This window comes from Gigantopelta aegis, chromosome 8 (genome assembly GCF_016097555.1).
Source record: "Gigantopelta aegis isolate Gae_Host chromosome 8, Gae_host_genome, whole genome shotgun sequence".
Lineage (NCBI taxonomy): Eukaryota > Metazoa > Mollusca > Gastropoda > Neomphalida > Peltospiridae > Gigantopelta > Gigantopelta aegis.
Genome location: NC_054706.1, coordinates 20202450 through 20340553, shown reverse-complemented (window position 1 = coordinate 20340553; position 138104 = coordinate 20202450). Strand labels below are relative to the sequence as shown.

The 138104-nt window shown below is 39.2% G+C and overlaps 4 protein-coding genes and 1 long non-coding RNA gene across 5 annotated transcripts; 2 read left to right on the top strand and 3 right to left on the bottom strand.

Annotated features, from left to right (window-relative positions):
- Positions 1–27743: 27743 nt before the first annotated feature.
- LOC121379538 (hornerin-like) lies at positions 27744–33141 on the top strand. The gene is made up of 3 exons (XM_041508182.1): positions 27744–27784; positions 28784–28888; positions 29452–33141. Exons 1-3 carry the CDS (start codon positions 27744–27746, stop codon positions 33089–33091), a joined length of 3786 nt encoding a protein of 1261 aa, XP_041364116.1. The 3' UTR covers positions 33092–33141.
- A 396-nt stretch (positions 33142–33537) lies between these two features.
- LOC121379986 (H(+)/Cl(-) exchange transporter 7-like) lies at positions 33538–83541 on the top strand. Its single transcript, XM_041508695.1, has 23 exons — positions 33538–34243; positions 46390–46557; positions 47053–47118; positions 49406–49538; positions 51794–51903; positions 52431–52574; positions 54007–54090; positions 56583–56741; positions 57481–57591; positions 58573–58627; positions 59751–59811; positions 61023–61161; positions 61817–61910; positions 62592–62761; positions 64240–64291; positions 66109–66236; positions 67358–67443; positions 70906–71035; positions 71961–72044; positions 73424–73516; positions 74833–74916; positions 76311–76391; positions 82313–83541. The coding sequence occupies exons 1-23, from the start codon at positions 34169–34171 to the stop codon at positions 82409–82411; spliced, it is 2406 nt and encodes an 801-aa protein (XP_041364629.1). The 5' UTR covers positions 33538–34168; the 3' UTR covers positions 82412–83541.
- A 10305-nt stretch (positions 83542–93846) lies between these two features.
- LOC121378349 lies at positions 93847–96904 on the bottom strand. Its single transcript, XR_005958713.1, has 3 exons — positions 96503–96904; positions 94661–94781; positions 93847–93945 (listed from the first exon to the last, which is right to left on the bottom strand). It is a non-coding gene; the product is annotated as an uncharacterized LOC121378349 (long non-coding RNA).
- Positions 96905–109113: 12209 nt separating this feature from the next.
- LOC121379131 lies at positions 109114–119244 on the bottom strand. Its single transcript, XM_041507616.1, has 7 exons — positions 119105–119244; positions 118066–118229; positions 113793–114557; positions 113060–113249; positions 111927–111979; positions 109862–109978; positions 109114–109199 (listed from the first exon to the last, which is right to left on the bottom strand). The coding sequence occupies exons 1-6, from the start codon at positions 119181–119183 to the stop codon at positions 109913–109915; spliced, it is 1317 nt and encodes a 438-aa protein (XP_041363550.1). The 5' UTR covers positions 119184–119244; the 3' UTR covers positions 109114–109199; positions 109862–109912.
- A 7711-nt stretch (positions 119245–126955) lies between these two features.
- LOC121379537 (ice nucleation protein-like) lies at positions 126956–135425 on the bottom strand. The gene is made up of 6 exons (XM_041508181.1): positions 135227–135425; positions 132683–134110; positions 131635–131797; positions 128699–128751; positions 127867–127988; positions 126956–127036 (listed from the first exon to the last, which is right to left on the bottom strand). Exons 1-6 carry the CDS (start codon positions 135401–135403, stop codon positions 127030–127032), a joined length of 1950 nt encoding a protein of 649 aa, XP_041364115.1. The 5' UTR covers positions 135404–135425; the 3' UTR covers positions 126956–127029.
- Between the last annotated feature and the right edge of the window lie 2679 nt (positions 135426–138104).

Below are 138104 nucleotides of genomic sequence, written 5' to 3'. Positions count from 1 at the left end.
CTTTCAGCACATTCCACATGGGTTGTTTATACACGTACGTGTGTTAACAATTTCAAGACATACGACTGGCTGCTTCTAGGTGATGACCAGGGCCCCGTTCCACAAAGCGACCTTAGCCCTAAGATCACCTTAAGTGCATAGCTACCTTATGCTTTAAGGTGGTCTTAGTGCTAAGATCGCTTCGTGGAACGGGGCATCAGTGCCATGCATCCAATGAAAAACAACACGGTGGAAACAGATTACACTGTGACGTATAGTTAACCAGACAATCTTGTGTCTGTGACGCGTAAGTTAGCTACACTGCCAAGTGCAACGGCTGTAAATAACTTTTAGTCGAAAAAGATGTTAAAAATTGCTTAAAACTTGTTTTTGAGGATATGTAAGAAATAGAATAATACAATCGTGTCCGTTAGATACCATTTATCTCCCAACTCGCTGTTTAAAAACGTATCAAATTCGCTTTTGCTCGTTAGATACATTTTAAAACAACTCGTTGTGAGATAAATGGTATCTAACGGCCACTCATGTATCATTCTCTAGTTATAATAAAATTAGGCGCTCTACATTGTTTAGGAAAATACCACAAAAATAGATATGGGTTTTTAGGTACAACCAAAAAGCAAAATGGCGAGCAGAAAAGGAGCTACTGCAGGTATTTTTAATATTTTTGCCAATATTCAATCGTGTCTTAACAATTTTATATTGTTTTAAAGGTATTTTTAATATTTTTGCCAATATTCAATCGTGTCTTAACAATTTTATATTGTTTTAAAAAAAAAATCCTCATCTCTAACAATATGATTAAAACAAACAATTCATTAATCATAAATAAAGTGAGATTGTCTCGAGGATGTCAATGACTTGTTTTTAAGTCAATGTTGAATGACTGACTGAGTGGTGTTTGACATTGTCATTGACAATGAAGTTTAAGTTAAGAATCCAAAATTCGACATAAGCTCTTCTGTCGATTGTATATCAAGGGTGGGGAAGGACTTTCCTTTGGCACTGTCACTAACCCTAACCCTAACTATTTATGAATAAGAATCCAGGTCGTTTCGCCCTAAAACCATTTCGAACTCTGCGTTGTTCTGCCCTTAGTCCTATTCACCTAGGGTTGGTTCACCCTAAATCTCATTCGTACTGAGTCGTTTCGCCCCCAAAATAAATATATTTATTATAGTTTTGAATTTATTTATTTTCTTCTGTTTATTCATTAATGATTACCAAATATTAGGTAATTTTCTGTCTTTGGATATTAATGCCGTATCAGCTGTTTACTTTCTGTCAGCTGAAGCTAGGCGAAATCAACATACCATACTCGGTGTTTGAACCTCAGCTGGGTATGTAGTATATTTAATAAGAAACCACAGTACATCAGTAGTATGCAGTGTGACTGTTCATAAATTAATTATGAATGTGAATACATTGTCTGTATATTATCTAAGGCCTCTATGTATTTCTTGTACATTGCTTGAGTAAATGATATTGGAAATAAAACTAAATTATACCTTAGAATCCGGGTCGTTTCATGGGAATCAAAACATGGGGCGAAATGACTCGACTGGAGGTACGAATCGACCCTGCTCAAAATGAATCAGGTGAACTAGTAATAAGGGCGAAATAACTTGTTACCTATGATAAGTATTTATAATGTGTGGCTGAGTGCCAGAGGAAAGTCCTACCATTTATTTATTTTGTTGATCAGCACAGTGCCAAAACACTTTCGAGACATTTCGGCCCTGGTGCATGTTCGGCCTCAGAGGTTTTGACCCGTCAATTTTGGCCCCATAACCGTTGTTGTAAAATTGCTGGGTTATAGCGAAAACGGCACTGTGCCAAAATGGCCCCAAGCAAAAACAGAACTAAATTGGACAAAACAGAACCTATAGCGTTGGCTAAAACGGCACCAAAATCTATGGACAAAATGGAACCTTGTGTTGACTCAGCTTAGGGCAACTCCATGGTGTTGGACGTACATTTCAGATACTTTAGCCAAGCATTACATAAATGTACAAAACGTTCCACAACTTTTTATTGTTATACCCGTGGCGACCTTTATTGGCTGAGGATTACTAAAAATTTTTACAAAGATAGTCCATTGGGTGACCATCGATTTTAGGGTCTGGCGAATATGGTGCCAGTTAAAAAAGAAACACACCGAAACTGAATCGAATGTGACAAAACACACCGCTGTCTGTTCTGGCGCGAACTACAGATCTGGCAGCTGAAGACGTAGAACATGACATAAGAACAGACAAGATCTAATGTCTTCACACCAAGACTTACATGATGCAATAACTGTACAAAGATTACTATAATAAACAATAAGTATGCTTTTAATAGGTTTATGCTTTGTAATATGATAAAAAAGTAAATTGTATATTTTGGGAAAATGTTTGTTTTTTCACAGATTTATTTTGCTTTCGACATTTATTTTTAGTAGCCTACTACTGTAGCATTTCAAATATCCAAATTAACACACACACACACACACACACACACACACACACACACACACACACACACACACACACACATGTATACACAAACACACACACACACACATGTATACACACACACACACACACACACATACACAGTGTTCGAGATTACAAATTTGGGCAGTATCCCAGTTGGATACAAACATTTCAAAATCTGGTATCCCACCTGAGAATTTAGTATCCCACTTAAATGAAATTCATAAATAACATTGTAACAAACTTGGACGACACTGTTACTTAACTTCACCAGTAAATGACGACTTGCATTGTTTCAGCGAAAAATTAAAACGCAGGATTAAAAAAACCCAAAAAAAACATTATATGGTATCCCAGTGGGATACTGGGTTATTGAAGTCTGGTATCCAAAATTAAATTTGGGTATCCCCGGGATATCGGGAACACTGACACGTACACACGCACACACACACACACACTATCACATTTTACAGAGGCAAAAAATATTAATTTTGAGACTATTGTCTGTTTGCGTCAAAAGGGAACCGATGAATTGGCATGTAACTTCATAATGATTAAAGATAAAATTCGTATAAAAACATATTAATTTATTAAGTTTCAAACCCATACCATCTCAAACTAAAAAATTTGAGGAAACAGTATCAGTCCAAATTAAAAAGAAAATTCTTTACAAGTTACCATCAAACTGAATAGGTTAAATCTTCTTTTCTGATACATATTTTAAGGAAATTGACAGAAAATCCAAGGTAATCTGAACGACAAAACTGTAATACATGACCAGGGCCATATCTCTACAAAATTTGAGTTGAATGAGCATTTGGCAAAATAGTGGATGATTCCATGGATCTCAATCTAGTGCCTCATCTACTGGAGGACAGCCACTCCTGAAGAAATCCTTTACTGGAAATTTCATCACTCTTGCATCACCATAAAGAAGACTGCCTTTAGTTCTTTGTGAATTATATTTTACTTCATAGACAATGCAAGTTAAGCTACATGCCTTGGCTGTTCTAGCATTTTGTTTTCACCTCTGTATTAAAAATGATATTTAATTTGTATATAATTTAATCGTTCTTTTTACAGAAACATTTTTATTTATAATGGATTTCTTTTTTTTAAAATGTTTTTTCAGTTGGTATGGGTTTAAAACTTTATAATATGTTTTTAATATGAATTTGAACTTTATAGATTTATTTATTATGTTTTCTTTTGACACAAACAGACTATATACGGTAAGTACATGGTTATTATTTAACAACAAACATTCTAATGTTCAATTTCAGTTTGATAATTGGAGGGCTTGTTGAATTTAAGAAGGGCCAGTAAGATTTTCTTCAACTTGCCCATGCTGGCGACCATGATTTTCATGTTAATTTTCAACCCTGTATACATTGTATGAACCAAGTACTGAAGTAGGGCACCATTGTTATATAAACTTTATTCCATCCTTTTGTCACTTTGTACAGGGGAAAATATGCATGGAAAGAAAAAAGAAAGAAATGTTTTATTTAACAATGCACTCAACACATTTTATTTACGGTTATATGGCATCAGACATATGGTTAAGGACCACACAGAGTTTGAGAGGAAACCCGTTGTAGCCACTACATGGGCTACTCTTTCCGATTAGCAGCAAGGGATCTTTTATTTGCTCTTCCCACAGGCAGGATAGCACAAACCATGGCCTTTGTTGAACCAGTTATGGATCACTGGTCGGTGCAAGTGGTTTACACCTAACCATTGAGCCTTGCGGAACACTCACTCAGGGTTTGGAGTCAGTATCTGGATTAAAAATCCCATGCCTCGACTGGGATCCGAACCCAGTACCTACCAGCCTGTAGAACGATGGCCTAACCACGACGCCAAGGAGGCCGGTCTTGTTTTGGTGTCAGACATATTCATATGAAATACAACTTTATAAGTTTTGAAAAATGGTCATTCAGGATTTCTGCCAGAGGGTAAAACGGGTATGGCGCCGTACCCAAATTGTTTTTGCAGATTTTATTTTTTTAAGTTAACTTTTTGACAAAATTAATTACTCTTTATCATTATTGTATGATTTTCTTAATCCTAACCCTAAACGTAACCCATTTTCTTTCTGGGGTAGGTCCTCATATCCCTTGTTGACTGTGGTTACATTCAATTCCATAGCGCCATACCCAAAAATTTCTTTCTGACAGAAACACTGTCATTATAATCAACAAACAAGATGATATTAAAAACAAAAACACAGTTTGAGCTAGGATTTATTATTTTTGAAGAAAATGAAAAACAATTACCAGGTGCATCACAGGAGGGGGTTCAGAAGGGTGGGGATGAACCCCCCTCTTGGACATGTGTTTTCTTTACAGCGGTTTTTTGTTTTGGAAAGAAACCTTAAATATTAGCCATAAACTTTACTGGTTCAGTACAAAGATGAACCCCATTCAAAAGTTTATGGTAACACCCATGACTATATGGGTGGGGTGGGGTGGGGGGGGGGGTAAGGTGGCTACCTTGTGACTAGTGTACACACATACAAATGACAAGTGACACAAGAAATATGTTTGAGATTATCATTATTATGGCATCCCATGTTTGGAATAAAATCTTGTGTAATTACTGTTGGCTAAAAATGCTAGCGTGTACTCAGTAATAGATGTCAGAACCGTTTGTAACACAGATCTAGTAATAGATGTCAGAACTGTTTGTAACACAGATCTAGTAATAGATGTCAGAACCGTTTGTAACACAGATCTAGTAATAGATGTCAGAACCGTTTGTAACACAGATCTGTATGGCAGAGGAACATAGACGTGTTAAAAAAAATTCTTTTTTTTCACTAACATTTGCGAACTACATTGTATTTTGACTGGTTTCCGAAGTGGTCATTAAAGTGAAGTGCATGGAAATGTTTAGCGGACGTTTTTCCAGTGTTCGAGATTAATATTTTTGGGCAATATCCCAATTGGATACCAACATTTCAAAATCTGGTATCCCACCTGCGAATTTAGTATCCCATTTAAATGAATTCGCAATCAAATGGAATCGGCAAAACAAGATTTGCTGCATCTATTTTTGCGTAATATACTGACATAAATTAATATTTAGCAGTAATTTACAAGTGTTTCTGACATTACTAATGATAAACCGGCCTACCTGTATCAATGTTCTGTAGATGTGGAATCAATATCTCAAATAAAATTTGATGGGAGGAAACATCCAACAAAAACAATAGTCTATTGCTACGCCGCTATTGCTCCAGTGTAGCATTAAACTGGGTACGAGCTTAAAAATAATGTTACTTATTTTCACCAGTAAATGACGACTTTTATTGTTTCAGCGAAAAATAAAAACGCAGGATTAAAAAACCCAATATTATATGGTATCCCGGTGGGATACTGGGTTTTTGAAGTCTGGTATCCAAAATTAAATTTTGGTATCCCCGGGATATGCATATTGGGATACCGTTAATCTTGAACACTGTTTTTCTGACTGGCTTGGCTGAACTCTGCCCTTGTTGCTTAATTCTTGAATTAAAATTTCATATAAACATATAAATGTCCCAACAATAAAGTATAATTTTATCAATAGAATTAATTACAGGCCTTTATTTGATTAGGTGTTTTTGTCATCTCTCCCCCCCCCCCCCCCCCCCCCCCCCCACACACACAGTAATACAATAAACACCTACCCTCAGCTACATGTACCTGTACAATGGGGTGGGATATACTGTCTATATTAGTTGGTAGAGTGCTCACCTGAGGTGCACGTGTCATGGGATTGAACCTCATCAGGTGACCCATTGGGTGTTTCACATCCTATCAAGTACCCCACAACTAGTATATTAAACTAAAAGGCTGTGGTGTCTTTGAGGATCAAACTGAAAGCCCGTCATAAAATGAGCTAATTCTTATTTAATTGTGTTTCCATGACAAATTAATTCTTGGTTTTTACATACATTTAGTATTGTTAAGAGTGTTATTTTTCACTTGACTAAGAGTTTTGATGTGTGCGATCAACCAGTGAAATTAAGAAAATGTTCACGGCAAAAAAAAAGCCATTGAAAAAAAGTCTAAATAGTCCAAGCAGTGTTCGAGATTAACAATTTTGGACAGTATCCCAGTTGGATACTAACATTTCAAAATCTGGTATCCCACCTGAGAATTTAGTATCCCACTTAAATGAAATTCATAAATAACATTGTAACACACTTGGACGACACTGTTACTTAACTGCACCAGTAAATAACAACTTTCATTGTTTCAGCGAAAAATAAAAACGCAGGATTAAAAATAATCAACAACATTATATGGTATCCCGGTGGAATACTGGGTTATTGAAGTCTGGCATCCAAAATTAAATTCTGGTATCCCCGGGATATCGGGATACCGTTAATCTCGAACACTGGTCCAAGGCAAAAAAGTGCCGTGGAGAATTAATACCTCCACAGCATAGCCGATTACCGTGGGCAATTGCAGGGGTTGGCGATTTTTCTCTCGCCTGTGGTTTTCAAAACATAAGGTCTGATTCAGCAAACCGTGCACAAAAAACCAAACTGTACAGATTTTGAAGCATAACACAGTTAGAGATGTATATTTTATACATTTATTTAAATCATTGATTTTTCTTTTTCTTTAGGCATGTCGCTGATCAAGAGAGGATGGAATGAAATTCCTGAGATAGTGTGCTGTGTTGCAATGATGGCAGTTGGTTCGTATATATTTTTTAATTTTAAAGGGACTGTTATACGTTTCCTGCAGTTACGATGTTGTCGACTACCAGAGACATTTTAACAACTGTAATTACTTATTAAATATATTTTTGGGCATAAAATATTAGTCAGCAGCATCTTAACAATGGCAACAAACTCAGAACAGTCCTCTTAATGAATGTAAAGGACTATTCACATTTACAAAAAAGTTCACACGAGTTCAAGAGGTTACGAGAGTATACTGAAGCTGATGCGATTTAATTAAATTAGGAAATGGGCAAACCAATCGTTCATGAAATTTAGCTACAAAATCCTCAAAACAATGCTATTTACTCGTAAAACGTATCCTGTTCATACCAATTTAATTTTTAATAATCAACTAGTATCTAAAGTAAAATGTCATAAACACTTCTTAAGGGATTATGGTTCAAGAAATGGACCAATGGAAAAATCATATAATTATTATATACTATTCTTGAAAACTTGGGTAGAAAGATTAATTGTTTGTAAATGTTCTTTTAAATATCGGTTATCAAGCATTTTGGGATAATTGTAAGTTGGAACTATCTCATCAACTCGAATCCTGCTCAGCTAGATGCTCCTGTACAATGTGTTGTGCAGTTAAAGGTACATCTCATCAGAAATTGTAGGATAAAACTGATTTTATTCCACTAACAGAGAGACATAGACATCATAAGCAGAAGCATGATGTATAAACCTACTTTCTTATCACGATCCAATAGTACCTCCTATTTTGAATAAACAACCTCCTGCTTTGAATTTAGCAACCTCCTACTTTGAATATAAGCAACCTCCTACTTTGAATATAAGCAACCTCCTACTTTGAATTTAAGCAACCTCTTGCATTGAATTAACAACCCTTAGCTTTGAATAAGCATCCTTTTACTTTGAATACACACATCCTGCTTTGAACAAGCAACCTCTTGGTTTGAATCATAACACAACCAACACCAGTGAGAGAAAACCTCTGTGGTAAAAGTGAAGACCTGCAGCTGACTTCTGACTTCATGGAGGCAGTGGAACTCCTGATCTAAGTCTGAACGCAGATGAAGATCGTTATAAATCTCCCTGTCACTCATTTGATATGTTTTTAAACAACGAGTTGTAAGATAAGTGGTATCTTTACAGATACGAATTCTATTTCTGATATATCCTCCAAAAACCTGGTGTAAAATAAATTCAAACATCTTTTTCAACTAACACTAATTTACAGCCCCAGTACTGTACATCAGAGAGTAGTCAGTTTCGATTGTGCATTTTTTTATTGGATGAAATAGCTGGGACGACCAGTTCATCATCTAGGAGCAGCCATATATACATGTGTAGTGCATGCATGTGTTATCAAATATATCAAATAGTGATCATATCAACAGGTGTATAATTTATTACTTTATGGCACACCCATTCTGCTGTGTTACTTACAGGTACTGTTGCACTTGGAGTTGGGATTTACAGACATCGGCAGAATCAGGAGGAGAGACATCAGTACAGATATATGTATGAAGGTGAGCAGAAACCCTGGGTTACTGTAATACCCCCACCCCTCAGACCTCAACCATACCCTCTGGCAGAAACCCTGGTATGTTCTGTCCTGCCTATCGAAAAGTGCATATAAAAGATCTCATGTTACATTAATCATAAGAGTAGTAAGTATGGCTCTCTTTCTCTCTCACAACCAATGTCGAAGTATGCATATGTTAGACACCAAACAGCCGTAGTTTAAAATGTGCTCAAGTATCGAAACACAAATATTCTTTTCCTCTCACTTCCCCCCCCCCCCCCTCCCCCCATCTTGTCGATCATGGTCTGGTATTAGAGTAGAAACCCACACTTATGCTACTAGGCAGGCCTCTACATTGCGACAGATTTGCTCGCATATACTACCATTTTTTTCGTTTGGCAACTGATACATTTTAAAGGGACACACCCTAGTTTCAACCTGTAAAAATTAACACTAAGTTTAATTAATCTACAAACCTGTAACACATTTGGATAAAGTTACAATTGAGTGAAACATGAGTCTGTGACTTTGAAGTGGTGAAATACCCTTTAAAAAAAGATTAAAATTCGACTCCATAACTGTTACTTCTTAGACGCACGTGCGTTTTTAAAAATATGAGAAATGCATTTTTGTATATTAAAACACCAGGATGACCAAAAACACTTCGAATGTAGGGAAATTGATAATCTAAACAATAAAATCTAAGTAAAGTATGATTTCAGTTATCAAAAACGGCTCTAATAGTAAAAAATATGCGTTAGTGTTTAAAAACTAGGGTATGTCCCTTTAAAGCAGAGGAAAATAATTTTAAAACTTATATTTCTGCTTATCACAGATTTATAACAGCATACATAAATGAATTTAAATAGTTTTGTTTCATATACACATACATACATACATACATACATCCATAGGCCTACACTATACATACATACATACATACATACATACATACATACATACATACATACATACATACATACATACACACATACATACATCAAGTTAGACTTTCATGGCGATTTATCCATCTTTGACAGAGTTATGGCCCTTGAACTTAAGAGATATGAAAATGTGTTTTCCAGACATTTGTTTTGCAATGCCTCAAAATATTGATCTGACATTTTGTATATAGCTTTATCACGATCTGTTACAGATCAAGTCTGAGTTTCATTGTGATTTACCCATTTTTTGACAGAGTTATGGCCCTTGAACTTAAGAGATATGAAAATGTGTTGTCCAGACATTTGTTTTGCAATGCCTCAAAATATTGATCTGACATTTTGTATATAGCTTTATCACGATCTGTTACAGATCAAGTCTGAGTTTCATTGTGATTTACCCATTTTTGACAGAGTTATGGCCCTTGAACTTAAGAGATACGAAAATTTGTTGGGCCTGGTAGGGGACATGTATTGCTTAGCAGTACTCGCAGAATGCTTGTTTAGTTACATTTGCAATGAGATTGATGAAATTTTTGGGTATTTTTCTCACAGGTATGTATGTGTAATAAATTATTAATATTACTGAAAACATACAGTTGAAAATATAATTTATGGAGAAAAAAAATCCCTCAAGTTGCTTAATGTTTTGTGGGGAGTATATAATGGATCATAGGATAGATCCAAACAGTGCCCCAGAGGCAACCTGCCCTGTTCCCTGAAACTCAGTTGGTTTGGATTTTCTTTTAGGTTAGTGTGGGACGTAGCCCAGTGGTAAAACACTCACCTGATGCACGGTTGGTTTAGGATCAATTCTCCCCCCCCCCCCAGGGTTGCCACAGGTCAGGGAAAAGTCCGGGGATTTTGAAATCTCATGTGAGTGGCAACCCTGGGCCCATTAGACTTTTCCCATTCTAGCCAGTGCACCACGACTGGTATATCAAAGGCCATGGTATGTGCTATCCTGTGGTGGATGGTGTGAATAAGTGGGCCAATTAAGCTATTTCTCATTCTAGCCAGTGCACCATGACTGGTATATCAAAGGCCATGGTATGTGTTAATCATGTCTGTGGGATGGTGCATATAAAAAATCCTTTGTTATCAATGAAAAAATGTAGTGGGTTTCCTCTGTAAGATTATATGTCAAAATGACCCAATGTTTCACATCCAGTAGCCGGTGATTAATAAATCAGTATGCTTTATAGTGGTGTCATTCAACAAAACACACATTACCTTTTTCAAAAATGAAATGCCATGTTCATTTCAGCAACACCTAGAAATACTAATTACTACTTTGATTTTAACATACATGTAACAGTGACACAGTAATTATCAACTACTTACAATTTACAAAAGGTACTAATAAATTTAATGGTTACTTCGCCTGTTTTTCCCAAAATTTTAACTTTGGGAGAAGTCACTTTAAAATGTCAATAAAATGTGAAAACTAACCATGTCTGATGGCGTGAACTACATATCTGGCAACAGACAACAAAGCAAGGCACTATATTTTCACACTGGCAGCTGCAGCCTGTTTGAGACATATTTTAAATTTTTGTTAATAAACAACAGGAAAGATATACTTGTATATTAATCACAGTTGGATTCTCATAATTATTGTTGGTGTTTATAGAAGAAAATATATCTGAGATATATTGAACACATGTAACCATAATAGTTTAATAAACCAGAAGTAGTGCCTTTACCACTCTCACTAGAGCCGTACCCAGCTTGTGTGTGATTTAGGGGCAGGATGTAGTGCCTTTACCACTCTCACTAGAGCCGTACCCAGCTTGTGTGTGATTTAGGGGCAGGATGTAGTGCCTTTACCACTCTCACTAGAGCCGTACCCAGCTTGTGTGTGATTTAGGGCAGGATGTAGTGCCTTTACCACTCTCACTAGAGCCGTACCCAGCTTGTGTGTGATTTAGGGGCAGGATGTAGTGCTGTGGTAAAGTGCTCACTTGATACCACAGACGGGAAAGCACATACCAAGGCCTGTCACTAGTTGCGGTGTACTGAGTGAAAGGAAAACTACACATTACAAGTATTGTCTCCTATGATGAGCCTAGTTTGATATATACAAATTGGTAATTGGGTAATTTTAATGCATTGTAAATGTAATGCATTATAAGTATATTTACTCAACAGAATTAATTAAGTACACTTTTGATCATTCTTTACATTATTTTAGCAATGTCTAAAGATTGTTTCAGTGAAATGTAACCCATGATACATGCAGAAATCTTGCATGTGATGGCTTTTTTTGTGCATTTATAAAAAATGTCAAAATGTGATATTGCTAGAATTCATTACACATTGGTCCGTAATGATACTTGTTATTTTGTTTGCTCTAAGTTGTTATTTAAATCATTAAATTTAAGAACTTGCCACATCACTGACATCTTATACATTGTAGCTGAAGAATTTATATGGGTTTTTTTTACCATATATAAAAAAAAAAAAAAATGTCGAAAAATCTTCTTGCCCATAATTAATTTTGTATAGAAGGGCACAATATTTCATGAGAACAATTGTTCTGTTCGCGTGTCGGTTAAGCAACTTTAAAATCACGAGAACCACTAATGGGTAACGTGGTGAACAATTACATTCTAAAATTAAAAGTAATATATATCGGTAATGAAAGTGAAAATTAACCGGCATTGTGGTTAGGTCATCGTTCTACAGGCTGGTAGGTACTGGGTTCAGATCCCAGTCGAGGCATGGAATTTTTAATCCAGATACAGACTCCAAACCCTGAGTGAGTGCTCCGCAAGCCTGGGTAGGTGTAAACCACTTGCACTGACCAGTGATCCATAACTGGTTCAACAAAGGCCATGGTTTGTGCTATCCTGCCTGTGGGAAGCGCAGATTAAAGATCCCTTGCTGCCTGTCATAAAAGAGTAGCCTATGTGGCGACAGCAGGTTTCCTCTAAAAAACAGTGTCAGAATGACCATATATTTGACGTCCAATAGCCAATGATAAGATAAAAAATCAATGTGCTCTAAATCAATTTATGTTTTTGAACCACCATTGTTGCACAGAACCATAGTTCAAGTGTTTTAGGATTAGGTAGGCCTACCTCAACGATTACGAGAACTATACAGGCCCGTAGCCAGCCATATTTGTGGGGGGAGGGGTGTGTTCAGATGGAACTAAATTTGTATCATGGGTGCCAAATCAAGTCGTGGGGGGGGGGGGTTTTCGGGGGCATGCTCAGAGGTGATGGGTTTTAATATTTCATTTCAGGTATTTTGAGGTTGTAGCGCGTACAAGAGCAGCAGTAAACTTTAACTACATTAAATAGAAGAAACGTAAATATATGGAACGTGTGTATTGTTACATAATGGGTACATCTCGTACACCTACCTGTGCTCGACTATGGGCCAGGTACCACTGAGCAGTGTCGCACTAATAACATAGAGCGATCGTACTCCAGTATAACCATCGCTGAAAATATGGATACAATCATTGACAGACTTGGCAGAAGCAAGACGCATATTTTTTTCTAAGACCAGCATATAAGTGAACAGAACTATAGTAGTGTCGGAAATGGAATAAAAATTAGTTTCGTCAATTATTTCTTTCATATTAAACTGACAAGTAAATATTTTGTAAATACCTATTTAATGATACTCTACCTAATTTAGCATTTACTTGTTTGGACTCTCATTGTTGTACAAGGTGGTGTTTACTCTTGAAATTAAAATAAAGATGTCAGAAAACAGACCGTTATTAGAACAGACTAAAACACATTTTGATGATATGTCAATTTCATTTACCCTTAAACAAACTTTTAATTTAAAACTTCAAGTTAACTGATTATTTTGAATTGCAGCATAAATCATTAATTATGACCAGCATATTTAGTGAATATAAATTTAATATAAGTACATTGGAAATTTACACAATCTTGCAACCACGTAAAGGTATCATAGTTATATGTGAGCATCTGTTTGTGATAAAGATTCTCCAATTTTTTTTTTTTTCTATTAGTAGATACAATTATTTCCTATAATCATTTATGGGCATATAATTAAAGGTGTAGTTTTTAAATGATAAAGCAAAATTTAATAAAAACATGATTTTCAATAACTGTCATTATGCAACTTGAGATAGCACTTTTAATACCAGTATAATAGATCACAAACTCAAAATGTTTTTTTTACAGTTCTGCTCAAAAGTTATTTATAAATGTCTGCAAATATTTGTTTGGGAGAGGAATAGGGGTAAACTGTCATCAGAAACAGTCCCTCACATATTGTAACAGCAATGAAATTGACACATGTTGACCAAAATTTGTTATAGTCTGTTCCCATTAAGTGCACAAATCACCTGTTTACTGACATCTTTCTTTTAATTTCAAGAGTAAACACCACTTTGGTACATCAATGAGAGCCAAAACAACTAAATGCTAAATTAGGTCGACGATCATTAAATAGATATTTACATAAATTTACATGTCTGTTTTTCGACAGTACTTTAGTTACACTGTAAAACAATACATTTCTATTTTGTACTTTAATGCTCGTTAATTGTAATCCTTGTAAAATGCGTAGTGGTTCATTTGTAACCTATTATAGCTGTTTGGTAGTGCTTAATGCAAATGTGAATAAACGTTTTCGAGATTCTGGCATTTGTTTAAAAACCTCTAAATTTGGGCAAAACTCAGCCTGCCCACCCTCCTAAAAAATTGGAGCCTGTACTCCTGAGGGGCTGTATGATGAGTATAATGTTATCATTAACAGACAAGGATTCATAGTTTGTGAAAACAGGAATCTAGAAAAATAACAATTGAATCACTAAACGCGCATGTTGGAAAAAATCAACCTATCAATAGCTTTCGTTTTCTATTTGGTGTATTGACGGCATCGGAATTGCTTTCGTGAATAATATTTAAGTCTGTTGCTCCCCCTTGATTGTTAGTTCGACAACGGTATTGCAATCGAAGTTCCATCAATGACTTTATTCGAGACGGAATGAAATGTTAAATTGTATAATATATGACATGTTAAACATATTTATGGTACCGATACCAATCACATGCCAGACACGGTTTAATATTTCGTAAAAGTATTTATTTTACTGACCAGTTATATTATACCTCGTTTCTTTTTCGTAAGAAAAGCGTCTATCGTTTGGCTGCTCTTGGCTGCATTGGATGGGACGTAGCCCAGTGGTGAAACATTTGCTTGATGCGCGGTTGGTCTAGGATCGATCCCTGTCGGTGGACCCATTTGGCTATTTCTCGTTCCAACTAGTGCTCCACAACTGGTGTAACAAAAGGCTGTGGGATGGTGCATATAAAATATCCCTTGCTGCTAATCGAAAAGAGTAGCACATGAAGTGGCAACAGCGGGTTTACTCTCTCAATATCTGCGTGGTCCTTAACCATGTCTGACGCCATATAACCATAAATAAAATGAGTTGAGTGCGTCGTTAAATAAAACATTTTCTTCCTTCCTCTTTGCTCAGGCCATCCCATGATAGTCGTAGTTTGTGAGTCGACAAAATAGCGCGCCACAATTATTGCTTACATGATAGACTGGTTCTCAATTGAATATACCCATAACGACCCCTTGTAATATCATTCATGTAACACATGTACCATGTTTGGCCATAAATATTTATGGAAATTTCCGAATGCTGAAATTAATATCGAGCTTCTACAAAGACGAGCCAAATAATATCAGAGTGCGGGTTTCCAATAATGGTTTCCAATAAACTAGCATCCAGCCATCTGTTAGGATAAACGTTAAAATACTTATAATACGAAATAAAAAAACATTATAAATTTTTGGGTGGAACTCCAATTCTCGCAGGGAGGGGTGTGTGTGTGTGTTCGCACCTGTTGCACCCCCCTGGCTACAGGCCTGCTATATTCAAGTCACCGAACAATCGATTACCTAAGTAAAACTTCCAGTTACCTAAGATTTTGAAATATTGTCCCGTTTTAGTGTATGAATATCTTCTAATTATATTGCTTTTGTTTTTCAGTTGTTCGAACATCAGACGTTGACCCAAACAAGAACATATACAACTGACTTGTGTGTAACCTAGAAATGACTGTATAATTTTAGATGTGAGAATATCTGTTGCCATACGCCCATGATGGCATCAGCTAGTTTGATAATAACATTGTATTTATATAGATATTAATAAAATGTTTTTGTTTCAGATTAAGTGGTTTGTTAATTTTTGTTATTGTTATTTTATGTATTTGTCTTATAATACGGCCTCAGCTTATTATTCGCTGTAAAGTGCACATTTGGAGTATTTAAAGGTCACCGTCTGAAAGGCTGCGAATCACGTTTTCATGTTATGCCGGTTAGCGCGTCATGGGGTCACGTGACTTTGCTCTTGTCGTTGACGAGCATTTTGGCAAGCGATAGGAAAAACGCGACTTTTTATTGTGAATATATTAAAAATGGGTAAATTTTTTAAAATTTATTTTGATTGATACTTCATATATATTAGTCTGGCAGCTAAAAGCAACTTTTTTGCCGGTTATAGTTTTTTTCAGTATTGATTATTCATTGCTACCATGTATATAATGATATCCAGGTGGGTGTAGAGTTCTCATCCTTGGGGAAACTGAGAAAAGTGTGAAAATCCAAGATGGCCACCACTGAATCAACTTATTCTCATATCTTCGCCACCAGATAAGATACAAACATGATTGAACTGTCTTTTTTTATATGTTTTCAGACACGAGGAATCCGATTCCACCAATATTTAGTTAAACAAATGTATAGAAAACAACATGATGGCCATATACGTCCTAAACATGGCGGCCGATGATGCAAAAGAGGACTATGACTGAAGTCTGTCCACCAGTTAACTTGACTTTTATTAACTTTCTCTAGTTTCAGGTCTGAGATGGAGAGAAATAACTACAAATGAGACGACATGGCACAGAGATTCTGAAATAGCACGTTATACCTTCGATGATATATGCTGACCCAATTATCATACTTATCAGTGGGTACTTTCCGTAAGGGAACCACTTACAGTAATTGGTTGCTGTGCCATTGAACATGGCTGTGTGGGCACACTAATGGCTGCATCTGGCATTGTAGATGTACTAAGCACTACATATGGAGGTGTACTGAAAATGCTGAGTAGCAAGAAATACCCCAAGAATGTCGGAGACCTCAGGATGCTGGTAGAAGAACTACTTCGACCCGTCTTTGCCAAATATGATTTGGAAAGCATGGGTGATCTTCAACAAATTTTAGATGATATTGCATCTCAGAATAGAACAGCAAAACTCTGGGTGGATTGTCTCATCAAGCCCCTCTTTACAATTCTTGAGTACACTCGTGCAGAGCGTGAAGCTGACTGGGCTCTGCATCTAGACACCGTTGAGGAAATGATCCCCCTTTTCTTTGCGGCAGGACATGTGAATTATGCTCGATACGCACTGTATTATCTACAATCAATGCCAGGCCTCCCTGAAGATATCCATACACAATTCATCAAAGGACAACACGATGCATCATAACGCTGGACTGTTCAGTGGTATATGGAGTGATGTGGCCATTGAAACTACTTTCATGAGGTATGGTCATAGCAAAAGTGGGATAGTTGGCATAACTTTGAAACAACAAACACTCAAAACTTGGGTTTACAGCTTGCATACCTGTCACAGGATCCTGAATGACTTGAATCAGATGAGAGATAATGAAGGGTCATCATCCCAAACCCATCACAAAGAAGAAATGACCGCAGGAATCCAGGGTGATAAACAAGACCGGAACACTATGCTGCTAAATTGGAGCTTTGCATAGATCCACTCAACTCGGAACAACATTCAGATGGACTGATCAACATTGTTACTGGGCAAGTTAATACTCACTCTTCTGTCAATGTCGATAAGGCAGTACAACTAGGCAGAACACAGATGAAGTCTTTTGAACAGAGTTGGCCAGATGGATTCCACGACACAATATCCATAAGTGTAACCACCATGGCAATCTCACACAAGCATGTTAAAGTAGGATAGACCAAAATGTTTGACAGGGAGATCATCTACGCTAGAGCCATGGGCTTGCAGTCCAATGCACGCGATCTCGATACAGACACTCTGATGAGTCATAAACTATCACCTGTCCTTACGTCCATGTTCGATGAGAATGGAAACATGAGGGATGCCAAAACCAAATCCAATCTCAAGAATGCCCTCAAAGTGGAAATGTCAAGGAGGCTGGCTGAAAGAGATGTTCAAGCGATATTCCTCGATGGGTGTGCTGTCGTCTGGGTAGTGCCTTGGCCATCATCTGGAAATATACAGGACTACCTTGATCGGTTTCGCAGTTACCTTCACAAGCACTTGGCAAAAAGTGACGTATATCTAGTTTTCGACCGGTACATTGAGGGTAGTACTAAAGAGACAACGCGTCGTGACAGGGATAAGTCAGCCAGCAAGGTGTGCACGTTACGTTACCACCGCAGAGTCATCCTTACCGTCACCACCAATAAAGTACAACTGGCAGTGATCCTGTCCCTGTAGAGATCACACGTGGTATTGTAAACAAACGACAGGACACGACTACAACACAGGAAGAGGGCGATACTCTGATTGTCCAGAAAGTTGCACGTGTGACAGCTGGTACCGTACTGGTGGTCGCAGATGATACAGATATTTTCATCCTCCTGTTGTATTTCCGTCACGAGGGAAATATATCCTGCAACGTTCTAATGGTTTCATCAGTGCAAGGTCGAGCTGTCTTGGACATCAACGCAGCAGAAAAACACAGCTTAATCATACCAGACTTAATGGCTGCTCATGGTCTTACTGGTTGTGATACTGTGGCGTCCTACTTTAGTATTGGCAAGGGAATAGCACTTAAAAGTTTTGAGATCTGGTAAACATAGCCTCAACTTGTTGGGCAACACAGACGCAGAAGTATCTTTCTCGGATATCACAGAGCAAGCCACACACTTCATGCTGGCCTGCTAGTTGTCGGTCATTCACAGAAGCACGACGAAAAGTGTGGGCGCTTAAAGTTGGTAGGAGCAAGGCCAGTGCACCAAAACTTTCTTCACTGCCACCCACCAATGACGCCTTCATGGAAAATGTGGCCAGGGCCCATCTTCAAGTAGCAGTTTGGCTGCATGCCTTGGAGCAAAATCCGTCAGGTTTGGAACCAACTGCTTATGGTTGGTCGCAAGAAGAGGGGTCGAACGCACTCATCCCAACGACTGTCCCTGCTGATATATTGCTAGTCCCAGCGGAGTTGCTGGAGCTGATCAAGTGTTTCTGTGAGAGTGAGATGCCATGCAAAACACAAAAATGCAACTGCAGCAGTTCTAACATGGCCTGTACAATGTTTTGCTCTTGCAATGGTGGACATGCCTGTCAAAATGAAAAGACTATGGAAGTTCTGCGTTTAGAAGAAGATGAGGACTAATACTTTGATGGAGATAAGGATATTGGGTATAACGTGCTTATTTAGAATCGATGTGCCTGTTGTCTTATCTGTATTGAATTTTCTCCATCTGAAACTAGAGAAAGTTAATATAGTCAAGTTATCTGGTAGTCAAACTTCTGTGATAGTCCACATTTGCATCATCGGCCTCCATTTTTAGGACATATATGGTCGCAATGTTGTTTTCTATACATTTGTTTAACTAAATATTGGTGGAATCAGATTCCTCGTGTCTGAAAACATATAAAAAGACAGTTCAATCATGTTTGTATCTTATCTGGTGACGAAGATATGAGAATAAGTTGATTCCATGGTGGCCATCATGGCTATCATTATATATATGCTAGAGATGAATAATCAACGGTGAAAAAAAACTAACCGGAAAAAATAGGTTATCACCTACGGCTGCTGGACTATATTGTAAAAGGTATACGTTGATGCCAAACAATAGTGAATTACGTTTTTGATAAATGTAGACTTTAAGCATGCAAAGAGGCGCGATTATTTCATAACACGTTCTGTACCGTGGAACTGCAGGCATTGTTAAAAGGTGACCACTGGCAGACAGTAAGTATGATCGCATGCCGGTGTAGACCGAGCTAATTACTATATATATATATATATATATATATATATATATATATATATGCATGCACATACACACACAAAGTTCGTATATACACGCACGCATGCACAAAATGTATTTAATTATGAAATACAAGCCCCATATTTATTTTATCGTTCTAGGCTTGGTACTCTCCACTGGCGTAGGCAGGATTTTATATTGGGATTGGGGGAGGTGTTTTGTAAGTTTGATGGGGGTGGGTTCCCGTAGGCCCGCCTCCCTACGCCACTGCACATGGCCTAACACTTTTCAAAGAGGCACTTTTGTGGGTTATATTTGTTGTATCTGGGTTATATTTGTTGTAAATGACCTCAAATGAATTTGAAAAAAAAAAAGAGTCGTACCACTATATTTTACACTGCCGCCCCTGCTCTGGTACCCTCGCCGCCTCCTCCCCCGGTGCCGATGATCCCATGTCTTTGTTCATCTCCATCTTAAAAGATATTGCAGAGGAAACTATTCCTAAGACTTCGGCAGTATGTGAAAAAGAAGGGCTTAAAGGCCATCAATATCTTAAAGGTTATTGGCAAGACTTTACAGATCTTTAGTTGGTCTAAACTTGATTATGGGTGCATTGTGTATGGGTCAGCACGTAAGTCTTACTTGCAAATGCTAGATTCTATACACAACCAGGGACTTAGGCTTTGTCTTGGTGCTTTCAAAACATCTCCTGTGGAGAGCTTGCATGTCAATTCACACGAACCTAGTTAGGGTGCTAGACGTGCAAAGCTTTCTCTGCAGTATGCTACAAAGATCAATGCCAAAACATCCTGCACATAATGCGGTGTTTGATATCAAATACATGAAGTTATTTGATGCGAAACCGAATGCGATTCGAACATTTGGTCTTTGCATTAAGCAGTTTTTATCAGTTTCCAACATTGATTTAACAGACATTTTGGAAACGTCTTCATATTTTATTTTGCCACCTTGGCGTATCAAACCACCAAAAATTGTATTCGATCTTGTGCATCTAAAGAAAGATCGCACAAATGCAGTTATTTATAAACATTTCATGGAAATCCAAGAGCGGTACTGTGATTACATTCCTGTTTACACAGACGGATCACGGGATCGGAATTCTGTAGCTTGTGCTACAGTTTTTCCATCAGGCGCAATAATTTCTATGAGACTGCCCGATTTAGCATCAATATTTACTGCTGAAATTTGGGCAATCACTGAAGCCCTGGAACAGATTAAGGATTCATGTGCATCCAAGTATATTATTTTTACAGACTCACTTTTGTGTCTCCAACCTCTACAGTACATGAAATTGGAGCATCCCTTACTTGGGATGGTGATACGAAAGTGTGTCTTTTTATCAATTGCCAATAAAGATATTATATTTTGTTGGGTACCCAGCCATGTTGGCATTAAGGGTAACTAAAAGGCAGATGTTGCTGCCAAGTCTGCTTCGAACTTGCCCCGCGTCCATGTTGGTATCCCCTACAGTGATTTTAAATTTTATATTAACCAATATATCTTTTCGGCTTGGCAAAACGATTGGACAGTGCGGTTGCGAACAAGCTTCATTCTGTCAAGGCAGTACTGGGAGAGTGGCAGTCATCCTACAGGCGATGCAGAAAAGATGTAGTCTTGTGCCGTGCCCGCATCGGCCATACATATTTGACGCATTCATTTATTTTAAAGGACCCCCCCCCCCCCCCCCCCCCACCCACCTCATGTGTAAACATTGTTAGTGTACACCGACTGTGCGCCACATTTTGGTGGAGTGTGATCATCTCAAGCCGACGAGAAATGATATATTTGGCAACAGAAATGTTTTGGAATCTTTTAAATTCCATCCAGAATTAATTGTAAAGTTTTTAAAGCACTTTGATTTCTATACAAAGTTTTAAAATGTACTTACCTTGATTTTATGTATTGTATTATACCTTTCACCCACAGCTCCTTACACTGTGGTTTTACATAATTATATATAAATAATATTTTCATATACTTACCATTTGTGACACCCAATAGCCGATATGTATTTTTGTGCTGGGGTGTCGTTAAACATTCATTCATTCATTCATTTAAGGCAGGCGTGTGCAGGAATTTTAGCAGGGGAGTCTACACTGTGGCAAACGAAATTTATAGAGGCATGCTCCCCTGGAAATATATATTGAAAAAAAAAATTCTTGAGCAGGGGGAGGGGGTCGACCCCGCAAACCCACCCTTCACACTTGCCTGTAAGGGGTTATTCAAATATTACGTAACGCTCGAGGGGGTGGGCGAGTGTAGGTCCAAACGTTATGTAGCGTTACAGTGTGGTGTATTTAACAGCGTTACGTAACGGACTTTAAATATTGTTTATTACTAAAATCTGTTACTTTGTTTTATGTTTTTCATAAACACTCTGTCACGGCAACCATGTTTAACGTAGTTAGTTATAGCTAGACATATATACACAATATATAAGGATTATAAATCGAGTTGAAATGCATATAGATATGCGCTTTCCCAAATAGCAAGCAGTACGTTATAATTATATTACACCCATCGCATGACTTCTTTGTGTGTGTGTGTGTGTGTGGGGGGGGGGGGGGGGTGTCCAAGCGTTACGCAATATTTTTGGGGTGAATGGTCTAGCATTACAGGAGGTAGGGAGGGTGTCCAATTTTGACCAAAATAGCATCACATAAAATTTGAACGGCATTTAGTAAATGATCAACACCACGAAATCAAACCCCCAACCTTCACAAATCAATAAATTTGTAAAAATTCTGGCGAAGACAAACGTTTTTCACATTTTATTCTCATAAGTTTACAAAATTCAAATGGCATCCCGCAAGTAGTTCACAAAAATACATGTCTTATTTACAGAACAATCTATTTTAAAGTCACCGGCAATGAATTTCTCCTAGTTTGTCTTATCCTCCTTTTTTTTTTTTTTCCAAATAATTTCAATTTGGTTTGACTTAAGAAAAACAAGTAAAAGTTGTTTAAAAATAAGTTTTAAAAATACCCCCCCCCCTAAAAACAAACACCCCCCCCCCCCAAACCCCACCATAAACTATTTTTGTGTGCAATTTAGAAAACAGTCGCCTCAGAAATAAATAACTTGTAGTAAATTCTATAGAGGGTTACGCGTCATTCTAGATTACCCACGATCCATAGCGGTCGGCCATGTTGGCAGGCATCGACATCTAATAATAGCTAGGCCTACTTGTCGAATCTTTTTGTTAGATTTCATTCGTCCTGAACCAACATAATGCCACTACTTGCGGCATTGTCAGTTGTAATGCCAGCTACGGGAGAGACAATATTGGATTTTTTTAATTTAATTTTTTTTTGGGGGGGGGGGGGGGGGGGGGGGGGGGCTTCCTAGCATTAGGCCCTATCACGCACCAGGGTGAAGAAACTAAAGAAAAAAGTGAAAGACGAAGGAGGCTTTGGCCCAAACTTTTCATTTTGGCTTAAGTTTCAGCTATAAACCGATCGGACCTAGGACATGTCCTATTGATTATCTTATAACAAAAACTGACCGTTCAAACCCAGTTTTTGATAAAATTGTGTGTTGTGCCGTTAAAATATGTACCCATCAGTTGTTCCATTTGACTGAAGAATGGAAATGCTATCACACACCTGTAAATATGTTTTTTTAGGACATTTATAATTAGCAACTGAATACCCTGGGAAAAAATACATTCAAAACGGATTCACTTGAAAAATAATTATCTCCAAAAAGAACTCTATATATTAACAAAATTAATCCTCCAAACATGTTTGCAGTTTATTACTAGTCACTGTTGAGAATATTGGTAATTTTCAGGCATTGATTAGTGAATAACCCTAGCTGCACTGGCGAGCCCTGGGAGGGGCGAAACATGTTAATGAACTAGGTAATGGTGTAAGAAATATTGGTTGCCTATGTTCTACCTAGTACTTGTGCGCAATTTTTTTTTAAACAAATTGATTACCATATCAGTGGTATGTGCTGTCCAGTTTTGGAACGGTTTAAAAAAAAAAAAAAAAACCTGACTATGTCCACCAAAAAGTAAAAATTTCATTAGTCATTTACTAAACACCATTGAAAATACACTACTAGAGCATATTGTTTATTAATCACCAGCTATTGGATGTCAAACATTTGTTAATTTTTACAAATAGTCTTAGAATGAAAACCCACTAATTGTTTCCAAGTAGCAAGAAACGTACAAAATCAACACTTATCCGTTTATCCTGACAAGTGTAAATCTACTCGGGGGGAGGGGGGGGGGGGGGGGGGGGGGGGGGGGATAAAATGTACCTCTGTGTATTGTTCAATGCATCTTCATTTCGAACAATCAAAACCAATGTCCATGTACTTGAATAAAACAAACCAGTTACAGTATTTGGACAGGTGACAATATTGGTGGACAAGTATATTTCTAAATGTACTTGTCCTGTGGACTAGTGAAACATTGTGCTTATTTCTATCACTGGCAAGGAATATTTTATATGCACCATCCCAGAGTCAGGATAGCATATACCACATCCTTTGATATACCAGCCGTGGTGCACTGGCTGGAACACGGAATAGACCAATGTGCCCACAGACAGGGATCGATCCCACACCAGACAAGCAGTTTACCACTGGACTACATCCCAGACCCTATGTAACAAAGTAATGACACCTATATAGGTGCTGACAAAATAACTAATCACTAAAAAAGTGTTGTTAAATTATAATCATCATAACTGAATTTAACTTGCAATATTGAGGCCTGTAATCCCCCCCCCCCCCCCCCCCCCCCCATTTTTTGACACTGTACACATTTCGCCCTCCCAGGGCTCATCAGTGCAGCTTGGGTTTCATATCAATTTGTATTGATAAGAAAACTGCAGACGTGTTTTTTGGTGAGTTCTTTAATGAGTTTGTCATAATTTATAACAAGTACATGTATAGTTCACATAGTTTTATAATTAAATTCAATGTTCATAAATCCATCACCAGTGATACTAAATACCTGTAAATGTGTACAGTAGTTTGTATTTGAAAAGTTATTTTGTTTTAGTTTTATTAGCACATTTCACTTTCTTCACTGCCACTCCCTTCCTATAGTCAATAAAATACCACTTTCCAGTGGGTGCTTTCTTTAATTTCATACAAGAAAAATGAAACCATTCAAATGGCTTGTGGGGACAGTCTCCTGAATTGCATGTGATCATTGAATCATCACAAATACAATATAGTGCTGGATCTTCATCCGATTTATCAAGTGTAGCACCAGAATTGATGTATCAGTCGGCAGTTCTGGTACACAGTCTTTGAGCAAAGTACTCTCAGGATTTTTCATTTTCCACATTAAAACGTGTGTCAAATGACTGGACTGCAGTTGATACTTTTTTCTTGCTCACCAGCTGGGTTTTTTTTTTAAAGTTCTTGATGTAGTGAAGTTAATGTTTTTAAATGGTGCATAGTCAACAGAAGTTCATGATGCAGGCAACATTCAGTAGGCTGGTTCCTGTTTCACTGTGCTGCTTTCCCTTAACCTTACACTGGCTTCAGTATAAAATAACGTGGATGCCACATAAGAAAATGATTCGCCAAGTCCTGCTTTACAATTACAATGGGCACAAAGAACTTTACCAGCTTTATCGAAAATAATCCACGAATAAAGCGATGTGTTATTAAGCCGTTGTGAATGCATCACCCTTGCACGTATCACATTAGCCCGAGTACTCTGACTGTAAGAGAGCTAGACGGACATTTGGACATAAACACGCTCTCATTACAGTCAGAGACCAACCTATGTCTTTTTTGGCAATTCCTGACTACCAAACGGTAGGCAACGAGTCCCGCTCTAATACCACAACAATCCTATGTTTGACGTCAAATACCTTTACATCAATCATTTTCGAGTTAAGTGATACAAAACAATCCACATATTAATCACTAATACACTTACTACAGAAAGAAACCCGACAGCACCCACATTCAGCTACGCTTCGTGACACTCCGTCGCAACAATTGCAAAGCTCTGCGATCTATTTCGAGACGTAGACCACGTGATCGCGCACTGGGCGATTCCGCCTTGTGCAGCAGTTACAGGGGCCGTCTCATATCAAGCGAAGTTACAACATGGAAGAGTTGGCTAATGCCGTTTTGGATGAATTTGGATTTCATTACGTCATTAAACCAAAACAATTACACATTATTGATTCCATTTTGAATTTGAAGGATACATTTGGGTGTTATCGACAGGATACGGCAAAAGTATGTGCTACGTACTGCCTCCTCTTATGAAAGATAAAGTAAGTAGTAATTTAATTTGATTATTTTATGTTTTATGAATTAGTCATTAGTACAGTAGTAGAGTGTGTGTGTGTGTTGTTTTTTTTTCAACAATTACGTAACGCTCTTGAGGGGATGGGGTATCATAAGATGTATTCCGAGGCGTTAAGGGGAAGGATGGCAATGCTTGTTACTGCAAAATCAAAATTGAATCGGTGCATAGCTCATTCGATCTTTAAAACTTATCTTATAGTTGTTTTGCTATTCAGATCAAACTAAAAAATATTGAAATTTGTTTTGTTCAACGACACCACTAGAGCACATTGATTAATTAATCACTAGCTATTGGATGTCAAACATTTGGTAACTCTGATATGAGTATTGGAGAAGAAACCCGCTACATTAGCAATGGATCTTTTATATGTACTTTCCCACAGGCCACTGACCAGTTCTGGTGCATTAGTTGGAACGACAAAGAAATCAATTGGTTGAATGGATCCATCGAGGTTGTTCGATCCTGCGACGCGAACACTCAAACGACTGAGCTGAAACCCACTCCCTAAGAAATATGCGGAAATGACTCAAATGTGAAACTGTGGTGTAATATCTCATTAAAAAGCAAAAAGAAAAATAAAGAAGAAAAAGGCGGTAGGATACTAGTAAATTAAGTAATAAAAATAGTTCAAATTTTGTTTTGGGTTGGTTGTAAGTATTCTGTTTGCTTAATAACTAATTTCATATGAACGATCGTTTTATCCAAGCAAATGTAAATCACATATATGTATGGTAGTTAATAATTATTGACAATGAATTAACCTACGTAGAACACAGCCCAATTGTTTTCAACAACTGAACAAAGACCGATTCTGTAACACAATACTCAATGATCAGTTGTAGACAGGAGTTCCGTCATAGTAGACAAGCTGACGCCTAGGGACCGATGGCGATGAGTTTCGCCGTATGCATGTATGGCCACAAATGACTGCCAGGTCCGATGTCGGGAATTAACCTGCTTATATCAGTTTGATGTTCAAGTACGCTACTACGATTTCTGATCATGGCCACAAACTGTACTCAGAACGAGAGGGTGTGTGGGAGTTTTAAAAAAAGGTTTAGAACTTTTTTCAGCGTAGAATGTAGCCACAATTAATGAGATTACCCATCGATACGCATTGGCAGTTAACAGTACGACAATGATATTTGTCGCTGATTTACAAGTTCTTTTTTGACTGACGATTTGTTTATGAAAATAATAACCGCTTGATATGAGACGGCCCCTGTAACTGCTGCACAAGGCGGAATCGCCCAGTGCGCGATCACGTGGTCTACGTCTCGAAATAGATCGCCGAGCTTTGCAATTGTTGCGACGGAGTGTCACGAAGCGTAGCTGAATGTGGGTGCTGTCGGGTTTCTTTCTGTAGTAAGTGTATTAGTGATTAATATGTGGATTTTTTTGTATCACTTAACTCGAAAATGATTGATGTAAAGGTATTTGACGTCAAACATAGGATTGTTGTGGTATTAGAGCGGGACTCGTTGCCTACCGTTTGGTAGTCAGGAATTGCCAAAAAAAGACATAGGTTGGTCTCTGACTGTAATGAGAGCGTGTTTATGTCCAAATGTCCGTCTAGCTCTCTTACAGTCAGAGTACTCGGGCTAGTATCACATGGACTGAATCATGGATGTAAACACCAACATTCCTCACCCAACCACACACAAAACGGTCATATGCATCCAAACTTTTATAATTCTGGAAGTCCTTCAGCGTATAAAAAGGGCTTGGCTAAAAATCAGGTAATTTATCAGATCTGCATACGTAAATGATGGATAGAAATGGGGGTCTTGAAGCCATTTTCCACCGGCGATTTTGTAGTGTACACTGTACGAATCCTGCTTCCCAATATATCCAGTTGTTTCCATATCTGCTTTTTGCCGTCTTATCCAGTGTATCAAAATAATCCTGCATGTTATCAAAACAGTAAAAAAAAAAATTTAAAAGAACTTAAGTTATAAATCTTAAACTGCAAAGCTCGTATTTGTATACAACAATAAAACGCTAGTGTTTGCCTTCCACCATGGCCGGCCGCACAGAGGTATGGGTAATATTGCTATTTTTAGCATATATCGCGGAACCCTCTATAGTAGAAAGGCGTTCTCTGTTGGAAGGACTATAAAATAGTATTTACATCAAGCGGCCCAAAACGTACTTCCGGTTAATATAAGGTTTGGACCACTTCAACCTGAAGTTCAACAAGCCACTTGTAATTAATAATAACATGTCTCACAACACAGATGCCATCTGCTACTGAAACCCATGTTAAATTGACCAACTTCAAATGACGATTGCCAGTAGAACGGGTTCTCGTTGGCACTAACAACATATACCATTGCGAACATACATTAATTTATATAAGCATTCATTTTCAATCCGAAATTGAGAACATTTCTGTCTCAGTTGTTTTTGCTATATAACCGCATCTGGCTGTAGTACCGGTCCGAACAGGTGGTTCATTAACCGATTCACTCTGGCTGTCTTTTCCCCCGGCATACAAATTGTTTTAATTCTTTCCCTAGAAGTGAATATGTGAACCATAACGTGTCAAAATTAGGCCTATAGTGAGACCATAATAATAATAATAATAATAATAATAATAATAATAATAGAAAGAAAGAAATATGTTTTATTTAACAACGTACTCAACACATTTTATTTACGGTTACTAGTATATGGCATCAGACATATGGTTAAGCCCACACAGATATTGAGAGAGGAAATCCACTGTCGCCACATCTTTTCGATTAGCGACAAGGGATCTTTTAAATACACTATCCCACAGACATGGTAGTACATACCACGGCCTTTGATACACCAGTCGTGCGGCACTGGCTACTACTACTACTACTACTACTACTACTACTACTACTACTACTACTACTACTACTACTAATAATAATAATAATAATAATGAGACTAAATAGTTTTATATGTTAATAGAGTAGACGTAAAGTTTAACACTGGGGCCCAGACTTTTTGGGGACTCGAAAAGTTTAATAATATAAGCACGGACATGGTGCCAACAGTACACGGAATACATGATTATATCTATTAATATCTTCTATTATTGTGATCCTTGATTGTTGTATATATATTATAAGTTATGTAACAAAACTTAAAATAACATAATTTTAAATATATTATTTATACTTTTAATATAAGGTAACAAATACTGAATACTAGCAATGAAGATAGATGGCTCAAGTTACATTATTAATACAATACAAAACATATGGAGGGTTGTGTACATTTTGAAAAAAAGAAGAAGCATGATAGCATACTACAGGGAATAGTTATGTGTTAAAGCCAAGTAACAAAATGTTCATAATGAATTCCAAAATAATGTAACGTTAAAATCAGAAACACTTAAAAGTCAGTTAAGAACAACGTTCCGTAAACGATTAGCGACTTCCGGTATTGCTTTCTTTTGCGTCCGCGCGTTTGCTATATAAGCACGCCCCCGTAACCAACGACATTACCAAATCTTATTGTTCCATTCATTATTTGGAAACGAAGATTTCTTATTCGAATGTTGGAAACGAAGGTGTCTAACTCCCGGTCTGGGTCGTCCCAGTCCGGATCCTCTCAATCGAAGTCCAAGTCTAGATCGATGTCTAGATGCGGAACACCCGTTGATGAAGGAGCCCCAAATGACGGTGTTGAATCTACTAGCATTGGTAAACAAACACCCCCACCAATGAAGGAATCTACGAGCAGTGATAAACAAACACCCCCACCAATGAAGGAATCTACTAGCAGTGATAAACAAACACCCCCACCAAAGAAGGCTCCATCGTCCATGATCATGAAAATTGTGGATGCCATTAACACCATCAAGGACAAAAAGGGAACATCTGCTAAGGCAATTCGAAAATACATTGCCACTACCAGCATGACAAATGTTCCTCCAGCACTGCTGAAAGGGCAGATAAAGAAAGCTCTTAGGAAAGGCCTGAAGGAGGGAATTTTGATTCGACCAAAAGGTACAAAAACCACTGGCGTCACTGGCCGTTACCGTCTTGGTTTTGCAAAGGCTATTAAAGAAAACGATAGTCAGTGTGTAAAACGTCCACGTTTTAAAGACAAAAAAGGCGGTAAAGGTGGACGAGGTAGTACACGTGGTGGTAAAGGTGGTAAAAAAGGTGGTAAAGGCGGTGGAAAAGGTGGTAAAGGCGGTGGAAGAGGTGGGAGAGGTGGTCGCCGTCAAAAAGGTCGATCTGGCAGCCAAAAAAAGAAGGGAAAAGGACGAAGCAGATCTCGGCCTAGAAAAGGATCGCAAAGTAGATCTCCATCACGACGTAATCGAACATTACGTCGTCCTTCTAGAGGTATATCAAAACGTGGTCGGTCAAAAGGTAGTCGACCAAAAGCTGGTCGATCAAAAGGCCGCACCAAGTCTAGACGAGGAGGATCTCAAGTTAGATCTAAATCTAGAAGAAGCCAATCAAAAGGTGCACCAAAAGGTAGATCGCGGAGTCAGTTGCGAGGATCTCAAGGCAGATCTAAATCTGCAAGAAGCCGATCCCAACGTGCATCAAAAGGTGCACCAAAAGGTAGATCGCAGAGTAAATCACTAGGATCTAAATCTAGAAGTAGGTCCAGACGACGACAATCCCAACGTGCATCAAAAGGTAGATCGAGTAAATCACCATCTAAATCTAAACGAGGCCGATCCCCACGTTCATCAAAAGGTAGATCGCAGAGTAAATCTAAATCTAGAAGAAGTAAGTCCGGACGTGGAGCATCGAGAAGTGGATCAAGACATCAAAAAGGAAAGCGTAGTTCATCGAAAGGTGCGGCAAGAAGTGGAGCATCAACAGGTGCATCGAGAAGTGGATCGCGACGACGAAAAGGAAAGCGTAGTTCGTCGAAAGGTGCAGCATCAAAAGGTGCATCGAGAAGTCGATCGCAACATCGAAAAGGAAAGCGTAGTTCGTCGAAAGGTGCAGCAAGAAGTGCAGCATCAAAAGGTGCATCGAGAAGTCGATCGAGAAGTCAAAAGCGTAGTTTGTCTAAAGGTGCAGTGAGCAGTGGAGCATCAAAAGGGGCATCTAGAAGTAGACCGAGCCGTCCACAACGAAAGAGTAGTTCATCGAAAAGTGCATCGAGAAGTGGAGCATCGAAAGGTGCATCGAGAAGTGGATCGCGACATCATAAAGGAAAGCGTAGTTCGTCTAAAGGTGCAGTGAGCAGTGGAGCATCAAAAGGGGCATCTAGAAGTAGACCGAGCCGTCCACAACGAAAGAGTAGTTCATCAAAAAGTGCACCGAGAGGTGGAGCATCGAAAGATGCATCGAGAAGTGGATCGCGACATCAAAAAGGAAAGCGTAGTTTGTCTAAAGGTGCAGCAAGCTGTGGAATATCAAAAGGGGCATCTAGAAGTAGACCGAGCAATCCAAAACGAAAGCGTAGTTCATCAAAAAGTGCATCGAGAAGTGGAGCATCAAAAGGGGCATCTAGAAGTGGATCGCGACATCATAAAGGAAAGCGTAGTTCGTCTAAAGGTGCGGCGATCAGTGGAGCATCAAAAGGGGCATCTAGAAGTAGACCGAGCCGTCCACAACGAAAGAGTAGTTCATCGAAAAGTGCATCGAGAAGTGGAGCATCGAAAGGTGCATCGAGAAGTGGATCGCGACATCATAAAGGAAAGCGTAGTTCGTCTAAAGGTGTGGTGAGCAGTGGAGCATCAAAAGGGGCATCTAGAAGTAGACCGAGCCGTCCACAACGAAAGAGTAGTTCATCGAAAAGTGCATCGAGAAGTGGAGCATCGAAAGGTGCATCGAGAAGTGGATCGCGACATCAAAAAGGAAAGCGTAGTTTGTCGAAATGTGCAGCGAGCAGTGGAGCATCAAAAGGGGCATCTAAAAGTAGACCGAGCCGTCCAAAACTAAAGCGTAATTCATCGAAAAGTGGAGCATCAAAAAGTGCATCAAGAAGTGCATCGCGACATCATAAAGGAAAACGTAGTTCGTCTAAAGGTGCGGTGAGCAGTGGAGCATCAAAAGGGGCATCTAGAAGTAGACCGAGCCGTCCACAACGAAAGAGTAGTTCATTGAAAACTGCATCGAGAAGTGGAGCATCGAAAGGTGCATCGAGAAGTGGATCGCGACGTCGTAAAGGAAAGCGTAGTTCGTCGAAATGTGTAGCGAGCAGTGGAGCATCAAAAGGGGCATCTAAAAGTAGACCGGGCCCTCCAAAACGAAAGCGTAGTTCATCGAAAAGTGCATCGAGAAGTGGAGCATCGAAAGGTGCGTCAAGGAGTGGTGCATCAAGAAGTGGATCGCGACATCATAGAGGAAAGCGTAGTTCGTCGAAAGGTGCGGCGATCAGTGGAGCATCAAAAGGGATATCTAGAAGTAGACCGAGCAGTCCAAAACGAAAGCGTAGTTCATCTAAATCTGCATCAAGAAGTGGAGTATCAAAAGGTGCATCGAGAAGTGGATCGCGACATCATAAAGGAAAGCATAGTTCGTCTAAAGGTGCGACGAGCAGTGGAGCTTCAAAAGGGGCATCTAGAAGTAGACCGAGCAGTCCAAAACGAAAGCGTGGTTCATCGAAAAGTGCTTCGAAAAGTGGAGCATCGAAAGGTGCGTCAAAAGGTGGAGCATCAAAAGGTGCATCGAGAAGTGGATCAAGACGTCGAAAAGGAAAGCGTACTTCATCGAAAGGTGCAGTGAGCAGTGGTGCATCGAAAAGTGGATCATCAAAAGGTGCATCGAGAGGTGGATTGAGGCGTCGAAAACCAGGATCAACATGCGATAACGACAAAGCAGTTCAACCAAAGCATCAACGACCATCATCATCCAAGGGATCCAAGGCAACCAAAGGCTCCAAGGGATCCAAGGCAACCAAAGGCTCCAAGGGATCCAAGGCAACCAAAGGCTCCAAGGGATCCAAGGCAACCAAAGGCTCCAAGGGATCTAAAGGCTCTAAGCGATCCAAAGGCCCCAAGGAATCAAAGGGATCCAAAGACCTCAAGGAATCAAAGGGATCCAAAGACTCCAAGGGATCCAAAGGATCCAAGGAATCGAAAAAGAAATGCGGGTGCAAGTGTGAGTGCATGTGCGAAAGCAAGAAAGGCGACACAGGCAAAAAAGGCGAGAAAGAGGACGGAAATGCAAAATAAAAAATAAAAAATAAAAATACCAAATATACAACCGGCCCTTTTCAGGGCCACCAAAACACTTGAATGAGGTTTTGTTATCTCCTTTTACATCAATTCGTCTTGTATCACAAAAACTCCAACAAACAAACAAAAACAGAAAAACAACAAAGAAACAATAAACAAACAAATTATAATGGAAAGGATTTTAAAAAATAAAAAAATAAAAGTGATCAAAAGGATTTTAAAAAACTGACACCCACCACCTAGCAACAAACAAACAACCCAACCCTACCCAACAATGATGTGTATGCGTGCGTATGACTGGATATATAAGCACACACACGTTTCTTCCTCAGGCATGGCGGAAGTAAGTAGACATTGGTGGTGGTGGTGGTGGTGGTGTGTATGGAGGAGGTGGAGTGTGGGGGGGGGGGGGGTAGAGGGCTGACTGAGATCGAGGGCGCAAAGCAAGGTTTCTAAGGGGTTCGGGGGTATGCTCCCCCCATAAAAGTTTTGAAAACAAGATGCCCTGAAATGAACAGACAGACCGCGTATCAGGCAATCGCTTTGCCACTGGTCTACGTTCCGCTCCCTTTCAGAGGCGGTTTATCCTAGTAGCACGTGCCACGGTCCCCGCGCTTCAAGGGCCCCCGTGGTGATGTGTACATTTATTTTCCCCAGGTCGTCTATCCCCTCTCTCCGAGAGGATGCAAAATATTCTGGGCAGGGGAACGCACTGCAGGTTTTTTTTTATGGGATATTTTATATATGCACTTTCCAACAAACATGACAGCACATACATCCACCTTTGGGGGATGGGGGTGGGCGGAGGGGGTCAGAATAGGCGCGTAGGAACGATATCTGGATATATATTTTTTTAATATTAAAATTACAATTGCAGAAACACGTCCGCTAGACTAGTTTGTGTGCTTCACAGTAAACCAAATGGCATCGTCGGGAACCAATCAAATAGTTCGAGAACATTAGCGTAACGTTTGCTGGCTGAACTTGAGGGAGGTGCTCCTGTTCAGCAGGATAGAAATTCAATCTACCAACCAACGAAAGCGAAACTTCGCACGTGACCAATGTCAACAAAGAATGGCGGATAAAGATGAGGAGAGGAGTTTTCTGATAAGAAGAAGTTCACTTACAACTGATGATCTAAGACATTTTGTGAGTACCTTCCTCTGAGAATCATGCATCATTAATTTTGTGGAACGTTTGGCCAAGGAAGCGGCAACTCTTGTTTCAAATTTCTGATGCAAATAGTAAAATTGACTTCCGCACAGTCAAAATCGAAACGAGTAAAGTACGCGAAATTATATCGTACCGTCTTATAAATTCGAACATCTCATTTATACGCTATTATCCACGTGCATGCTGAAGGTGTGACGTCTACAAACATCGCAGATTGACAAGAAGAGGTTGTGCATCGTTCGCTACAAAAATGTTGCATATATAAAACTTCCTTGTGTAATTATGGCAGTTAATTTATTGAAACATACCATCATGTAAATACAAACGTAGCACTTTACTGCATCGGCTATATCTGCACTAGATGTACCATCTGCTTTGTTCATATCAATGTTGAATATGTCATTCACTGTAAAGGGAAATAAATCTGATTCTTTAAAAAAATATGGAAGCCTGGTTGGACTATTTCTTATTAACGTCTGCAAGACTTTACAATATTCCTTTTCTGATGATGATGATGATAACTAGTTTAACGTGCCCATATACCACTAGGGTTTCGAACACGCCCATCCCGAGTCCGACCTCTGATAAGATCGGTGGCCTGACTGGGGGGGGGGGGGGGGGGGGGGGTTGAAAATGGGCAGAATTTTGAAAATAGCAATTAGTGAAAAAGTTAATAGAATAAATAAAAAAAAAAAAAGGTTACAAGCCAAAAAAAATAAGAATTGACTGCTCGGTCAAATATTTACATAATTTGGAGCATTTTAGAAGGACAGTTCAAACTAAATAAGAGAAAGAAGAGAGGATCGGACTATTTAATAATATTAAAAAAAAAAAGAAGTAATTTCGACATAAAATTTTGAACGCAGATCTAAAAGTTTAAAGTCCGATTGATATGTCCACACGAGTGACCTCGTTAAGGCCGTTTGGGTGCACAGCTTAAAGGGACGAGATGGGTTGCATCCCGTCAAGAAAACCCCTAGATTGACAGTCGATAGACGTTGAAGGTTTAGTGCTGTGCTAAAATACAGATCTTGAGAAGCCGGATCCGTCTGAACGAGAGAGAGTATCAGACTAGGGTATAGTCCAGTCGTCATGAGTTGGTATAGTGGTGCGGACGGTCCCGACTCCAGAGAATACGAGATGGTATCACTATAAAGCAAGGTAAAGTCTGGAAAAAGAGTAGTAGGGGCCGACCCCGCTTCCTATTTCTTCTTAGAGTGGGGCGGTCAATCTTCCAGTGCTGCTAGGACAGGCTCGGACATGTAGAGACTAAACGCGGACAACCGTGGCGTTCTGCAGAATGGCCGTCATACGAGTCACGAAAAAAACCAAGTCGACAGTCAGACGGAGAAATGACCTGGAGGCAAGGAATCTCGCTAAAAAAGAATCCATCCTGGTGGTGCAGACTGTCGAAACGAGAAGCGTTCAATCAGTTCCAATGACCGCATACATACCAGTAGTAAACTTCATTTCGTTGACAAAAACAACGAAATGAAGGATCCCCAAGTCGAGCACACGAAAGCATGTGCAGTGTGCACAAGCGAAACAAACACGTCTTACCGCGTGGAGCTCCAGACTGGGAATGTCCTTTTCTGAAGGTAAGGGTTCCTTTTTCTTTTTTAGACTACTTCTCGCACTGAGAGATCCAGATCATGTCAATACACCCAAGAAAATCTTTTTAAGGCATATTCTGCTGTAATAAACGATTGCATAGACATCTGTAAGGCTGCCAAACGGTTTTCAGTCCCAGTTACAACAATGTATGACTGCTGTAGAGGGAGATTGATGTGTCATGTAGCAAATCTGGACCTCGAACCTTTTTATCTAAAAATGAGGAAGCTAAACATCTTGGTCACATCCAAGACATGGCATACCATACATGTGTACATTCTTGTGCTGCTACGGAACATTGTTTATTTGTAGAAACTATCACGTGTTCGAAAACATATGACGTAACTTCCTCACAATATATCCAGACACGATGTCGGAAAAACGTTTCTCCTGCAACCAGTATTGTATTTAACATCTATAATTATGTGTTTCATGGATTATATTACAATGAACAGTTAAGAAAGATTATTTAGCTTTTAATTCAGAATTCATTACAGAAATTTGCAATATTTCCTTATCTGTTCGAAAACATATTAACGGAGGATAATTAAAATTATAACAAATGTTAAAATAAGATAATTATTGTGTGTGTCATTTTACTAGGTTTGTAAAAAGGATAAAACCATTTTATGAAAACCTTGCAAACAACCTGTCGAAAATGCTCAAATAATGATCGTCAACGTCCTAGTAACTGTTTCCAACTCCGTTCACTTTGTTTTCTCGTGCACGGTTCGTGCAATTAACATCTGATTTGTTGTCATCTGCTTGTCGTTCATTTGTCAGGTGTTTCTTCACAATTCTAGAACATTTTCATCAACAAAAAAGTTAAAACAAGTAAGTATCTAAATACAAAACTTTACAAACCCCTAAAACCATTCATTTTACTAAATCATTTTTGTTTATTCCTTAAAATTACTGATATCGGGTCCACATGACTTGTAGAAATTGTCTTAAAATGGAGAAAGATGAATTAACATTTGGTGCGTGTCGCATGATCTCACACGTACCAGATCAACAAGGCTAAAGCATTTAATTTTTATTATTTTAAAGACCCCTGTTGTTAAAATTTGTTTTTAATTATTATATTGGTGATTTCCCTTGAAATTAGGCAAGGCATGGTAGACCAAACACTTTTGGGGCATTTTCACCATTTTTGTGACACTTGTTTTTCATTAAAAATACACAAAAATTAATTGATATAAACATTAAAGTTACATTATCTGGTTACCATATTATAACATTGTGTACAAATGTGAAATACAAGCTCAAATGCACTTTTAAAAAAGTTGTGTGTGTTTGCTATGAACGGATATCATCAAATGTATACGCTTGATTCGTCGTCTGTGCCACCATAGCTCGGCAAAACACAAACGACAGCCTGTTGTCAGTTTCAGTTAACACGTGCTTTTGCCGATTTCAAATTGTAGGGTTCATCTCAAATCTTGTGCTGTACAAAGAACGTTCGGTACAGTACTAGAGTCTTTTGTTAAAACTGGTTTGATCTTGACAACGTATTATTGACAGTCGTACCTTCCTATTTCAGAATTGATGTTTTATAAAGTGTTAGTAGAACTTTCAAAGTTTAGTTTGTATACTAGTATTAACACATTAATTATGTATATATTTGAAAAATAAAATATACTAAAGTAGACAATGAACGTTTTCACTTCTTAATTTCACGTGTTCAAATCAACAAATTCAAATAAATATTATTTCGTTTGGAAAGGGTAAAATTAGTGGGCAGTGGGGTGTTTAACGACATCAAAGATAAAGCATATTGATTTAATAATCATCTGACCCCATACAACCGTAAATAAAATGTGTTGAGTGCGTCGTTAAATAAAACATATGCTATCCTTCCTTCCATCTGCTGTTGGTTGTCTAACATTTGGTAATTTTGACATATAATCTTAGAGTGGAATCGGGTGCGGGGGGGTATTGAAGGTCGAAACCTTACATGCCCAAGCTTAAACAAAATTGAAATGTATTTTTTGGGGGAGCATGGCCCCATATAAACTTCGCTCAACACAGTCTATAACCCCAACCCTGCTGAAATCCCTGCACACGCACCTTGGAAACCCACTACATTTTTTTTTTAGCAAGGGATCCATCGTTTATAGGTACCATCTCACAGACATGATATCACATACCATGGTCTTTTATATACCCGCCGATGGGGATCGATCCTAGACTGACTGCGCATTTCCAAAAAACACCTTTTAGGTATCAGTAATGAATAAAAATAACATATAGTCTTGAAAAATGTTACGTAAATCGAACACAGTACCCTCTTCCTCTACCTCTAGAGCGTTACATAATTAGTAACACCCCCTTATATGTAACGCATATGTCAACAGCTGGCCACTGTCAAAATATCAAGGCAAATCCCCCACCCACCGACCCCTGGAAAGCCGTTGTACCATACCTCTTTGGATATAAATATGTTTTGGAGATATGAGATGACCCCTCAATCAAGACAGTTAAATTTGTTAAAAAAAATTGAAATCTCACATGATCTCTTGTTGGGGAATTCTATACTTGTGATAAGCCAATGAAAACCGAGATCGATACGAGCCCATCAAAAGTGTCCCACTTTCAAAATACTGGCTTTGTTTTTTACTTGGATAAGCCAGCGTAGTGAAACCAATGCGGAGTGCGGCGTCATATATGCACCAAACGTAATTGGATTTTCTGTATATTCCGAATACTGCTGCTTTAATGTAATTTATGTGCTTGATTTAATAAATGAATGGCAAAAGATATAAAGGGCATATTTTATTAATTAATAATACCTTTTTTGGTGTTTTATAAAGGCAATTTTAGAATTAATTACTGAAAAAGGCTTCTTTAATCTCAGGGCAGCATGGTGCTGATTAAGGCAAGATGGCACTAGACTATTGAGGCATGGTGCCGCACCATGCTAAAACAAGCTAGGGAAAACACTATATATTCAATCTGCAAAAGGTATGCTACATTTTTGTGCCTCTACTGTAGTGAATAGTATTCATAATCCATTCATAACAATTGTAAATAATTTTGAGTGTATAAATTGTTTTAATTAAGAATCAATTCATTAAAAATTTTTTTTTTTACAAACTATTCGCTGGTATGAACGTAATGCCTATCAGTATTGACATCGAGTATTAGCGATGGGTGTTGGTAAAATGCGGACTGGACCAGAACGCTTGACAAATTGAATTTTTGCTTTTAAAACAATATTAAACAAAGTGTTTGTCAACTGTGCATAGTTGAGAAACATATTTTTTTTCATGTATAGTGGTCATAAAAATGGAAAAGGACATGCGCGGTATGATACTTTTTGCAACCGTATGCGCCTGAACACTTTTATTTATTAGAATGGATTTGTTTTATGTCCACATTGTTGATTTTTTATGTTAATTGATTGTAATTTATTTTGTTTCGCTTATTGTAGCTGAAAAATGTAGAATAGTATTTCCGTAAATATCATATTTGTGTTTTTGTTGTTAGGTGAACACAGTTTGGGACGTCGATGATAATCAAATCAGGTTATTGATTTTGAATGATCAGAAATCATGTGTTATGTGTAGTGTGACACCGACTTGGTCAAACTGGCCTTGGTGGCGCCGTGGTAGGCCATCGGTCTACAGGCTGGTAGGTACTGGGTTCGGATCCCAGTCGAGGCATGGGATTTTTAATCCAGATACCGACTCCAAACCCTGAGTGAGTGCTCCGCAAGGCTCAATGGGTAGGTGTAAACCACTTGCACCGACCAGTGATCCATAACTGGTTCAACAAAGGCCATGGTTTGTGCTATCCTGCCTGTGGGAAGCGCAAATAAAAGATCCCTTGCTGCTAATCGGAAGAGTAGTCCATGTAGTGGCGACAGCGGGTTTCCTCTCAAAATCTGTGTGGTCCTTATAACCATATGTCTGACGCCATATAACCGTAAATAAAATGTGTTGAGTGCGTCGTTAAATAAAACATTTCTTTCTTTCTTTCCGACTTGGTTTAATAGTGTAGTACAATTTCACTCCAACCTACAGATTAGTAATAAAGTGACAAACTTGGGACCAATGTTATTTTTAGGTAAGTAGGCCTACATTGCCACATTTGTATTTCATCAGTGGGGTCGAACTAATTTGTGGTTAACTGAATCGGGGACGAAATGTCTGGTACCCATATTAAGACTAGCTATCGTTCTGCATTACGCTTACGGTAGGTATATTAATTAATTAATATTAATGTCACAAATGTGTCACAGATTACTGGTAGCCAAATAGTATTTAGTGAAATTTTGCATGTGAAAGCATACGAAAAGAACTTAAGAAAAGAATTGTGGATCCGTTTCTTTTAATTTCGTACGATAGCAAGTGTTCTGTTATATGTTCAGGTTTTTACACACCATGGCGAAGTTGCATGCATCGCCATAGAACTGATGTCTGTTCTGTAGTAATTACTATATGATATTTGAAATATCTTTAAAATGAATACATAAACTACGTAACAAGTAAGACAGATTTCATACACGGCTTCAGTTTACTCAATTGTCAAAAACATTTTCATTGGTCGGCTGTTGACAAATCCAGCCAATAGACAAACGTCTCAGTAATAGCACAAAACAGTCAATGATACCAAGTTCAGGTTGCAATGGAGAATGCAGAATGCTAAACTCTGGATTTAAAAATATAGAAAATGTTAAATATATTCAGAATTGGTTGCTTCCCCCAAAAAAAATTTATAGTGAATTTGGAAAAAGTTCCAGATATTTGGCATTAATTCCGGAATTCCGGATATGGGTTAAAAATACTGGATTTTTCGGAAAATTCTGGAAAGTTGGTCGCCTTGAATATGTACTGTCTGACAATAAAATACATTACTTTTTAATAATGTTTTTACATGTTTGTAGTTGTACACATAGGACCTAATTGCTTAAGATTTTTGTGATTTGGCGACACATCAGCTATTTTCCAATCGAATGCTCTCTATGTTCCAATCGAACGCACTGGAATGTTTCCTATTCGGAATACTTCAGCCAATTACAATTTTTTCCAATGTCTCACAGAATCGACCGAGGAGTTCCGAGTGGCAAACAAACCCATGTGATTTTGACTGATTGACTGACGCTTTAGATAACGACAGTTTAAAAGCAGTTGTGGGCAAGGAAACATTATTATGGGACACAACTCGCCGTTTGGTTTAAAAAAGAGTCAGTCATCTGACGGGTAACTAGTATCATAGAGTTAAGTTGCCCGATTGAATATTAGGTTGTCACAGACGACCGGACAACTGTAAAAATTGAGCGCTGAACATGTGATGGAAGTGAATTCTCTAAACTGATGAGTCTGGTGGCTGAAGAAGGGCATTTGTTTCTGCTCTGAAGTTTGTTGACTGTTTTCCTGCTGGGTATGATCTGGAAGTTACTCGTCCATCAGGATATCTGACGTGGACAGCACTACCAGCATTCTTTACTGCTTCTTCAGCTGAGCCATCTGTGTAGACATGGGTCCACTGTGAGGTGTTGTACTTGTCTTGAAGCATTTCCAGTGTGAGTGACTTTAGGATGGCATCTGACTGTTCTCCCTTCCTGGTGATTCCTGGAACATCCTCTACAATGGTTATGTTTTTTAATGATGTTGTCCAATCCTCTACATCTATCAACAGTTCCCGTTCTTCAGGTGTCCTTGGTAGGACATTAGAGTATGTGTGTCCAAGCTGTCTGGCAAGATGGTTTATACTGCTTCATTTTAAATGTTTTTTTGTTTGCTCTTGAAGTTGTTGATGTGCTGGGTGAGATGGACGCCTCTTTAGTTTCTTGGCCATGATTAAGAGTTTCTCCTCTCTTTGTGTGTCTAGTGGCAGCAGTCCTGTTGTTTGTTCCAATGCACTGATTGGAGTGGTTTTCATGCCACCTGTTATAAGGCGCATTCCTGTGTTCTGTATTTTTGTCAGTCTGTTGGAGTTTGTGTTTGCAGCAGTTGCCCAGGCTGATGATCCGTATTCCATAACAGGTCTGACAGCTCCTGTGTACACTTGGTGTAGTATCTTGCTGTTTGCTCCCCATTTGGAGCCTGCCAACTTTTTCATGAGAGAGACTTTTCTTATGGCTCTGTTCTCAACCTCTTTTATGTGTGGGTTCCACGTTAACCGTTTGTCCAACTTGACTCCAAGATAAGTCAGGGTGTTCTCCTGGGGTAACTCTTTTCCACTGACAGTCAACTTCAAGGTTTCCTTTGTAGTAGAGCGAGAGAGAGACAGGTGGCTACAGTCTTTTGCTGTTTACAGTGACACACCAGTCTGATGCCCATTTGCTGATGGAATTCAAAGCATCTTGCATGCAGATTGTGGCAGTGTTGATGTTTTCTGCTGCATTCCAGATTGCGAGATCATCAGCATGAAGTGCCCTGGAGACATGTTTGGACAGATTTTCAGTGATGTCATTGATGAAGACTGTGAAGAGAGTTGGAGATATAACACTACCTTGTGGTACACCATGTTTGATCTTTATGAGGTGGCTCAGACATCCATTCAGTTTTACTTTGGCCATTTGGTGTTGCAGGTAACTCTTGATCCAGCTGTACATTTTGCCTGCTATTCCTGCATTCAGCAGTTTCAGCAGGAATGCATTCTTCCAGCCCTTGTCAAAGGCCTTTGAAAGATCCATGGAGACTGCCATGACTATTTTCTTCTCCTGAAAGCTATTTTCAATTGACTGAGTTAGGATGATAAGCTGGTATTCAGTGTTTCTGTTCTTCCTGTAGGCAGTCTGTTCTTTGCAGATGAGACCATTGCTTTCCAGATGCTATCTACGCCTTTGGTTGATCATTCTCTCCAGAATCTTTTCCAGAACACTTAAAAGACTTATTGGTCTGTAGCTTGTTTTGTCTTTCCTGTCTTTGCCTTTTTTTGAGGATGGGAATAATTATGGCCTCCTTCCAGGCTGGGGGGAAGGTTTCATTGTTCCATGACTGGTTGTAGAGTTGCAACAACTTTTCCTTGGCCATTTGTCCCAGATGTTGGATCATTTCATTGGTGATACCATCTTTGCCTGGTGCCTTTTTTTTCTTGAGTTTCTTGATGGCATTAGTCAGTTCCGACATTCCTAAATTTGAGATCATTGATAGGTTTGGGTTTTGATTTCTGGTCTTTCCTTGGAGACGGTCATTGATCTTTTTGTTCCTTTCTGGTGGGATTTGGAGAGAACATTCACTTTGGAATGCATCTGTCAGAATATTTGCTGCTTGTTTTCCTGTGTGGAGCATCCCAGCTTCTTCTATGATGGTATTCCTTTGTGAGAGTGTGACATCTTCATTGAGTGACTTTGTGAGGCACCATAGCTTTTTTGTGTCTCATTCTAGATTGAGAGAGGAAGTTTTTTTATGCCAGCTGCGACAGAGTTCCTCAGTTTTTTCTTTTGTGAAGGCTTCCTTTAGCTGGTTGTGTATTCTTATGTTAATAGGTGTGGGTACCTGTTCCATTTGGGACCTTGCATCTGACAATTTGTTGTGGATTTTCCTCAGTTTGTCAGTCCAGTATGGCTTGTAATCCTTTCTGGATCCACGTGGAATAGATGTTTTAGCTGCATTCAGAATGGCTTCTGTGAGGAGTTTGACATTTAAAAGGTGACGTCTTCCGTGAGATGTACTACCTTGCAAAGTTGGTCTGTGTGATGTTTGAAACTGCTCCAGTTAGCTTTCTTGTAGTTCCAACTGGGTTCTTTTCTTTTATATTTAGTATGTTTCCTGTTAGCAATGTCCAAAGTCACAGGGAGATAGTCACTTCCACCTAACTGGCTGTTTACAGTCCTGGATGCATTTTTCTGCACATCATCTGTTGCCATAGCTAGGTCGGGTGTGGATGTTTTCTTCCATGCTCTAGAGTAGTAGGATGGTTTGTCACTTGGCTGGTTGATGAGGATTAGCTGATTGTCTACCATCCAGTCCTTGAGCTCCTCTCCTCTATTGTCTGTAACTTCATAGCCCCAGCTGGGTGAGTGGCCATTGAAGTCTCCTACAATGATATGGTTTTCCTTTTCCAAAAGGATGGATTGGAGGTTCAGTTTGGACTTTGGTGGACTATGGCAGTTGGTAATAGTGATCTCTCCAGAGAAGGAGAACCTTGGTTGTGATGAATTCTAATTCTCCGTCTTCTGCCTGGTTAGTCTTGACTGCCGGGATACCAATCCTAGCAAGAGTCAAGACTCCGTCTTTGTGTCTTGTTGGTCTGTCTTTTCTGAGGGTTTCAAATCCTCTGATGAAGAACCTACATGTATGTGTTTCCCTGAGATGGGTTTCCTGAATGCACATAACATCAATGTTTTTTTCTTTCAAGAAGGCTTGGAGTTCTGGCTTTTTGTGTTGAATACCTTCTGCATTCCATTGCACAGTTCTGAAGTTCTTTGATGTTTCTGCATGTTGACCAGTAGCACTACTCTGTCTACCCCTGGCTTTAAAGCTGACAGAGTCATCAGTAGCTTGAGTGGGTCCCTTCGAGGCTCGAGGCTCGGCACCGTACCCACCTGGCATTGGTCCATGAGGACGACACCACTTCGATATATCCATTTCTTTCATGATCATAGAGCTTGGTGCATGTACAGACATTTCCTTTCGGTTTCCATGCAAATGCTTATGCATAGCTTCTGTACTCCGACTTCAGTGGACTTGGTTTGAGTTTGGAGTTTTCCTTCTCCTAGGAGAGTTTCCTTACTAGGATTCTGAGCCTCTCCAGCCCAGTTTTGATTTTGGAGTTTGCTTCTCTTAGACAGTTGTCTTTCTTGACTCACGTCCTCCATCTGTCCAGTCCATATTAGTCTAGTCTCTACCCTTTGACCAGTCCAGCATGGGTGACCCAACCAGGAGCTGATGCTCCAGCTGGCATAGCTCTCCAAGTCATTGAGACATGCAAGCTACCTCACCATGTCAAGGAATGGACCATGAGATAGAGCATGCATCAATGAAATGCTTCCATTAGTGCACGTAAATGGTAATGTGCATACAATTTTATTTGCAAACATTGTTTCATCATCAAATGATTCTTAGGACCTGTGTGAGTGCGTGGCTTGTTGTGAATATTTGTAAAGTTGAATCTTCATTCATTTATTTCCGTGTTCGGAAAACGAGGTGCTAGTACATTGTGGATCATCTTCATACTTCTGCACAGTCTCTGTCTGAGATGTTGATGTTTTCATCCTGTGGAGTTAGGGCGGGACGTAGACCAGAGGTAAAGTGCTCGCCAGATACGCGGTCGGTTTAGGATCGATCCCAGTGGGTGGGCTCATTGGGCTGTTTCTTGTTCTAGCCAGTGCACCATGATTAGTATACCAAACTTGCAGTGTTTCTGCCAGAAAGAAATTTTTGGGTATAGCGCTATGGGATTGAATGCAACCACAGTCAACAGAGGGTATGGGGGCCTCCCTCAGAAAGAACATGGGTTAAGTTTAGGGTTAGGGTTAAGAAAATCATACAGTAATGATAAGAGTAATTAATTTTGTCAAAAAGTTAACTTAAAAAAATTAAATCTGCAAAAAAAATTGGATATGGTGCCATACCTGTTTTATCCTCTGGCAGAAACCTTGCAATGGTCGTGGTATGTTCCATCCTTTCAGTGGGATGGTGCATTTAAAAGATCCCTTGCTACTAATGGAAAAATATAGTCACAGTTAGGGCTTCCACGTGTCCAGAATATTGTTCTCAAGTACTCACGGGTTAAACTCGACCCGGACCCGAATACCCGACACTTACACTAGATAATAATGAGACTAAGGAATAAAGTTTATAACATGCATCTTAATTCCAGCGCTGAATTCCATTAATACCAGAATGTGCATATTCTATTATCTTTGTTTCTTTCATTAATTTATTGTTAGTAATATTGGCTGAGGAGCATTGTTCAACTCCCTTCCCCCTTTAGGTGGGACGTAGCCCAGTGGTAAAGCATTCACTTGATGTGCGGTCGGTCTGGGATCGATCCTCGTCGGTGGGGCCCATTGGGCTATTTCTCGTTACACGACTGCTATATCAAAGGCTGTGGTATATGTTATCCTGACTGTGGGATGGTGCATATAAAAGATCCCTTGCTGCTAATCGAAAAGAGTAGACCATGAAGTGGCGACGGCGGGTTTTCTCTCTCTATATCTGTGTGGTCCTTAACCATATGTCTGACGCCATATAACCGTAAATAAAATGTGTTGAGTGCATCGTTAAATAAAACATTTCCTTCCTTCCCTTACCCCTTTCCAATATGAGCCTGCAATTTGCCTGGCCTATATAAGTGGTCACCAAAAGTACAGCAGGTGTTTGTTTTGTTTCTTTGAACTGTTTACACTGTCATCACGTCCATGTGTTTTGTTTCTTTGAACTGTTTACACTGTCATCACGTCCATGTGTTTTGTTTCTTTGAACTGTTTACACTGTCATCACGTCCATGTGTTTTGTTTCTTTGAACTGTTTACACTGTCATCACGTCCATGTGTTTTGTTTCTTTGAACTGTTTACACTGTCATCACGTCCATGTGTTTTGTTTCTTTATTTCAGTCTGTTCAGGATGATATAATAACAGTGGAAGGACGTGTCAACTCCACGACTGATAATTCCACACACCATGACAACTCTGTAAACCATGGCGGACAGTCGGCTTCAAATGAAGTCATCATTGACCACACAGCAACCATTCCAGAAAAACTCCTGTCAGCAAAATATGAGGTTTCTTAATCTAATTAATGCATTTCACTTGTTTGTTTGTTTGTTTAGATTTGAGACCTGCAACATTCCCCTATCTCCTAAAACCTCAAACATATCCTCCCAAACCACCACAATAGCATGAAGACATTCATACATAAGTGTGTAAATTGGTAATGTGATTCATACTTTCATCAATGTAAAAAATAATAAAGTTCTATTTTTTTTTATTCCAAGCATATGACTATTTCATCAATATAAAATATTATGAAACAACAATCAAACTCCTTCTTCAGGAAATAGTACTTGGAATTAGGGGAATGCCCATTATGCGATTCATCTTTTTCCATAAGTAGGTAAATGAAGAAATTAATATAATTGAATTTGGTAAAACTGAATTATCCATTTAGTGAATTCGAAGCTGTGTAACCAGGAAGTTAATTTCATGTTTAATTTTTTTTTGCATGAAATGGATGCTCTGTACTACATTGTTTATGTCTGTGTTTTTCTAACCCGCAGAGCATGGATTATGATGTGTCCGAGAATGTTCTCTATCAGCGTGAGGAGAAAAAGAGGGCCACAAAGGTAGATAACTCTTAACTTGTCTACAGGAAAGTCCATTGATTATAAAATATCTGTTGCTTCTTTGTCAGTAACAGTTTAAAGGGGGGGGGGTTCGCAGTGTCTACATGTTTTAGTACATGGTTAGGGGCGGTATGTAGCCTAGTGGTAAAGTGCTCGCTTGATGCACCGACCGTCTGGGATCAATCTGCATCAGTGGGCCTATTGGGCTATTTCTTATTCCAACCAGTGTACCACAGTAACGTTATTTCAATACTTGATTTGGTGACAAGCACTTTTTCATTTATGATAGGCAAAAATGTATTTGAATTATTTCACACTGTGATAAATAGAGAATACTATGTATATATATATACCAGGGCTAGCTTTGGCACTCGCCATATTCGCCAATTGCGAATTTCAAAAACAATTGGCGAATTTTATTTTAATTTGGCAAAATAATTTCATATGATAATTGATATTTTGTTACAAAATAACTGGGTATCTGCAATTAAGTTTAGTAGATGATTTGGCAAAACGTTTTGTGGACCCAGAGGTAACCCTGTATACACACATGTAAGTAACCATTAGATATCGTTTCTCTTACCAGTGGATTGAAAATGTATCTAAAGGGCAAAAGCTACAAGGGCACATTTTAACCAACAATTTGTAAGATACATATTGGCTAATGTACACAAATATAGTATTCTGTTACTTACGTATCTTTAGAAAACATATTAAAGCATATTTATATCTCATTCCGAATAATACTGTATTATGACACTTGTGCTAGCAGTTACAAATGTAACTTATACATCATTGACAGCGGTCAGTTTCATTCATGTTAATTTTATTGGACGGATTGGCTTTATCATGTAAGTCATCATTATGAAACAGCCTATCACATGTCTTTAATTCCTTCTTTAGAATATTAGTGTCTTTAAAAACCAGTGTGTTTATGTTTCTAAGAGTCATTTTTCATTTTACTTTATAACATTTTTTTTTTTTGGTACATACAAAATATTTATACGGTAAAATCCAATTTTGGCTGCTACAAATAATTTAATCTTTAAAAAAAAATTGAAATACTATCACAGAGTGTGTAAAAAAAATCTGTCTTGTATGTACATACAATCAAGTGTTTTATCGTGTTGACCCTGTACCTGATGTTTATGTTTGCAGGAGATTATCTGGAAGGAGGTTGTTTGTTGGTTTGTTGCGTTGATGACTGATGTGTTTTATCGTGTTGACACTGTTACTGGTGTTTGTAGGAGATTATCCGGAAGGAGGTTGCGTGTTGGTTTGTTGCGTTGATGACTGATGTGTTTTATCGTGTTGACACTGTTACTGATGTTTGTGTTTGTAGGAGATTATCCGGAAGGAGGTTGTGTGTTGGTTTGTTGCGTTGATGACTGATGTGTTTTATCGTGTTGACACTGTACCTGATGTTTATGTTTGTAGGAGATTATCCGGAAGGAGGTTGCGTGTTGGTTTGTTGCGTTGATGACTGATGTGTTTTATCGTGTTGACACTGTACCTGATGTTTGTGTTTGTAGGAGATTATCCGGAAGGAGGTTGTTTGTTGGTTTGTTGCGTTGATGACTGATGTGTTTTATCATGTTGACACTGTTACTGATGTTTGTAGGAGATTATCCGGAAGGAGGTTGTGTTGTTGGTTTGTTGCGTTGATGACTGATGTGTTTTATCGTGTTGACACTGTTACTGATGTTTGTGTTTGTAGGAGATTATCCGGAAGGAGGTTGTTTGTTGGTTTGTTGCGTTGATGACTGATGTGTTTTATCGTGTTGACACTGTTACTGATGTTTGTGTTTGTAGGAGATTATCTGGAAGGAGGTTGTGTGTTGGTTTGTTGCGTTGATGACTGATGTGTTTTATCGTGTTGACACTGTACCTGATGTTTGTGTTTGTAGGAGATTATCCGGAAGGAGGTTGTTTGTTGGTTTGTTGCGTTGATGACTGATGTGTTTTATCGTGTTGACACTGTTACTGATGTTTGTGTTTGTAGGAGATTATCTGGAAGGAGGTTGTGTGTTGGTTTGTTGCATTGATGTCTGATGTGTTTTATCGTGTTGATACTGTACCTGATGTTTATGTTTGTAGGAGATTATCCGGAAGCAGGTTGCGCGCTGGTTTGTTGCGTTGATGACTGATGTGTTTTATCGTGTTGACACTGTTACTGATGTTTGTGTTTGTAGGAGATTATCCGGAAGGAGGTTGCGTGTTGGTTTGTTGCGTTGATGACTGATGTGTTTTATCATGTTGACACTGTAACTGATATTTATGTTTGCAGGAGATTATCCGGAAGGAGTTCGCGCGCTGGTTTGTTGCGTTGATGACTGGCGTGTTGACGGGCCTTGTGGCGTGTTTTATCGACGTGATGGTGGAGAAGTCGTCGGTGCTCAAGTACAGCTACATCAAAAAGTGTATCCTTATGTTTTCATGGTAATACACAGTTACCTATCGCACAATAACATATTAAAGGGCCTGTCCAGAGTTTGCTTTGTTTGTAACCGACACGTGAACAGGGAACATTTTATTTTCAAAATCTTGATTAGCAATACATGTATTTCTAGGGAATTGAAAATTGATTAGCAACTATTGTTTTTTTTGTTTCAAAATTGTGTAGCAATCTCTGAAACTTGCTTAGTGAATTGTGACGCAATACTGAGCAAAATGTTCCCTGGTGAACAGATTAAACATGAAACGGTGATACACTAAAGAGATGATGCACTAGACCAGTTTTATCCAGCCATTCTAACAGTAATGGCAGATGTGCAGTTTGTGTTCATGTATTAAACTCTGAACCACAGTGTTAACATTGACGATAACATTGACGATAAATTATTCTCCTATCTTTAATTACCGTCGGATTTTCACTACATTTTGTACAGACATATTAGATGACAACAATGTCCCCTATATCGACTTCGCTGAGATCTCCAAGGGCAAAAAAAAATGTAATTTTGTGCCAGCTCCCATTTTGCCTAAAGTTTTATGGAATACTCTCCAAGAGGCGTGAAATGATGTGACGTAATCTACATGTACGTCATAGTTTGCTGTATTGTGTCACGTAACTTGGAGGCTTCTACCCCTCTTGAAGAATATTCCATAAAAAAAAATGAAATGGCAAACAGCGAAAAACTGCATGCCTTTTGTCCTAGGAGAGCTTAAGTGTCATCTATAGTCCATCCCATCCTTGGTTTTTGTAAATAGTTTCAATCCTAGGAGAGCTTAAGTGTCATCTATAGTCCATCCCATCCTTGTTTTTTGTAAATAGTTTCAGTTTGGTTTCATGTCAGAAGGAAAGTTGAAGTGTTTTGGAAATAACAAAAACAAAGGAAGTTTTTTGTGCAATTAAAAAGATATTCGGTTTAGAAATAAATAAAACTTTAATACATACCATAGTAAGAAAGTGACGCTTGCAGCGTTATGGATGCCATTTTGGTTTTATGGACTGGTAGTTTTAATATGAGATAAATCTATTTGATTAATTTCACTACAGAGAGAGCAACAAGAAAATAATCAGTTATCTCATAAAAGCAAGACTATACCATTCCATAAAACCAAAATGGGGTCTACAGTGCTGCAAGCGTCACTTTCTTACTATGTTATATATGTATATTACAATTTTATATATTTTTAAACTGAATGTTTGTTTAATTGCACCCAAAAATTTTAATTTTTTGTTATTTCCAAAACACTTTTTTCTTTTCTTCTTTGAAACATTTTTATAAAAGGATGGGACAGAATATAGTATGTGGAATTTGTGTAATTTTGATGTTTTTTGCATGATTTCTGTATGGACAAAATGTGGATAAAATCTATCGATAATTAAAGGTAAGAGAATAATTTGTGGTTCATACCAGTTCTTGGTGCAGATTCAGGACTTTTTCTAGGGATGGGGAGGGTCTGCATGCACCTACCTAAATGGATTCATTTCTAAATGCACGTTAACAGGGTTAATAAGGTTTAATATTAAGTTAACTTTTTATTTTGTCTTAAGCAAAATGATATTAATCTATATAATTTGATGGTGATTTGTTAAGGAACTTTTTTATTTACATTTTAGACTTTTGTTTGTAAAAATGGTTTTGTGAATTGGTACAATGTATGGGTTTAAAACTCAGAAATATGTTTTAATATAATTATGTTTTAACATTATTCATTAGAGAGTGCTATGCCAATTCATCGCGTTTCTCTTTTCACGCAAACGGACTATAGTCGCTGGTTAGATGTGTACATTCATACTAGATATGTATCAGTAATGTGTGTCCTGTCATGTTTTATTTTAATCATGTGTTTGGTCTTTGACTGATCAAGATGTTCATAGCTGTGTTGAAGATCATGGTTATGTTAATCCCGCTGTCATGTTTTATTTTAATCATGTGTTTGGTCTTTGACTGATCAAGATGTTCATAGCTGTGTTGAAGATCATGGTTATGTTAATCCCGCTGTCATGTTTTATTTTAATCATGTGTTTGGTCTTTGACTGATAGAGATGTTCATAGCTGTGTTGAAGATCACAGTTATGTTAATCCCGCTATCATGTTTTATTTTAATCATTGGTGTTTGGTCTTTGACTGATCAAGATGTTGATAGCTGTGTTGAAGATCATGGTTATGTTAATCCCGCTGTCATGTTTTATTTTAATCATGTTTTTGGTCTTTGACTGATCAAGATGTTGATAGCTGTGTTGAAGATCACTGTATGTTAATCCCGCTGTTGCTGTGGACGGCATTTAATGCAGGAATATGCATGATTGGGGCCATAATGTGTGCCTACTTGGAGGTACGGTTTTATTGTTAAGTGAAACATTTTATGTGAAATTTCATGGGACATAGTGGGGCAATTTAAGATCATTTCCAATAAATCTTTAGCCATTTTCAATTAGAAAAATTAATGCATTAATAAACTATTAAATGGATGTGTATACATTTTTGTATATACAAAGTTTCAGGATTAATTGGTTTTCACTTTATTTTTTTAAATCATTAGCTTTTTGTAATAAATGTTAAAATACATATTAACTATCTGATATTTTTCTAATCACAGCTCATTACACTGTTTCTGTTATTTATCCGTCATTAGATTTTCTATACACCTTTTTTATAGTATCCTAATTAATTAATTAATTTATTCATTCATTCATTGGTTCACCCACCCATGAATTCATTGGTGTATCCAATCATCCATCCATCCATCCATCCATCCATCCATCCATCCATCCATCCATCCATCCACCCACCCACCCATCCATCCATCCACCCATGTATCCACCCATGTATCCATCCACTATTTTGTGTTTTCTTATTCAGCCGGTGGCGGCAGGGAGCGGTATTCCACAGATCAAGTGTTTTCTCAACGGTGTGAAGATTCCGCACGTTGTGCGCCTCAAAACGCTCATTGTCAAGGTTCTCGGGGTCGTCTGTGCTGTTGGCGGGGGTCTGGCTGTCGGCAAGGTGACGACTATTTAAAGTGACGGACCCTAGTTTTTAAACACTTGTCACCTGTTTTTCACTATCAGAGCTGTTTTTTTATTATTGACATGAGACATTATTTGTCTTTTAATATTGTTTAGATTATCCTTTTATAATGCCACAAAATGTTTATAATTTTTTATAATTCTAAAAAACCCACACAGTAACAGTTATGGAGCAGAGGTCTAGTCTATTTTTTTATACAGTATTTCCCTGTTTCAAGGTCAGTAAAAGTTTAGACAGGTTTTACTCTACTGTATTAATACCATATAAATTCACAGCCTTGAATTAATCTCAGGAGAGTGAAAAAAATTTAAAACGCGTCTTTAATAATGAGTTTCAGTGATGTATTATAAACTGCTGTTATATCTTATCACCTAGGAAGGACCAATGATCCATTCCGGGGTGTGATGTATTATAAACTGCTGTTATATCTTGTCACCTAGGAAGGACCAATGATCCATTCCGGGGTGTGATGTATTGTAAACTGCTGTTATATCTTGTCACCTAGGAAGGACCAATGATCCATTCCGGGGTGTGATGTATTGTAAACTGCTGTTATATCTTGTCACCTAGGAAGGACCAATGATCCATTCCGGGGTGTGATGTATTGTAAACTGCTGTTATATCTTGTCACCTAGTTTGTGATCCATTCCGGGGTGTGATGTATTGTAAACTGCTGTTATATCTTATCACCTAGGAAGGACCAATGATCCATTCCGAGGTGTGATGTATTGTAAACTGCTGTTATATCTTGTCACCTAGGAAGGACCAATGATCCATTCCGTGGTGTGATGTATTGTAAACTGCTGTTATATCTTGTCACCTAGGAAGGACCAATGATCCTTCCGGGGTGTGATGTATTGTAAACTGCTGTTATATCTTATCACCTAGGAAGAACCAATGATCCATTCCGGGGTGTGATGTATTGTAAACTGCTGTTATATCTTGTCACCTAGGAAGGACCAATGATCCATTCCGGGGTGTGATGTATTATAAACTGCTGTTATATCTTGTCACCTAGGAAGGACCAATGATCCATTCCGGGGTGTGATGTATTGTAAACTGCTGTTATATCTTATCACCTAGGAAGGACCAATGATCCATTCCGGGGTGTGATGTATTGTAAACTGCTGTTATATCTTGTCACCTAGGAAGGACCAATGATCCATTCCGGGGTGTGATGTATTGTAAACTGCTGTTATATCTTGTCACCTAGGAAGGACCAATGATCCATTCCGGGGTGTGATGTATTGTAAACTGCTGTTATATCTTATCACCTAGGAAGAACCAATGATCCATTCCGGGGTGTGATGTATTGTAAACTGCTGTTATATCTTGTCACCTAGGAAGGACCAATGATCCATTCCGGGGTGTGATGTATTATAAACTGCTGTTATATCTTGTCACCTAGGAAGGACCAATGATCCATTCTGGGGCAGTAATCGCAGCGGGTGTTTCCCAGGGCAGAGCCACGTCTTTCAAATTTGATTTAAAAGTAAGTTTCATTTATTTTGCAGGACATTTGAAGTAAGACCTTAAAATGTATTTTGAAGTATAACCCACATTATAATTACAGCTGTATACAATGATAGTTACTCCTGCTGACGCAGCGTTTGACATATAATGTTAAATGTATTTTGAAGTATAACCCACATTATAATTACAGCTGTATACAATGATAGTTACTCCTGCTGATGCAGCGTTTGACACATAATGTTAAATATTTCTTACAGTGGTATTTATATTATAGAGAAATAATCAAATATGTTCAATAATATATTTTTTCAATACACCAATGATATCGCTAATAACAGTTAGTGTTGTCAACATTTCAAGTTTAAAAAAAGAAAAGTTTTTGTTTTATTTTCATGCAGTCAAAAGACGAGATATTGGTATTTTCCAAAGGCTATTTGTGCATTGTTTCCATTTCTGGCATAGTCATAATATCAATCAAACATGGTTTGTATTTGCAGCTATATATATGTGTATCACAATGATAATTTTTTTTTTAAAATTTTAATTCTAATACAACTAGCATATTAGTCTATTTTTCATTGGTTAATTTTCATGTTAAATTGGATGATTTATGTATGCTGTCATGGGTATTGATTAAATCAAATTTAAACACGATGTCAAGATTTTGAACACTTGTTTGAGCTGCTGTCACTTAGCTTCGTGTGTGGTGTTTTCGTTAGTGTCATAATTCCCCAACTTCAATTTAAATTATACTTAAATGTTGATACAAATTATTTTCCTACAAATTTACTTAGATGAAAATGATTTTCGTGCTATTGTAATTTTTTACATTTTGTTAGCAACACTGAACACCCACCCATCCCAAGTAAGGTCTGGTCTATGTTGATAGTTTTTGTCGATTCAATCATGTGAATTGTCAATGTGGTTTTTGTCCAAAATTAATCCAGATGAAATCCTCAAAATAAATCAATATGACATTCAAAGACAGCTTCAAATAAGTAAATTGCAATAATATCCACAGTTTTCAACAGAAATTAACAGCAAAAGGAAATGATTGTTTTAGTATATCCAGTATTACACACACAAAAAATCATGTTCAAAATACAGTATTGACAAATTTGTCATTTGCTTTGAGAAAGAAAAAAGAGATTAAGTCATGTCATTACTTATGACAAGCGTTTTCATTGAATATCCTAAGAAAGAAGAATAGATAATTATGTTTTTAAAATTTTGTGGATTTCTTTAATAAAAATACAATAACATTTTTAGGTGAACAGGGATAATTATTGCATTTCGTAATTATTTAACACATATTGTTTTGATTTTGTGTTAAATAATTATAGTTAACAATGAAACAGTGGTATTATCCACTAATTACAATATGTTTATTATAAATTAACATTGAGCTCAAGGTTAAGTTTTCACAATGTTTGTCCATTTCTCACAAAATGTAAATCCTAGATTAATAACATTTATTATATAACATTTTGTGAAATATCTAAAAATATCAGTAAAATAAAAGTGTTATCAGTCACTCAGTGACGATAACACATTTTAGAGTGAAAATTTCACTATTTCACTCTAAAATGTGTTATCGTCACTGTAAGAAACTATTTTGCTGCTGGCATTTTAAAAATAAAGGTAAATTGCCAAAAGTTATATAATAAATAGAAAATTTTATGTTTTTTAGTCAAACATGATTTATATCTCATCGAGTGAAGTTCGCAATCATATCACACTCGTCGAGCAAACGCGACTCGTGAGATATGATTGCAAACTTCACTTGATGAGATATAAATCATATTTGACAAAAAACATGAAATATCCTCTAGTTACATGTACATGTAGTTTATACTTGCATCTATCGTACGACTTTATCTCAATGCATGTTGAAACATTTAAAATTTGATCTACTAAATTAATGTAAATGAAACATTACTTAAGTAAAATGGTTTGTTTTTTGTTTTTTGTAATAAAAACAGGTTAGTTTTAAAACAATGACAGTGTTGTAAAAAAATTTTTTTTAAAGGAATGTCTATTATTTCTTTTATGTTCAGCAGGGTATTGACAAAAAAAATCATCCGCAAACTGAATCGATGAAGCTGTTCACACATAAGCTTGCAGATTTTTTTTTTCATACCCAGATGAACATAAAATAAATAACAGACAATCCTTATAATTAAATTTAAAGCATACTTACTAACAATTCGTATTTTATTTTGAATTATTTTTTTATTCTAAAACTAACATTCAATAAGACAATCTGACACCATATAACTGTAAATAAAATGTGTTGAGTGTGTGGTTAAATAAAACATTTCCTTCCTTCCTTCAATAAGACAAAATACCAAAATTAATATAAAGTGACATCATCAGATATGACGTTCTCTGGCGACATAAGTTTTATGTTCATCGAGATATGAACAAACTTGGGTTGCTTTAGCTGGACCATTGAGATGACATATTGTAATGTGTATAACGGAAATTTAATTATTACATTTTTTGTTTCAGATCTTTGAGTATTTCCGGACTGACACGGAGAAGCGAGACTTTGTGTCGGGTGGGGCGGCAGCGGGGGTGGCGGCAGCGTTTGGAGCCCCTGTCGGTGGGGTTCTCTTCAGTCTGGAGGAGGGGGCCAGCTTCTGGAACCAGGCTCTCACCTGGAGGATAGTGAGTAGTAGCATTTAGGGCCCAGTTTCACAAAACTCGGCCTAGGTTTTGCACATATACATAAATGTACAACGAAGCCATACTTTGTATAGCTATTAAAATTTACAACAAATATACCTGTAGTTTGAAGCGCACATATTTTATTTTTGTGTGCTCTTAATGATGTAATTTTCTGCATGGAATACATTCCAAACACATGTATGTAAATATGTGACCAGTATAACTGCAAACGTAAATTTATGTTTTGTGAAATTGACTCCAATGCTTTTCATTTGGAGACACAGGATCTAGCTGAGCGGTATAGTGCCAGCTTAGTTCGAAGGATCGAATCCCCTTGGTGGACCTCTTCTGTGATTGTTTTTTTCCCCATTCCAACCCATGCCCCATGACTGGTATATTAAAGACTACTGTCCTGTCTGTTGGAAGTGCACAGTAAATGTTCTTTGCTGCTAATGCGAGAAATGTAGAGGGTTTCCTCTGAATACGTGTTAAGTGACCAAATATTTGTCATCCAATAGCTGATGATTAATAAATCAATGTGCTCAAGCGGTGTCATTAAACAAAACAAACTTTGAAAATCAGGAGAGCAGTCTATTGACTTTCTTATCATAATGACAGGCAACAAATTTCAGTATAAAATAAATTTAAAGCAGTTCCAAGCATCATAACTTAAAATAAAACAAACTGACGTTAGCCATGTGCAATGTTTGAGTTATTATTATTATTATTATTTACGTAGTTCCTGGCTTCCATGACGTCTACATTCACACTGAATGTCGTACAGAGCTATGTGAAAGGTCATCCCTGGGATCTGTCGTCTCCTGGCTTGATCAACTTCGGAACATTCGAGGTCAGTAAATTCAGATCCAGTGCTGTAATCGGGGGATACTTATGATATTTATATTTTTATGTCAGGGTGTGCATTTGCCATTATTGCCTTCATTTCTGAATGGCAGAAACTATTTTATTACCCCAGCAGGCACTTATAACGGAGGAAATAAAAATCATAGTTTCTCACTGAGAAATGATCATGCATTGGTTTAACGTACACTACTATTGGATGATTTGACACCAACAAACCAATCACCTTGTCGGTACTAAATATGACGTCATCATGATTTGGCAAAGCACATAAAATGACGTCACATAGTTTAAAGTGTTTGCGTTTACGTCTTTCTGGTTTCAATGTTAAACTTGTAATAAAATGGTAGTTTAATGCAATTCATTTTTTTTTTTTTTTTTTTACAGAATATATAGAACTTTGGGTTTTGAAAATTATCTGTGAACCGTGAATAAATACAAAATTAAAGCAATACCCAGTAGAGTAAAGTAATTTACGTCATTTCTATATAGGCCCCTAGGCCTACATTGACGTGTAGCCAATGTAGGCTATATCGAAAATAAAGGCTTTTAAAAAACCCCCAAATAGCTGGGGTAATAAACAGAATAACAAACTTGGTACCATTTATTATAAAATTTATGTCCCTTGTGAAATAATTTTCAGTTGTCACTTGCTAAAGCTTGTGACAAGTGAAACTTATTTCACTCGGGACATAAATTTGATAATAACTGGTAACTCGTTTATTATCCTCTATTTATCCTGCAATCATTATATACATTGGCGAGATATGATGACTAGATACATTTCTATATTTTTGGTAACAGGTCATGTAAGATACCCCAGCTCGACTTGAGTATTTCAAACTAGAATTTCAATAACAGAGGGTGAGATGCATAAAATCATTAATAAAGTGATGGGGGAGGTGAAATTGTGGGTTGAAATGTACACCGTAAACACTAATTCATTTCTCTCTTCCTGTTTTCTTTTCAGAATACTCAGTACTCTGGATTTGAGATTCCCATTTTTATAGTAATGGGTGTTATAGGTATGTTTACTTTTGTGTTTCAGCTAGTGTTGTCTATATAGATTAGTTATTAGCAAGGGTTGAAATTATTGGTTATCTCATCATTTATGACCACATTTGTATGACCACATTTTTGGCTAGATGCTTAGAAAGATTAGTGTTAATCACCCACGTGTCGTAATGTTTAAAAGAGACTGTCCTCGTTTTGCTGCCATTGTAAGATGCTTCTGACTAATGAAATCTTTTAACGACTAAAATTACATACTGAATATAGTTTCTTGTTTAGAATATCACGTGTTTCTAGTCATCATAATGTTTAAGTAGCCCAAACTGGATTTGGTCTTCCAGTAATTTTATTCAACAAAAAATATATATATTATATTAGGAAATAAAATGAAGTTTGACCTAGTACAAAGATTTCGACATCCAGAAACGCATTTAATATAATGTTTTATGCAGAACATTTTTATTAATATTCAATTTTAGTCATTAAAATTCTTCTGACGACAAAATCTTCAAAATAGCAACACACTAAGGATACATGTAGTCCCTTTAAAAACTGTTAATGATGACCACAAGCTTTAATCATCTTTAAAAATTAGTTTTTATTTATCTTTGATATCTTTTCGTTCTATCAAGTATAGCATTTACAACTTCTCCTTTTATTTACTGGAGTGGACTATAGGTTTTATCTCTGTCCTTTTGTCTGTCTGTCTTTCCCACCGTTTAAGGAACATTTTGTTTTCAAAATCTTGATTAGCGATATTTCTAGTTAGTTGGAAATTGATTAGCAACTACTGTTAAATGTTTTAAAAATTGTGTAGCTATCTTTGAAACTTGCTTTGCGAATTGTGACACGAAACTGAACAAAAATTTTCCCGAGTTTTCGCAATGCCTCAAGATATTGAGCAGAAATTATATGTACAGCTTTATTATATACATGTACTGATACAGATCAACTTTGACTTTCCTGCCGATTTACCTATTTTTTACAGATACGACAATTATTAGGCCCGGTAGGGGACATGTAATGCTATAGCAGTACTCTCAGAATGCTGGTTTTTAGTTGAAATCATATCATTATATATTCTTGGTTTTTTCTTTTCTGAACAATGCTTTGGTTAAAATTGTGAATACTTTTCAGGTGGTTTGCTCGGAGCTCTTTTCAATCAAATAAACTACAAACTTACTGTGTTCAGGATGAAGTAAGTAGTCTTTATGAAGCATGGTCTACCTTTTTAAAAACATATTTATATAAAGGTTACTGTTGTCTTACTAAATGACTTAACAAAATATTGCCTGAAATGTAGATAATATTTTTTCTGGAAGGTACTCTAACCTGGGTTAATATTGGGACATGGTTTTTTTCTTTTTCTTATTGATATGCATCTTGGGTCATGTTTGTCATGTAAATTGCGTGAATGTCCATTTATATCTACATTGCATATCTGGACATTAGGCACAAATGATGTAAATTTATATGCACACATTTTGTCCCACCAGTTTATAGTACTTTATAGTGGTACATATACATAGCACATTGGCAGGCACTAATCTAAGATTGAAAAAAGTAAAAGTGACTTCCTTTCCAACAGCCACTCATGTAGTTTTCCCACTATCTACATCCTGTGTTTTAGATATGTCCATCAGTGTTTGAGATGAACAGTATCCCGATATCCCAGGGATACCAGAATTTAATTTTGGATACCAGACTTCAATAACCCAGTATCCCACCAGGATACCATATAATGTTGTTGGTTTTTTAATTCTGCATTTTTATTTTTCGCTGAAACAATGAAAGTTGTCATTTCCTGTTGAAGTAAAGTAACAGTATTTTCGATCTTGTACCCAGTCTAATGCTATGCTGTAACAATATCTCCTCCAACTTGTACCCAGTCTAATGCTATACTGGACAATAGCGGCATAGCAATAGACTGAGAATCGCTAAGTCGCTGTTGTTTTTGTTGGATGTTTCCTCCCTTCAAATTTTATTTGAGATATTGATTCCACATCTGCAGAAAATTGTTACAGGTAGGTTTATCATTAGTAATGTCAGAAACACTTATAGATTACTACTAAATATTAATTTATGTCAGTATTACTAAAAAATAGATGCATCAAATCTTTTTACCGATTCCGTTTGATTGTGAATTTCATGAATTCGCAATTTCGATTGCAGCATAGCAATAGACTGAGAATGAGAACAGTTTCATCCAAGTTTGTTGCGATGTTATTTATGAATTTCATTTAACTGGGATACTAAATTCTCAGATGGAATACCAGATTTTGAAATGTTAGTATCCACCATGGATACTGCTAAAAAAAATTAATCTCGAACACTGGTTCACAATAAGTGGGGCCGTGATGTTTGCCTCTATCACAGCTGTATTCACACTGTGTACATCCTGTGTTTTAGATACATCCACAATAAGTGGAGCCAGGTGCTGGAAGCCATGATGGTTGCCGCTATAACTGCCGTGGTGGGTTTCATCTCCATCTACTTCAACAACGACTGTGAACCAATGAGACAGAACGTACAGGAGTCACCTGTTCAGGTAGACAGTGTTCTTAAAGTGCCAGTATCACAGTTACATTTGAAATTAATAGTTGTTAGAGATCCTCCATATATATCACAGTTACATTTGAAATTAATGATTGTCAGGAATCCTCCATATATATCACAGTTACATTTGAAATTAATAATTGTTAGGGATCCTCCATATATATCACAGTTACATTTGAAATTAATAATTGTTAGGGATCCTCCATATATATCACAGTTACATTTGAAATTAATAATTGTTAGGGATCCTCCATATATATCACAGTTACATTTGAAATTAATAATTGTTAGGGATCCTCCATATATATCACAGTTACATTTGAAATTAATAATTGTTAGGGATCTGCCATATATATTACAGTTACATGTGAAATTAATAATTGATTTTTGAGTTGACAGACATTAGAATAAATTATTGCGTAGACATTAGAAGATGCCACCAACAGAAAAGGCCAGTGATATAATATACTAATTCATCTTCCAACATGTGTTATCTTCAGAGATGGGGTGGTGGCAGTTCTGGCAGTCCCCAAACTTCTGACGCCTATGTACTGGTATTATTTAAAATAAATTGTAAGGCTGAAAACAAATTGAGTTAGTCCTTTGTCAACTGATGTGGTTAAAACACTTTCTTTTTCTCTTTTCAGTTTTTTTGCAACGATGGCAAGTTCAGTTCCTCTGCAACAATTTTCTTTCAGACTCCAGAGTCGAGTGTGAAAAAACTTTTCCATGATGAACCAGGTGCAGTTTTATATTTTATTATGGCATACAAAACAATTTGTTTTTGTAAAGCATGAATTTTTTTAATCTCAACAATATATTTTCTTATTAAAACAGTTATAATACAATACATACATTTAGAGATACATGAATATAAGAAAAATGGCAACAATTTGATCTAAGTACATTGTAATCATGAATTTAGTTTATACTGTAGGTGTAGAAACTGACAGTATACTCAACCAAAACAGTTTAGCAATAATTAATGTTAATGTCTTAGCTTACTAATCCTCCATAAAGCATGAAGATCACCATTTTATACTACATGTACACCACTTACATTTTTTTAGTTTTTCCGGTTGTTTGTAAATATCTAATGCTGCTAAATTCTTCTGGCTGAGTATGGTAGTCTTTTTTTTTTCAGGATGTTATAGAATTAGGCTATTTTGGGAGCCAACACTGAACTCCATGCTATGGCATTTTGAGTAGTTTATAATTTAATGAAACTGACCTCTGTTTAAAATAGATTATGCTATTATATACCAGCATTTTAATTTTAATTCTGTATTTAACATTTAAAAATAAAAATATCAATAAATTTGATAACCAAACAAGTCACTACTGGTTCAGTTACAGTCAGCCCATATCTTTTTAAAGGTGGTCTTCATACAATTAAAACAAAAAATGATATATTATTTCCAGGGTCGTACCAGCCAATCACCCTAGGGTTCTACACACTGCTTTACTTCTTACTGGCTTGCTGGACGTACGGCCTGATGGTTCCTAGCGGACTCTTTATTCCCAGTCTTCTCATTGGTGCAGCCTGGGGTCGCATGGTCGGCATTCTTCTACAGTTTCTCTTCCCTGCTGCGGTATGTACTGTGTCGGGTTTAGGGATTGGCCTACACACTTGATTTACACAATTTCTAGGGACCTTACTTTATTAGAGCCTCCAGTGAAAAAAGTGTAGCTGCTAGTTCCCCGTAAATAAAAGATGATATTACAGGTTACACAACTTAAAACACAAAAGATGATATTACAGGTTACACAGCTTAAAAATCAAAAGATAATATTACAGGTTACACACCTTAAAATTCAAAAGATGATATTACAGGTTACACAGTTTAAAATTCAAAAAATGATATTACAGGTTACACACCTTAAAATTCAAAAGATGATATTACAGGTTACACAGCTTAAAATTCAAAAGATGATATTACAGATTACACAACTTAAAATTTAAAAGATGATATTACAGGTTACACAGCTTAAAATTCAAAAGATGATATTACAGGTTACACAACCTAAAATTCAAAAGGTGATATTACAGGTTACACAGCTTAAAATTTAAAAGATGATATTACAGGTTACACAACCTAAAATTCAAAAGATGATATTACAGGTTACACAAGTTAAAATTCAAAAGACGATATTACAGGTTACACAACTTAAAACTCAAAAGATGATATTACAGGTTACACAGCTTAAAATTAAAAACATGATATTACAGGTTACACAACTTAAAATTTAAAAGAAGATATTACAGGTTATACAACTTAAAATTAAAAAGATGATATTACAGGTTACGCAGCTTAAAATTTAAAAGAAAATATTACAGGTTACACAACTTAAAAATCAAAAGATGATATTACAGGTTACACAACTTAAAATTAAAAAGATGAAATTCAAGCAAACTGCTAATTGGTTACATGGTGGAACTATTATATTAAAATTTAAAATTACAAACTCCAACATCATCAGAACTTTATTCGCTGTGTACTTTGTGTAACAAAACAATCAGTTATCTAGGTGAACATCAATTGAACGGTATTCATGTTAACTAATATTTTGAAATAGTGTCCCTTGTATTAGATGTTTTAAAAAGTGAATATTTATTTTCACTTTCACAGGTCATTGTTTTTGTATGCCCATTCCGTATGTTGTATACTACAGGTCATTATTTTTGTATGCCCATTCCGAATGTTGTATACTACAGGTCATTATTTTTGTATGCCCATTCCGAATGTTTTATAGTATTTGTCATTGTTTTTTGTATGCCCATTCCGAATGTTGTATACTATACATGTATGTCATTATTTTTGTATGCCCATTCCGAATGTTGTCTACTATATGTCATTATTTTTGTATGTCCATTCCGAATGTTGTATACTACAGGTCATTATTTTTGTATGCCCATTCCGAATGTTTTATACTATTTGTCATTGTTTTTTGTATGCCCATTCCGAATGTTGTATACTATACATGTATGTCATTATTTTTGTATGCCCATTCTGATTGTTGTCTACTATAGGTCATTGCTAATGAATAACAAGTGTTAAAATGTTTACAGGACTGGGTCGACCTGGCTAAATATTCTCTCATTGGAGCAGCAGCTCAGTTAGGTGAGTTATCTTCCCATTAGAATAATAATAAGCTATTTTGTATAGGCTAAACTAAGAGGCAGATCCAATTGGAGGGGGGGTGCAATGACCAGAGGACTCATCCCCCCTCTAAATATATTCAAGTGCGCTTTTTTTCTGGCTTTAAAAACAATTCATTAGCTTGCCCTTTTTACGCGTTGCGGTGTTGGCCCATGTGCCCTCTTTCCCTTAGTGCCCTCCAACCCCCCCCCCCAATATTTCCCAGATCTGTTCCTGAAACTCCAATGCTCTAAGTGCACTACTTAATAAATAACATAAAGGCATGGTTAAAAGAATAAAATTAAAAATAGTAAAATATATTGCAATAAAAACTTTTTTAATATTAAAGCTAATGCTGTTAAATTAAAAAAGAAAGTGAATTTTTATTAAATGAACTTAAAAGTATTGTTTAAGCATTTCATTTCAACTTCTTTTCGTGCTTGTATCCAATTAAGATTCAAGCACACTATCCTGGGCACACACTTCAGTTATCTGGGCTGTCTGTCCAGGACAGAGGGTTAGTTGTTAGTTGGTTAGTGAGAGAGAAGAGGGTGTAGTGGCCTTACACCTACCCATTGAGCCCGTAAGAACTTACTCTGGGTTGGAGCCGGTACCGGGCTGTGAACCCTTTACCTACCAGCCTGTAGTCTGATGGCTTAACCACTGCACCATCGAGGTCAGTTTGCATAAACAAACGTGTTTTAAGCTGTGTTTTAAAAGACAGTTTGGGCATTCGGGCAGTTCATTTTAACTAGGACAGATAAAATCTTATATGTGCAATTTCTTAAACGCTGGTAAATTAAACATTACAAAATATCAACCAGATAGTAACCCACCGCCAACATAAGTAATATAAAACGAGCCGAGATTGTTGGTTAGGCCACCGATTGGGGTGACAGAACATTAACTGTTAACTAAATATTATTTAAATACAGCACTTCTTTCCATAGTGACATTTTAATATTTAATGTGCGTGTGTATGCTTAAAATATATTAAAGTTAAATCGCTGAAATGATTTTGGGGCTGAATGCGCCACCAAGTGAGCTATAAAACCAATCTCCGAAACCAAGCCATTGAGATAAACCCCGTTGATGGGAAGCATACCACCCTGTATTTGAAGAAAAGGTGCAGTCCTTGATAGACCGCAGACTCGCCAACCTGCAAACATAAATAAGGACCCACGGCAATAATGCTACAGAAACAACATGTAACCAAATTAATACAATACTAAATGTAATGGAGGTAGACGGGGTGGTGGTGGGCTTTTTGTTCCCGTTTCAAACCGTTATGGTACTTGAATGAATTGTTGTATTTTCTAGATGTGCAGTATGGTACTTGAATGAATTGTTGTATTTTCTAGATGTGCAGTATGGTACTTGAATGAATTGTTGTATTTTCTAGATGTGCAGTATGGTACTTGAATGAATTGTTGTATTTTCTAGATGTGCAGTATGGTACTTGAATGAATTGTATTTTCTAGATGTGCAGTATGGTACTTGAATGAATTGTTGTATTTTCTAGATGTGCAGTATGGTACTTGAATGAATTGTATTTTCTAGATGTGCAGTATGGTACTTGAATGAATTGTATTTTCTAGATGTGCAGTATGGTACTTGAATGAATTGTTGTATTTTCTAGATGTGCAGTATGGTACTTGAATGAATTGTATTTTCTAGATGTGCAGTATGGTACTTGAATGAATTGTTGTAGTTTCTAGATGTGCAGTATGGTACTTGAATGAATTGTTGTATTTTCTAGATGTGCAGTATGGTACTTGAATGGATTGTTGTATTTTCAGGTGGAATTGTTAGAATGACCATTAGTTTGACTGTGATCGTTGTTGAAGCTACGAGCAACGTTACGTTCGGTCTTCCTGTTATGATAGTACTGATGGTGGCCAAGTGGGTTGGCGATTTCTTCAACGAGGTGAGATGTATATCCATTATTTAATTTTTTTCCACATGAACTTAAAATTAGGATTTCAACTATTTTTATATACAGTGAAACTCCTTTAAACTGGACACCCTCGGACCAAGTAAAAAGTCTGGTTATAAGAGGTATCCAGTTTAGAGAGGTTCTGTTATGTACAGATATTTAAAAAGCGGCCTCGAAAAACGTCAGTTTTTGAGGGAATTCTGGTTTACAGAGGGTACGGTCTTGCGAGGTTTCACTGTACCATCAAAATATTTGATTAAAAACATTTTATTGTACAAAGAATAAAAGAATTGAGCACAAGTTTTGTAACTTACGAAGCCCTAGATAACTGTATATTTAGACTACATTTAAACAGTCAATGATAACCAGAGGAAGAAAATGTATTATATACAAAAGACTATAATTATGAAAAACAGAAAGGAAAGACATAGTGATGCAAGAGGTAACACAAATAATACTTAAACGTGCAGTCAAACTCTCGTTATCACACAAATAATCCACATGGTAATTTGAATTATAATTTTAATTTATAATTAAAACGATGATTAGATGTAAGGGTAGATTGGATTGGGGCAGTTAATTGTAAACAGGGTATTTGTGAATGAAAAAAGAAGAAGAAAAGATATAAGATTAGATAATATTTTAGGGTTTTTAAGCAATAATATGCTAAATGTAAAAGAAACTACGTTTTAGTCCACTACGTTTTTAATCAGTGCTTGTCTAAGAAAGGTCTTAATTCAGACATTTTCTGAAAATTATATGACCTGAAAGAAACACGTCCAAACCTTGCAAGCAAAGGAGAAAGAAAGAAAAGATAACAGTTTCTTTTGTGTAATGACACCACTAGAGCACATTGATTTCTTAATTGTCTATTGGATGTCAAGCATTTGGTAATTCTGATATACTGTATAGTCTTAAAGGAAACCTGCTACATTTTCCTATTAGCAGCAGGAGATATTTTATAGGCACTTTCCCACAAACAGGATAGCACATACCATAGTTTTTGATACAGGATACTGGCTTTGTTCACCATTACCATTTTAAATTTGTATTTTATTTTGGTAGGATGTTTATTATTTTTTGAAAGTATAATAGTTGGAGATTTCTTCTAGGGTATATACGACATGCACATTCATCTACAAGGAGTTCCTTTGTTAGGCTGGGAACCACCAGAGATGGCATCAAACATCAGTGCAACGTGAGTTTATCTTCAGATCAGAGCTGTTTAATAATTTAATAATTGCAAAATCTGGAAATGTTTGTATCCTTACTTTACCGTAAGAGCAGTTCCCTCCCCTTAAAATCACTCTCTTGTCAGCATCATCCTCACACTATTACCATGACATACTTTGACCAACAGTGCTGGGGTTGTGTTTGTATTTTGGATTTGTGGTGGGTTTTTTACTTATTAAATATATGTACTTAATAAAGAAAATCATCATCTGTAATAGATTGCATAATATAATTTAATTTATGAATAAATGACCTCGATTTGAAAAAGTTATGTAACAGCATCTCATTCCCTCTCCAATAACATTTTTGTAACACACTCCATAACCCCCTGCCCCTAAAACATTATGTAATTGTTGAATTGTTTTGCAACATTATAGGTTTTATATTCACCTACAAGTAATGTATTATGCTGGTGCTAATTCCCTTTTGGAAGTTATTTTTCTTATTTTGTGTAGTGCCCTGCTTTGAGATTTTTTTTTATACCGGCCGTCGGATGGACTAGTTCATTGTGAAACAAACTGTTTTCAGAATTCCGTAAACCTTAATTTGACGATAATATTGCAATAAATTCCCGAACTCTTCTTTTAATTCTTCGGACATGTACATGATGTAGCCCAGTGATAAAGCGCTCGCATAATGCGCTGTCGGTTTAGGATCAATCCCCTCCGGTGGGCCCATTGGGCTATTTCTTGTTCTAGTCGGTGCCCCACGAATTGTGTAACAAAGGTCACGGTACATACTATCCTGTCTGTGGGATACTGTATATAACAAAGGTCACGGTACATACTATCCTGTCTGTGGGATACTGTATATAAAAGATCCATTGCTGCTAATTAAAAAGAGTTGCTCATTGTGCGGTGTCAACAGGTTTCCGTATTTAACTGTAAATGTAATTAAAATGTGTTGAGTGCATAGTTATGTAAAAAAGTATCTTGTCCACTGGACCGAATTAGCCAGCTTTTGCACAGTACATACAAATGTATGCCTGACGTCATTTTTGACGGGCTATTTCTCATTCCAGCCAGTGTTCCATAACTGGTGTGACAAAGGCTGTGGTATGTACTATCCTGTCGTTGGGAGTCATACAGTGTGCACATTGATTTTTTGGTTCATACTTGCATGAACCAAAAAATAATTGCAGTCAAATCTTAATTGACTGTGATTGAGTCCAGTACAGCTTTTTGCCATATCATGAACAAGAATAAGGAAACTCCATATTGTAAACAGCATTGTGTAATAACCTTTTCATTCTAAATCTTACAATTATTAATGAATTTTGAAACACCAGATTCTAGTCGACAATAAATAAAACATGACATACATTTTTATTTCTTAGTTACTTTTTGTTTATGGACATGACAAAGTTATTACTTCAGATGTATTTTGAACTGAGTGACATCATATTGCAAAACCAGTGATTTACTGTCCAATATCACTTTTTTGCATCCAGCCACACTTTTCAGTTTCTAATAACACTGTTAATGTGCAGGACTAGAACCAAGTTGATAAAACATCATATGTTTATGTTATCGTTGAGCAGTCATACACATGTACATTTACTTGGTATCTATTTCACGCAGGACATTACAGAATATGGATGAAGGCAAAGACAATATTATAAAATATTTATACACATTTTGAACTCCCTGATCAATGATATCATAGACTAGTTTTGCATATAAATTTACAACTGTTAAACTATTGTTATAATTGCATACAAAATAAATAATACAGGTCAAAATATACATCAATTACTTTTTATTTGCCTTACTGTAACCCATCTTCGATATTTATGTAATTTTCTGTGTGTAGTAGATAACAAATACATTTACTTGTGAATGTACAACATGTATGACTGTTAGCCATAAGCATAAATTTCTTTTCAATTTAGCCTGACGTCAAACAAATGGTATTTTCCCCCTATGATAGCAGACAGGTACGAACATCCCAACACCCAATGAGATGGCTAAAAATCTTCCACTGAATTCTCTGCTTCTTGTCCCATGACGTTTTGTGAAATTGGCTCCAACATATTACTTTTCAGTTACATATTACAATCAGGGGAGGGACGTAGCCCAGTAGTAAAGTGTCTGCCTGATGCATGGTCGGTTTGGGATCGATCCCCCCCGGTGGGCTCATTGGTCTATTTCTCATTCCAGCCATGACTGGTATACCAAAGGCCATGGTATGTGCTATCCTGTCTGTGGGATGGTGCATATAAAAGGTCCCTGGCTACTAATGTAGCCAGTTTCCTCTCTATAAGACTATATGTCAAAATGACAAAATGTTTGACATCCAATAGCCGATGATTAGTAAAACAATGTGCTCTAGTGGTGTCATAAAACAAAACAAACTTTATATTACAATCATAAGCATATGAGATGGGAGTGGGGGGGATGGGGGAGAGGAAGGCAACTGCTAGTGCAGATCTTCACATTCGGACAATATGAGCTGGCCTGAACTGTTTTCGCCATTTATTTCCATCATTCTATTCACAATATTAGTTGCAAATCCTGCAAAAATACACAGTGATTCATTTGGAGCTCTGTATATCTGTTAGGTAGTAATGCTAAAATTAATAAGAAGGAAGGAAGTGTTTTATTTAACGACGCACTCAACACATTTTATTTACAATGATACGGTGTTGGACATATGGTTAAGGACCACACAGATATTGAGAGAGGAAACCCACTGTCGCTACTTCATGGGCTATTCTTTTCGATTAGCAGCAAGGGATCTTTTATATGCACCATTCCACAGATAGCTTAATATGATTGGAACAGATATATAAAATGAATGTATAATAATATTGAACAATTAGAGCATTGTGATGAGACCAATATGATGTTTTATGGAGCAAAAATAATAATACTGACTAAGGCTAGAGGCCAACGTCGATATGTTTATTTTTTTTTACGGTACTTCATAAAACATTGTATTGGTCTGATCACAGTACCATAATTGTTTTATTACTTCATTCAACTTAATAAAATATAAGTACACAAATTATGTAGCAATCAAGCACCATGAAATGTACCTAGCACAAGTATTTTGCGCTATGACATCATATATGTGAAACATCACATCATTTTCTCTAAGACATTACAACTTGTGAATTCTGTTGATCAAACTGATAGTGTTTATTTGTCAATGCTAAGGAGATTTCCCCATTTTACCCCAGAAATATAATGATTTATGGGTTCTCAAAACCACTAAGCACTGAAATATGATGTCAGATGGATGTAACATTAACCAGTCGGAAGTCAAGTAGAATATGCATGAGGTTGTGTGGGTTTAAAAAAAAAAATATATATATAATGACTACCAGAGCTCGCTGTGAATATATGCCACTAATGTTTGTTTTTAAGAAATATATAATGACTACCAGAGCTCGCTGTGAATATATGCTACTAATGTTTGTTTTCAGGGAGGTGATGAGTCACCCTGTAACTGTGTTCAAGTCTGTAGAGACGGTCGGACATATTGTGGATCTGCTCAAGAAAGACAAGCACAATGGCTACCCAGTGGTGGAAGATGATGCTGAAACTAGGTCAAAGGTAAATTGTTCTTCATCCAGCAGTTTTAGCCATATACATGTATACTACTGTTGTCGTCTTTGTGATTTGATTTGGAAGGAAGGAAATGGTTTATTTAATGATGCACTCAACACATTTTATTTATGGTTATATGGCATCGGGCATATGGTTAAGGACCACACAGATATTGAAGGAGGAAACTCGCTGTCGCCACTTTCAATTAGCAGCAAGGGATCTTTTATATGCACCATCCCACAGACAGGATAGTACATATCACGGCCTTTGTTAAACGAGAAATATCCCAATGGGCCCACCGACGAGAATCGATCCTAGATCGATCACCCATCCGATTTGATTTGGTGGAACACCCCTTATAGGCCTGAGTGGTGTAAAGGTTTAATACTAATAGACTCCATCATAATTTTATGCGGTCATGTTGGATAAAAAAAGTACACCTGAGGTGGTGGAAATTTATTCCCGAGACGAGGCTTTTTCTATCCCACATGACCGCATATGATGGAGTCTTTTTCTCCCATCAGTTTGATAAATAAACCATGAACAAACAAAGATGGCTGAAAAAGTAACTTCTTTATTTGACCATTTTATCTTAAAATAAACTACACTATCATATTTTCCGCATCTGTTTCATGTGTTAAAATATAATTTAACACTAAAAATTAACAAGAGATTTTATAATGAAGATTTTAATAACAAAATATCAATCTAAAAATAACCAACTTGCATTAATATGCCATCATATATTACCAGCGAAGTAATACTTCCCATATTAAACGCAATGACGTCATAGCCTATGCAAGACAGATTTATTCCACATGGGCTGACGTCATGGAATGGGTCTGTTTTGCATAGGTAGGGATGGGAGAAATGTGTCTACAAGTTTTGTTTTTTTATCATTAATTTCATAATGATTATTCTTATGTTACAGGAATCAACAACTGAGATGGAAAGCTTTGGAACATTTTGCGGTGTTATACTGCGGTCACAGCTTATTGTTCTACTTTCACTGAAGGTGAGTGTGTATAATACGTTCAGGGGACTGAAACGTCAGCACACAAGGATGTATAGCTAGAATAAATTATGGCATTGAAACAGTTACAAGATTTTTAACACTTTTGTCTGTCTCTGTTTCTCTCTATCTGTCTCTTTATTTATCTCTCTCTGCCTCCTTCAATCCGTCTCTTTCTCTCCATCCATCTCTCCCCCTCCATTCATCTCTCTTTCTCTCTCTCCCTCTCTCTTTCTCTGTCCTCTCCCCCATCTCTCTCTCTCTCTTCTCTCTCTCTCCTCTCTCTCTCTCTCTCTCTCTCTCTCTCTCTCTCTCTCTCTCTCTCTCCCTTCGTCCCTCCCTCCCCTCTCTCAACATCTCTCTCAACCTCCATTCCCTCTCTCTCTTTCTCTTCATCTCTCTCTACCCCTCTCTCTCTCCTCTGTCTCTCTCTACCTCTCTCTCTCTCTCTCTCTCTCTCTCTCTCTCTCTCTCTCTCTCTCACTCCCTCTCTCTCATCTCCTCTCTCTCCCCTCTCGTCTCTCCCTCTCCATTCGTCTCATCATCTCTCTTCCTCTCCATTCGTCTCTCTTTACTCTTCTCTCCACTCCATCTCTCTCTCTCTCTCTCTCTCTCTTCTCTTCCCTCCTCTCCCTTGTCCCTCTCCTCCTCCTCTCTCCTCTCTCTGCCTCTCTCTCTATCTCTGACTCTCTCTCTCTCTCTCTCTCTCTGTCTCTCCCTCTCTCTCTCTCCCCCCTCCTGCCTCTCTCCCTCCCTCTCCTCACTCTCTCTCTCTCTCTCTCTCTCTCTCTCTCTCTCTCTCTCTCTCTCTCTCTCTCTCTCTCTCTCTCTCTCTCTCTCTCTCTCTCTCTCTCTCAAATTTGTACAAATTTGTGAGTTGTTAGATAAATCAATTAAAAAAACCTATTATGTCCTGTGAGGCACTTCTTTTCTAACAAGACTTGAATTTTGGTTATTCTACATCTACTGGTGGCACCTAAGTCTGTGCACCTAAGCATTTGTGTTATATTTGAAGTTAAAATCTTTCTTTAAAAATATTTGTTTCACCGCCACAGTACAATGGAACAATAAACATGTTACTATTGAAAGTTTAGTGGCACCCCCCTGCATTTACTGGACTGCATGACAGTACATAAGTCTGCACAGCAAGCATTAAATCAACCACTTCTGTTGCTAATGTTCACACAAACAAAACTCGTGGATACATGTATTAAAACTTTACCTGTCCTGAGAAAGTACTGATGATTAATAAATCAATGTACTCTAATGGTGTCGTTAAACAAAACAAAGTTCTTTTTTTTAGAATAATGGTGAAATAATGACTCGATATGTCAATTATGTTTGACAAAAAACATGAAAATAACTTCTTATGTCTTTTTCAGGTGTTTCGTGAGAATCCAGACATCATCACTTTGTTACAGACACTAAAAACGTCACATTTCAGAAATCCTTATCCACGGTATCCAGAGATTGAGGTATGATCATAACATATCAGGATATTTTTATTCATATACACTGAAACGTGTCTAAACTGGATCACACCAGGAACCTAATATTTATTCAGTTTAGACAGGATCCGGTGTTTAGAGGGTCACGTTTTAGAATTTAGAAAATTCAGGATCAGGAATCTTGGCTGGTTTTGACAGGATTCCGGTTAGCTTGGGGTCCAGTTTGGATAGGTTTCACTGTATTTTATTTCTGGGTGGGGTTTTTTGCATTGAGTACAGATAAGAAATTCATAATGTTGACTCCCTGGGGCATGTTTAGGAGAGTGTCCTATCATGCTCACTTGTTAGACTGGTTTTGGGGATGAATGTTAAATGAATGTGATGCAGGCCGTAATCTTGCCGGCGGAATGAATGTTTTTTTTTGCCAAAAGTCGGCTCAAGTTGACAAGTTATTAGCAGTAGTGAGAAGTCAAAGTCAAAAGTCACCGTAATATTTTGGACCTAATCTGATTTCAAAAGCAAAATCACACAACAGACGTCTCAACCCCGACTTGTTTAGTGTCATAGCTCACTTGGCACCTTGTTGCTGTATGTCGGTTCGTGTTGGTACTTTGGTGCCAGACCGTACATCGATGCATGTCACGCCATTTGCTGTCACCAGTCAAGTGTTGTTAATCCTTGACCATGTTCATTTTAGTAATGCCAGAAAATACTAATTATTACTTTCGTTTTAACATAATAACACATTATCAACTACTTAATAATATCACATTTTTAATGAAACACACAATTGTTTTGTTTAAATTTTATTACCAGAAATGGTATTTTGTATCAAAATATTACAATTAGAACAGAGTGTACAATTCAGAATTTTTCCGAATGAATGTGGGACATGGCAAAACGTTATGAAATGTATCACTAAATGATCACTTCACCTATTTTTATCAAAGTTCTCCACTTTCTTTTGGGAAGGGAGAAGTCACTTGTACTTGTTTAATTCTAGATTAGGGCCTGGTTATGTGATAAAAGACGGCAGTACCAGTCATATTGTTTATGATGACTCGGTCTCCTTACCACGCCACTGATATAATATTACCAAAAAAAAGGCTTGGGTACTTTATTTTAAAAAGCATTATTTATTCTTGTTTTTTTCTTCACATTTTGAAATAAGCTAGTATGGGTTGTGTATAATTACACCTTTCTTTTTGTTATTTCTCTCTCCCATGTGTTAAATCACAATTATTAGTTTTATCAAGAAGTACGCTTTCTTGTACATGGATTTAGCACCAATACTTGAGGAAGAAGTATGCAGAGAAATTAATCTTTTTCTTCCTTTTTTTCAGCAACTTCCCATTAAACAAGAAGAGAGAGAAATGACAATAGATTTGAGGCCTTTTGTTAATCCGGCCCCTTATACTGTAACAGACGTAAGTATGGTTAGATTCATTGTAAAATATCAAAGATGTGGTTTTTCAGCGTTTTATCTGATTGCATTTTTTTTTTTGGTCCATCCATCTATTAACTTTTCGCTTGAAGTCTGTCTTCTCCTATAGTTTTGATTGAATTGTTCTGAAACTTGGTACAGTGATCCTTGGGAGCATCCTTCACATACATTGTACTAACAGAGTGAGATATTTGAAAAATTTGAATTTTAAAATTTCTTCTAGAGTTTTGATCAGATGTTTCTGAAACTTGGTACTATGATTCTTTGGTTCATTATTTACATACTAATTGAGAGATATTTTGAAAACTTTTCACTTTGTCCATTTTGAAAATTAAATAAAAAAATTATAAATAGAAATTTAACATTGGAAATTAAAAAATCGATCTTCTATAGTTTTGATTGGATAGTTCTGAAACTTAGTATAATTATTCTCAGGGGCAGTCTTTACAAAGTAATAGAGAGATATTTTGGACATTTTTAAATTTAGATTTTTTATTAAATTTAAAAATCTTAAATAGACACTTAACATTGAATATTTTAAAGTTTATCTTCTTCTACAGTTTTAATCAAATAGTTCTGAAACTTGGTCCTATGATTTTATTTTAGTATAAGTATTCTTAGGGGCAGTCTTCACAAACTAATAGAATTAAATTTTTAAAAGTTTAAATACAAATTTAACATTACAAATTAATGACTTGCATGTATCTATTACTGACAATATTGAAAATTAAATACAATAGATAAATAGCAGAGTGCTATAGGCAGATAGGCCTCTTGTTTAAATATAAGGATAGATTTTTTTCAGCTTTTTAAAGATTGTGTCATCTTTAAGTTTTTTTAAATGGGCATCATATACTTGGATATGAATTATTTCAACGATGTCATTAAGGTTTTCGCTTGAGTTCAAATGTATCTTATGTTATTTATATGGACTCGTTTGTAGAAGCTATAATAACTAGATTAGACAAATGTAATTTTCATATTCATATGCTGAAAAGAATTTATTAATTAAGATTACAAGCCAGCTTTTCAGCTCATTGCTCCATGACCTAATTAAAATTTCTCCATAATATGAATGAACAGATGTATTTGTTGTCTCTGATCAAATCCTCTCGGTGAACACATTCTCGGACCAGGTTTTTCCTGTTCCAACCAGTGCTCCACCACTGATATCTTGAAGGTCATGGTATGTGCTGTCCTGTCTGGGAAAGTGCATATAAAAGATCCTTTTCTGCTAATGGAAAAATTTAGCAGATTTCCTCTAAATACTATGTTTCAGAAGTATAAAATATTGTTATCCTGTAACCGATGATTAATTAATGTGCTCTAGTGGTGTTGTTAAACGAAACAAACTTTAACTTTTTGTTAACTCTGCAGGGTGCTTCACTGCCGAGAATTTTCAGGTTGTTCCGAGCTCTGGGTCTCAGACATGCTGTGGTCATCAACAAAAAGCATCAGGTATTTTGTATACTCATATCTTAGTCTACCTTTGTCCTGTGAAGGTAAGAATGGGAGTTATTATTTTTATCTTGCAATCCATAAAAATTAAGAAGAAAAGCTATTACATGTGTATTTCTGTTATTCCAGCTACATTATACAGTGATCTAAAAGTGAAATGAGCAATGTTGTAATGTACATGTACATATCTAAGACTATACATGTGACGTTTATGAGTTTGCTTTAATCGGTCATCATAATCCGCTAATATAAACAGTAGCAGGATAAATAAAGAATAACTAGTTAATGACATCGGATATCTGCTTTATCCTGTGAAAGTATAAGAATGGGAAATTCCGTGAGGTTCTGCCAAACGGAATTTCTCATTCGGCCTAAACAGGATAAATCCAATATCCGACGTCATTAACTAGTTATTATCTTTATCCTGCAGACCATAATAATTAAGGGGAAAACCTATTATTTTCAACTACATTGAGACGATGACCTAGAGGTCAAATGAGTGATTTTGTAATGTAGCTATATGCCGTTGACATCACATGCATGATGTCAAAAGTGATATCCTGCTACTATACGGATATGACTTTGTTTTATCCCTCATCATATTCTGTCAATATAAATGGTGGTTGCAGGATACAATAATCATCAACACTCATCAGTTGTCATCAACAAAAAGCGTAAAATATTTTGTCTTTTCATTTTGTAGTCTACCGTTACTATTTTATAGTTTATATTTTATGGTTTCCACAAATCCATGCATATCATTTATGTCCAACGTCAAGTCACAAAATATATATATGCACATATTATTATCCAGGTTAAAGTGTACTAAAGGCAGTGTCAGCTGTTTGCCAAGTTTAATTATACATCATAGACATGCACTAAGTTATGTATTTACATAAAAAACATGTTGCAGTATTAATCCGGTTTTAATTTTTTTATTTAACTGCTTTAAGATATCGGCTTTATCATTCAAAGGTTAGGTTGGCTAATGCCGAGTGGCATTCACTATTCGATCTGAGCAGGATAAAGCCGATATTTCATGGCAGTAATCGGTTATTTTATTTATCCTGCAGTTAGTCAGAGCTTCTAGATTATGGTAGCTCCACGCCCATGGCTAGTGATATTCAATGTTGGGCTAGTAAATAACTACTATTGACATGCCCGATGGCTAGTGAAAAACCAAATATTTGTCAGATGCTACATTTAAGTCTATTTTGTAAATACGAATATTCTGGCCCCTCTCCCTAAATCTAAGATTTTCCCAGCTCTATCTCCTTCTTTAGGTGAATTCCTATTAGCAAAATAGTATATACTTAAAATAGGGCCAGTAAATTTTTAATCTGTTTGAATCACTGATCCCATGGCTAGTGGATTTTTATAAAATTCTAGAAGCCCTGAGTTAGTTGAAAAATAATTATTTATTCCAGTTTTTGTATACAAATCAAGTATCATCAACCTAGCAAGGCTTTTACAGTATGACATCCAATAAGATATACTACTCAAAAGAATTTAAGGGTCAAAAATTTATAACCAAATAAGTTTCAGAGTGTATTAGATTGATGATGTAAACTACACCAATTTTTTTATTTATTGTTCCATATTTACAAAAACCCACAAATAAACGTCACTGTATACAAGAAAGTCACATGACATGCTGTCAAAGTTGAAGGTTGTCAAACATGGATTTTACACATTAGAACATTCGTTTAATAGTGTGTGAATGAAACCCCTGGCGCGAATACACTCGACACATCGTTGCCTCATGCTGTTGATCAGACGTCTGAAGAACTCTTGGGGAATGGCCTGCCACTCTGCCATAAGAAGTTGACCCAGATCATGAAGGTTGCCGGAGGGGCATGGTTATCCCGAACTCTCCTGCCTAATTCGTCCCAGGCATTCTCTATTGGGGCCAACTCAGACAAATATGCTGGCCAATCCATCCTGGCGATACCTTGTTGTCTGAGAAAGTCTGTTACCACCCTGGCGCGGTGGGGTCTGGCATTGTCATCCTGCAGAACTGCCCCGCCGCCAATCTGCTGAAGGCCTGGGAGAACCAACGGCCGGATAATCTCATTCAGATAGCGGATTCCATTCAGATTGCTATCCACCACATAGAGGGGGGTCCTGTGGTGGATAGAGATGCCGCCCCACACCATGACGCTGCCACCACCGAACCGGTGACGTTGTCTAACATTAACGTCAGCGAAGCGCTCCCCAGGACGTCTGTAGACACGAACCCGACCGTCGTTGAACTGGAGCCTAAACCTGGACTCATCAGTGAACATCACTCGACCCCACTGAACACGTTGCCACCGCAGATGAAGCGTGCACCAGTGACGTCTGGCCGTTCTGTGACGTGGTAGGAGTGGTGGTCGAACAGCCTGGTGACGGCAGCGTAGATTATTGGCTCTCAGACGATTGCGTATGGTTTGATCAGACACTCGAGTTCCAGTCGCAGTCCGCAGATTGTCACGTAATCGGCATGCAGTGGTTGTGCATTGACGTAGAGCCATATTGGTGATGTAGGGGACCTCTCTATTTGTAGTGCTTCGGGGTCTTCCCAAACATGGACGATTTCGAACAGAATTCGTTGCTTGGTACCGTTGCCACAGTCGGCCAACGACACTCTGACTGACACCAAGTCTCAGAGCAACATTTCTTTGCGTATTGCCATCCTGAAGCCAAGCAATAGCCCTTTCTCGATCTTCGATAGTCAGTTGACGTCGTACCATTGTTGAATTTGGAGTGTGTACCGTACACGAACGGAAATTCAGCATTGGGAACATGGAATACACGTGCAAAGCGTGCAAATGAAGCGCTTTGTGAAAAAGCAATTTATGGGCACTTAGCAGACCTTTCGCTTTCGCCCTAATTTACGTGCAAATGTAAGCATGTTTTCGCCATTAGAACTAGTCGACAGTGTCAATGACAGTGGATTTTAATTCATTTATGGGTTGCTTAGACCCGCTTTCGTCAAAATGGAACAATACCATGCGTGACATTATGGTCTAGCTAATATAATTGACATTCAGAAAATAATGTCGAAAATATCGTCTGACCCTTAAATTCTTTTGAGTAGTATACATGATGTCATTCTTTGGAAGATGCTAGCTACATTCTGTTACATATCAAGTATCGTCAACCTAGCAAGGCTTTTAGAGTATGACATCCAATAAGATACATGAGGTCATTCTTTGGAAGATGCTAGCTACATTCTGTTACAAATCAAGTATCGTCAACCTAGCAAGGCTTTTACAGTATGACATCCAATAAGATACATGAGGTCATTCTTTGGAAGATGCTAGCTACATTCTGTTACAAATCAAGTATCGTCAACCTAGCAAGGTTTTTACAGTATGACATCCAATAAGATACATGAGGTCATTCTTTGGAAGATGCTAGCTACATTCTGTTACAAATCAAGTATCGTCAACCTAGCAAGGCTTTACAGTATGACATCCAATAAGATACATGATGTCATTCTTTGGAAGATGCTAGCTACATTCTGTTACAAATCAAGTATCGTCAACCTAGCAAGGCTTTTACAGTATGACATCCAATAAGATACATGAGGTCATTCTTTGGAAGATGCTAGCTACATTCTGTTACAAATCAAGTATCGTCAACCTAGCAAGGTTTTTACAGTATGACATCCAATAAGATACATGAGGTCATTCTTTGGAAGATGCTAGCTACATTCTGTTACATATCAAGTATCGTCAACCTAGCAAGGCTTTTACAGTATGACATCCAATAAGATACATGAGGTCATTCTTTGGAAGATGCTAGCTACATTCTGTTACAAATCAAGTATCGTCAACCTAGCAAGGCTTTTACAGTATGACATCCAATAAGATACATGAGGTCATTCTTTGGAAGATGCTAGCTACATTCTGTTACAAATCAAGTATCGTCAACCTAGCAAGGTTTTTACAGTATGACATCCAATAAGATACATGAGGTCATTCTTTGGAAGATGCTAGCTACATTCTGTTACAAATCAAGTATCGTCAACCTAGCAAGGCTTTTACAGTATGACATCCAATAAGATACATGATGTCATTCTTTGGAAGATGCTAGCTACATTCTGTTACAAATCAAGTATCGTCAACCTAGCAAGGTTTTTACAGTATGACATCCAATAAGATACATGAGGTCATTCTTTGGAAGATGCTAGCTACATTCTGTTACAAATCAAGTATCGTCAACCTAGCAAGGCTTTTACAGTATGACATCCAATAAGATACATGAGGTCATTCTTTGGAAGATGCTAGCTACATTCTGTTACAAATCAAGTATCGTCAACCTAGCAAGGCTTTTACAGTATGACATCCAATAAGATACATGAGGTCATTCTTTGGAAGATGCTAGCTACATTCTGTTACAAATCAAGTATCGTCAACCTAGCAAGGCTTTTACAGTATGACATCCAATAAGATACATGAGGTCATTCTTTGGAAGATGCTAGCTACATTCTGTTACAAATCAAGTATCGTCAACCTAGCAAGGCTTTTACAGTATGACATCCAATAAGATACATGAGGTCATTCTTTGGAAGATGCTAGCTACATTCTGTTACATTCAAAAAGCAGTTGTAAACTCTAACAAGGCTCAAACTTAACGACGGCACTGATGGCAACTGCTATTGCTGAGATATAAATTGCCGAAGGTAGAGAACATTACCGATGTCATTTTTGTGTCGTTAAAACTCCTCAATAATGGCAAAATATATATACACCTGATGTACATAATCTGCCAATATTTAACATTTTCACATTTGAAATATGTCTACATACAGCAAAATAAATGTCACTTTAAAAAAAAAAATGTCATCGGTGGGCTGTTTCACCCATGGCAATTCTTTTAAAAATTGTCGTGGGAGACAAATTCTTAAGTTCGAGCCCTGCTCTAATACAATGTACATAAATAAATATACAAGTTTTGTATCTTTATCATAACATGAAACATTATTGATATACACTGCACTGAAACATTATTTAAAGAGTATGTTTATTAAAAATCTAGTCTTGACAACTCTTGTTGAATTGGGCTATATTTTTAGCCAGTGACCGAAAATATATAGAGGCTATTTTATGGGGTGTTTTTAATATGATTTTTATAGCAATGAATAATGTGTGAAAACAATATTTTCACAAATAACAAAACAGTGAGTGAAAATATGGTTTTTACACATCACGAGGTTGTATTCGAAAAAACACTATTTATTATATATACATGTACATCTATCCTAATTTTTCACAGTATCTTTAATTTTTTTGTTAATGTTTGCTTATCCTATCGAAAATACGTAATGTCATGATATATTTGTTCCATGATATATTAGTACCTGACAAAGCGATTGTCAAAACCCCACACCAAAACAAAACATGAATTGAACTGGAAGTTAAACTTTAATTTACACTCAACGACAGGACATTGTGTTATCCTTATTTAGCTTCGTAATCAATCAGTTTTAAATATTTCAACGTAATTGCACTTCATATCCATTGTCTAAATTACATTTGTTAATTTTTCAAATATGATCAGATGCAAATTTGACTTTTCACCGAATATCACTTAAAATTTATGGTTTTTGTAGATCTATATATTTCATAACTATGTGTATGTACCATATATAATAAAGAAATTTATCAAGTCATCACATCTTGACAATGTATCTAGTGATTGCAGGATAAATTAGTGTATTTTTGCCCACTCAAAAACCAGGACAGTAAAAAAAAGAAATCAAGCGTACAGTAATATTGGGTCTTTTCTAGCTAGATAAAAAGGAATATTTTAAAACTAAAAGTGGCACTTTAAAAACAATTTCTGTGTTAGGATAATTTTCACCCTTGTTTTCACACTAGGTACGACCCTGAAAATGTATGAATAATTATAATATTGGATAATTGATTTTGTAGGTTGTTGGTATGGTAACAAGGAAAGACGTAGCACGGTACAAGATCTGGCGACATCGTGGACAACTGGGTATGGAAGAACTGTTGGTTTGTCACACATGATGATGTCAGCTTATTTTAGAAGGCCTGATGAACATTCCAGTCAAACGAATTGATACCCAGTTAATAGAATTGATAAACTGGAAATAGATTTGATAAACTGTTAATAGCCTTGATAAACTGTTAATAGATTTGATATAAATTTTAATAGATTTGATACACTGTTAATAGAACTGGTAAGCTGTTAACAAAATTGATACAGTCTTAATAGAATTGATAAACTGTTGTCCAGTCCTATCATATGAATGGAAGAGTTTTTAATGTCTTCATTCCTGATTGGACAAGATTGGTTGAATTATATTTTATTTTTTACTTGATTGGATAAGCCAAAAAATTGATGCCAATTGTGATATCTATTGAATGAAGACTTCTGATAGTTGGTTGAATTGGCTGTTGAATAATTATGAGAGCTGTTTGGATTGGCTGTTGAATAATTATGAGAGCTGTTTGGATTGGCTGTTAAATAATTATGAGAGCTGTTTTGATTGGCTGTTGAATAATTATGAGAGCTGTTTTGATTGGCTGTTGAATAATTCTGATAGCTGATTGGATTGGCTGTTGAATAATTCTGACAGCTGATTGGATTGGTTGTTGAATCATTCTGATAGCTGATTGGATTAGCTATTGAATCATTCTGATAGCTGATTGGATTAGCTATTGAATAATTCTGATAGCTGATTGGATTGACTTGAATAATTCTGATAGCTGATTGGATTAGCTATTGAATAATTCTGATAGCTGATTGAATTAGCTATTGAATAATTCTGACAGCTCATTGGATTATCTGTTGAATAATTCTAATAGCTGATTGTATTGACTTTAATAATTCTGATAGCTGATTGGATTAGCTATTGAATAATTCTGACAGCTCATTGGATTGGCTGTTGAATAATTCTAATAGCTGATTGGACAAGCAGATTTTTGTATAAGTTTTTAAAGAATTTTCTGAGTTTACTGTCATTGTAACATGTTTTCAACTTATGAAGTCCTTTTTAACAACTATAGTAACATATTAAATACATTTTATCAGTTTAAAATATCATTGTCTGTATATCCAATACGTTTCTGGTCATCCTAATGTTTATGTCAGCTCAAACTAAATTTTACATGAGCAAAATGTTTTATGTACAATATATATATATATATATTTATATATAATATATATATATATATATATATATATATATATATTAAGAAATAAGGTGAAGTTAGAACTATCACAAATATTAGGACAATAAAAAACATCTGAAATATACAGACAATGATAATCTGAGCAAGAAAATGTATTTAACATGTACATTTTAGTCATTAAAAAAACTCTTGTTTGTTAGAATGATCTTTAGTTAACAGTTGTAACAAACTTCGGACAGTCTCTTTAATTTGTGTACTTGACAATTTTAGATTAATATTCCACTGTTATAATATTTGTTTTTAATTATGCTTTTGAACAAATGAAGACTTCATTTCCAAAACACGATATGTTTCAATTTGCATGTTGTCGAGTTAGCAGTGAAGGTATTTGAACAACTCGACAATATGACAAAATGACATTAAATTACTGTCTATGCTCATTGAACAGGATCATAAAACTGTGCTTCTTGTGATACATGCTACATGTAGTCATGTTGCAGCAAAACCACCTTTTTCTCAAAGTGATGTAAATGTATAGAGAGAATAACTGATTACTGTCTTAAGATATTGACTTTATCCTGCAATCCACATAAAAAGAACAATTAATGAAATTAACCATTTTATTTCATCAGTTTACCTTTTTCCAGAGTAGTATATCCATACACCAAAACAAAATAGTTCTTAGATAACAACAATATATTTTATTTCAACTTATTGTTGTGCTTATATCCAATTAAGGTTCAAGCACTAACAATTTATTTCTTATTTTTAAATTAAAAATTGTCTACAAAATGGTTTTTAAAATGAAAATAATCAACTGAAAATAAAAGAATAAATAACTTTCAACAATATAACATTCCTTTTCTGATCACCACTAGTGTAAAAGTAGTTCTGTCCTAAAAGCTATCTTTTTGTTCAGAGACCGAAAATATAGATTTTTATCTACTATCTACGGTAGTCATATCTTGACAATATAGTGACTGCAGGATAAATAGCATTTTGCAAATGAACTCTTCAAATATTGATAATGTGGATAAAAATATCTGTTAAATGTATTTTTAAATGTATGTTTTATATCAATGGAGGTAGAGATACCAATAATCAACCCTTGCAATTGCCCACAGCAATCAGCAATGTCTTTAAAATTGCATTGGAGTTTTAAATTCTCCACATCACTTTTTTGCCTTTGGCAATATTCAATTTTTGTCAATGGCATATTTTTTTTTTGCTTTGGACATTTTCTTAATAACAGAGGTTGAATAATGCATATGCTTGTTAACTTGTGAAAATGTTACATTTTATTATACAATGTGCAATACAGTATAATTAGATCTCCATTTTATCACAGCATTTGGATGTCATTGTTAAAAATGGAATCCAGTCAAATTAATGGGTGGGATGTAGCCTGTGGTGAAGCAGTCACATGATGTGCGGTCGGTCTGGGATCGATCCCCATCAGTGGGCCCATTGGGCTATTTCTCACTCCAGCCAGTGCACCACGACTGGTATATCAAAGGCCGTGGTATGTGTTATCCTGTCTGTGGGATGATGCATATAAAAGATCCCTTGCTGCCAACGAAAAGAGTAGCCCATGAAGTGGTGACAGCGGGTTTCCTCTCTCAATATATGTGTGGTCCTTAACCATATGTCCGACCTCATATAACCATAAATAAAATGTGTTGAGTGCGTCGTTAAATAAAACATTTCTTTCCTTCCTTCTTGTTCAACTTCACTTGGTACTTGTACTTGTGTAACATCATGTATTTGATAGAAACCACAATTGATCAAAAGTTTGGGGTTGTAGGTTTTAACTAAATAAAATTTTGTGAAGAATGAAGTAGCGTTCTCAACTTTATTGACATGTGGTAACCTCCAGTTCCCGACTTATTTTGATGTCTTTGTCATCTTCTTTCTTTTTCTTTTTTGGCAAAACAACTATACATTACCAAATGCAGGGGAAGTGGGCAATACACAAGAAATCACTACTGTTACAGTAGCTGTAATTTTCATATCTTGTATTTTGAGTCCAGTTGCAAGATACGTGTATATCTAGAACAAAATTATTTTTATTATATCTTTTATATTTGTGTTCATATTCAACAAATTATACATGTATGTACATATTCACATATACTAGAAAATACTAGAGGTAGTTTTCTGTCCCCCCACTCAACCACTGGCCATGCCAGAGATTGGGTGTGGGAGAGACGTGCCTGAACCTTAATTGGATAGAGGCACACTAATAGTTTACGTTAATAGAGTTTACGCTATGCTAGAGGTAGAAGTATGAATATCATGACATAAGTTAGATATGTAACAGTGAACTCATATAGAGTACGTTATCATGTAGTTGTATGCATGAAACATTTAAAATAGAAAATAATTGATTTCCATGTAATTATGCTTTTATTTTACTGTCTTATTGTACAGTCATGTAAAAACAGAGTAAACCTTATGATGGTAAATTCAGATGCTATAGTGTGCCAAAGTATTTTGCTTTTTGATCAATATTTTATCAAACAAAATATGCAAATATATACATTGTATGTTCTTTTTTAGTAACTGTTGTGTTATTGTGAAACGTGTATAGTTATGTTACTAACATTCCAAGTATATGTATGTTGTGTATATTCATGATGTGTGTGTGTTTTAATTATTTTAATTATACTGAATATTAAAACCATGGGCTGAATTTACAAAACTTATTAATTTGTGAAATGTAACTTTTCTAACCAGCTGTATATATTTTGTATTTTTGTCTGTCTGTCTGTCTGTATGTATGTATGTATACATGTATAGACATATATATACATGGTCTGATGAAAAGTTATGACTAAGTTAAGATTCCATATACGCGGAATGCGAATGCATACGAGGTATGCGATTTGTGTGATCCCATAAATACGAATACCCCTGCGTTTTCAGTCTTTCTTCCATGGGATATCTTACATACGTAAGAATGAGAGAAACGTTAAATCCGCGGTGTAAAGTATAAAAATATAATAAAATAAGTTAAAAAAAAGAAGAAGATATTATGGGCCACCGTAGTCTTAAAACTCTGAAGTTATTTACCAGACGTCGCATGGTTTTTTTACATTCTTTTTGAAATGCTCTCCCAAGTATCCTCTGTGTATCCTTGTGTTCAGGGCATGTTGTGTCATAGAATATTGGATGTTGGCGAACTAACTCAATGAACTTTTCACAGTTTGTATCAGAAACGGCACTCTTCGGCATGTTCACTCGGTTCCTTCTGGCCCACTTTCTTTGGGAAACCTCATTCCATGACGTAAAATTCGGGATTCTTCCATTCGCAGTCGGACATATGGAATCAAGCTGTTGTATTTACATGTTTTCCATTTTTTCGCATATCGCGTATATGGAATCTTAGCTTAAGCTCATATATATATATATATATATATATATATATATGGAGAGAGAGAGAGAGAGAGAGAGAGAGAGAGAGAGAGAGAGAGAGAGAGAGAGAGAGAGAGAGAGAGAGAGAGAGAGAGAGAGAGAGAGAGAGAGAGAGAGAGTGAGAGAGAGAGAGAGAGAGAGAGAGAGAGAGAGAGAGAGTGAGAGTGAGAGTGAGAGTGAGAGAGAGAGAGAGAGAGTGAGAGAGTGAGAGAGTGAGAGTGAGAGTGAGAGTGAGAGAGAGAGAGAGAGAGAGAGAGAGAGAGAGAGAGAGAGAGTGAGAGAGAGAGTGAGAGTGAGAGTGAGAGTGAGTGAGTGAGTGAGTGAGAGTGAGTGAGTGCCCCTATACCACTAAGATTTTGGGCATGTCCATCCCGGGCCCGGCCTCTAGATAGCCAGTGGTCTGGTTCGGGAGACAGAGAGAGAGAGAGTGAGTGAGTGAGTGAGTGCTAAATAGTTATTTAGAGATACTGTTTATATTACAAGAGTGTTTTCACTCGTACATCATGAGTGAAAGCAAATATGATCAAAAACACATGAGTTTCAAAATTTAAGCACCCCTCCCCCTATTAGATTCACCATTGAAAATGCAAACCAGTGCCAGTCCTGTCAACCCACCAGGATTTAGCAGGAGATAAATCCTCCCAGTAAATAAATGTTTGTAAGCATACAAAAATTTCTATTAACTTTAGCAAAAATAACATAAGGGAAGCAACTCTGCTTTTTTTCATTCGGCAAAACAAAAACCTAATTTCTGTTAATGGAAAATATTCTGTATTTCTTCCTCTGAGGGGTGTGACATAGTCCAATGGTAAAACACTCACTTGATGCACGGTCAATCTAGTATCGATTGGTGGACCGATTGGGCTATTTCACATTCCAGCCAGTGTACATCGACTGGTTTATCAGAAGCTATGGTATGTATTGTACTGTCTGTGGGATTGTGTATATAAACGATCCAGTGCTACTATTAGAAACGTAACCAACTCTGCAGTGTAATACATATATTTTCGCAGAAAAACGTTCCTGTGCATCAAATAAAACCATTTGTAGTCTGAAAATGGTTGAAATAAATTTAAATTTAATAAATTAAATTTTTGCAAATCCAGTCATGTTTATGAATGAGCAATAAATGATGTTTTGAAAACGATTTGATTTTTTCTTCGTTAATGTTAAACATACATACATATATATATATATATATATATATATACATATATATATATATATATATATATATATATATATATATATATATATATATATATATATATACCATCTCCAATACACATGCAGGAACCTTTGTTCATGAGTATATATAATAATTGTTTTATAAATGGAGGGCTCCAGCCAGTGCACCACGACTGGTACAGCCATGGTATGTGCTATCCTGTGCATGGGATGGTGCATATAAAAGATCCCTTGCTGTTAATCGAAAAGAGTAGCCCATGAAGTGGCAACAGCGGGTTTTCTCATTCTAGAAACGTAAAGAAAATTATCTTCTTAACTGTTTAAGGAGTTTTAGACTATTAACTACTCAGTTGCCCCCCCCCCCCCCCCCAAAAAAAAAATCCTAGCTACGGCCCTGTATAACCATAAATAAAATGTGTTGAGTGTGTCCTTAAATAAACCATTTCCTTTCTTCTTATAAATGGAGGTATTTAGCCACACACGCACACAAGTCTTAGCTTTTGTTTTAACAATGTGCAATACATGTACTGGAAAAATATTCTATGAGTGTATATATACTCTTCAAAAAAAAGAAGAAACGACGTTGGTAAAAATAATGCTATCGGATTATTTTTACAGAATCAAAGACATCGTAAAGACAATCGAGTAAGTGAGCGAATGGTGATTAAAAAAACACTAGAAAACACGTCCGATTCGCATAAACGTAGCCATAGTTTATACTTGAATGGAAAAGCGCAATCCTCAGAGAAGCACGTGCATATTGAAGTTCTGTAACTTTCTGTAACCCTCCGTTGGTAGGGCTTAAAAGGCCACATTAGCAGTCATTCAAACAGATCGCATAACGACACTGTAGGTAACGCAATAATGCCAAGATTGACGTCGGCTCAACGTAATAATGCCATTGGGAGATTGCAAGCAGGGGCAACTCAAGCTGTGGCAAGGTACTTTGGGGTCTTCAAACAGACCATCTCTGCTTTATAGGCACGGTACAACACCACTCAAAGTGTTAATGACAGGCCAAGGTCAGGTCGTCCCAGAGTAACCACCGCCGTTCAAGATCGATACATCCGGATGTGTTATCTTCAAAATCGAACCACAACAGCAACAACCACAGCGACACAAATCCTTGGACTACGCAAAATTTATGACCAGACAGTTCGTAATCGGCTGAAGGAGGCAGGAATTTTCCCAAGAAGACCAGTGCGACGTAACGTTTTGCGGAGCATCTGCAGTGATGCCAGCAGAGGGTGAGATGGACACGTGCAGGGTGAAACACTGTTTTGTTCTCAGACGAGTCTCGTTTTCTCCTGTCAGGTGCTGATGGCCGCACACGTCTATAGACGTCGAGGATAACGTTATTCTCCAAAGTGCGTGCAACAAGTTGACCGTTGGTGGTGGCAGTGTCATGGTGTGGGCAGGAATCCATCATGGTGGTAGGACGGCTCTTGTGCATGTGGCAGGTGCACTGACGGGCATCAGCTATCGAGACGAGATCATACCGCTTATGAACGTCAACGATGGAATGTTTCAGCATGACAATGCCAGATCACATGCTGCACGTGCTAGTCAGGAGTTTCTGCAGCGCCACGACGTCCAGACATTACATTGGCCTGCCAGTTCGCCGGATTTAAACCCAATAGAATATCTATAGGATGCACTGAATCGGCGTGTGCGACGGAGGAATCCACCCCCACCCCCCACCCCCCCAGACACTTCCGCAACTTCTTTCGGCACTGCAGCACGAGTGGCAGAACATTCCACAACGTGTTGTGCAACGCTTGATTGCTTCCATGTATCGCATGTTGTCAAACTCATCAGCGCTCGTGGTGGTCATAACCGATACCGACATTTTGCCCAACCCCATGTCACACATATTCCTGTGTACATGTTTCAGGTGGATTCCCAGATATACTGTTTCGGACATGTAAAGAGTAATCCCCTTCCCATGGCGTCTTAATCTTTGGTTGTTTTTATAATGTCTGCCAATCAAAACTTAGAAAATTAGTGTAACGTTTGTTATTTGAAAAGTATATGTTACAGGAAATATGTATTAGAAAATGTGTGTAATTCCTGAAAATTCCAGGAATTATACATATTTCCTGAAATCTAATGGTGAAGATTATACATATTTCCTAAAATATTCTGACGAGTAAACCAATAGTAATTAAAGAGCAGTTTGCATCATGTTTGGCATGAAATGACAACAGCAATATGTTTGTAAATATATTTTTACTGAAACATTTGTTTTGATTACTTCTTTCGCGCAACATTAATGAGGAAGCCATCTCAGAATTTGTCATAGCTAACCTTTAGGTATGTTTGAAGTAATTAACAAGCCTTCTCCCACAATATGAAGGAAATGTTTTATTTAACGACGCACATTTTATTTAGGGTTATATATCGTCAGACATATGGTTAAGGACCACACAGATATTGAGAGCGGAAACCCGCTGTCGCCACTTCATGGGCTACTCTTTTCGATTAGCAGCAAGGGGTCTTTTATATGCATCATCCCACAGATAGGGTAGTACATACCACAACCTTTAATATATCAGTCGTGATGCACTGGATGGAACGAGAAATAGCCCAATGGGTCCACCGACGGGGATAGATCCCAGACCGATTTGCAATCGAGCGAGAGCTTTACCACTGGGCTACGTCCCACCCCTCCCACAATATGAAGAAATATTCTCTTCTGTTTTTATAACAACTTACTACTTTACATCAAAGACGTTCATACAGAAATATTCTCTTCTGTTTTTATAACAACTTACTACTTTACATCAAAGACGTTCATAAAGAAATTAAACAGAGGAACATGTATACCAGTCAAACTTTGTTTTGGAAAGGTGGCATTCTCAGTGACAAATATTCACGCTTCCGAGTTGTATTCTGCAGACGACTTTAGAAACATTTTGCTGTTGTCATTTCATACCAAACATGATGCAAACTCTCTTTAATTACTATTGGTTTACTCGTCATGGCCCATGAGAATGATTTCAGGAAATAAATTTATGTCTAATTTTCACCATCAGATTTCAGGAAATATTTATAATTCCGGGAATTTTCAGGAATTACACATATTTCCTGAGTGAATCAGACATTATACATATTTCCTGAAATTTTTAGGAATTTTTCTGATAATACATATTTCCTGCAACGCACGCGGTGCACGTGATAATTTTTTTAAACAGGCCTTGAAATTTTTGCAAATTTGACTCCATATGTAGCAAGCAAAAGCAAAAGGTATAATTATGTATGCAAGTCTGTACTTATCGCATCTGAACATATCAAAAGTTAGTTGTTTTTGTTTAACGACACAACTAGGGCACAATGATTATTCGTCAGCTAATGAATGTTAACATTTGGTAATTTTGACATATAGTCTTAGAGAGGAAACCTGCTACAGTTTTCCATTAGTAGCAAGGAATCTTTTATATGCACCATCCCACGGACAGGATAGCATATACCACGGCCTTTGATATAGCAGTCGTGGTGCAATGGATGGGACGAGAAATAGCCAAATGGGCCCACCGATAGGGATCAATCCCAAACCACCCGCTCATCATTTCATTTCAACTTATTTTCGTGCTTATATCCAATTAATGTTCAAGCATGCTGTCCTGACGATACGTATCAGCTATCTGGGCTGTCTGTCCAGGACAGTGGATTAGTTATTAGTTGGTTAATGGTTAGTGAGAGAGAAGAGGGTATAGTGGCCTTACACCTACCAATTGAGTCCTTAAGAAATCGCTCTGGCTTGGAGCCGGTACCGGGCTGCGAACCCTGTACCTACCAGCCTGTAGTCTGATGGCTTTAACACTGCACCACCGAGGCCGGTCCCGCGATCTAATGAATCTAATTGTCTTAGCAGAGGAGCCCCATTGTAATAAAAGAAGGAAGGAAAATGTTTTATTTAACGACGCACTCAACACATTTTATTTACGGTTATATGACGTCAGACACGTGGATAAGGACCATATAGATATTAAGAGAGGAAACCCGCTGCCGCCACTAAATGGTCTACTCTTTTCGATTAGTAGCAAGGGATCTTTTATATGCACCATCCCACAGAGTAGTACATACCACGGCCTTTGCTACATCAGTCGTGAAGCACTGGCTAGAACGAGAAATAGCATAATGGGGCCACCGACGGGGATTTATCCATTGTAATCATTAAAGTTATTCTTCTATATTATTCCGGCAAATCTTTAGAAAAGATCTCCAAGTCTGTTTGGCCAAAACTCGTGGAATTTGGATAGGCATAAAAAGAGGGGTCTTACACATTCGATATTGCAATAATCCTGTTTTTGCATGCATTTATGCCCTCATAAAACACAAACATGTCTTAAAACTGAAATTTGCCAATAAGATTATTTGGCAAGCCATATTATCATTTTTTTATTTTTTTTTGGCTTTTTTAATTCAACGATTTCATAAAACACTATGACATGACCGACCATTTATCATGAATTAAACATTGACCATTTCAGTTTTTGCACCACCCTTATTGCACGTGCAGTTGTTCATGAGACACGTGCTTTTCACATGCCCCCCCCCCCCCCCCTCCCCAAATAATTAAAATAAAATGCATGCCTTAGACGGACATCATTTTCTGCATACAGTATTATTGCGTTTGGGTCATGTGTTTGGATTTAATTTTGAACAGTTTCAGTTTTCCCCCGACATTTCATTTTTAAAGTGGTACAGTTTCTTAGCGCCTTCAGTTTGTATATCCAACTCCTTCCGCTTTTCGGTAGAAATGAAGCATTTAATGATGCACTAAACCCGCTGCCGCCACGCAATGATCTACTCTTTGCAGACCACACAGACAGGATTTGTACTAAGTGCACTGGCTGGGACGGCAATAGCCCAATGGGTCCGTTTGTATCAATCTTAAACTCATTAGGCTAGCGTTTTACCAGTGGACTACATCCCCATCCCCACTTTTCAGTAGGGATAGTGTGACGGCCATGAGTTTTCTTTGTGACATGCCAAGATCTAAAATATATCTCACACAACCATTTTTCGTGAACCAAAGTTGGGAAGGCAAGTCTTTGTGGATCAATGCCCTTCGTAAAAGTTCAGCTTATTCCACCAGAAGACCACGGTACTTTGAAATTGGCCGTTCAAGACGAGATCTGGTTCACATCATTAGCCCTAAATTATAATATGCTGGAACTCTTAAAATATCTTGGATATAATAATTAAGCCACCAAGGGCAAGGACATCAAAAGTAACAATCCATGAATATTTTGTGAAGGTTTGGTTTATATAGCAATTTTAAAAAAGATTTTAGTAATCCAATGCTACGCCAAGATGCAGACAGTATATTTGTGTTGCAATCCCAATGATATTAAGTTTACCGAAATATGCATGTCATAAAATATTTTTAAGGCTAAAACCGTTCCAAGGTTGGAGCCAACAAGCAGACCCTTCTAATCCCCATCAGATGACCACCTGCATTTACACCCAATTGATGATAGTTTAATGGGCCAGCGCTTAACCTTCGAATAGCCAGAGTCTTCTCCCACTCACCCCCACATCTTTCTCATTTCGCCCCATACTATGGGCTAGTGGGTATACTGTTTCAGAACTTGCAGAGCATTCTACAAATTGAACAATTTTGTAGTTTGCCAATTGTTGATGCCATCTTTTTGTCAATGACCAAATGCCAATATTTTTTAATACAAAACAAATCATTGTTACATTCTTTTGCCTTTTATTTCACAATACATTCTGTCTTAGATTTCTAGAATCTCCGGCTAATCACATTATCAATTCCTTCATCAGTCTTAATCCGCCTGCAAAATAAAATAGTTATGATCAGGTATTTTACAATAATTGATTGTGCTATTTCAAAAAGGTAGAAATTACAAATTAAAATTTCAAAAAGCAGCATACGCCATTGCCCACATTGGTCCCCCCTCCCCCGCAGATCAATGACAATGTCATGGTGCCTACATTAATGTTAGTATGGCATCATTACGTTACTGCACATCACGTTTATTCAATCAAAATTACAAACACCCTGTCTAGTGCTTTTATCCACCATTGTAGCTTTTTAGCTCCAGCAAAATACACATTGCAAGCGATCTTTTTACCATTGCACTTGCATTAGTATGCATCATTGTGCAATCGAGGTATGGCAGCATTTCGATTATGTTTTTTCTCATCTAATCTTATGACCATCACGATGTTAATCGCATAGGAACAGTGTTAATTTGTTTTAAAAAAAAATTAATTTACAAGTTACAAATGGTGTTCACCAATGGATATGCAAAATATACAAAAACATCAGCCGTTTAGCTATGAAACCCTCATGCGCCTCAAATGTTGTCTTTAGGAGAGGGACTAGTTAATTATGGCCAATCCATGTGTATCCATCGTGCAATAAAATTAGTTTTCAAATCAAATGTTTCTCTGCCCGACACTGTACACAAAGTATAATTACTGGTTAACACTGGCGTTTGAAAAATTGCCAATGTACTAACCGTATCACGGTATGGCAATACTAACCTTAATGTTTCACGACCTCCATAAGTTTGTCACACAATGATGTTAGTCCTTTCTCGATGCTCGTTACCATCTCAGAATTCTCCGGTGGAAGAAGATTTTTAAGTTTTTCAAAAATGGGGTACTGAAACGAGGGAAATATTTTACAAATACACCTAAAATTTTAAAACTCAATTTAGCAGCATCAGTTTCAATAAATGTCAATAGAAAGGGGTAAAAGTTGCCACCATAGTCTACCACCAATTCATTCGTAGCCAAATTAAGATTAAAGCACACCGCACTCGGCACACCTCAGCTGGATGTATACTACCGAATCAAGTCCCATAGACGACAGTAGTAACATATGTGGCTGAAACTCCTACCTACAGCGTATCAATCGACAAACGCCACGGATATAAATACTACCACCCCTCACCCTTAAAGTGAATCAGAAAAAATTGGGGGTCAAGCTGCTAATTTCTGAGATAACTGGTAGCGTCTACGACTACCCTAGTTCCGCACAAAATTAGAGTACTTTATTTTATTTTATCAGGTACCCAATACATGTTTCAAGAACAAGGCTACTTGACACAGTGGTACTAGATGAAATAAAATCAGAAAACAGATGGAACTTTTTTTTTAACATCCAACACGCTCACATGTATCACCCAATCACAGGACTTGTGGCGTTCACTTCTCTATCAAAAGTCCGGTGCACCTCCAACTTTGACCCAGCCGGAAGTTATTTGGTTCAGTACTACCAACTACATTTATCTGGTTGCAGAGAAGTAGATTAACCAACGAAGATAGTGCTTTTAAAATGCACCCCCTATTTGAATAAAATAACTTATGAGTTTGAAAATAGGTAAGAAATTGGATCTTTGACAGGAATTGCACCTGCATTTATGGTGCACAGTTGTGTTGAATGAGATTTCACTTTCCATGAGTGATTTGTACATACCGAGTATGAATACATGGTCGGGGTGGAGAGACTTCCTAGCAGCCGTGAAATAGCAAAATGGGGGGTGCCTCCAAAAATAAGAGATTATTTCCAGATTTAGGTTGACATCACCCAGTTCAGACATACTTGCTGCACAAAACAAGGACTGGCCATCATCACTACATGTGTGATTCACCTGGGAAAATTTTCTTTTTCTATTTTTTATTAATTTATGTTAATATAGTGGACAGTATGTTATGATTTACTTCGCTGCTACCATCTGGTCCGTGTCAGGACAGTGGTTGGAGAAATCAGTATAGTTGCCCATCCAGTCACGGCAGCGGCTACCGAGATACGAACCCAGTACCTGCTAGCCTTATTTCAGATGACGTAACCACTACCAATAAACCAAGCATCTTAAATGCACTTTCCATAGACCTTACAATACATCTTAAGCATTGATGTACTAGTTGTAAGGCGTTGAAAACTCCTACCCAATCAGGAAGATTATTATTTAACGACCACTCAAAACATTTTATTTACGGTTATATGGCGTCCGACATGGTTAAACCATAGAGAAACCCGCCGTCGCTACTTCATGGGCTACTCTTTTTCGATTAGCAGCAAAGGATCTTTAATATGCACCAACGGAATAGTACATACCCCGGCCTTTGTTACACGTTGTGGAGCACTGGCTGGCACGAGAAATGCCCAAATTAATTTTTTCTTCAAAGTTTACAATCACACACCATCCCCAGTTTTAACCCCTGCCCATTACCAAATGCTATTGTGTGCAATTTAATAAACTTTACTGTATAGTTTCACAGACAATTGCCAAAGGAATATCGCACCACGCTGGCTATAATTTTGAAAACTGCAAGTTAAAAATGGTTAATTTGCGCCTTAAAATAATTTTAAATGCATACCTCATCATTTCTGGAGACCGTTTTACAAAAAATTACCATTGTCGTTACCATATCTGAAAAAATAAAATAATGCTCAGTTGTGTATATGGGATGTTATGCACCGATACAAATAACACCTCAGGCCCTGCACATTACGTACGGAAATCGATTTGACATATGGAATTTGCATATTTATCCATTGTTACAGCATTTGTTTTTAATTAAAAAAAAAAAGCAAAAAAAAAAGCAAAAACAAAAAAGCAAAAAAGCAAAAACAAAACAAAACAAAAGAAGCAAATGTGTTTTATCAACCTGAACAGCACGATTTCCGATCTTGTAAGCAACTGCTGAAAACTCAGGTGTAGTGCATTCTGCTTCAGTTCCCCATTTAACTTGTCATTTACAAACGAAGGAAATGTTTCATTTAACGACACTCTAACACATTTTATTTACGGTTATAATATTATAGCGTCTGACATGGTTAAAAAAAAAACCCACGGATATTGAGGTAGGAAACCCGCTGTCGCCACTTCATGGGCTACTCTTTTCGATTAGCAGCAAGGGATCTTATGTACCATCCCACAGGCAGGATAACACATACCACGGCCTTTGATACCAGTCGTGGTGCACTGGCTGGAGCGTGAAATCGCCCAATGGGCCCCAGACCGACTGCGCATCAAGCGAATGCTTTACCACTGGGCTACGTCCCGCCCCATTTACAAAGGACTCATATAAGCATGAAACCAAATTAAGATACTTCTAATCAATTGAAAAAAAAATCATCACGATATCTAGATAACCACACATCAACTTGTCCACACAAGGCATTTTAAAGCCAAAGTCCTTTTATCGGGATCAGACACATAAGCACATTTTCTTCTTGCCATCGTTAGGAGGTAGGGTGGGAAAAAGCAATTCCGTCGTTTCAGGTGCAAATGGAGTGGTCACAATATCAGGATAAGCCGTGTTATGATGATTCCGTTTCCAGTTGTCCAAGAAGGTGCACGCTTCGCTCAGTAGATCAAACAATGGTGGCTGTGTCTCTCGGTCATTTTTCACATGCTAAAACGTCATTTACATAAACCATTTTACAGGAAGGTTTGCATGGATTATAAATGCCAAAGAAATTGTCAATAAAATGCTATAACGTTAAATTGTTTATGGATTAACACTATTTTAGAAGTCAGGTTTAACAATGAAGCATTTCCATCAATAAGACCCATTCTAATTACAAACCAAAACACTTTTCATGTTTTAGTGTTCAGCAGAATACTTCCACACCTACCGTTCATCGTGGATACGATATATAAAACATTGGTAATAGATCACAGCCGATTAATCTATTTAACCCAAGTTGCCATAATTTAGTAATTCTAAAATTCTAGTGTAGTCATTATTGAAAAAGGCAAATACAACAACCACTTAAAATTTGCTACAATCTGAAAATATAACACATTTGTAATTTCCCCCATTCAAGTGCCATGGTATTACCCTCGTTAGTGAGATTTCTCTCAAAATATCCTTGCTATTTTGAATTGCTTGCATCAACCATGCCAATACCCCACTTTACATGGCTTGGTTTTATTCACAATGTTCTAGAGAAAACGTTTATCGAACCACCGATGGCCAATCCAAGCAATTTCTTATGACATTGCGCATACATGTACCACACCCTAATTTAAAAAAAAAAAAAATGCAATGTAATAACGTTATACAATAATACTTACATGTTCACGTTCTTGTTGCGTTTCTCGGTGTTGGCCAATACTGCATAGCCTCATGGTGCTAGAGACTATGTAGCGTCTCATTTTGTCGAGTTTCTGGACATCTGGAATTCCACCCGACCGACTGGGTACGCCCACTGTAGTACCAAAGACTTTCGATACGAGACCCACAGAGCTGCCGCCCATGCTCACAGATTCAGGACCTCATACATCTAACACCTCTGCCCATGCGTCTACCAAGAACTCCCTTCGGTCCACCGTTCTTACTCATGGGTCCTCTACCCATGTCCAGGGGGCCGTGGCCTCTACCCATGAATCTACCAACTTTATCCTGTCCACCATTCTTCCTTAAGGGGCCTCTACGCATAGGTCTACCAAATCCCTCCTGTCCACCATTCTTACTCATAGAACCGTTGCCTCTACCAACTCCCTCCTGTCCACCATTCATACCCATGAGGCCGTTGCCTCTATCAACTCCCTCCTGTCCACCATTCATACCCATGGGGCCGTTGCCTCTACCAACTCCCTCCTGTCCGCCATTCATACCCATGGGGCCGTTGCCTCTACCAACTCCCTCCTGTCCACCATTCTTACTCATGGGGCCGTTGCCTCTACCAACTCCCTCCTGTCCGCCATTCATACCCATGGGGCCGTTGCCTCTACCAACTCCCTCCTGTCCACCATTCTTACTCATGGGAACGTTGCCTCTACCAATTCCCTCCTGTCCGCCATTCATACCCATGGGGCCGTTGCCTCTACCAACTCCCTCCTGTCCACCATTCTTACTCATGGGGCCGTTGCCTCTACCAACTCCCTCCTGTCCACCATCTTACTCATGGGAACGTTGCCTCTACCAACTCCCTCCTGTCCACCATTCTTACTCATGGGAACGTTGCCTCTACCAACTCCCTCCTGTCCACCATTCTTACTCATGGGAACGTTTGCTCTACCAACTCCCTCCTGTCCACCATCTTACTCATGGGAACGTTGCCTCTACCAACTCCCTCCTGTCCACCATTCTTACTCATGGGAACGTTGCCTCTACCAACTCCCTCCTGTCCACCATTCTTACTCATGGGAACGTTTGCTCTACCAACTCCCTCCTGTCCACCATTCTTACTCATGGGAACGTTGCCTCTACCAACTCCCTCCTGTCCACCATTCTTACTCATGGGGCCGTTGCCTCTACCAACTCCCTCCTGTCCACCATTCTTACTCATGGGAACGTTTGCTCTACCAACTCCCTCCTGTCCACCATCTTACTCATGGGAACGTTGCCTCTACCAACTCCCTCCTGTCCACCATTCTTACTCATGGGAACGTTGCCTCTACCAACTCCCTCCTGTCCACCATTCTTACTCATGGGAACGTTGCCTCTACCAACTCCCTCCTGTTCACCATTCATACTCATAGGGTCGCTACTCATGCCAACTGGCCCTCCATTTTCCTCCTCGAAGTTTTCATTTAAGCAAGTATCCAGAAGAATGTCCATCAAACCTGAATCTAAGATACGAATGGCTTCATTTTTATCCACATCTAAACCTCGTTTAATGGGATTAGGTGTAGTTTGCGGGGTGGGTTCTTGTGGAGTAATCGATGGGCCAGGATTGTCCGTAGTATATGGGGAAGGCTCCATGCCGGGGGCGTCAGTATCTTCAAATGGAACAGAATCTGTAGTCTTCGGCACTGGAAACTAAAGAAACCCCACTCTATTACCACATTTAACATTTGAAAACTACGGTCATCTGACAAAGAGCATGTGGCCATTGCCACTTGAAACACAAAAAAAGCGCTTTAATACAATGCCCTTTACAAGCATTGTGCATGTGGGTCTACTCACTGAAATGGCACCAATGAATTGTAATAAATTGTTTAAAAACGGACAGGTGGGGGGCGAGGATCTTGTCCTAGTCCGCTGCAATGACTAAGACATCTTCGTTTAAAAAAACCATCACTCAAAGACACTTGCTTCAACGAAATACATTTTTATATTCACTAGCATAATTTACACAATATGATGTTTGATTATCAATTCACTTCCTAATTAAAAGCAACGTCTGGATCCTCCCTTGTATTAGCATTAATGTGGTCATCACGCTATTCATGCACCATTTTTCAAACATCCTCATTTCCGCATTCAGTTAAATTCTAGGTCCAACAAAGTTGCCTTGACCCCCACCACCAAGTGTCGCGATCAAGCTTTCACAAAATTAGTCTGGGCTGGCAAGGGCATTCCATAAATTAACAGTGGATTTTGTACATCTGCAATGACATACTAGGTGCATGCACAGAGGAACAGTTGTGAGAGTCGATTTTACATACATGTCTGGTGCCCCACCCCCATAAAAAAAAACCCACAAAAAAACCAACAACAAAAAAACAAAGTTGGCATTTCACACCAATTATATGGATATTTGCCACCTCCAGTGTACATTATAGACCTCCGTTCTACTACTATGCACGTTTTGGCAAGACTTCCGATTGTTCCAACATTCAGCTCATTCAGGCTTAAGTTAGGTTTAGGGTTAGTAATAGTAGATTAACCTTTCATTTGTTTAATTCTATAAAAAGACAACAGTGACTAGCTTACCTCCATCGCGTCCAATACTTCGACGCCTCGACACAGTTTGATCATTCCATCCTTCAGGCGCATGTCCGACGTTTCACCATGGGCGTCTAACAGGTGGTACAGACACACGGACATTGTCAGCAACAGATTCAGCTTCATGGCGGGTCAGTGGCCTGCAACTAAGATAAAAGTTCCATTTAACATTTACAACTTTAGAAACGATACAAATTTAATATGGAATAGATCACAACAGACCGGCCTCGATGGCGTCGTGGTTAGGCCATCGGTCTACAGGCTGATAGGTACTGGGTTCGGATCCCAGTCGAGGCATGGGATTTTTAATCCAGATACCGACTCCAAACCCTGAGTGAGTGCTCCGCAAGGCTCAATAGGTAGGTGTAAACCACTTGCACCGACCAGTGATCCTGCACCGACCAGTGATCCATAACTGGTTCAACAAAGGCCATGGTTTGTGCTATCCTGCCTGTGGGAAGCGCAAATAAAAGATCCCTTGCTGCCTGTCGTAAAAGAGTAGCCTATGTGACGGCAGCGGGTTTCCTCTAACAAACAGTATCAGAATGACCATATGTCTGACGTCCAATAGCCGATGATAAGATAAAAACAGTTTCAGAATGACCATATGTCTGACGTCCAATAGCCGATGATAAGATAAAAACAGTGTTAGAATGACCATATGTTTGACGTCCAATAGCCGATGATAAGATAAAAAAGCAATGTGCTCTAGTGGCGCCGTTAAATAAAACAAATTTTAGATCACAGCAGACGCGTGTGTAGGGAAGGATATTGGAGGTCGAAAACCCTTCCTGCTCAAATTGTCCCCCCACCCCCCCCACCCAATACATTTTCTGGGTAAAAACCACTATAATCTTAAAGTCACGACACCCCACCACCCTCCCCGCTAAAACATCCGAGCGAAAGACTGATTGCATCCAATACACAGAATGTAGTATTCCAAATCGTTTACATCTTTTAAAACGCTCCCCCCAAAAAACCAAAAACCCCCACCAAAACTAAAATTTAAATCCCTTGTGTGGGCGTGTAAGTATATTACTACTCAACCACGCCCGTCCTATTGGGGGGGGGGGGGGGCAGGAGGGGGGGGGTGGTTGTTGCCCATAAACTTCATCAATATTTATATTCCATGTATATTTAAGATTTTAATTATTTCAAGGGGCAGGCAAGATACCGAACAAAAAATACGCGGAATTATAAAAGATCTCACCCACCATAATACTTTTCCAGTGCACCCCGATGAACATCCAAACGTTCAACTATAAACCACGTTTTATTGACCTAGGACTTCATGGGGTAAACCCATTTAATCGCGAAACCGTAACGTAATCTTTTAACGCGAAAATTGACGCCTTCGCCGTCCGAAAAGTTATGTTCATATCTCGCCTTTTTACTTTGATAATGCAAGACAAAAACTGACAGCAAAGAAAAAAAAATCAAAATCAAAATCAAAATTTACCCCAAACAAAACACAACTCAACACTCCGCAGGCAAGACAATGATAGCGCATCATGTCATGTCATAGGGTTTTACGTGCACATTCAGAACAAGCTGTTGTAGCGCACGCCTGTCGTCCATGACAGGAAAGGTAGGGGGAGGGGAGAGGAGCGACCGCCTGCACTGGCCTACAGAGTGTTGAGTTGTGTTTTGTTTGGGGTAAATTTTGATTTTCGTCTTATTTTATAGGAAAAATGGTCACGTGATCACTCACGTACTATTCTTGCTTGGGTGCGAGTGCGAATAATTTTAACATGCTCATATACCACTAGAGTTTCGAGCATGTCCGTCCCGGGGCCTGTCTCTGGATAGCCAGTGACTTGCTCCGGGACAGAACAAAATCAAGGGGACAATTTTGAAATTTACATCCAAAAATTAAATAGTGGGCCTTTAAAATTTTGATGCGACCAAATTAATATAATTAATAAAGAAAATTCTACTCATTAAATTTGGTCGCTAGATTAGATTGGGCAGTCAAAATGAAATTAGATAGATAACACGCCTGATTTTGGATGGGGGGTGGGGTGTGTGTGTGTGTGTGAAATGGACAGAATTTTGAAAATAGGCAAGTAGTAAAAGAAATTAGTAGGATTAAAATCAGAAAGAAAAAAGTTACAAGCCAAAAATAAAAAGAATTGACTGCTTGGTCGAATATTTATATAATTTGGAGAATTTTGGAAGGACAGTCCAAAAATAAATAAGAGAAAGAAGACAGGATCGGACTATTTAATAATATTTTTAAAAAAAGAAGTAATTTCGACATGAATTTTTGAACGAAGGTCTAAAAGTTTTTAAAGTCCGATCTATACGTCCACGTGAGTGGCCTCGTTAAGGCCGTTAGGTTGTTACGTCGGCGAGGCTGGCGTGTCCCGGAGGTTCGGCAGCAGATGTTGGCGTCGTAACAGGGTACTGACTACCGTACCGTAGTCGGGGCCGCAGACCGCTCGGATCATCTTATGTAGATTCCGGTTGTCCAACTTGTTCGAAAGTATGGCCTGTCTATAGGTCTGCTCCCTCCGGTGCGTCACGGCTACGGTGTGGTGAGTACCGAACATCTTGCTGTGAAGTTCGTACTCGCTGCCGTCTTCCAGGGGTCTCCAGTCCGCGTTGAGGTAACTGCCACGGAGCTTGGTCGGGTCTGTCGTGTCCCCCTGCATATACTGATGAAGGTGTTTATTCAATCCGCTCACTGCGACGGTCCACTCGGACTCTTCGGGGGGGGGGGGGGGGGGGGGGGGGGGGGGGGGGGGGGGGGGCGACTACCGGCGTTGGTCTCTCGGTCTTGGCTGGCTGGTTGGTCGGTGATGTTGCCTTCCTCTTGCCAACGGCGGTTGATCGGGCCTGTGGCGTGGCGACTGGCTGTACCGGCGATACCGGCCAGTTCTGCCTGGGCCACGTGACGGTCGGCGATGGAGGGTCGTCGTGGGGTGTCTCACACACCGCGGTGTTGAGTCGGTCCCTCTCGGTGGTCGACGGTTCCCGCAGGGCTGGACTCGTCAACTCAGGCTGGGCTGGGGGCGGCGTCGCAGAAGGGACCGCCGCTGGCGGTTGAGCCGCCAGCTTTGGTCCCCCCCCCCCTCCCCCCGTGCCGTTCCTGGCGCGCTTTTCCTCTTCCTCCATCTCCTCTTCTTCGTCGGTACGATCGCGTCACCGTACACCAAAGTCACGGAAGTCCGTGACCCAGTGTACGAGACGCGATACTCCATAAGAGTGGGGGCAACTCGAGAGTACAAGGCGACACGTCTGTTCTCATCGTGAATCAGTTCGGAAGTCCTTCTTGCTTGGGTAGAAAATAATGGATTTAATGTTTTAATCATGCTGTCAACTTAGCCAGAAATGAACATTTATTTTGTAGTCATTTTTATAATGGGTTTTGTTTGAAACATATTTTATTACATATTATACAAAAGGATTGGGCACAAGTTATTCAACTTACGAGGCCCTCTCCTAATTACAATACAACACCATGATTACAGTCGTGTTCTTTTACAGAAAGTTAACAGAGACCAAGCTAAGTTAGACCTTGCAGAATCCATTTGGATACATAAATTGAATACTGTTCACCCCAATGGCCTCAACGAGTACAGCCCTACTGGCTTTAAGGCTAAAAAGGACTTTACGTGCACATTCAGAGCAAGCTGTTGTAGCGCACGCCTATACTGGGCACAGGGACCGGCCTTGGCCGGATCTCTCTGTCCAGGACATACTGGCTTTAACTACTAAGACTTTTTATACTCCTTTGTTCTTTAATTTAATTGTTATGCTATTGGTTAGCTCCTGCCTTGTTACCTAGCTTTGTGTTTTTAACTTCCAAGCTGACATTCTCTATTTTATACCTTACTGGTTGTATGCCCAGCACTTTGTTTATTCTCCTGAGGATGTTGGTTTTTTGACTAACAAAACGTCGAATATTTTAAATATTTGTATGTAATTTAAAACTTTAAGGTGGTTTCAGTGGAAACATATATATTTATATGTACTTGTTTAATTACAAATATTATAACATTATAATGGGTATCTTCGGGAATGTTTCCAGGTGGGAAGGGGAGGGAAGGAGGTAAGACCTATTGGCACATAATAAAGTATAAATTGGATCAGACATAACAGGCGCGTGTACAGGGGAGGAATTCGGGGCCAACCCCTTCTCTTCTTTCGTACAGGAAAAAAATCATAAGAAATATTGCTAACTCACTGTTAACAATTCCACAACGGCTCAAAATGTTTGGTCACATTTCCGCTATTGATAGAATGGATGTCACCATCAGACTAGTGGTACAAGTTTACCCGATTTTACCTTTTTACCTGTATAGTTTAAGATGTTTCCGGCTTTAGATGAACTGAAATAAATGTGTCAAAATTTTGGTCCAAAAAAAAAAAAAAATGAATTTTTTTTTTATTTTTAAACATAAATCATATAATGTTTATTCAATGTTTACTAGTTATCGGTATAACTTTCGACTTTGTGATATTTTGTGGACAAATTACTTCTTTTTTTGATTATAGTGTAATCTTTAGAAAATCTTTACAAAATACACAACAATACTTGTCGCAGTGACATTATTTAATTTGATGTCGAGGCGGGATTTAGCTCAGTCGGCTGAGTGATCGCTTAAGTTGCTTACGTGGCAGGATCGAACCACCTCAGTGGATCCATTCAGCTGATTGGGTCCTTTTTTCTCGTTACAACCAATGCACCACAACTGGACAAAGACCGTGGTATGTGCTTTTCTGTCTGTGGGAAAGTGCATATAAAAGATCCCTTTCTGTATTAGAGAAAAAAAAATGTAGCGGGTTTCCTCTGACGAGTACGAGACACAATTACCAAATGTTTCATATCCAACAGACGATGATTAATTAATCGATGTGCTCTAGTGGTGTCGTAAAACAAAACAACCCTTTACATCCAATAGCCGATGATTAATTAATCAATGTGCTCTAGTGGTGTCGTTAAACAAAACAAACTTAACTTTTGAATTTGATGCAATAAAAGTTGTAAAACATGTTATTAGGGATCGCGGTTCACGGTTTTGTCCTGACAGTTTTAATACATGTGGTGTACGGTTTTGTCAAAATGTAGTGTCCAGGCTCCATATTCATAAACATACTTAAGCAAAAGTATGATACTTATCTATGTACTTTAAGTATGTATTTAGGTATCATACATTGACTTAAGTACGTTGATGAATACGGAGCCTGGGGCCATTCCACGAAGCGATCTTAGCGCTAAGATCATCTTAGTGCATCAGGTAGTTATGTAGTTAAGATTATCCGAGAGCTAAGATCGCTTCGTGGAACGGGGCCCCGTTTCATCAAAACGCAGAATAGGACACACAGACAGACACACAGACACACACACACACACACACACACACACACACACACACACATTTTAAAGAGAAGCCATAAACGAATCATCATCATCTAGCATAATAAATCTGACCGTTTTACCACCAACGAAAATCAATAAAGTTAAAAGTTAAACACCACTAGAGCACATTGATTTATTAATCATTCCCTATTGAATATCAAATATTGGATAATCCTGACAGTCTGAAGAATTCAGCTACATTTTTCCATTAGCAGTAACAGGCCCGTAGGAACTTGATCGAGGACAGAAATGTACGGGTTGATTTTACCTACTTTACATAAATAAAGTTTAAAATATGGCTCGACTAGAGGTTCTGTCCCCCACTCCAGATATCGTTCCTACGGGCTTGCATAATGGATCGTTTGTACTTTCTCAAAGGCAGGACAGCACATACTACGGCCATACGCGTACAAGATTGGGGAGGGGGGGGGGGGGGGGGGCGCAGTAATGTATTGCGACCAGAATGCAGAGCCGTAGCTAGGGTTTTTAAAATTATATATATATTTTTTTTTTAGGGGGGGGGGGGGCGGGGGCGCAGATGAATTCTTACGAACAAGCATGGAAGGCGCAAGACATTACTTTTTTTTAGAAATATACAAACTCTAAAATACCATTTTGTAGCAATGTCGGGGAGTTTCATACTTAAAATCAAAAAGGGGATTTTCTTTTAAGTTTCCCGCTATGGCCTTGGAATGCTTCAAAGACGTCCGTTTATTCTGGGTGAACGGCGGTTCCGCAACACAAACATTCATATAAAGAACTTGAACTTGATATCACGACTTTGATTAAGCGAATCGGAATCGTTTTTAATCATGATGTATTAATATGAACATTCATAAATTTGACAAACCAAATTTCATCGATGCAAGACTGTTCGAGAAATGGAGGTGAACTGGACGCCGTCGCCGAATAAAGTAATACCTGTACATTTTAATCCATTTCATACAAGACGGTAACTACCCAAATACAGCCGTCTAGAGTTGGGACCAAAAAAATAAAAATAAGTAAACTAGGTTCAGGTTACCCACCCATCACCATGTGTAAAGTTATTTGAACGACACCATTGAAACATTTGCTTTTTAAAGAACAAATGGATTAGGCACAAGTTATACAACTTACACCATTAGACCACATTAAAAAACAGACCGTTATGTTAAAACATTTGTTGATTCCGCTTTAAGAGGAAACCCGCTACATTGCTACTGATGTGGTCCTCATTAGTAATAAGTGTTTCATATGCACCATCCAACTACCTTGATATGTCGGTCGTGGTGCACTGGCTGGAACGAGAAATGGCCCAACAGCATGCCAAGATGTGCTACAGACATTCTTAAAAATATACGATGTAGCAGCGTTTACGATTTTGTAAAAAACGGTCGACCTTCCTGGTATAATTCTGTAATGTTGCGCAAGTGGAACGGTTTTAACCAGAAGTCCGCTAGCTCTTCTAATAGGGCCACGTGCCACGAAGACGTCTGGAAATTTTAATAAACCCTTTTAAACTTTCAGTGTGGGGGGTAGGAGGAATGGCACCACGGGTAATTTACGCGAACGGGCGATTGGCATGCTTGATGCTGGCATGTCGACAGAAGACAGTTGCAAGGCATGTTGCAAGGCATGCTGGGAGTTCTAGTCGAGCGATACGAAATCTTCGCTTAAGATTTCGAACGACAGGAAGCACCAACGACTTGCCACGTCAGCGTGTTACAACGGACAACGCGTGGTCAAGACCGCTATATCATGAACACGCATTTGCGCAATCAATTCCAAACTGCCACTGCTACTGCTGCTAACACACCTGGGCTTCATAATAACCGAATCAGTGGGCAAACTGTTCGTAATCGTCTGCGGGAGAACGGTTTACATGCACGACGTCCTTACGTCGGATGTTTTAACGTAACGTCATCGTCTAAATCGTCTTAATTGGGCACGTGTACGCACTCGTTGGATACGGCGACGCTGGAATACAGTTCTTTTTTCGGATGAATCCAGATTTTCTTTACGACGTGGTGATGGCAGGGTGCGCGTCTACCGTAGGAGAAATGAACGCTATGCCGACTGTTGTGTTCTTGAACGAGATCGTTTCGGGGGTGGGGGGTTATGTCATGGTCTGGGCAGCCATTGCCCATGGTTATCGTTCACCTCTAGTCGTCACCGATGGCAATTTAAATGCTCAACGTTACCGTGATGACATTCTCGCTCATCACGTTATTCCTCTGTTCCATAACAACGCCAACATCTCGATTTTTCAGCATGATAATGCCACCTCTCATACAGCTAGAGACACTGTAGATTTTCTTAGGACAAATAACATTGATTTCATTGATGACTGGCCCGCTAAAAGTCCTGATCTCAACCCCATCGAGCATATCTGGGATAGTCTGGACAGACGATTGAGGCGTCGTCCCAACCCACCCGCTAACGTCAACGTACTTTGTCAAGCGCTCATTCAGGAATGGAACAATATTCCACAGGCAGAAATCAACACTTTAGTCAATTCTATGCGCCTGCGATGCACTGCAGTGGTCAATTAAAGAGGTGGTCATACCCGTTATTAAGAGGGCGAGTTTTTTAACCCCCTACCACACTTGGTCAAAATTTCTCCCAGTTTGTTAACCTATGGCCATGATTTTTGCACCAAACGATGCATCATGGAACACTTTTTAAACGCATATATAACAATTATTCCCCCGGTTTGTTTCATCAAGTTATGTTCAAGCAAAGTTAGCGGAAGTTTATTTTGTTCAATATACACACACCACACACCACACACCACACACCACACACCCACACACCCACACATCGTCACGGTCTTCGATACACACCAGTCAAACACATTAGACCATCCTCCGATTCAATTTTAAGATTTGAAATTCTTGAAGCCATCTTTGTTTGACAAATTACACACCAACACCTTCAATACAAAACAAACACATAGCAATATTGTCCTGCCTTTTATTTTGCCTTTTATTTCACTCGATACATGTTCAAATTTTGAGTTCCGGTTACCAAAGACCCTTCTCATGCCTGCAAAAAGAAAAAATGGTTTTCAAGTCTATCCATTTTAGCCCAACAAGATATTTCACAATGAACAGTTTGATGTACCGTTTACCAAATGTAGATGGCGTGTTTGCATTTTTACCTTGTAGAAAATGCCATTTTAAGAACTGCCTAAAAAGTTTAACCCGACACCACATATCTGCGACAAGAAAGGCCGTCGACCAGTTGTGGTGCACTGGTTGGAACGAGCACTCCGGCAGAGCTAAATCCCGCCATTCACCTGATGCACACATTACCAAACATGTGATCAATGACATGACGGCATCATTCTTAGTTTTAAGTCTGAAAAGTTGCCAGACCCAAGATCTAGTACTTCTCAGTTTGTACCGCTTATCGTATATCGTATATAAAGCACTACATTCTGTTATCGGTAATGTAATAAAATGTATCGACAGAAAATCCTCCAAATACAATTATATACGATAGTAACCAACAGAAAACCCATTTAATAAACACGCATGTAGATAGGGCTCGATTAGGGCTCGATTTCGGATTGTTTCGGGGGGTGGGGGGGTGGGGGGGGGGACGACTAAAGGAGAATGGGGACATTGCAGTAGAGTATAATGGCCGTCCGACACTGGAAACACGCTTTCCAGTATCCATATTGTGATACCAATAGTAATACTAACATGTGGTCCTTGTTCAAATCCAGGAGCAAGTTGCACACCGAGGTCAGTCCTTTAAACATTTGTCACAATCTCAAAATCCTTTGGTAGAAGATCGTGTAGTGTTGAAAAGTCGGCGTTCTGAAATTAGGAAAATGAAATGTTTATGTAATTACACCTCTGAATAATTCAGAACGGCAATTTGGCATCAAGGCTCATAAGTTAGATGCAGAACGTGTGTTTTATTCCATTGTTTGTTTTATTCTATTCTTCCGAGTCTTGAGGAAACAGTTACATTTTTCTGAGTTGCGATCTTTTGTATGCCCTTTCCCTCCCAAGACGGACATGACCTACCATGGCTTTATTAGTCGTGGTGCACTGGTTCGGGGGGGGGGGGGGGGGGGGGGGGAGATACCGTTGAGAATTTATCGATGCGAGCGCTCTACCGACCGACACCCCAGGACATTACATACGACCTTTGAGTTTGTTCAGACACCGAACTGAAAGTGTAGAGAATACACGAGTGGCCGTTTGATACCGCCGTTAGCAAAACATAGTTTGGCACAATTTTAAAGCATCCCCCCCCCCCCCCCCCCATTTCTTACATATGTGTGGGGTTTTTTTTAAAATGCATTGATAAACTTTAGCTTTACACCGATTAGCAAATAATCTAAATTAATAAGGGATATGACGACCAATCGATGTTGCCGAAATCCGCGGTTTTAGGCCCACGGTTTTGGTGCACGTTTCCCCAATTTGCTAACCGTGTATGTTTAATATTTTTAAAAATAAAATGGTACATGTATAAACATTTCCGCACCTTGCTGGTAATCTCTGCAACCCGAAAAAGTATTTCTACCAATCACAGCATTCGATTTCATTAAACCAGACAATTTGTATGGGCGATAGGTGCCGTTCGGATCCTGCACAGAAACCGCGAATTTCTTGCCGGGACCGCAAAAATTTACTTCCCAAAATAGGGACAGACCTGATTAATCCGTAGAGAGAATAAACATTTTAAATTATATTAACACGTTAACATGGCATGGTAAACTACCATTTCTTTTTCTAGTCGATATTTTATATTTTACAATTTTATAAACGACCATTAAAAATAAATGTTTTCCTCTTACTACTTGTGAAAAAGTATCGTGAATAAATCGAACCGTGGATCAAATACCGAAAATTGAACCGAACCATGCCATCCCTAGCAACTAATACTGGGAAAATGTAATGGGCATTTCACTTTCTTGTACATGCCATGCTAATTTGTGTACGTCACATTTAAGATTACCAATCGAAACTGGCAGATGGTTTTAAAGTTCCTAGAGAAAAGAATATGCAAACTTTGTCATACCGATATAGGAGATGAATACCATTATTTATTCAATTAAAATGATATTTAAAACATAAAATATATAAAAACATAGAATTAATCGTAGCGGTTTTAAAATGAAAAGGTATGCCGTCATTATATAATGCACCATTAAAAAAACTAGCTAATTTATTATAAGATTATCATCTTGTCTTGTGAACTGACGTTTCTCCGCATATTTTAGCTATTTTGTTTGCATATCTTGTGTTCTATGTTAATTATATAGATACTTCTATGTTGACGCCCGTTCTCGTCCATGTATGTTAATTATTTGAAAATGTCCTCTGTTAAACATTGTAATGTGTCCCGAGTGTTTAATAAATCTTGAAAACCACAACTATGACGGCATGGTATGTTTTGAAGCAACCGTTTCACAGAACTGCATTGCGTAAGAAAATAGAATTAAATTGTGCAATAAAACTGGTGAAACTGGCATGGAATTCTGTACATTTATACACGTAGACTAAAATACATAAAATTATATAAATAAAAAATAATTTTCCAAAATTCACTGACTAATGAAATTCCATTCCTAAAATACATTTTTTAAAATCGCTCATTTAATATCAATGTCCCCATTGCTGCTAATAGTAATACAATTGTACATTTAATACAGAGCGCAGTTTTACGGACCAATGTCGCAAACTAACAAAATCTGCCCGCGATATTTTTGGAACAGCGAGTTACAAACATTTAAAACTACCAATTCTTTACCTCGTCCATGCTGAAAACCTCTTCACAGATCTTTACCAATGTCGAGACCAGATCTGAAAAATAAAATGTGTAGCGTTACCAATACACATAAACGTGTAGAATTTTAGTGGGGTGGGGATGCGGCATGTTCGGGTTATGCCGACTGGGATCTTCAGCTTTCAAGAGCTGTGACTTTAAAAAAAAAAAAAAAAATCAAGTCTTACGGCCATTCAACATGTGACCATACATTACACAGGCAGTATTTAATAAATAACCAGCGGAGAATGTCTTGAAATGTCTTGGCGACGTACATGTAGATGATATGCCGTCAAAAGTAGGTCGTGGTGATCTAGTTATGGTACGCAACACATCAAGTTGTACATGTGATGATCCTATAGGAATTGATAAAACTAAAACAAAGTTTACGTATGGACGGACAACTGTACCATAATAAAACCCGTCAGACTGGCGTATAAAAATAGTTCATGATAAAATAGTCATTTCCTTTGTAGACATGGGGAAACCTTAAGCTATTTGCATCTCCAGTATAATAAAACATTTAAGACCATATATCATCCTCAAAGAAACATCCTAGTCCTCAACTTACAAACACAAAACCTATTTTAAAAAAGGCATTTTAAACCAAATATTTTTTTTTTAACCATTTACAAAAATATTTAACCACACCTCAGCACATTTTAAAAATTAAGAAACTGCAGTATTGTGGTGCGCTTGTGTTGTTCAACAATACCACTAAAGCACATTAATAATTTGGTAATCAGTTAACATACCATTTTTCTGTTCAGAAATCTTGCATTTGTAATCGTGAACCCATTCTAAATATGGGGAAGTAACCCAGTGGTAAAGCGCTCGCCCGATGCGCAATTGGGTCTAGGATCGAACATCAATGAGGGCATTAGGCAATTTTTTGCCCGAGCCAGTGCACCACAACCCGTATTTAAAAGGATCCATTGCTATAAATGGATAAATGGGGGGGGGGGGGAAGGGGACTGTCACAATTACCAAATGTTAAAATAGCCGATGATTAATAAATTAAGGTGCTCTAATTGTGTCGTTAAATAAACCCGAACGTTCTAATTATAAACCCAACCATGACCCCGATTTGACCTCTTGGCAGCATTCGGTCGACTTACCAGGCTTACTAGGCAAGGCTCTGGCTGGGAGAGACGATTCTGTGGATACCTTCGATTCAACCGGGTCTGGTACAGATGGATTCACACTACCGGAAGGAGGCGCCTCATTCTGCTCCTCTCTCGAACGCTCCAAGAAGTCGCACGCATCGCTCAGCAGGTCGAGAAATGACAGTTCGTCATTTTCAACATCCTAAAAAATATCATAAAATAAGATCTCTTATATAGATTTTTTTTTTTTTTTTTTAAAGCAGGATTGTACTTGCAAAACTACTGTAAACAAAATATTCCTTAATTCAATTCGAATGACCACAACTCTTATACTATATATACCAAATTAGGAAATGGAAAATTTTTACAGCGCCATTTAAATTGCCAGATTACGAAAATCTGAAAATGTAAAGCAATTACTTATATTTGCGATTCTCCCAACCTATGCGCCATGTTACCAATGTATTTTCAAATGATCTAGGCGCGTGTGCAGTGGCTTGCTTTCGAGGGTTGAACCCCACCCCTCCTGCTAGAGTCTCCCCTCCACCCCCCCCGTGTATATTCTCCGAAGGAACACGTCTCGACACTCTTCTATAGAATCACTCGCCACATTGTAAAGTTCGTTTAACGACGTCAATCGGCTATTCGACGTAAAAATTACCAAAAAGTAATTTACAAGTCTTAAGAGAAAACCCGCTACATAAATCCCCATCCCACCAACAAAACGCAATTATTTAATACTTACATTCTTTTGCAGACTTTCAAAACGTTTGCCAATACGGCATAGCGTCATGGTGCCGAAGACTATGTAGCGTTTCAGTTTGTCGAGTTTCTGGAAATCTGGAATACTATCTGTAAACGAACTGGGGCCACCCACTCCAGGGGCCACAGCGCCGCCACCCATGCCCATCGACCCAGGAGCCACAGCGCCGCCACCCATGCCCATCGACCCAGGAGTCACAGCGCCGCCACCCATGCCCATCGACCCAGGAGTCACAGCGCCGCCACCCATGCCCATCGACCCAGGGGCCACAGCGCCGCCACCCATGCCCATCGACCCAGGAGCCACAGCGCCGCCACCCATGCCCATCGACCCAGGAGTCACAGCGCCGCCACCCATGCCCATCGACCCAGGGGCCACAGCGCCGCCACCCATGCCCATCGACCCAGGGGCCACAGCGCCGCCACCCATGCCCATCGACCCAGGGGCCACAGCGCCGCCACCCATGCCCATCGACCCAGGGGCCACAGCGCCGCCACCCATGCCCATCGACCCAGGAGTCACAGCGCCGCCACCATCCATATCACATGTATCAATAAGAATGTCCATCAAGCCCGAATCCAAGAGACCGATGGCTTCAGTTTTATCCATTTTTCTCAGGAATCGTTTCAGGGACGAGACTGGATTTGGATTTGCTGTAGTTTGTGAAAATTCATTTTGCGTATTCCGTGAGCCGGGGTCAATGTCTGGGGCGACAGTTCCTTCAAATGGAACTTCGGTTGTTCGAGACTTAAAACCAAGAAAAATAACAATATTAGTGTAAGATACCAAGCACTGTTTTGTGGGGTTACTAAGTTTCTAGTGTTCAATACAGATACACCAAGCCCCATCACCGACTGGCTACCCCTAAACAAGGGACTTTAGTATGCACTTCTCCAAAATGGTTGGCGGGACGTAACCCATGGGTAAAGCGTTCGCTCGATGCGCGGTCGGTGTGGAATAGATCCCAGTCGGTGGGCCCAATGGGCCATTTCTGTTTTAGCCAGTGCACCACGACTGGTATATCAAAGGCCGTGGTATGTACTACCCCGTCTGTGGGATGGTGCATATGAAAGATCCCTTGCTGCTAACCGAAAAGAGTATCTTGTGTGATCCTAACCATATGTGACGCCATATAACCGTAAATAAAGTGTTGAGAGGCGTTAACTTAAGGTTTTTTGCCTCCAAAACGGGGCAGTACATGCCAGTGATGTACCAGTCGAGGAATAGAGACCACAGTAGGGCGATAAAATGTACAACCCATCGTCCCAGAGACCTTAACACCGAGCTACATATCGGGATGCTTTTCACCGGGCCAAATATTTTATATATATATATATATATACTCTTCAAAAAAAAAAACACAAATGGGTTATAACTCCGATTTTATGTTTCCTACCGGTTCATGCTTTGTGAATATAAGGTCATTGCATGTCCCAAACACATTCCCACGGTTACATTCGATAAAACGCAGCTACTGTACAATAAAGTTCCAAAATGTGAATATTCGCAAAAACGCAGCCACGTGCAAACCATGTCACCACTGTACGTGCGTTGTCTGCACGTGCAACATGAACACCGACAGTATAAAGTGCAGGGTGTTCGCTTGCCTGGCCTCTGTATCTGGCCGACAGTTGACAATCCAGGACATGCCACGTCTCAATGAACTGCAGAGAAACAATGCCATCGGCCGACTAGACGCAGGCGAATCCAGAACGGCCGTTGCCAGGGCATTCCATGTGTCCCCAAGCACCATCTCCAGACTGGGACCGTTACCAGCAACATGGATCAACACGTGACCTCCCTAGATCCGGTCGACCACGGGTCACTACCTCCGGGCAGGACCGCTACATCCGGGTACGCCACCAGCAATACCAGGTTTGCGCAGGATATCCGACCAGACCGTACGGAACCGCCTACGTGAGGTAGGAATTCGTGCCAGACGTCCAGTTCGAGGTGTCATCTTAACACTACAACACCGTCTACTCCGACTGCAGTGGTGCCAGATTCATCGACAATGGCCTCAACTGCGATGGAGACAGGTGTGGTTCAGTGACGAGTCCCCCGATTTCTGCTCCGACGTCATGATGGAAGATGTCGCGTGTATAGGCGTCGTGGTGAACGTTATGCGGCAAACTGCGTGCAGGAAGTGGACAGATTCGGCGGGGGTAGTGTCATGGTGTGGGCAGCCATCTCACACACTGGCAGAACTGACCTGGTCCACGTGCAGGGCAACCTGAATGCACAGGGCTACATTGACCAGATCCTCCGGCCACACATCGTTCCAGTTATGGCCAACGCCAACGCAGTGTTCCAACATGACAACGCCAGGCCTCGCACAGCACGTCTCACAACGGCTTTCCTACAGAACATTAATGTCCTTCCTTGGCCATCGATATCACCGGATTTGAACCCAATTGAGCATCTATGGGACGAGTTGGACCGACGCCTCCGACAGCGACAACCACGGCCCCAGACCCTGCCCGAGCTGGCAGCAGCCTTGCAGGCCGAGTGGGCCACCATCCCCCGGGACGTCATCCGTACTCTGGTTGCTTCAATGGGCAGGCGGTGCCAGGCAGTTGTCAACACACGCGGAGGCCACACCCGGTATTGACTCCAGATGGCCTTGACCTTGGTGGTGTGTCCTATCACTTACAATGGACTAGAGTGAATTGTGAACAATCCTGCAACATTTGGTAATTATCGGACTCGCCATTCAATAATTAAATCAATTCTCCAAATGTTACGACAATGTGGTTTTGCATTTCTTCTTTTGAAGAGTATATATATATATAAAAAAGAAAGAAAGGTTTAGCGACAAAACTAGCAGAGATTTGTCGACTATTGGACGTCAAACATTTGTTAATTTTGACAGTCGTAGGAAACCTGCTACATGTTTCCAGTAGTAGCAATGGATTTTTAAAATTTTATATCGTATAATATCTTACATTTTCAGTGCAATCAGTGATATTTTTTAGATCACATCCTTTAAGAATGATAACTTTGCAAAATTAGATGTAAATAGGTCTCGGCACTAGCTTTGACATTTAAGCAAATGTACATGGCGACACTCCCATGATTGACATATGCATTCATAGTCAAATAAAACATTTCAATGGCAATTTTGACACTGAAAGCTGATAAAAGATTACCCTGTGTATTTTAGTATCGTCAATATCATATTAGGAATAAAAATAATGTATTATGCGAGCATAATACAATTTTTATTCCTAATATAGGATATTGACAATACCGAAAAACACTGGCAATAAGCTCTATAAGCACCATCCCACGGCCTTTATAATATTCCAGTCGTTGTGCAGACCAACAGATATCACCCAGGATCAATGTACCCACCGACAGGGATCGATCCCACAGCGCATCAAGGGAACACCGAGCTACGTCCCTCCACCCCCAAATACTTTGTGTACGTTTAATGGGACACCAATTTTATACATCAAGGTTAAATGCCTGCTCACTTGTTTTTTTAAACTTCGAATAACTCCCATCATCTTGGCATAGGTCTAACTTGATTACCTTGGTCATCCCTACTAAAATGTTTTAAAATATAAATGGATATGAGGCAGCCATTGTTTTGTACATTCAAACAAGATTCCAAGTACCTCCACCTACCCTGAGGAAAGGGCGAACAGTTTTGGGTTTTCTTTTACCAACTAAAACTGTTCAAAAAATAAAATTGCCATTTTGACGTTTAATATTACATTAGGTGAAAATTGTGCATACTTCATACTTTCTGGACCCAGGGAGCGGTTAGTGTTCAGACCTACCATACAATTTTTATGCGTTCTCCAATACTTTGTTCTAGGAACAAAAACAAAAATCCGCAAATTAATACTTAAAAAAAAAATGTTTTTTAGTGCATTGATGAACATATATGGTTGCAGCTAAAACCGTTCTAAACACGAAACTTTAAAACCTAACGCAAACACTAGGCCACTGCCAGAAAGTAATGCTTATATCTCGCCTTTACTTCTTAACAGGGAGTGGAGAAAAAAAACATATGGCAGAGCCACAATATCAGGGCCGTAGCTAGGATTTTGTTTGGGGGGGGGGGGGGGCGCAACCGAGTAGTTAAGTCTAAAACTCCTTAAACAGTTAAGATGATATTTCTTTAAGTTTCTAGAATGCTTTCCGGATTTTTTTCGGGGGGGGGCAACTCCCTCCCTTGCCCCCCCCCCCCCCCCAGCTACGGCCCTGAATATATAAAATGACGGCGCCCGCCGCAATATCAGCTTACTTGCATCAGATCCAAAACATCGACCCTTCGACAAAGACTGAACATGCCCTCTTTCAGGCGGAGTTTCAATTTCTCCTTTTTAGACATCCGGGCATCAGTCAGGTGGAACAGACAAACCGACACAACCAGTAACAGCGCAAGCTTCATGGCCGTTTTTAATTCGTCTGCAACAAAACACATTTAACAAGTTCCATTTACTACTTGATATCAGAGGCGGATCGGGAGGGGGTGGGGGGGGGGGGGGGGGGCTTAAATTTTGTGAGTAATTTTATATATTTTAATAAAAAAAAATTAAGATCCCTTTCGAAACCTCCCCAAAGTTCCCTCGACATTCCGCCTCATGTCACCGTCCCCCATGGATTTTCTAGATCCAGATATACCGTCCACCAGAATGATATGCAAATAACCGATTTATTCTGCAAGCAGATATGCAATTGTAAATACGACAACTTAACATTTCAATGTGGGTTGTTTTTTTACGACACTACTAGAGCACATAAGTCAATCGGCTCTTGCGGATGTCAACACTTGGTGTTATTTCATTACCAGCAAGGGATCTTTTATATCATTAAAATGTGATTTGGTGCTAACATTATGTAAACATACCGAGCCCATTTTACTAAGCCCCATTTTATATTGCCCGTGTCAAGTACATACGTTTTACAATGTTTAAACACTTGCATCCAACACAACTGTCCTTGCCCACCCAAAATCGCTACAACATCCAGGCCCATCGTAGTCCGATGTGGGTAGAAGAAGCTACACTACTTTATTAAAATTCTATATTTGTATTTATGGTCTCAACAATTCAAACCCATTTCAAATGGACTTTACTGGCACGATAGGATATTATAAAAGTTGAACATGTTCAACGATACCACTAGAACACATGAACAAATAAATCATAGGCTATTGGATGTCAAACATTTGGTAATCGTTACATATGACATGCACCACCCAACAAAGAGGATAGCACATCACATACCACGGCCTTGATTTTGAATAATTCAAAACCAAAATGAAAATATCAACGACTTACCTAGAACAATCAGACTCCAAAAACTCAACAGACAAGACAATAATAACGCAATTGCGTTCTTCTTTTTATAGGAGAACATGGTCACGCGATCACACACATGGTTCACGTGCTTTTCATGTTTAGCCAGAAAATAATCGACTGCAGATTTGATGCGTTTTAATCGTGCTGTCAATCTAACCACAAATGAACACGTATCCTGTTGTTATTTGGTTTTGGGATGGCCTTTATGTTGTTGTTTTTGTAATTCATTTTGTGGATGGTTGTTGTTTTTGTAATTCGTTTTGTGGATGGTTGTTGTTTTTATGGGGGGGTTTTTTCTCAGTCAAATCAGTTTATTTTAACAACCAGGAATTCCCTGGGGCTGTCTATAATTCAAAATGTTAATCCAGAAAGCAATTGGGAGGGATGGGGAGATAGAGATGGAAGCATAGGCGTATGGGCTCCCATTTTCGTAGGTGGGGCAGGCTGAATAACAACATTTATTCATATTGGCATTGTTACGAAACAGCTATACAGGTTATATTATATATACAGCAGCAGATGAATCACTACGCATCTTTACATGGATTACAACTAATTTTGAGGGTAGAATGATGGAAATACATGACACAAATTTAAAAGTTTCAAGTTAGCACATTTTGACAGAATATCTCTGTAATTTATTCCCGAATTTGAGGTTTTGCTCCATAACTAAGGGGACACATACACACACGCGCTGTCTCGTACGCTTATGGGCGGAATGGTGGACCAGGTCGAACATAATGGGGAGGGAGAGGGAGAGGGAGGGAGAGGGAGGGAGAGGGAGGGAGAGAGGGAGAGGGAGGGAGAGGGGGGGGGGAGGGAGGGAGAGGGGGGAGGGAGAGGGGGGAGGGAGAGGGGGGAGGGAGAGAGGGGGGAGGGGGAGGGAGAGGGGGGAGGGGAGGGAGGGAGGGAGAGGGAGAGGGGAGGGGGAGAGGGAGGGAGGGAGAGGAGGGAGGAGAGGGGGAGAGAGGGGGAGAGAGAGAGAGGGAGGGAGAGAGGGAGAGGGAGGAGAGAGAGGGGGAGGGAGAGAGGGGGAGGGAGAGAGGGGAGAGAGAGAGAGGGAGGGGAGAGAGAGAGAGAGAGAGAGATGGGGCGAGGGAGAGAAAGATGGGGGGAGAGATGGTTGGGAGAGAGAGAAGGAGAGAGAGAAACGACGGGAGACAGGGACACACACACACAAACACACATACACACACGCATACACACATAATACATACATACATACATACATAGGGCGAGAGAGAGAGACAAGACAGACAGACAGACAGAAGAGGGCTAGGGCGTCAGGTCCTGCTAGCAGTAACATTATATGACCTTACCACCCCCTCTCATATTGGACATGTAGCTCGGCGAGAGAACGTTCGCCTCAGACGTGACGGGTCGTAGAATGGCTATTCCTAAATATAACTGGGATTTCTTCCCCATCGCAATCGGTACCTCGGTGCATCAAAGGCCATGGTATGTACTGTTCTGTCAGTAGAAAAGTACATGTACATATAAACAATACAAGAGTAGATAGTGACATTCTATTCCCAATATTATATATCAATATAAGGAAGTCAGTCGGTCAGTCAGTCAGTCAGTCAGTCAGTCTGTCATTCAGTCAGTCAGTTAGTCAGTTAATCAGTCTGTCAGATAGTCAGTCTGCCAGTTAGCCAGTCAGTCAGTCAGTCAGTCAGTCAGTCAGTCAGTCAGTCAGTCAGTCAGTCTGTCATTCAGTCAGTCAGTTAGTCAGTTAATCAGTCTGTCAGATAGTCAGTCTGCCAGTTAGCCAGTCAGTCAGTCAGTCAGTTAATCAGTCTGTCAGATAGTCAATCAGTCAGTCAGTCAGTCAGTTAATCAGTCAATTTGTCAGTCAGTCAGTCAGTCAGTCAGTCAGTCTGTCAATCTGTATGTCTGTCTGGTCTGGTCTGTCTACCTGCCTGCCTGTCTGTGTCTGTTCCAGGCCCGTAGGAATGATACGTGGAGTGGGGTGGAGGACAATCTCTAGTGAGGGAGCCACAGTCTTTAGTGTTGGGGTGGGGGAGTGGGGGGTCGTGTGCACACGACACATTTTTATCTGTGTTTATATCGAGTAGAACACACACACACACAAATGTGCACAGCCATAGGCGTACGAGATAGGGGGTCGGTGTGTGTGTGGGGGGGGGGGGGACGTATGGATAACACCACACAGACAATGCAAGAGGAAACCCGCTGTCGCCACGCAACTAGTTATTCTTTCCGACTGACGGCAAAGGATCCTTTATGTGCAGCATCACACAGATAGGACCGTACATACCACGGTCTTTGTTATACCAGTTGTCATAAGCGTACGAGACGGGGGAGCAGGGGGGAGGGCAACTGGCCCCCTAGAGCTGGAGCAAAACCTCAAATTCGGGCAAAAATTATATAGATATTCGGGCAAAATGTGCTAAACATTCTACCCTCAAAATTAGTTGTAATCCATGTAAAAATGCTTAGTGATTCATTTGTAATACTTTATAAATTATAGCTGTTTGGTAGTAATCATAATATGAATAAAAGTTGTTATGCGGTTTCGGGCTATTTCGTTTAATTCAGGCAAAAGCCAGCCTGCCCCCTATAAAAGTGGGAGCCCGTACGCCCATGTACACAGCCTCACCCCCCCCCCCCCCCGATTCCCATGGGCCGTGTCTGCATGAGTATCTATCACAGCTACCTGTCGATACATTTATCAGTTTCTTTGTCTATTTACCATCAACTAATTGATGTGTGTGTGTTTGTGTACGTGTGTGTGTGTGCGTCTGTGTGTATGCACGTGCGTGTGTGTGTGTCTGTGTGTGTGTCACTGTGTGTCACTGTGTGTCACTGTGTATGTGTGTGCTTGCGTACGTGAGTGGGTATCGTTGAACATTCATTCATCAATCCATCAATTAATTAATTAGTTCGTGTGTTCGTCCGTCCGACCGTTCATCCGAAAGAACATAACCCATTGTTAGCAAGGGATCGTATCTTACAGTATACACTTCCCACAGAACAATAAATTAGTGGGGTGCTGATTTAGATGAGGGAACACTTCCATTTTAAACGTTTTCATGATTTTGACGATTTCATGATTAACAAAAAGCACACCCATCGGAAGGAAGGAACGAAATGTTTTATTTAACGACGCACTCAACACATTTTATTTACGGTTATATAGCGTCGGACATATGATTAAGAACCACACAGATATCGAGGGAGGAAACCCGCTGTCGCCACTTCATGGGCTACTCTTTTCGTGTAGCAGCAAGGGATCTTTTATATGCACCATCCCATAGACAGAATAGCACATACCACGGCCTTTGATGTACCAGTCGTGGTGCACTGGCTGGAGCGAGAAATAGCCCAATGGGCCCACTGACGGGTATCGATCCCAGACCAACCGCGCATCAAACGAGCACTGTACACACCCAAGGCGTCACGAGTTTAAAAACATTTTTAAAATTGTTGTTGTTATTGTTTGTGGCTTAAATATTTTTTAAATCAGCTTAAATAACATCTATAAAAAAAAATTAAAAACCCGATGGACTACTGTTTTTCTATTATAACCAGTGCTCCAAGTTGTTTGTTGTTTAACGACACCACTAAAGCACATTGATTAATTAATCATCGGCTTTTGGAAGGAAATGTTTTATTTAACGAAGCACTCAACACATTTCATTTACGGTTATATTGCGTCAGACATATGGTATATGGTAAAGGACCATACCGATATTGAGGGAGGAAACCTGCTGTCGCCACTTCATTTGTACCCTTTTGCGTTTTTTTTTTTTGAAGAGTATATATATATATATATAAAATATTTGGCCCGGTGAAAAGCATCCCGATATGTAGCTCGGTGTTAAGGTCTCTGGGACGATGGGTTGTACATTTTATCGCCCTACTGTGGTCTCTATTCCTCGACTGGTACATCACTGGCATGTACTGCCCCGTTTTGGAGGCAAAAAACCTTAAGTTAACGCCTCTCAACACTTTATTTACGGTTATATGGCGTCACATATGGTTAGGATCACACAGATACTCTTTTCGATTAGCAGCAAGGGATATTTTATATGCATCATCCCATAGATAGGATAGCACATACCACGGCCTTTGATATAACAGTCGTGGTGCACTGGTTGAAGCGAGAAATACCCCAATGAGTCCACTGACGGGGAACGGTCCCAAACTGACCGCGCATCAAACGATCGCTTTATCACTGGGCTACGTCCCGCTCCCATCGACTTTTAGATGTCAAACATTTGCTAATTCTGACACATAGACTCAGTGCTAATTCTGACACATAGGCTCAGTGCTAATTCTGACACATAGGCTCAGTGGAAACCCGAGCTACATTTTCCCATTAGTACCAATGGATCCTTTATATGCATCATCCCACAGACAGGATAGCACATCCCACGGCCTTTGCTATACCCGTCATGGTGCACCAGTGCTCCACGACTGGTACATCAAAGGCCATGTTATGCACTGTCCTGTTTATGGGAAAATGCATATAAAAGAACACTTGCGTTTTACTGGAGAAGCAGCCTGTAGCGAATTTTATCGATGGCCCTCTCCACCCGCCACTCAACCCTCTCCACCCCCACTCAACCCTCCCCACCCCCCACTAAACCCTCTCCCTGTTAGTGTCGGTCTTTCTGTTCTTTCTTTACCGGCCTCGGTGGCGTCGTGGTTAGGCCATCGGTCTAAAGGCTGGTAGGTACTGGCTTCGGATCCCAGTCGAGACATGGGATTTTTAATCCAGATACCGACTCCAAACCTTGAGTGAGTACTCCGCAAGGCTCATTAGGTAGGTGTAAACCACTTGCACCGACCAGTGATCCATAACTGGTTCAACAAAGGCCATGGTTTTTGCTATCCTGCCTGTGGGAAGCGCAAATAAAAGATCCCTTGCTGCCTGTCGTAAAACAGTAGCCCATGTGGCGACAGCGGCTTTCCTCTAACAAACAGTTTCAGAATGACCATATGTTTGACTTCCAATAGCCGATGATAAGATAAAAAAAAATCAATGTGCTCTAGTGGCGTCGTTAAATAAAACAAACTTTACTCTTTTTTTCTGTTCTTTCTGCCTTTCTGAGGCGTCATCCAAAGTATGTGTTAAGAAATGGATCAGTTGCCCTAATCGTATCAGTGCCCGTGCCCGTGTCTGTATGCGTGGGTCCCTAATTATATGGGACCTATAATATGTGGGAATCTTTAATATGCACTTTCTAAGACAGGACATCAGTCTTTTAACCGATTCTAGTCACTATACGACCCTCCCCCAATCCTCTTCAAAACATTATCCGTCCTTGTGGGGGAACTTGCATTCGAATTTTATCGATCCTATATAACCGTCTGTATTAATAAAAAAATAAAAAAATGTTTTATTTAACGACGCACTCAACATTTATTTACGGTTATATGGCGTCAGACATATGGTTAAGGACCACACAGATAATGAGAGGAAATCCGCTGTCGCAACTTCTTTGGCTACTCTTTTCGATCAGCAGCAAGGGATCTTTTATATGCACCATCCCGCAGACAGGGTAGTACATACCACGGCATTTGATATACCAGTCGTGGTGCACTGGCTGGAACGAGAAATAGCCCAATGGGCCCACCGACGGGGATTGATCCAAGACGACCGCACAGCGAGCGAGCGCTGCAACACTGGGCTACATCCCGCCACTATCTGTATTAATAGGGCAGATATTTAGCTCAGTCGGTTGAGTGCTCGTTTGAGGTGCTGGTGTCGCAGGATCGAACCCCCTCAATGGATCCATTCAACCGATTTGCTTTTTTTTCCCCCCGATCCATCCCGTGCACCGCAACTGGTCAAAGGCCGTGGTACGTGTTTTCTTGTCCGTGGTTAAGTGCATATAAAAGATCCCTTACTGCATAAGGAAAATGTAGCGGGTTTCCTCCGATGATTTAGAGTAATATTACCAAATGTTTGACATCCAATAGCCTTTGATTAATAAATGCTCTAGTGGCGTCGTTAAGAAAAAAAACGCGTTGTGTAGAGTGGGACGTAGCCCAGTGGTAAAGCACTCTCCCGATACGCGGTATTTCTAGAATCGATCCCCGTCGGTTGGCCAACATCATTTCATTGTAATGTAAGTGCAAACATGCTGTCCTAGGCACACACATCAGCTAACTGGGCCGTGTCCAGGACAGCGAGTCGTTAGTGAGAAAGCGAGAAAGAGGGTGTATTGGTTTCAAACCTACTCGAGTCGTTGAAACTGCTCTCGATAGGAGCCGGTGCCGAGCTGCGAACCCTGTACCTACCAGCCTTATGGCTTAACGACACCACCACCGAGGCCTGTGGGATGGTGCATATGAAAGATCATTTGCTACCAATGGAAAAATGTAGCGGGCTTCTCCTTTAAGACTGTCAGAATTACCAAATGTTGGACATCCAATTGCCACCGATCAGTAAAGCAATGTGCTCTAAATGGTGTCGTTAAAACTATGCAGAATGCATATCATGGGTTCGCCGTTTGCACTGGATAGGACCTGTAGCGAATTTTATCGATGGCCCTCTCCACCCGCCACTCAACCCTCTCCACCCGCCACTCAACCCTCTCCAACTCAACCCTCCTCCCTGTTAGTGTCGGTCTTTCTGTTCTTTCTTTACCGGCCTCGGTGGCGTCGTGGTTAGGCCATCGGTCTAAAGGCTGGTAGGTACTGGCTTCGGATCCCAGTCGAGACATGGGATTTTTAATCCAGATACCGACTCCAAACCTTGAGTGAGTGCTCCGCAAGGCTCAATGGGTAGGTGTAAACCACTTGCACCGACCAGTGATCCATAACTGGTTCAACAAAGGCCATGGTTTTTGCTATCCTGCCTGTGGGAAGCGCAAATAAAAGATCCCTTGCTGCCCGTCGTAAAACAGTAGCCCATGTGGCGACAGCGGCTTTCCTCTAACAAACAGTTTCAGAATGACCATATGTTTGACTTCCAATTGCCACCGATCAGTAAAGCAATGTGCTCTAAATGGTGTCGTTAAAACTATGCAGAATATTTCATGGGTTCGCCGTTTGCACTGGATAGGACATGAAACGCGATGCATTCGTACCTCAAGCGAACACTACATCATCCCCGCCCCTTATACATAGTTGTAATAGAGAATACACGGTTAATAGAGAATACACGGTTAACAAGATTCTTGAAAAATAACCCACGAGAGCAGTCATAGTGTGGTTTGCATTGTTCAAATTTTGTAAAAAAAACCAAGAAATTATTAAAACAGTACTTCCTGGTGCCACAAAACGAATCAATTTTGTTGAAGAACACCACTAGACCACATCCATTTATCATTGGATTTAAACTTAATTGAAGTCTTAAAAAAACCACCCCGCAACATTGAAAACTAGGGATTTTTTATATGCATTTTCCGACAGGACAGCACATACCATGGCTCTCGATATACCAGTTGGGACGAAAAGCCCCACCTCCTGGCATCTCGTGTGCCCCATCTCTTAACATGTTTCTATAGGCCTAAAAGAAAGTTTGTTTAACGACACCAATGGAGCACAAGATTCATTCATCAATGGCTATTGGATGTCGAACATTTGTTTGAAATTTGATATACCAGTTGATATACCAGTTGATATACCAGTCAGGTGCACTGGCTGGGACCACACACAGTCCAATAGCCCCACCGACTACCGTCATCCCGTACTGGTTTAAGCGATACAGAATCCATTACACACACGATAAGAGATTAAGCGTTTCTCTTTCAAAATACCTCCCCTATTGCAAAGTTACAACTCCAACCCATTCTCCGAACCAGGTGGGAGTGATTAATTTAAGGTTAATTTAAAAAAAAACCTAAAACAATGTCTGCAATTCTTTTTTTATTCATAAAATTCCGCTACCCAAAGTTCTTTTGAAGTCGAGAGAACATTTTGCGACTTCACAACCTGCAAAACAAAGCGATCTTAATTAGTGGAGTACAGGAATGTACAGCTGGAGCAGTCCATATTATAGTTCAAATAACTGAACCCACCCAAACAACTCATCCGCTTCCACCCAATAGCAAGACGTCTTTCACCCTTCCCACGAATACGGCACGCCATTGGTTCCCAGCGATACATCCTCATATTTTTAATCTCAAGCCAAAATGCTCACATTTTAAATGCAGAGATGCACCACGGCAGTTTTACCTTCTAAAATGGCCAAACAATTCCTACTAGACACTGGTTTATTAATCGGCTATTGGATGTCAAACGTTTGATAATTTTTGATAAGTGGTCTTCACAGAAGACCGGTACATTTTTCCTTTAGCAACAAGGATATTTTATATGTACTTTCCCCACAACACATACCATGCCCTTAGTCATGGAGCACTGGCTGGGATGCGAAAAATTAATGTGAATTGATCCACCGAGAGGATTGATTCCACCGAGAGGATTGATTCCAAAATGCAAGAACCTCAGACAAGCAACACCCCCCCCCCCCCCCCCCCCCCAACCATCCCGCGTCCCTATACTCAATACTTTTATCACAGGTATTCGGGTCCTTGTACCTTTTAGGCGTTGATAGTACCAGTCGATGAACACGCATGCGCGTTACGCTACATTTGGTGGTCTTCAAGACCCGAAATCGCCGTGTCGTGAAATCTGGTAGCCCCGGGCGTCCGGGCACGGGACATGTCCAACCCTGACCCGAACGCCCGTGGTTTTAGTGGGTCAGCTATCGCGCCTTTAATGCCAGCCAATGGACTGGGTTTATAGAAATACAGTATACTAACAAGTGGTCTTTCTTGATGACGTCCAGTAGAATGCGGCACACGGACATCAGTCCTTCCTTGACGCTCGTCACCATCTTGGAATCCTCGGGTAGAAGCTTGTGCAGGGTTGAAAAAACGGTATTCTGAAATCGTAAAATCTAACTTAATTACCCGAATGAAAATTTAGCCTTTAGTAGAGTTTTCGAGTACAGAATTTAACAAGCTTTAACTGAACGTGTCTTAAAACATTTAAAAAACCATCTAAACTTAATGGCCGTTTGTGGGTCCCACAGCCCACATCTACATAACTTTTGTACTCGCAATGCTAATTAAACCTCTGGGCTCCCGGACTAATTGTTTTTAAGTTAAAAACAAAAACCCCACATACTCAAAATAACGTATAGAGTTTTGAAAATGCAGACTTCATATTCTCAACATAGCACAAACCCATCAATCAATCATTTAAACTTTAATTAAGTGACCATTTTTAATCTTCATGTTAAACATGTTTTTAATTGCCATGAAATCATTGGCCGATGAAGGGGTTGGGAACCCAGTATTTCTTACAAAATAAAATTATACTAGTAAAAAAAAAAAAAAAAAAAAAGGCAAAATATGTAAAAAAGTTAAATTAGGTTTTACTTTTAAACTATACAATACTAGACCATCTAATACAATTGTGTATTGTGCTGGGTCGTCGTTAACATCAAACATCTACTATAGATCGTTAAAAAACACTTTTACCGAGCATTCCATATTTTGTCGATACGTACGTACAAAAAAACAAACCCAAACAATTATAAATGTTTGCCGCTCATGTTTACTATTTGACAAACTTTCTTTGTTAACGTACCTCGTTCAGGCTGAAAATCTCGCGACATATATTGGTCAACAGCAATACCGTATCTGAAAATTTAAACCGTACAATAGATTTACTTTAAAATTTCACATTTTTAAAACTATTTTACTGCCACCCAACCAACCGTACTGCCACCCAACCGACGTTCTTTAAACCATCATTTCGCCATTGCGATATCCCAATTCTTTCCTAGCATTAAAGAACCAGTGCGTGTGCAATTGTGTCAATAGTCATGGGCGGGTCCAAGGTAGAAAACAAGGGGAACCCGTCCCCCATTAAAATATTCAACTGCCCCATGTAATACAATAGTTTACAATTATCACGAATGTCAAACGTTTATTGAAGTGGCCTTTTCGGGAGTAGTTCCATGTGCCATTTTGCCATTTCCATATATACTCTTCAAAAGAAATGCAAAACCACATTGTCGTAACATTTGGAGAATTGATTTAATTATTGAATGGCGAGTCCGATAATTACCAAATGTTGCAGGATTGTTCACAATTCACTCTAGTCCATTGTAAGTGATAGGACACACCACCAAGGTCAAGGTCATCTGGAGTCAATACCGGGTGTGGCCTCCGCGTGTGTTGACAACTGCCTGGCACCGCCTGCCCATTGAAGCAACCAGAGTACGGATGACGTCCCGGGGGATGGTGGCCCACTCGGCCTGCAAGGCTGCTACCAGCTCGGGCAGGGTCTGGGGCCGTGGTTGTCGCTGTCGGAGGCGTCGGTCCAACTCGTCCCATAGATGCTCAATTGGGTTCAAATCCGGTGATATCGATGGCCAAGGAAGGACATTAATGTTGTTCTGTAGGAAAGCCGTTGTGAGACGTGCTGTGTGAGGCCTGGCGTTGTCATGTTGGAACACTGCGTTGGCGTTGGCCATAACTGGAACGATGTGTGGCCGGAGGATCTGGTCAATGTAGCCCTGTGCATTCAGGTTGCCCTGCACGTGGACCAGGTCAGTTCTGCCAGTGTGTGAGATGGCTGCCCACACCATGACACTACCCCCGCCGAATCTGTCCACTTCCTGCACGCAGTTTGCCGCATAACGTTCACCACGACGCCTATACACGCGACATCTTCCATCATGACGTCGGAGCAGAAATCGGGGGACTCGTCACTGAACCACACCTGTCTCCATCGCAGTTGAGGCCATTGTCGATGAATCTGGCACCACTGCAGTCGGAGTCGACGGTGTTGTGTTAAGATGACACCTCGACTGGACGTCTGGCACGAATTCCTACCTCACGTAGGCGGTTCCGTACGGTCTGGTCGGATATCCTGCGCAAACCTGGTATTGCTGCGGCTGTGGAGGTGGCAGTAGTCAATCGTTCCCGAAGGTGGCGTACCCGGATGTAGCGGTCCTGCCCGGGGGTAGTGACCCGTGGTCGACCGGATCTAGGGAGATCACGTGTTGATCCATGTTGCTGGTAACGGTCCCACAGTCTGGAGATGGTGCTTGGGGACACATGGAATGCCCTGGCAACGGCCGTTCTGGATTCGCCTGCGTCTAGTCGGCCGATGGCATTGTTTCTCTGCGGTTCACCGAGACGTGGCATGTCCTGGATTGTCAACTGTCGGCCAGATACAGAGGCCAGGCAAGCGAACACCCTGCACTTTTATACTGTCGGTGTTCATGTTGCATGTGCAGACAACGCACGTGCAGTGGTGACATGGTTTGCACGTGGCTGCGTTTTTACGAATATTCACATTTTGGAACTTTATTGTACAGTAGCTGCGTTTTATCGAATGTAACCGTGGGAATGTGTTTGGGACATGCAATGACCTTATATTCACAAAGCATGAACCGGTAGGAAACATAAAATCGGAGTTATAACCCATTTGTACCCTTTTGCGTTTCTTTTTTTGAAGAGTATATTTCTAGGGTCCGCCTTTGGTTTATAAATTTTGCATTTCAATATTATTGAATGTTACATAATTAAACTTTCTTTTTTTTTTTTACCTTCAAAATCTAAATGGCACATCTCGACATTTTGAAAAATACATTCCATGTTTACGTCACAGCAAGACGAAGGAAGGAAATGTTTTATTTAACGACGCACTTAGCACATTTTATTTACGGTTATATGGCGTCAGACATGGTTAAGGACCACACGGATATTGAGAGCGGAAACCCGCCGTCGCCACTTCATGGGCTACCGTTTAGATTAGCAGCAAGGGATCTTTTATATGCACCATCCCACAGAGGATAGTACATACCACGGCCTGTTACAGTTGTGAAGCACTGGCTGAAACAAAAAATAGCCCAATGGGTCCACTGACTGGATCGACTCCAGACCGACTGCGTTTCAAACTAACACTTAAACACTGTATTACGTCCAGTCCCACACAGCAAGAGATTTAGAAACACCGACTCCACCTCATGTGATCATTAAACTTTTCAACATGAGATCGAGGGATCAATCGTTTTGCAGCCAGATCGACCACATTGAGGTATATACCACGACATTTTATGTACCAGTTGTGTGGAGTACCAACTGAGCAGCAAAATTCAAAATCAGTCGATGGCGATAGATCCTTCGACCATCACATCACCGTCTTTTAACTTTTGCTTTTAGTAAATTCTTAATATTCTTTCCCGTATTTCGGACGCAACACTGAGACCCCAAATACATTCCTATTCTTCCATCTCAAAGTCCAGAGCCATTTAAGGATCCGCGGGCCTGTAGCCCAAACAGCGGGGCCCCATTCTCAGGATATACATTTTGCAACACACACAAAATCAATGTACCATCATCGCATGGCCCCCTGAAACGCGGAGCCCGTAGCACGTGCTACAGGGATAAACCGGCTCGGGGAGTCCAAAAAGCTATGGATAGTGAAGACTAAAATCACCCAAGGAGTTAGGACCGGTAGCGACTAAAAAATGTCTGATAACGCTCATGCAAATCTAAATGTAATATTACCAGGTTTGTGCGACAAGGCTCTGGCATTGACCGGGTTTTCGCTTGAGAAGTTTGATTCTGTTTCCGATGTTGAAGTGAAAACTTCAGGCTTTGGCGTCGTGGGTTCCTCTCGAGAATTTTCCAAGAAGTCGCAGGCTTCATCCAACAGGTCGAGATATTCACTCTTTTAAAAAACAACCGAAAAATGCTATGTTTTTAATACAATTTCTACATTTAAAATACTAAAGTTACTGCTGAGTTGTTTTACAACACACTGCAACACGTTATTAATAAAATATTAGATGTCAAAAGTCTCAACATTTTGTAAATCGAGTCAGACTAAACCCGCCGATTTTTCCCATTAGTAGAAAGGTATCTTTTATATGCACCATCCTACAGCCTTGATATACCAGTCGTGGTGCACTGGCTGGAACGAGAAAAGACCCAAAGGGCCCTCCCTAGACCCAATAATCAGGCGAGGGCTTTACCACTGGGCTACGTGTCACCTCTACTTAACCAATACAAGGTTCGTGTGTACCTTTACATTGTGAATGGTTGAAAACCAAATCGTACAAAATTGACTACTAATTTAGCAAATTACATTTTTTTTACCGTGTGAATTTGGTGTTTTTAAAATTAGATTTTGCGTGCGAACCACGGTACAGATATGCGTGAAAACAGACAAAATCAGAAGGGCAACAATGTTATTAAATAGGTCTAGTCGCTTTTCGTTACAGGGTCAGCACCATTAATTATTCAATGCATTTAATTTCTATGTCGGAGATGTTGCTGTTATACAAGTGAGTGACACTACCACTTTCAGTTATCTGCTGCTGCATATTACATGTAATGTTAAAATAATGGCTTCTTTAAAAATAATGGCTTCTTTAAAATACTACAGATACTTTAATACTTACTTGCAAATCAAGATTTGAAAAGGCGTATCCGATTTGTATTTTTAAAAAACACAACTAGGAACCATTTCCTAAACTAGACTTATTAAGCTGTTCCAACAAGTATTGACATGACAATGGTGTGGTTCGTAGACACAACTATCAGAAGTACTTACATTAACCGGCAGATTTTCCAGACGTTTGCCGAAGATGCACAACTTGAAGGTTTTCCTTACAACGAAGCCCTTCAATCTGTCAATTTTCATAGCGTCTGGAAGTCGCCCGAACCGGCTGCCTCTCATGGGTGGTGGTCGAGCGTCCTGGAACACTTCGTTATCGCACGTCTCGTGGAGGATGTCCATCAGTCCCGTGTCCAAGAGGCGGAGGACTTCGGTCTCGTTGACCCTGCTCATTCGGTTCCTGTTCCTGTTCCTTCCTCGCTTCACGGGAAATGACGGGGACTGCGAGAAACCCCCGCCGCTACCTAGGACGGGTACCATACCAGGCGCATTCGACACGCCCGTCGGCCCGTTCGAGTAGCCCGCCGTCGGCCCGTTCGAGTAGTCCGCCGTCGGCCCGTTCGAGTAGCCCGCCGTCGGCCCGTTCGAGTAGCCCGCCGTCGGCCCGTTCGAGTAGCCCGCCGTCGGCCCGTTCGAGTAGCCCGCCGTCGGCCCGTTCGAGTAGCCCGCCGTCGGCCCGTTCGAGTAGCCCGCCGTCGGCCCCGTCGGCCCGTTCGAGTAGCCCGCCGTCGGCCCCGTCGGCCCGTTCGAGTAGCCCGCCGTCGGCCCCGTCGGCCCGTTCGAGTAGCCCGCCGTCGGCCCCGTCGGCCCGTTCGAGTAGCCCGCCGTCGGCCCCGTCGGCCCGTTCGAGTAGCCCGCCGTCGGCCCCGTCGGCCCGTTCGAGTAGCCCGCCGTCGGCCCCGTCGGCCCGTTCGAGTAGCCCGCCGTCGGCCCCGTCGGCCCGTTCGAGTAGCCCGCCGTCGGCCCCGTCGGCCCGTTCGAGTAGCCCGCCGTCGGCCCCGTCGAGTAGCCCGCCGTCGGCCCGTTCGAGTAGCCCGCCGTCGGCCCGTTCGAGTAGCCCGCCGTCGGCCCGTTCGAGTAGCCCGCCGTCGGCCCGTTCGAGTAGCCTTCCGTCGGCCCGTTCGAGTAGCCTTCCGTCGGCCCGTTCGAGTAGCCTTCCATCGGCCCGTTCGAGTAGCCTTCCATCGGCCCGTTCGAGTAGCCTTCCGTCGGCCCGTTCGAGTAGCCTTCCGTCGGCCCGTTCGAGTAGCCCGCCGTCGGCCCGTTCGAGTAGCCCGCCGTCGGCCCCGTCGGCCCGTTCGAGTAGCCCGCCGTCGGCCCGTTCGAGTAGCCCGCCGTCGGCCCGTTCGAGTAGCCCGCCGTCGGCCCGTTCGAGTAGCCCGCCGTCGGCCCGTTCGAGTAGCCCGCCGTCGGCCCCGTCGGCCCGTTCGAGTAGCCCGCCGTCGGCCCGTTCGAGTAGCCCGCCGTCGGCCCGTTCGAGTAGCCCGCCGTCGGCCCAGCTTCAATTGGTGAATCAGTTGCTCCATTTGATGTACTCTGTTCAAATGGTAGATTAGTCGTCTCTGGCAGGTCAGATTCATTGAACTAAAACACGAAAAAAAAAACCCACCTTACTCTGTATTAAACATTCCAACAATATATTGCAAGAAATATTTTATTAACACGTAGTGCCTGTTGGAATAGCGTTACAAACCAGAGGTCAAGTACCCTCCCTGGAGACCTAGTTGCCCTTTATCGTCAAAAACAGGCGCGCTGGAATTTTAGGCGTTATACATTTGCCATAAAAATTGGGCAAATGTAAACTATCAGTATGGATGGGTGCTCGTCCCTCCATTTCTGGCACCAATGGAAAATTCAAATTATGGGACACCAGTCATTCTTCAAACGTACGTCCCTTAATGTTTACATATATTACCATTTTACGCAAAGTCAATAAGACCCCGACCCAACTGGTGGGCATCTGCGTGCGCACCCTCCACGTATCCCACCCCACCCTTAGAAGTGCCTTAATATTAGGCGATTAAAGAATCTTAATTTTGGTGGAGATTTTAATACCTTAGGTAGGAAAGGGTGGGAGGGGGGAGAGCGTCTGGAATACGAATATGTTTATATGGATTGGCCATCATTTCACGGAAAATTACATTACAATGACAACTGAAATATCTACAGTGTAGAGCATTAAGGATATAATACTGACATGCCAACTTTTTGAAAGTTCCAACCCCTTACTACGAACATTCTGCATCGGCTCCAGATTACAGTCGTGTATCGATGTAATTTATCCCGTAGTCTCAAGGCTATGGTCGTGGTATAAATATGTTTTGTTAAACTACACTAAGAACATTTAATTAATCTGCTATTGGTTGTGAAACATTAAATTTATAATTGTATCAGTCTTTATATATAGAAAACACGCTACGTTATTTCCCATTAGTAGCAAGGGATCTTTTATATGCTCCATCCCACAGACAAGACGGCACATTCATTTGATATACGAGTAGTGGTGCAAGGCTGGAACGAGAAATCGCCCAATGGACCCACCGATGGGGGAATCCATCCTAAACCGACCGCGCACCAGGCGTGCGCTTTACCACTGGGCTACGTCCCGTCCCGGTCGTGGAATAGAGCTATACATTACATTTACAACACCCCGCCCCCGTACCAGGACCAGAATGTTTGGCTTCTGTAAATTAGCATTACCTCCAACTCGTCCAAAAGCTCGACGGCGCCGCAAACTTTAAACAGGCCTTTCTCGACACGCATTTTCAGTCTTTCCTCGAGAGATTTCCGCGGACCCCGGTTTCTATTCTTGCGTCTCCGTGCGTCCGTCAAATGGAACAGACACAAGGACACAATCAGCAACAGAGCTAACTTCATTGTCGTACACTTTAAATCTGAAAAAAACCCACCATTGGCATTACAAACTGCATAATAATTTTATGTTAAGTTACAAACCATAATTTCTGCAACACATTTAATAAAAGTTTTGTTCACTAGATCACGTTGATTAATAATTGACGATTGACATTTGGCAATTCATTTGTTAATTCTGACGTTTGCATTAGCAAGGGATCTTTATATGCACTTTCCCCACAGATATAGGAAAACACATAAACACGGCCTGCGACCAGTTATGATGCACTGGTTAGAACGAGAAAAACCAATCAGATGAATGGATCCACCGAGGTGACATTTGGATAATGATACAATAGTGGAAGATTTGGATAATGATACAATAGTGGAAGATTTGGATAATGATACAATAGTGGAAGATTTGGATAATGATACAATAGTGGAAGATTTGGATAATGATACAATAGTGGAAGATTTGGATAATGATACAATAGTGGAAGATTTGGATAATGATACAATAGTGGAAGATTTGGATAATGATACAATAGTGGAAGATGAGTGATGGCAATGGAGAAAATAACCTTTTTAACAAGTAAACTGAGCTAGTCTCCACTAAAAACGTAGTTTTCACAAACTTTTAGTGCTCATATATGTGCGTTTTTAAATATATATCATGTTATTAGAAATACAGCATGACACATTTCAGATGTACGAAAACTGATAATCCAATAATCAATCAAATCAAAGTGATGTTCCATGTTCAATAACTGCTCCAATAGTGATAAATACGCCTTCGTGTTTAAGAATTAGGGTCTTCAGGTGTTTGTTTTTTTGAGTGGTAAAGCTCCAAAATCAATTTTTGTCCTCCCATAAAAAAAGAAAATAAAGGTTTTTTTAAAAGTTTGTTGTTTAACGACACCACTAGAGCATGTATTAGTTATGTCTGCTATTTGATGTCAAACATATGGTCATTTTGACCATTATAGAGGAAACCGGCTACATTTTCCCACTAATACCAAGGGATCGTTGATATGCACCATCCCACACAGAAAGCACATACCACGGCCTATAATATACCAGTCGTGGTGCAATGGCACAACGACTCGAGATAAAAGTAGTGGTAATCTTTACGTTTAAAACGGGTGGGATTTTGTTTTAACGATACCAGCGAGTACATTTGGATGTCAAACATTTGGTTAATTCTACGCGTCCCGCAGAGAAAACCTGCTACATTTTTTTCTAATGCAGCAAAGGATCCTTTATATGCACTCCCACAGACAGGAAAACACATACCACGGCATTTGTCCAGTTGTGGTGCACTGGTTGGAACGAGAAAACCCCAATCAATTGAATGGATCCACCAAGGTGAATGGATCCACCAAGGTGGTTCGATCCTGCGACGCAAGCACCTCAAGCGAGCACTCAGCCGACTGAACTAAATCCCCCCCCACGCACACCTATGGTGAGTGTAGCCTATAACATACACCGACAGTAGCAGCGCATACCCAATTGCCTTCAAATGAAATTGTTGGGAGTATCGAGGGAGTATCGAGGGAAATATCCTGCCGCCTACAGTCAAGACTGTCGCAAGCTTCTCCAGAAAATACACTGAAATTTTTTTTGACAGCGGGTGGGTGTTGAGCCCCCCCCCCCCCAAAAAAAAAAAAAAAAAAACCCCAAAACAACGTCGTCAACCTCTGTATACGCGTTAGACCGTACCTCACGCGAGTGCTCAAGTACCAAGCTATATTGCACATCCCTTTCAACACAAACTAACACCAAGATGAGACCTGCAGACACTGGGTGTAAAAGCAAAAGCATACAGTGTAAAGTCACGTACAGACACTGCGTAATGTCCATATTGAGGAAGTACACTTAAAAAACCCCAGGTAAAGGTCTGTCGTTTTTAAATATATGTAGACAACCGTTACACTAGTGATCAACTTAACATTTGAATGTCAACCGAGACCTACTAGTATATCGTTTATCAAGCATGTGCAGGAATTTATGGAGGGGTGGGGTGGGTGTAGATTATGCATATGGCAAGCAACGTTTACAAGAGGGTCCAGTTGTGCTACCAGCAAATGAAATAGAATTTATTTCTTTTTAAAACTGAACGGAGGGTTCGACCCTCGAATCCTCCCACCCTCTGCACAAAACGCTTGTCAACCGAGACATAGGAGGGATCCACATATATACAAGATTTAATTGGTGTATCAGACGTGGGTATTCAGGGGTGGCAGGACCTTTGACATGTCCCTCGTGGCAGAAAGTTTTTTGTAAACTAGGCATAACCAAATGGGCGTTAAGACAGGGAACTAAATGATGACGGTACACCCAATGCAAGTGTCCCACCCCATCTAGCTACATCCCTAAATATAATGTTTTAAAAAAAACCCCCAACAAAACAAAACAAAACCCACTGAAAAATGCTGAATACAACCTACCTCAACCAAACAATGTGTCAGCAAGAACGAAGATAGAAAACGAATACAGGTCTGTTTTATAGGAGAAAGTCGCCACGTGGACGCAAACGCTGCACGTGCCTTATTTTTGGACAATATATATTAGAAGTGCGAGTCTCACATACATGATTTTGCACGCTTCAATCGTGTTTTCAGTTAGTTTGTTTTATTAATTTAACGACATCACTAGAGCATGTTGATTTATCAGTCATCGGCTATTGGATGTCAAACATTTGGTAAAGTTTGTTTTGTTTAACGAC

Coding starts and splice junctions, on each gene's coding strand:
- LOC121379538 (XM_041508182.1), top strand. CDS start 27,744: ATGGGGGTCTTGAAGCCATTTTCCACCGGCGATTTTGTAGT. Junction 27,785..28,783: donor TCCACCGGCGATTTTGTAGT/GTACACTGTACG, acceptor TTGATACACCAG/TCGTGCGGCACTGGCTACTA. Junction 28,889..29,451: donor AATAATAATGAGACTAAATA/GTTTTATATGTT, acceptor ATTACCAAATCT/TATTGTTCCATTCATTATTT.
- LOC121379131 (XM_041507616.1), bottom strand. CDS start 119,183: ATGTTCTCCTATAAAAAGAAGAACGCAATTGCGTTATTATTGTCTTGT. Junction 113,250..113,792: donor TTGAAAGTCTGCAAAAGAAT/GTAAGTATTAAA, acceptor GATATTTTTTAG/GATGTTGAAAATGACGAACT. Junction 109,979..111,926: donor AGGTTTTCAGCATGGACGAG/GTAAAGAATTGG, acceptor TCCTAATTTCAG/AACGCCGACTTTTCAACACT.
- LOC121379986 (XM_041508695.1), top strand. CDS start 34,169: ATGGCGGATAAAGATGAGGAGAGGAGTTTTCTGATAAGAAGAAGTTCA. Junction 58,628..59,750: donor TATAGTAATGGGTGTTATAG/GTATGTTTACTT, acceptor AATACTTTTCAG/GTGGTTTGCTCGGAGCTCTT. Junction 66,237..67,357: donor TTGGCGATTTCTTCAACGAG/GTGAGATGTATA, acceptor GATTTCTTCTAG/GGTATATACGACATGCACAT.
- LOC121379537 (XM_041508181.1), bottom strand. CDS start 135,403: ATGAAGTTAGCTCTGTTGCTGATTGTGTCCTTGTGTCTGTTCCATTTG. Junction 128,752..131,634: donor AGCCTTGTCGCACAAACCTG/GTAATATTACAT, acceptor TTAAATTTTCAG/ATACGGTATTGCTGTTGACC. Junction 127,989..128,698: donor AGATTTTCAGCCTGAACGAG/GTACGTTAACAA, acceptor TTACGATTTCAG/AATACCGTTTTTTCAACCCT.